The sequence below is a fragment of the Erinaceus europaeus genome, chromosome 22 (assembly GCF_950295315.1).
Source record: "Erinaceus europaeus chromosome 22, mEriEur2.1, whole genome shotgun sequence".
NCBI classification, from domain to species: Eukaryota; Metazoa; Chordata; class Mammalia; order Eulipotyphla; family Erinaceidae; genus Erinaceus; species Erinaceus europaeus.
The window spans coordinates 5,561,354-5,672,604 of record NC_080183.1 but is presented as its reverse complement, the minus strand read 5'-3'; the positions used below and the strand labels follow the sequence as shown (position 1 = coordinate 5,672,604).

The window sequence follows — 111,251 nt, the reverse complement described above, 5'->3', positions numbered from 1 at the left end:
AGAGTGCTCGTCCCAAATCTGGCACCAAGCCCTGGCTCAAGCACCCAGCCTCTGCCTGAGCCCCACACCTAAAGTGCTTTACCTCAAAAAACGCGAGGGGTTCTCGCAGCAGTTTGGTCTATGCTATATACTTTAATTTTCTGGTTGTCGTTGGGCTTCATAGTTCCAGGGTAACTTTTTCAAATAGAAACACAGGGAGGTAGAGAAAGATACCATGGCACAGAAGCTCCCTTTAAGTGTGGAGGCGGCTGGGATGGAGTCTGGGAGCTACCCTGCTGGCCCCTAAGTATGTCGCTTATTTCTAACGCCCCTTGACAACTGTCCTATGAGAAAGTAAGCTTATTCACTGACGTGCCCTGCTGTGGTGCATCTGTGACTGAGGAGCGACATCACATTCCAACCACTAGCAAACCCAGAACCCCAGACAGCACATCAATCCACGTGACACAGTCCCTGTGAGTGTTCAGCATCAGGCTGAGGAGTTCGTCAGCCCCCTAATATAATCATGTAGGTGTCAGGAAGAAAGCCGTAGGGTCTGACTCATGAGCTGAACCACCAAAAAATAAAGAGGAAAATTACATGCTTTCCGGAGAACAAACCCAGCACTGTCAAGACCTGCTGTTTCTCTGAACAGTGTCTGCTGGGGCTTCTGTGCTGCTGGCCACTCCCAAGTGCCTTCCTTCGAGGAAGAAAGATGCCAGAAATCAGTGCTGAGATTCTCTACAGGGTAAGGGGGCGCCAGGCTTTGTTCAGCTATGTCCAATTCAACTCGGGAGAGGAGAGAGAACTTGTATTCTTAGTCACTGCCTTCATCTGAGTTTTAAATACAGTACTAGACAATGCAAGATTTTACTGAGAAAAAGTGAATTTTTAATTAACTTGTGAATCTACTTAGAAAAACACACACAAGCAATGTTGACATCTAAAAATTTAAACCTTTTACACTAAAACAACAAAAAAGCCACGAAACAACACGAAACCACAGGCATGAACTGTAAACCTGTATTAATTATCAACTAGTCTTAAGGTTAATTCTTAGTAGTAACTCAGTATTTTCCTCCTTGGCAATCTTGAATGTTTTAGCACCAAATGATCTCCCATAGAGGTACTTGCAACAACTCTGTCTGCCCATGTAAGGAGATGCTTCCGTCTGCACCACTGACACGTCACTCACACCACACGGATGGGAGGCAGGGGTGGAAGGGGGGGGGGGTGCCACAAGCTGACTTTCAGGGCAATAGAAATAAGACAGAGGGCACACAGCTCACATGTCTTTAATGTAGTGCATTCGTAGAAAAAGGCTAGCGCCCGCTTCCAGGCGTGCTCGCATCCTTCGGTTTTAATATCATGATTTAGAAGATGCAGACATTACTGCCTAAGTATTAATCTGTACATTTCCATCTGGGTGCAGGAAAACACTTTTAATTGCTACTTAATTTACACCATAATTACTGGTTACAGCTTTAGCTCATTGGCAATCTTGGAAGCAATGTTTTTGAAAGCTATGGATGTCCCTGATATCCGCTTAAACCGGACTCCGTTCAGAGACAGTCTTGGCAGCTTGCAAACCTCCATCTCCCACTGCACGAGGTTCTCTGCGTGCCCGTCGCCGTGGACGCAGAAGAGCAAGAAGCGCTCCCTCTGCTCGTAGTCGCAGTTATTGGCGTCCAGCACTTTGCGGATTTCCCGCATCATGTCACCGGGGTCCATGGAACTTGTGGTTTTCATGCTCCAGGTGAAGCGCAGAGACCGAGGCTTGGCTTCCTTATTCTCATCCTTTTGCTCGGCAGCTACATTGCGACTGAAATGCACAGTGGCAGGTTTATTCGTAAGGGAACACGGACACTGGCCTTTTCCACCACACCCGTGGAAAGTCTAGCACAGCACAATCTAGCACGGTGACAGGCCTTCACGTGGTCCCTGCACCAGGGCACACCGGCCCGTGGGATTCTTTACTCTTTTCTCTCCCGGGTCCAAAACTGCCAATCAACTACCAGGCTGGTGCTGGGAGATCGCTCACCCGGTTGGGTGTGCACCTTAACATGCAAAGGCTCTGGGTTTGAGTCTCAGCGTCAAGTGGGAGCACCATGGCCTGAGGGGGGCTCGCACTCCTTTCTCTCCTCATCTTATGTAACACCCTTACATAATCAAATAAATACAAAAAAAAATCTGTGGAGTTGGGAGATAGCTCAGCACATAAAGTATACACTGGACTGTGTGTGCTCCCAGGTTCAAGTCCTAGTACCATGTGGAGGAGGTACCATGGCTAGCACTGGGGAGCTTCCATGGAAGGTGGCGCTGACCTTGGTGTGCTCCCCTTCTTCCCTATAGCCCTCTTGCCCTCAGCTCCCCACCCCTCCAAAGAAGAGCTGCCCCCTCCACTGCAGACTAGCCTCTTGCTCTGCTTGACCCGGTTGATACTCCTTTACCATAAGCACCGTAACCACCACAGGAGCTATTACTGCAGACAACCAGGGACATGAGTCTTGTTTTTTAAACGCCACTGTCTCGGTGCCTGGGAGGTGGTGCAGTGATAAAAGCGTCAGACTCTCAACATCAGGTTCTGGGTTTGACCTTCAGCACTGAATGTGCCAGAGTGGTTGCTCTGGTTCTCTCCTCTTTCATTTATTAAATATTTCTTAAATTTATTTTCCCTTTTGTTGTCCTTGTTTTTTATTGTTGCGGTACAGTTATTGTTATTGATGTCGTCGTTGCTACAGGACAGAGAGAAATGGAGAGAAGAGGGGAAGACAGAGAGGGGGAGAGAAAAGACAGACACCTACAGACCTGCTTCACCGCCTGTGAAGCGACTCCCCTGCAGGTGGGGAGCCGGGGGCTCGAACCGGAATCGTTAAGTGGGTCCTTGTGCTTTGCACAACGTGCGCTTAACCCGTTGCGCTGCCGCCCGACCCCCCCCCCCATTTATTAAATATTTAAGGAAAAGTACAAACCACTCTGCTCTGTAAACAGCCCCAAACATCAGGTGCATAACTGAGCAGACTTGTTCTTTGTTTTCAATTCCTTTTTTAAACCAGAACAGTGCTCGGCCCAAGCTTACGGTGCTGCTTGGGATTGACCCCAGGACCCCTGGAGGAATCAAAGTCTTGTGCAGAATCATTGTGCTGGCTCACTGGCCCTTCATTTTGTCTGAGTCAGCTTGAAGCCGCTAAGTCCCAAAATGACAAAGACCAAACATGAAGGCACGTCTGCTGCTGAGCACAAATATCAGTCTGACTGCACACTGTGTGGTTCACAGCGTGCGAGCGGCAGCCCCAGTGTCTAAAGGTGGAGCCGAGGCATGTTTCTGGGCAGGGTCCTCGGGTGTGGTTCTGTCCTGCTGGCATTTCAGGAGCAGTACCTGTTATCTGACTGCTCCTTGGCATTTCCGCGCTGCCACCAGTTACTTACATTCTCCTGTATGTATCTGGAGGCCTCCACCAAGACAAAGAGTACCTTACATTCTTGTGCATTAAAAATACCCAGCTCATGGTCCGGGAGGTGGCGCAGTGGATAAAAGCACTGGATTCTCAGCCATGAGGTCCCAAGTTCAATCCCTAGCAGCACATGTACCAGAGTGATGATGTCTTTTTTTTTATATCTATTTATTTACTAGCTAGAGACAGAGAGAAATTGAGAGGGGAGGGGGAAGATAGAAAAAGAGAGAGACAGACGCCTGCAGCATTGCTTCCCCACTCATGAAGCTTTCCCCCTGCAGGCAGGGACCAGGGGCTTGAATCTTTGTTCTTATGCACTGTAACATGAGTGCTTAACCAGGTGTGCCACCACCTGGCCCCATGATATATGGATCTTTCTCATGAACAAATTTATATATATATATATATATATATATATATAGGACTGGGAGGTTGTACATCAGATTGAGCACACGTTACCATGCCCAAGGACTCCGATTCTACAGGGGGCAAACTTCACTAGTGGTGAAGCAAGCCTGCAGGTGTGTCTATCTCCTCTCTGAATTTCTTTATCCTATTAAAAAAAAAAAAAAAAAGCAGCTCATTGTGTTAAGATGCATTTAATCCCACAGCAAAATTTGCCATAGCTGAGGGTGAGCCACAGGCTTCATTCTATACAAAGCTCTCCCTCTCTCACCAGTTAGAATATTCAACTGGATTCATGCCCACCAAAATTCATCACATTCCAGTTTCCTGTTTTTTAAAAAAACTATTTAGGAGGAAGTGGGCTAGGAGATGGTTCAATGGGTAAAGTGCATACTTTACCAAGTCTAAGGCCTCAGGTTCAAGCCCCTGGCTATGACATGGGAGCACCGCACAGGAGAAGCTAGACAAGCAGCGAAGCAGTGCTACGGCATTCTCCACTGTCTCTCAGCCTATATATTATTTTTAAAATTCTACTTGGAGGGGAGGGGCAGTGCTGGCATGGGGCATCAGCAGTAAGTCAGGAGGCAAACAGTATGGACGATGCACCACAAAGTGAATGATGTGGCCTAGCAAGTGGGCCAAAGGCATGAGATTCTGAGTTAGATCATTTTTAACTTCCCCTCAAGGGAAAGCATAGCACAGAAACGATACAGCATGGCGGTGTTGGAGAGTCACAGGAGGACTGAGGCCCACTAAACAAGAGTGAAAGAAAAAGGCACCAATAAGGAAATGGCTTTCCAGAGGTCAGGCATATAAATAGGGCACACAATGAGATTTCAACACTACTGGGTGTGGGACAAGAACATGTCTAGGTGCTGGGCAGGATATTATCAGCAAGGAAAAGGCAGGTGTGGGGAGCAGTGAGCGTGTTTAGGGTACAATCAAGTGCACAGACTGGCACTGGGAGAAGTCTCTCCAGCTGGAATCCAGCAGCTGAGCCTACAGCACCTGATCCTCACAGCAGGAGGCAGCCCTGCTGTTCCTTTCCCATGACAGATGGGGACGGAACAAGGACAGCCCGCCCGAGGCCAGATGGGAAGGCAAGATTGCCTCACCCGACACTCTACCGTCAAGACTGTGCTTGTGTGAGAAACATCTGGGGCCACGGGGCTATACAGAGCCTGTTGTGTGGATGTCGTCAGTCAAGAGATGGACTTAAAAAAAAAAAGAGATGGACTAATGAAGACCTCAAACAGCCTAGGGGTTATGGTGCAAAGAAGGGCATAGGTGGAGAAGATTTAAATTAAGGAGGCAGAGCCCTGAGCCTACCTGTGACTCCTCCAACACTAAGCCACACCTAATTTGAAACAGGAAAATCCCATTCATTATTCTGCTTGTAGCCCCTGAAGGCAGAACTGCGCTGCAGCTTGGCACACCAAGGACTCCCACCAATGCTGGGACTTCGTTTCAGGTCATTAAGCCTGGACAGGCAAGCAAAGTCCAGGCCAGGAAGGCTTTCGGCTGCTATGGCCTCAGCACTCCAGTGCCCTCATGTGGCCGAGAGGGCACCAGCAGGTGACTGGTCATGCAATCCCACAGTGAGAATAGGATATGTAAGGCACACATGATACAGAACATCTGAGAAAGTGCCACAGAGATGAGGGCAATACTCAGAGAATATTTCAAATAAAAAGTGTTTCCCTCACCTTGAGCCCTCATATCTCCCGTTCCTCTCATATTCAGTTGGAAGCCTCAACGAATACAATGTAGAAGCAGAAGTGGGAAAAAGAAAAGAAAGTCTTATACACTGCCCACACCCACGTATAAACACATGCATCACAGAACAATCCAAAGTGCTTTTTGGCACCAGCTGAGCTTTTTCAAATTCTGACTATCGGCTGCCCCCACAGCCCCCAGGCCCAGTGGCCTGGTCTTCAGCTATTCGGACTTCTAACTAGTTCCCAAAGTACTATGGACTTCCAAGGAAAAGGAATCGGGTAGTCAGTTGAATTGTACATTATAATTGTACATTATGTGAAAGTGAAAAATGTGCAACTGGGAGGACCAATAAAAGGTAATTATGGGGGGCCGGGAGGTAGCACCGCAGGTTAAGCGCACATGGCACCAAGCACAGAGGCTGGCGTAAGGATCCAGGTTCGAGCTTCCGGCTTCCCACCTGGGGGTGTGTGTGTCGCTTCACAAGCAGTGAAGCAGGTCTGTAGGTGTCTCTTTCCCCCACCTCTCTCGACTTCTCTGTCCTATCCAACAACAGCAATAATAACAATAGTAACAAAAATGGAAGACAATGCCTTCACGAGCAATGGATTTGTAGTGCAGGCACCAAGCCCCAGTAATAACCCTGGTGGCAAAAAAAAAAGTAATCATGGAGTGACACCCCCCCCCCCCAATACACACACTGGGATTTGACAAATGCGTGTGAGAAAATCCTTCAGTGATCTGTTGGTCTCAGCATTACACACAGTAGACTGGCCGTCCCAGCTGAGGAGCTGTCACACGAGCCTTCAAAGACAGGTGTTCTGCCTGGGACCTTTGTATTTAAAGACAGTTTTGTCTCCTGCTTTGCCGCCATTAAAACAAGTCATCTAGTAAGAATTATATTTACTACTGTGCCTTAAGTAAAAAGAAGTAAAATTTTCTTCAGTGGTTGGTAGAAAGTGACTTTAAAATAAGAGTACTCTCTTTACACCAACTTTCCAAAAAATATTATTTCCATTACACAGTAGTCTATATCTAAACTTCCAGGGGGAGAAAAATAATCAGAGGGGTTTGAATTTTATACTTTTTCCCAGTATCAGAAATTAGGGGGGCTGGGTAGGGGTTCACAGGGTTAAGCGCACATAGTACGAAACACAAGGACCCATGGAAGGATCCCCTAGTTCAAGTCCCCACCTCCCCACCTGCAGGGGGTTTGCTTCACAGGAGGTGAAGTAGATCTGCAGGTGTCTGTCTTTCTTTCTCCCTATCTCCTCCTCCCTTCTCAATCCCCCTCTGTCCTACCCAATAGTGTGTGTGTGCGTGTGTGTGCGTGTATGTGCGTGTGTGTGTATCCACCAGGAGCAGTGGATTCGTAGTGCAGGCACTGAGCTCCAGTGATAATCCTAAAGGCAAAAGAAAGAAAAATAAAAAGATTTGCTAAGTTCCCTGTCATCTAAATGTCTTGCTAATTCAATGGGAAGTACAACTAGCACAATTGGCACTTACCTTTTTTGCACTTGAGGCTAAACATTAACTTTACATTAGTATTACTGAACATGTCATTCTTGGAGCAGGAGCATGCTATGTGTTATTAGTATGAAGACAGAATTATTTGGATGCTAAATAATTCTACCAAAGACAGAAAATGCAGAGCATGCGTAGGCTTCACGTTACATGACTGCCATGATCCTTTTAACAATGCCTGACGGGGTTAATCCATTTCTTCCCACAGTTCCGTTTCAGAGAAGTAAGTATTTAGTTTTCAGCATAATGTTTAGTTTTTAAGGAGGGAAAAATGCTAGGAAGCCAAACCTGGTGTTAATTGCAGGAGCCATTTGAGAGTGAGGATTAAAAAATGTGTATATATAAATCCTACCTTTTGATAAACCTGAATGACATGTTTCTAAAAGAAATTAAGCCAAAAAAATTAACTTTCACAAACTGAATAATAACTATAAAGATACAACAGAATAGGGCTCCTCTTTTGTCCAAAACAGTAAAATCAGTTTTTTTAAAAAAGTAAAATATTTTCAGTAAAGGTATTTCAGATCTTTTAATTAGAAACTTAAAAAAATAACAAAAACCCAATTTTCTTTAGAATACTTACAGACACAAATTAACTTTTTGTAAAAAAAAAAAAATATATATATATATATATATATTTATTTCTTTATTTCTTTATTTTGGATAGAGATAGAAACTGAGAAGGCAGGGGGAGACCAAGAGAGATACCTGCAAACGTGCTGCACCACTCACGAAGCTTCTCCACTGCAAGTAGGTACCAAGGGCTTGAGCCGCTGGTCCATGAGTGCAGGTAACGTGTAGGTGCAACCAGGTGTGCTACCACCCGGCCCCACAAATTAACCTTCTTACACATAACCATTAGATGTCACGTTATATACCATTTGCTGTTATTGTCATCTCCAAAGCTTCACTGTTCCAGGATGACTTTTTCAGACAGAAAGAGCAAAATACAGGGAAAGAAGTCACAGCCCCAAGGCCTCCTTCAACTTGGTGGGGCTGGGCTTGAACCTGTGTCATGTACACAGCTAGGCAGTACACTGTGGAAGTAGATTTTTTTTTTTCCTGGCCCTCATAGAACATTTAATCATTCAGAAAAATCATCATTTATTCAGGAAGATGATTAGACAAGTTGGATAAGTGAGTGGCCTATCACAGTGGTATGACAGAAATCATCTGCTTTAATAAGAACGCAGTGACTATTACAACAACTTACTAAGTTGCTTAAGTCGTACCTAACAAAATCTGACAAGGAATTCCAAGTTATGGCTAGGACTTGCACAGCCGCGAGAGCAGCATTCCTTGGCAAGTGCAGGCTAGACTAGCAGACATAGGCAGCACTCAGATCTATTTCCTGAGTGACTGATGGATTCACTGACTTCCTGAGAGTTTTTGCTAATTTCGGACAACTCTAGAATTGCTTCAGACACTGACACATTTCAAAACTAACTCCTGCAGGCAACTCAACCACTTAGTAAAAAATAGGTCAAAAGGGGTACACAGCAACTTCACACTTTTTTTTTTTTAAATAAATAAACTCTAGCGATATGTAAAGCAAACTTTCATCTTTTAGTTTTTAAATTTCCCACATGAGCAAAGTCAGGCCTCTTGGTCAAATAAAATACCAGAGGAGCGTTTTTACTTTCTCCCACCCTGGTCACCCAAATGAATTATTTGCGGTGGGAGAAGCAGCTGCAAGGGGGTCACCTGACTTGGGGTCATGTGGTCGATGGTGGAGATCAAAGAAGTGTGAGAGGAAAATGTGTGTGGGTGGACGCCGATCCGCACATGGAAAACCTGCCTATCTTTGTAAATGTACAGGCATGTCCTTAACTGAGCACAAGTCTATTGTCTGAGCAAGCATTCGAAACACTCTAGGCCATTCTGCACAGGAACTGAGAATGGATTAAGAGTGGACTAGAAACCAGAATATGGCACTTGACAGGCTGACCAAGAGTACAAAGGTAACAAATTCAAGGATTTTAACAAGGTCAATAATTTATTTAATTTATTTAGAGACCAAAGTGTGAGGACACAGTGCTGACTGTCCTGTCAGCAGAGCTTAGCCAGGTGCCACTATATTGAGAGGCAACGGGGGTCCAGGGTCTAGGAGTGGTCATGGGGTGACAAAGGGAGGAAGGAATTACTCTGAGGGTCACCAGACACTTCTCTCTCACTGGTCACAATGGGTGCCGCAAATCTACCAAAGTCCTTTAAATCATTCTGCTTTCTGTCTGGCCTGGAACCTGCAGCCTCAGCACAGTGGCTGAGATGAGAGAGAGGGAGGACTCCTCTGAGCTCTGGTCAGTGTAATGACTTCTGAATCTGGTCATCTGGGGGAGGACGGGTTAATGTCCTAACCATCCAAATTTAGATGATTAACCTGAAATGAAATAACAATGACTGGAAGAACTGAGAATGAAAAATGGATTTTGCTTACAGGCTAAATATAGAAGACAGTCTGAAACACAGGAGTAGCTAATGGGCTGAGGGCGTGCAGAGGCAGGTCCTAAACCATCTTACACTGAGCTGCCCCCGAGGTTCTGTCAAGTCAACAAAGATGAAGAGCAGGGTGCCTACGATGCAAGACTGTGATGCTTCGAACACAGTCAGGGCTCCACAGTGAGGCCTGACTGCAGGCAGACCTGAGCTGCAGGGCTCGCGGGCTGCCAGAGACCGTCCTCACAAAGCAGCAGCCCTCGCTATCTGCTCGGGCACAAAGGGGCACGTTTTCTTTTCCCTCTAGTCTGTGGCAATGTCTCTAGGATTTTGCAACCTCCAAACTAGATTATATAAAAGTGTGGGGTTGGGTTGTGGTGCACCTGGTAGAGAGCACATAATACTAAGCCAAGGACTCAAGTTCAAGTTCTCAGCCCCACCTATGACTGGAAGCATCATAAGTGGTGGAGCAGTGCCCTTTCCTTTCCTGTTCTCAACTATGTCTCTACCCTTCCCCTCAACAAAAGGTTAGCAGGAGTGGTGGACTCGCTGTGTAGGCACCAGGCCTTAGCAATAAACCTAGTGGTAGACTATTTTAGGGCTTGGCAGTGGCACACCCAGTAGAGTTCACACATCACCATGCTCGAGGATCTGGGTTCAAATCCTCATCTCAACCCTGTAGGGGAAGGAGGCTTCATTAGTGGTGGAGGAGTGATGCAAGTGTGCCCCCCCCATTTTTCTGTCTCTAGCAGGCAAAAAATAGTAATGAACAAAAAAAGATTGCAGGGAGCAGTGGAGTCCTCTTGCAGGCACTAAGCCCAGCAATAACACCTTGATGAGAAAAACATAAAAACGACAAACACGCAAACCTCCTCCAGATACCGTAGCATTTGCCAAGGCTCAAAATGATACCCTACGGGACAGGTGAAGACTTCTCCATAAACCAAATACTAGCTTGTATTTCTTAATTCTTCTTATTATTTATTTTCCCTTTTGTTGCCTTGTTTTTATTGTTGTTGTTGATGTCATTGTTGGATAGGACAGAGAGAAATGGAGAGAGGAGGGGAAAGACAGAAGGGGAGAGAAAGATAGACACCTGCAGACCTGCTTCATTCCTTGTGAAGGGATTCCCTGCAGGTGGGGAACTGGGGGCTCGAACTGGGATCCTCATATCGGTCCTTGCGCTTTGCACCACGTGCGTTTAACCTGCTGCGCTACCGCCTGACCCCCCGTATGACTTTCTGAAGGGGTCGTTTTAGAGATGAAAGTCTGTTTGTTGTTGTTTTCTCCTCTTAAAAATAGTGGGGGGTGAAGCAGGTCTGCAGGTGTCTGTCTTTCTCTCCCCTTCTGTCTCCCCCTCCTCTCTTGATTTCTCTCTGTCCTATCCAACAAGGAACGATGTCAACAATAGCAACAATAACCACAACAAGGCTACAACAAGGGCAACAAAAGGGGGGAAAACTGGCCTCCAGGAGCAGTGGATTCACGGTACAGGCACTGAGCCCCAGCAATAATCCTGGAGGCAAGAAAAACAAAGTCATACTGGAGGCTGGGCGGCGGCATAGTGGGTAGAATGCACGCGTTACAATGTGTAAGGGGACCCTGGTTCAATGATCTGATCCCCACCTAAATGAGTGGTTGAACAGCGCTGCCAGTTTTGTCTCTATCCAAAAGAAACACATAAATCAAATATTTAAGAATAAAAAAAGTCATAGTACAGTGGTTGTGTATGGAGACTTGCATGCCTGAAGCACCACAGGCCCTAGGTTCCATCCCCATAAGCCAGAGCTGAGTAGTGCTCTGGTAATAGATAAACAAATCGTCTGGCTCATAAAGACTGTCCTCTGGGGGCTGGGTGGCGGTGCACTTGGTTAAGCGCATGTATTACCGCGCACAGGGACCCAGATTTATGTCCCCGGTCCCCACCCGCAGGGGGAAAACTTCACAAGTGGTGAAGCAGTGCTGCAAGTGTCTCTGTCTCTCCCATTCTTGCTCTCAATTTCTTTCTGTCCTAGCAAATAAAATTATATATATCTGACTGAACTCTATAAATCCTATCCAGAAGGTCCTATCGCGTCAAGTTAAGATTTATATATCAGAACAATGTGATGAAGACACTCGTCGGGCAGTAGCTCACACAACAGAAGGCTCCTGCTCCAAACCACCAGCTCCACCGGCACTTACCTCCGTGTGAGTTTTGAAGTCAATTTACTGAAAAGATTAGTGGAGCCTCGGCTTCGAGACTGTGACAGTGGTGTGGCTTCATGAGACAGGCTCGGCGAGGCAGGGGGGCCATTGTAAGTTGCAGTTCGCCGTTCCCGGGGCTGCCCGTGAAAAGTGCTTCGGCTGGCAGAGCCTCTTGGGAAGCGGATTCGATCCGGGGTGGCTGCACTGCTAATACTGTGAGTTGAAGCAACCGGAGTCCTCTGATCAGGAATAGTGCTAAGAGATGAGAAAGAAATAAATGAAGCACTCCCCGTTCACACAATCTTGGCTTTATGGCAAACATCGACACAAAAGTTTACAATCACAAAATACCTTTTAGTACAGTGGAGAAAACCAGTTTTAATAAATTCAGACCCAAGGGATATTTTACAGGCTTAGGGGGTAAAAGATAAATGGGAAAAGGCACCAAAGAAACAGAACACAAAGAGCAACAGAAGGCCTCGGAGAGCTTGAGGAGCACACATACGCCACTTCAAGGACAAGAGTAACACATAGGAATTCTAGGACAAAGAATGGCTAACTTAAACTTCACTCCGTACCCCCTTTTGTTTCCCTGTCGAATGTTCACATGCAGAGAACTTTACCAATACAGCACAAAGGTTATGTGGGTAGAACTGAAGAAAAGGCAACTCAAAAGTTTTGGAAGCACACAAATGACAAAAGTATTGTAAAGTTCCACATGCCAAAAGCAACTTGGAGGAGAAGGAACTTCTTGTGTCTTCTGTAGTATGCAAAGGCATATTACAAAGGCACACACACAGATGACCAAGGACACCATGAGACGGGATGTGCTTAACTAAGGCCACAAACAGGAAGGACGCTTTGTGGACGACCATAACAAAATCTTCAACTATAAAATCCACGGCACAAAATTAAGAAGCAGTGGGCAGACGTTAGTTTTATAAGGAATGTGTGTGTTTCTTACATAGCCTTGAGGTTATCTCCTTCACTGTCTACTGTCATCTTGGGGTGGCCAGAGGCTGACATGGACATCGACTTCTGATGTCTCAGCCGACAGGTAGAAGATGTGGTACAAATTGAGGCAGGGCTAGCTGCGTAAGCGAACATTTCTGTCAGGCTGGGAGGGGGTTTGGGTTTAGGCAGAGGCAGAAACAACAGTGTGATGGACCAGAGACAAAGAGAGCAGCCTGTTGCTTAAAGCATGTAACTTCCTCCCCAAATCACATCATTTTATCAAAGAAGAAAATCTCAAACTAGTTTTGGGAATTCTGGGGCAACTGCCAAAAAGCATTTGCTTTCCTTCCCAACCCCCAACCCCACCAAAAAACCAAACAAACAAAAAAAAACAGTAATCTTGAAAGTTTATTTCCATAACAGAAAGAAGCATCTTCACATGCTCAATGCTTATTTATTGGGAGAGATGACGTCTTCCATTCAGCACAGAATAAACATCCTAGGAGACTTATCTCCACTCATATCTGAGGGTAGGAGGAGTCTGGGATCAGGGCTCAATGTGCTTTCTATCCGCCTCCAGAGCATGCTGACACATTCTCAATGAACTAGAATGGTCACAGGGATATTAACTACTTATTGATCAAAATAATCTATGTTACTTAAATAAGGCCAGTAGTTATTTATAAATAATGGTCAAACCCTGTCAAGGGTTTTTTTTTGTTTGTTTGTTTTTTTAAAGATTTTATTTATTTATGAGAAAGACAGGAGGAGAGATAAAGAACCAGACATCACTCTGGCACATGTGCTGCCAGGGATGGAATCCGGGACCTCATGCTTGAGAGCCCAAAGCTTTATCACTGCGCCACCTCCCGGACCATAAGGGTTCTTTTTATAGGGTGGGAAAATACAAACAAATTAATTGTTGCTAGAGGGCTGAGGTGTAGTTTCAGCTAGAGTTTTCCTGAGACTGTTCTTTCATTTCAGAAGTTATACTACCCATGGGATTCCAATGAGGGAGTTATCCTTGAGGATAATTAGGGATTTTAAATTATGTGCTAAATGTTTTTCTCTGAGAAATTTTTTCTCCCTTATTCCTCTGGTACATGAAATTCCAGGGCCAAATTTGGGACCTCATGCTTGAGAGTTACTCATTTACTGAGTAAACTCTTTCGGTAAACATCCTTTTTTTAAAAAAAAATTTATTTGGGAGTCGGGCGGTAGTGCAATGGGTTAAGTGCACATGGCGCAAAACACCAAGGGCCCGCATAAGGATCCCGCTGGAGCCCCTGGCTCCCCACCTGCAGGGGAGTCGCTTCACAGGCAGTGAAGCAGGTCTGCAGGTGTCTGTCTTTCTCTCCTCCTCTCTGCATCCTATCCAACAACAACTACAACAAGCACAGCAAAGGCAACAAGATGGGAAAAATAGTCTCCAGGAGCAGTGGATTTGGAGTTCAGGCACCAAGCCCCAGCAATAACCCTGGAGGCAAAAAAACAATTATTTATTTTCCCTTTTGTTGCCCTTGTTTTTTATTCTTGTAGTAATTATTGTTATTGGTGTCATCATTGTTAGGACAGAGAGAAAAGGAGAGCAGGGGAAGACAGAGAGGGGGAGAGAAAGACAGACATCTGCAGACCTGCTTCACGGCCTGGGAAGCGACTCCCCTGCAAGTAGGGAGCCGGGGACTCGAAATGGGATCCTTACGACAGTCCTTGTGCTTCGCGCCATGCCCCAACTCCCACAAAACATCCTTTTAACGTGGAAATCTAGAAACCATCAGGTCTCTCCCCTCATGCCTCACACCAGACCAAAGAAATGTGACATCTTGCTAACGTCAACTTCCCGACAGACTTTGCCCTCAGTTCTCGCCTAGTGTGTAACTTCAGCCCCTCTGCAGGCGCACTCCCTAGCACCCCTTCTCATGGGAGCTGGTTCCCAGCTGCATGCACACCTGTCACATTGTCTACAACACAGCTGTGAGTGTCTACACAAGTGCAAACACGACCTGTACCTCGTCTGTAAGTCAGTCTTCAGGACAAAGTTCAAGCTCTTCATCCTGGTACCCATGTCCTATCCAAGTCCCCAACACCTCTGTGGATTTACCTTCTATTGTTCCCTCTAGGGTCTCCTAGCATTCTACTTATGTCAGTCCCTTGGACAGAGATGTTTCGAAAGAGCAAGTCTCTGTGCCCAGATAGTGAGCGTTTTTCTGTTTTCATCAAACTTTCATTCAGAGCCCACACCCTCTATGAAATCTCTTGAGATCTTTTCCATCAGGAATAAATCCTTTCCTTCAGTCTCTAAATTTCATGCCGATACACACTACACTTTGCCACTGTGATCCTGCCCTTCTGCAGACCCTAAGAGTATGGCCTACAATCTCTGCAGAGGTCTCAGTCCCAGAAGGCATCAGAGCTGGTGCTCAAGCAATGCTAAAAAGGGAAGTTCATGGAGTGAGCCTCTAAAATTCTGAAAGTGCCTTCATGTGGACGAAGATCTCCCTCCAGTAGATCTGCTTATTCCTGAACTTTTGTTTGGGAATGCTGCCCTCTGGCTGGGAAGCGTGGTTCTAATATTGTCTAATCTTGGGTTGTGCCACTCAGCATTCACTATTTATTCATGAAAAAGAAGAGAGAGATGAAGGGAAGGAGTTACAGAAAGAGGGAAAGAGGCAGAGAGAGAATCAAGGTATTAATCTGGCACATGTGCCTGGAATTGAGCTCAGGACCCTGTGTTTGAGAGTCCAATGCCTTACCCATTGCACCACTTCCAGAAGCACCCAGCATCCACTCTTCCTGTGCCAAAAACACCTGACCCTGCATTGGGGGAAGCTATCAAGGCTCCTGGAATTGAGAAGTTGCTCACACCACTCCAGATTTCCCAACTATCCAAGTGAATGACAGATACAGTGCCAGACTGAAATCCAAACAGGCCAAGAAAACAAGTTCAAGGGCTCGCTCCTGTGTGAAGTGCAAGCAAGAAGGCAGCCCCTTTGATGTGGCTGATCCCCACAGGGAAAGGACTGAAAAGGAAACAGAACTGGGAGATGGGCCCTGTCTCTATCTCTGGACCTTCTGATTATATAAGTATGTAGAACCCTATTTACAGAAGCCTGTCAGAACTGGATTTCTGTATCAGAGAGCTTCAACTGCTTTAAGGATTTCAAGAAATGTTAGGTTATTCAGAATACATGAACACAGATATACATATCCATTATGAAATTTAATGAACATTTTAACAAGTTAAGATAAATATGTCTGGGTGGAGGGTAGATAGCATAATGGTTATGCAAAGAGACTCCCATGCCTGAGGCTCCAAAGTCCCAGGTTCAATCCCCCTGGCACCACTACCACCATAAACCTTACCACCACTGCTAAACTGGAGCTGAACAGTGCAGTAGTAAAATAAATAAATAAATAAATACAACTGTCTTGAAAACTCTAGCATCTGTTCAGGACAGTTAAGGGTCAACAGACTATCCTTTTTCAGCTGCTGAACATTCTCAAGCCTGATTAGGAGAGAAGACTGACAGATGTACTAAGAAAAGTCAGGAGGAAGTCGGGCAGTAGGGCAGTGGGATAAGTGCTTGTGGCGCAAAGCGCAAGGACCAGCCTAAGGATCCCAGTTCGAGACCCCGGCTCTCCACCTGCGGGGGAGTCACTTTACAGGCAGTGAAGCAGGTCTGCAGGTGTCTATCTTTCTCTCCCCGTGTCTTCCCCTCCTCTCTCCATTTCTCTCTGTCCTATCCAACAATGACATCAATAACAACAACAATAAAAATAAATAAATAATAATAAAAGAAAAGAAAGAAAAGCCAGGAAGACAAGGAGGACACTAGCTGTGCCTCTTGTTCTCTGGAGAGCCCTGCTAATCCAGAGAAGGGCTAGGAGAAGGAAAGCACTTTTAGTCAAGGCACCAAGCTAGAAGATGCTGCACCTCACCTCTTCCCCACGAGGCAACAAGGCATAGAAGAATGGCAAGACTACAGACCGTAATTCCAGAAACAAATTCTTCTTGAAGTTAGAGACATTCCTAGTAACAACTACTTCAAAACCCAACGACATGGCCTGGATGGTGCGCACACAGCTGAGCACACATGCTGCACATGCAAGGATCCAGGTGTGAGCTCCCACTCTCCATCTACAGGCGCAAGTTTCATGATGGTGAAACAGGTCTGCAGATGTCTCTCTGCTGTCTGTCTCCTCCTTCCCTCTCAATATATCTGTCCTAACTAATAAGAGGGGAGGGGTGGCCACTAGGAGCAGTGGATTTGCCTTGCAGGCAATAGCCCCCAAGATAATCTTGGTAGTGATGAAATAAAGCCTTCTTTTTATTGTGGTCATTTCAAGGATGCCTCACTGTTCTAGACTGACTTTAAAAGAGCAAAGCAGAGGAGCAAAAAAAAGAGGGAAAGAAACCAGAGGACCAAAGCTTCATTCAACTGCCAGGGGTTAGGCTCAAACCTGGGTCACGCACGAGGCAAAGTAGCACAGTATCTAGGAAGCCCTTTCTCTGGCCCAACTTCTAAGTCTTCTGATATCTTCTATTACATCACTTTGAACTAGATGAAATTTGATACATTTGGAGAATTGTAACATGAGGAAAATAAATCAGAGAATTAACCACAGGGGCTGGGTGGTGGCATGCCTGGTTGAGCACATGTATTACAATGCGCAAGGACCAGGGCTTGAACCCCTGGTCCCCACATACAGGGGGAAATCTTTGCGAGTGGTGAAGCAGTGCTGCAGGTCTCTCTCTTTCTCTCTCTCTCTCACCCCCCCTTCCCTCTTGATTTCTGGCTGTTTCTATCCAATAAAGATTAAACTTAATAAATAAATAAATTCACTGGGCTGGGGAGATAGTATAGTTGTTATGCAAATAGCCTTTTAAGCTTGAAGTACCAAAGGTGCTAGGTTCAGTCCCCACCACCACAAGCCAGAGCTGAGCAGTGCTCTGGTAAAAATAAGTAAATAAATACACCAATCATTATTTGTAAACTATCTCCAGCTGTGATGCCCAAGTTACACGTAACTTTTAATCACAAGGAAAAAGACATACATAGGAGGCAGAAAGGAGAACACCGAAACAAAAATACATCTTAATATCTACCCAATGATCGCTATAATCTTATACAAGTTTTAAAAAAATTCTACTCATTTAAAAATATTTTAAATTTAATTTTATTATTTTTTTAATAGAGGGTGAGAGAAAGAAAAAGACAGGGAGGGTGGGAGAGAGTAAACAAACCTGCAGCACTTATGAAGCTTAGCCCCCTGAAAGTGGGGAACAGGGACTTGAACCAGGGTCTTTGCACATGATAATATGTACACTTTACCTGGTGAGCCACATCTGCCCCATATAACAAGTTTTACTTTCATGTCCTTTCAAACCTTAGTCGTCTGTGGAAGAGGAAACTAATAAATCATTTAAAAAATATTTATTTATTTATTCCATCTTGTTGCCCTGGTTGTTTTATTGCTGTAGTTATTATTGTTGTTGGATAGGACAGAGAGAAATAGAGAGAGATGGGGAAGACAGAGAGGGGGAGAGAAAGACAGACACCTGCAGACTTGCTTCACCGCCTGTGAAGCGACTCCCCTGCAGGTAGGGAGCCGGGGGCTGGAACCCAGATTCTTATGCCGGTCCTTGTGCTTTGCGCCACCTGCGCTTAACCCGCTGTGCTACCGCCTGGCTCCCTAAATCATTTTGGATGAAGGCAGAAAGGTAAGCCCTTGCTCTGGTTGTCACTGAGTTAGTGATAAAAATTTTATTAAAATACTGAGATTTAAAGGAAATAAACCTTAAACGCAAGTTTAGAAATTATGCACCAAAACAAAGGAGACAGTTTTGATGCCAGAGAGTAAACGCGACAGACAAGCATGTTCAAGGAGGCAGAGAATGATCTGATTCCAGTGTCTACTCCAGAACACTGTGTGCTCAGTCGGGGTTCAGCTTATATGCCATTTTTCCAAAAAGAAAGAAAACCTATACAACCCAGAGAAATATGTTTGATATGCTATGTATTTACTCTAAAACTCAACTTCTCTGCTCTGCTCTCCCATCAAACACTGTCCCATGGTCTCTGGACATACTTGATTATGCTGTTCTGACTCTTAATTTTTTTTTTTTTTTTGCCTCCAGGGTTATTGCTGGGGCTCAGTGCCTGCACCACGAATCCACTGCTCCTGGAAGCTCCCCCCCCCACATTTTGGCGCCCTTGTTTTGGTTATTATTATTATTGTTGTCATTGTTGGATAGGACAGAGAAATGGAGAGAGGAGGGGAAGAAGAGGGGGGAGAAAGATAGACACCTGGAGACCTACTTCACCACCTGTGAAGAGACCCTCCATGCAGCTGGGGAGCCTGGGGCTTGAACAAGGATCCTTAAGCCAGTCTTTGCGCTTTGTGCCATGTGTGCTTAACCTGTTACTCTGGAACATGGAATGCTAGGAACTGAATTCAGAATTTCAGGCTAAAGAGTTTAACACAACACCTCCTGGGATATCTCTTTTCTACTTTATAACAAGAATGGTGTTTGTCACTACAGCTGTTTCCTTACTGACATATTATTTTACTGGTATCATGGATAACTTTCATGTACATTTATCATGTCTATGTGTGAGTGTTTTACCACCATAGTAAAATCATTTAGAAAACTGTGTTGTCCATTTCCCTGGATCCACTTGAAGGACAGAGACTATGTCAGCAGGTGGGCCTCCTTGCCTGGCCCCTTCCGGATAGTATCTCCGTTTGCCTCCTGCTCAGCCCAGAAGCTGGTGTGGCTTCTGATTCAGGATTCTTCTCCCATTCAGTCTCTGTTCGGGATTCCGTGTACACAACACAATTTCCATTCCCCTACTCACTGGTCTACAATTTACTCTTCACAATCATAGCTTACTGAGATCTCCTTGATTTAACTCAGTCCTTCAATCATCACACAAAGCTGGCCCAGAGGATATACTAGGGACAAAGACAGGAACTTGGACCTCTAGAGCTCATTCAAATGTAATGAAGCACTTGCTGTTATCATTTGATTTTTGATAGTGCGACATAAGTAACATGCTTCCATTCTCTTGGGGTAACTAAATCTTGCTAACAGGTAAAATTTCCTACCTGTTTTCTTTGCCATTCTGAATCACCGAGTGCCTGTCAGCTGCAGTCCTCTCACTGCACACATAAGTATTCCGTCGGGTCATCCCACCAGATGCAGTGTTGCTCTACGAAAATAAAGTATTTGTCTTAAATCACTTAGTTATAACAACGAGGAAAAACTCACTTAAAATGTCAACAGTGGGGGTGCCGGGTGGTAGCGCAATGGGTTAAGTGCACAGCAACAAGGACTGGCACAAGGATCCCGGTTCAAGCCCCCAGCTCTCTACCTGCAGGGAGGTTGCTTCACAAGTGATGAAGCAGGTCTGCAGGTGTCTGTCTCTCCTCTTTGTCTTCCCCTCATCCCTCCATTTCTCTCTGTCCTATCCAACAACGACAACATCAATAACACAATAACGACAATAATAAAACAACAAGGGCAACAAAAGGGAATTAAAAAAAAAAAACTTATTTTGTGGAATGAGATGATAGCATAATGGTTATGCAAAAAACATTCAGGCGTGAGGTTCCAGGTTCACTCCCCAGCACCACCAGAAGCCAGAGCTAAGTAGTGCTCTGGTCTCTCTCATTAAAATAAAATAAAAACTTGAGTGGCTGAGGAAGTTGTGGTCTATATACACAATGGAATACTACTCAGCTATTAAAAATGGCGATTTCACCTTTTTCACCCCATCTTGGATGGAGCCTGAAGGAATCATATTAATTGAAATAAGTCAGAAACAGAGAACTAATATGGAATGATCTCATTCATAGGCAGAACTTGCAAAACAAGATCAGAAGGGAAATCATAACTTGGTATATTTACCAAAGTGGGTGGGGAGGGGTGGTTCAGGTCCTGGAACATGATGGCAGAGGACCTAGTGGAAAACTGTTACGTGAAAAACGGGAATGCTATGCACACACACAGTACTGTAATTTACTGTCGGCTGCAAACCATTAATCTCCCAATAAATTAAAAATAAATTTAAAATAGGGGTGTGAAAATAAATAAATGAATAGAAAAAGTATAAAAATAAAATAAAATATAATTTTTTTTTGCCTCCAGGGTTATTGTTGAGGCTTGGTGCCTGCGTTGCGAATCTACTGCTCCTGGTGGCCATTTTCATTTTATTGGATAGAGAGACAGAAATTAAGAGGGAGTCAGGGAATAAGACACCTTCAGACCTGACCTGCTTTACTGCTTGTGAAGCAACCCCCTTGCAGGTGGGAAGAAATTTTATTTTATGCCTCCAGGATTATTGGTGGGGCTCAGTGCCTGTACCATGAATCCAAGGCTCCTGGAGACAATTTTTCCCCTCTTTTGTTGCCCTTGTTGTAATTATTGTTATTGTTGATGTTGTTCGTTGTTGGATAGGACAGAGAAAAATGGAGAGGAGGGGAAGACAGAGAGGGGGAGAGAAAGATAAGACACCTGCAGATCTGCTTCACCGCTTGTGAAGCGACTCCCCTGCAGGTGGGGAGCCGGAAGCTTGAACCGGGATCCTTATGCTGGTTCTTTTGCAGGAAATTTTATTAAAGGTAGATGTTAAGAGCTAGATTCAGGGAGTCAGGAAGTAGTGCCGTGGGTTAAGCACATGTGGTGTGAAGTGCAAGGACCGGCATAAGGATCCTGGTTCGGGCCCCTGGCTCCCCACCTGCAGGGGAGACGCTTCACAGGTGGTGAGGCAGTTCTGACAGATGTCTGTCTCTTGCCCTCTCTGTCTTCCCCTCCTCTCTCCATTTCTCTCTGTCCCATCCAACAACAACATCAATAACTACAACAATAAAAAACAACAAGGGCAACAAAAGGGAACATAAATAAATATTAAAAAATTTTTTTAAAAAGCTAGATTTGGCCCACCTGCAGGGGGAAGCTTTGCAAGTGGCAAATCAGGGCTGCAGGTCTCTCTGTCCCTCTCCCTCTCTAGCCCTCCATCCCCCTTGATTTCTGGCTGTCTCGATCCAATAAATAGATAATTTAAAAAATAGTAATAAAAAAAGAACTCAGTATATGTGAACGCACTGGGCATAGTGCCTGGCGGGTGGTAAGGGCTTTGTCAGTATCTTTTTAAAACTATTTTATTTTTTTTAACAAAAGAGATACAGAAGGGAAGCTGTATCAGATGATGAACAGACTGATAGACATGTACCAGAGCAGTGCTCAACTCTGGCTTATGGTGGTGCTGGGGACTGAATTTAGGACTCCAGAATGTGAGAGACTGAAGTCCTTTGGCTTAATCATTATGCTGTTTCCCTCTGTCAAAGTTCTTTAACCCTGATCTGTACCTCATAAGCAGATAAGAAGTCCAGTGCCCTGTACAGTACAGGCCCTGCTAGTCTACTGGCGATTAATTCTCTACTCTTACAAGTGGATTTTACTTATTTCCTGCTAGAGAAGTCTATCACTGGCATCTGACACAACCCAAAACTCAGCAGATGTATGTGTAAAATTAGAAACAGTCCTTGACCGCTGATCTAGTAGGATGGGGTTCCACAAGAAATCGCTTGACTGCAGCAGGTGACCTATACAGTTGAGCGGATGTAAAATGCTAAAACCATTTCAACCTTCTAGTCCTAGGAGAGCCTTACAGTTTAATACTCACACTAGGGACAGTAGAGCTTTTCTTTCGTTCAGGAATATCTGCCTTGTTAGGATTACTCGCATTCCCAAGCATGGGGCTAGCTGGAGCAATTCCCTTTCCTGCAGCAGTACTGCTGGATGATTTTCGGGAGGGAATTCCATCTTCTTTGAGGTCACCATCAACAGTGCTGGTCTGACTCCTTTTTGGATATGCCACAACTGAAGGAATGGCTGGTCCAGCTGAAATAAAGAGTTCATTTTCAAAATACTGACATCACATTTTACACATAAAATGTGAAACATAAAACATAATCTATAGGATAACCTAAGGTTACACACAGAAAATTAGTAAAATCCCTTAAGTATTTCCCACTCGTGTAAAATGTCTTCTCTGTACAACTAATTCAATTTTGAAAAATTCCTGGGTCCTGGGTGGTGGCACATCTGGTTGAGCACACGTTACAATGCACAAGGACCCAGGTTCAAGTCCCCGGTCCCTACCTGCAGGGGAAAACTCCAGGAGTGGTGAAACAGTGCTGCAGGTATGTGTGTCTCTCTCTCTTCCTCTCTATCCCCTTCTCCCTCTTGATTTCTGGCTGTCTCAAGATAATAAAGAATTAAAAAAAAAAGATAAATTTGTTTCTTAAAGTATTTTTTATTGATAAGCTTATAATAGTTTTTGTCTAGGAATATCTACAGGGTGGTCCAGGAGGTGGAACAGTGAAATAAAGCATTAGACTCTCAAGCATGAAGTCTGAAGTTCAATCCTCAGCAGCACATGTACCAGAGTGGTGCCTGCTTCTTTCTGTTCTCCCTCCTTTGTCATTAAGAAGTAAATAAAAGTCTTTGAAGAGAGAGGAGGGGAGGGAGTGAGGGAGAAAGAAAAAGGTTGATCGATCTTCAGGTAGGTAGCTGTACAGAAAAATAATCACACTAATTGGGGCAAACATATCATGCAAAATGAAGACCATCTATTACAGCAGAGAAAATCAAAGCCAGGGCCAGGTGGACGCACACGTTGCAGTGCACAAGGTTGTAGGTTCAAGTCCTTGGTCCCCACCTGCAGGGGGATGGACAGCTTCACGAGCGGTGGAGCAAAGCTGCAGGTGTCTTTCTGTCTCTTCCCCCTCCCCTCTTAATTCTTCTCTGTCTCTATCCAATCATAAATAAATAAATGAGATAAAATCAAAGTCAATTTGATTAAAAAATATTTTGGAGACAAAAACCAAGAGAGAGGGAGATAGAGAGACACGTGCAGCACTGCATCACCAGTAGTCACACAGATAAGGCAACACAAAGTCTGAGGCTGGGCAGACAGCATAATGTTCTGTTTATTTACTGCTTTTTAAAAATATTTATTTATTTACTCCCTTTTGTAGTTTTATTGTCACCATTGTTGGATAGGACAGAGAGAAATGGAGAGAGGAGGGGGAGACAGAGAGGAGGAGAGAAAGACAGACACCTGCAGACCTGCTTCACTGCTTGTGAAGCGACTCCCCTGCAGGTGGGGAGCCGGGGGCATGAACTGGGATCCTTAGGCCGGTCCTTGTGCTTTGCACCACCTGCGTTTAACCCACTGCACTACCACCCAACTCCTTATTTACTGCTTTTAAAAAAATATTTATTTAGTTATTGGACAGGGACAGCCAGAAATTGAGAGGGAAGGGGGTCATAGGAAAGGAGACAGACACCTGCAGCCCTGCTTCACCACTCACAAAGCTTCTCCTTGCAGGTGGGGACCGAGGGCTTGAACTCAGGTTCTCGCCTACTATAAAATGTACGCTCAACCAGGTGCGCCACCACTCGGTCCCGCAGCATAATGCATGCCTCAAGTGCTTAGTTCAACCCCCTGCACTACATGTACCAGAGTGATGCTTGCCTTCTCTCTCTCCTCTGTTAAAACATTTATGTAATAATAAAATAATAATTAAAGTTCTGCATGCCAGGAGGCAGCACAGAAGATAAAGAGTTACACTCTGACGCATGGGATGCTGAGTTCATAGAGCGGCATGTGCCAGAGTGATAACTCTGGTTCTCTCCCTCTCGTTAAAATTTTTGATGAACAGATCCTCTCTGAGGCAGGGTGGTGGTTCACTTAGTAAAGCACCTCTAGTACTATTTGAGAGGACTCAGGTTCAAGTCCCCAGTCTCTATGTGCAGGGGCAAAAGTTTCACAGGCAATGGGGTACTGCTGCAGGTGTCTCCTCTCTGTGCCTATCGAAGGAAAGGAAGACTAGAACAAATGGCGACCAGGAATGAAGTTATGTAGACACTGAGCTCCAGCAATAAACTTGACCAAAAAACACGCTAAAATTCTTTCTTAAAAAAAGAGGGTGGAAGTGCGGGAGGTGCAGATCCCGCAATCTGGGCAGAGGCCTGTCACTTCTACACGGAGTCTTGAGGAAGTAGACCCCAAGGCTCACCCAGCCTAGAGGCGTGTCCCTCCTCGACTCTGCAGGCTGAGAAGGCACCGAGCTCAGGGGCGAGGGAGCCTCCTTCTTACACAACATACCCTAAAGGTTGTTTCTCGTAAGCCACACGCTGCCTCCCTTTATGAGGAAGGGAGGCCGTAACTGGGGTCCTTAGAGGCTGGTAACTTGCCTTTGAGCCCGAGCTAGATATGAGAAGCAGGTTTGACCTAAGAGCATGAATGAGGTGCACCTGGGGCTAATTACCATGGCGTGAGTGTCACACACTTTCCTCACCGGATCCTACTTAAGTCCCCTATGTTCATACTGGATGGTAATCAGTATATCAAACCCTGTGTATGAACAATAAATGAGCTGGAGCTGTGTCTCTGAAGCACTCCCGGGGGTGGATCCTTCCCTCACCCTACTGACAATTCCCTGTTCCCCTTGTTGCTGTTTCTTCTCTGGCTCAGCAACTTGGAAGTAGAAAGCATAATGGTTAAACAAAGAGACTCTTCAGCCTGAGGCTCCATGGCCCCAGGTTTAATCTCCTGTATCACCCCCATAAGCCAGAGCTAAGCAGCAGTGCTCTGGTTAAAAACAAACAAACAAAAAAAGGAGGGCAGGCCAGCAGAATAGCTCATCTGGTGTTGGAGGATGGGGCCAACTGTTCTGGAAAGTCCAGGCCGTTGTTTCCATGAGGTCCAAGTGGATAAACACCCAACTCTCCATTCGGGTCAAGATGAGGGCAGGTTCCCTTGACCTCCTGAACTAATGATGGATGGCTTCTCTGGAATGGGGGCTACCTTTCTGCACACATCTCTCCCTTCCCCTTAAAACAGACCATGAATTACTATACATTGTGTCTGGCCTAACTTGAAAGCCACCACGTACATTCTTGCTCAACAGCCCCCTCCTCCTCCCCCTTCCTCTCAAGTGCCTGTAATTTCCCCGAGGAAATAAATATGCATTGTGAAGCTTGTGATCAAACCTTGTATGATAATTCTTCACTTGTGATCAAATAGTTTGTAGGTCAAAATGCGGCTATGCCTTGTGTTTGGGTTAATGATGACCTTGACCTCATCCCTGGGCAATGGGTATATGACCTTGACCTCCTCCCTGGGCAATGGGTATATGTACTTGCTTTCTCTCTCAATAAACAAGTTGCCCCACTGAGGCTCTCCCAGGGCTGACTGCTTGTCTCCCTGCACACATCACCCTCAGCACGGTGAGCTACCCCAGGGCCCCTGGGGGCTGCTTTTGACCTCCCTCTCCCAATGGCCGGGAAGATGGGTGGAACCAAAGCGGCCTGCTCTAGATAGTGTGCTGCTTTGCCGTGTGCATGGCCAAAGTCTTAGGATGGCCCCCCCACACACAGGATGACATTTCAATGCTTTCTATTTGAAAAAGTTAGCTCACAGCAGTGACAGCCCAATAACTTAAAAAAAAAAAAAAAAGAGTTAGGACCTGATCTTAATATACTAGAATTAAAGGGGAAATAACCCCAACCTTAACATTCACAGTTATAGACTAACATATACACAATACACTGGACACTTGTGCATGTGCCAGAGGTTCTGGGTTCTCTCCCTCTCTTTTTTTTAAAGGTTTTATTAATGAGAAAGATAGGAAAGAAAGCAGACATCACACTGGTACATGTGCTGCTAGGGACTGAACTCAGGACCTCATGCTTAAGAGTCCACTGCACCACCTCCCGGACCACAAGAGACTGGATTCTCATATAGAATTAATCTGAAGAAGAGTAAGTATCAGGTTTGGTAAGCATACCTTCTAGGGAGTTCATCTCATTAAGATTTGTTTTATGGTTGACTATTTTTAGAATGAGGGTGTTTGGACACATCAGCAGCTAGTCTGGCTAAGAACTCATCAACTACATAAATTAAGGCAAAATTTTGGTGTGCTGTGTAAATATAATTGAATTTTTAAAAGTTGGGCCAGGGAGAAAGCACGATAGTATATTTAACTGACTTTCATGACCTAAGTTGCAAGGCCCACGCTTCAATCCCCAACACCTCAGTAAGCCCAAGCTCAGCAGGGCTGGGGGGAGTGGGGCACAACTAAAGAGAAACTCATTTCCTAAAGTGCAAACGGCCGTATTTACCTAGTGGCTACTGTACTGAATGTAATCATTACTGTACAAAGTTCATTTAGACGGTGACACTCTGGAAAACAAATATGACGCAGAGATGGGGGAAAGACAAAGAACTAAAATGGAAGCAGGGCCCTAGAAGGCAGCCACTAAGGTTCCGCTAAGTAGGCCTCGGCAGCAGGAACCCACGGAACTCAGCAAGGAAACCGGTGCCTTGAAAGAAGCAAGCCGATAGCTGCAGAGCCCCGGATTCAAGCTGAGCATCAGACCCTGCAGGCCCCAAGCAAGAGAATGCACCCCCCCCACACACACACACACACACACACCTTCCCAGAGCACCGCTCATCTCTGGCTTATGGTGCTGCCACGAGCTCAGAGTCTCATACAAGGAAGTCTTTGTCCATAAGCATTATGGCATCTTCCAGGCTCAACAAGTTTCAATTGAGGAGACCACTTCTGTTAAGGACAGACCTGCCCCCCACCCGCCACAGCACTGGAATGGGTCCACACTTACCGTGGTCACTGTAACGCCTCTGCTTCTGGCTGGAAGAGATACTTCTCTGAACTTTGTGGTGAGGAGACTGGCCAGTACTGTTGTTGAGGTCACTGCTTGGCCTAACCTTAGCAAGTGAAAGATTGCTGCTAGAACTGGAATCACTAGCATCCAGCTAAGAGAAAATGAGAAAACAAAGCAAACCACAACACGAACCCAATGGCTTATTAGGAAACTAAACTTCTCACAACACACAAAAACCTCTCATATACTGCTCGTTAGTTTTTTTTTTTCATATACAGCTCAACTAGAGAGAAGACTCTGTGTATAAAAGGAATAACTGGGAGTTGGACGGTAGTGCAGCAAGTTTAGTGCATATAGAGGATTCCAGTTCGAGCCCCGGATCCCCACATGCAGGTCTGCAGGTGTCTATCTTTCTCTCACCCTCTGTCTTCCCCTCCACTCTCCATTTCTCTGTCAACAACGATGACAACAATAACTACAACAGTAAAACAAGGGCAACAAAAGGGAATAAATAAATAAATATGTTTTTTAAAAAGGAATAACCATAAAGTCAAGCCAAAGTATCTTTTTTTTGGGGGTGGGGGTCTTCAGGGTTAATGCTGGGGCTCAGTGCCTACACCATGAATCCACTGCTTCTGGAGGCTATTTCTAACCCCCTTTTGTTACCCTTGTTGTTGTCGCCTTGTGTGGTCATTATTGTTGTTGTTGATGTTGTTCATTGTTGGATAGGACAGAAATAGAGAGAGGAGGCGAAGACGGGGGAGGGGGAGATAAGACACTTGCAGACCTGCCTCACCGATTGTGAAAAACTCACCTGCAGGTAGGGAGCCGGGGGCTCGAATCAGGATCCTTATGCCAGTCCTTGCGCTTTGCGACACATGCACTTAGCCTGCTGCGCTACTGCCCGACCCCCAAGCCAAAGTATCTTTGTCAGGGCAAGGCAGTGTGCCTCATCCTATAGAGAGCACATGTCATTATGCATGAGGACCCAGGTTTAAGACCCAGATCTCCAACTGTAGTGGGGAAGCTTCACAGTAGTGGGGCAGTGCCACAGATGTCTCCCCATTCTGGCCTATACTAGAGAAGGAAGGGGGAAGGGCCAGGGGAAGGGTGAGAGTAGTGGAGTTGTCATGCATGCACTGAGCCACAATACCCATAATGCCTACTGGGAAAGCTCACAAAAGGACTAGGGATTGATGACCTTATTTCTAGGTGATTGATTTATTTAATTAAAATTGAAATAGAACATATTAGTTTCAGGATTTTTCAAAGAATTTCAAAAGCTCCAGTTCATCTTAGGAAATCAATCATTTCTAAACTCTTTATGACTATGAAAACTAGGTCTGTGACAATATCAGCAAGGTTATTTCCTAAGAGAAACAGGAAAAAGAGTGAAAGATATCAGAAGATCAAAGCTTCCTTCAATGAGGTAAAAGTCAGGCTCAAACCTATGTTGAGCACATGCCAAAGTAGCTCATATCCAAGTGTGCCATTTCATTTTCTTTCTTCCCTTGTACTTTGTGCCATGTGCGCTTAACCCACTACACAGAATTAGATTTGTTATTTTCAAGTACATTAAAAATAGTATTCTGGGGGAATTGGGCGGTAGCGCAATGGGTTAAGCGCACGTGGTACAAAGCGCAAGGACCGGCATAAGGATCCCAGTTCGAGCCCTCGGCTCCCAACCTGCAGGGGAGTCAGTCACTTCACAGGCAGTGAAGCAGGTCTGCAGGTATCTATCTTTCTCTCCTCCTCTTTGTCTTCCCTCCTCTCTCCATTTCTCTCTGTCCTATCTAACAACGATGACATCAATAATAACTACAACAACAATTTTAAAAAAAGGACAAAAAAAGGGAAAATAAATAAGTAAATTATTAAAAAAAATTTAAAAAAAAGTATTGGGAGTCGGGCTGTAGTACAGCGGGCTAAGCGCAGGTGGCGCAAAACACAAAGACCGGCATAAGGATCCCGGTTCGAACCCCGGCTCCCCACCTGCAGGGGAGTCGCTTCACAGGCGGCGAAGCAGGTCTGCAGGTGTCTATCTTTCTCTCCTCCTCTCTGTCTTCCCATCCCTCTCTCCATTTCTCTCTGTCCTATCCAACAACAACAACAACAATAATAACTACAACAATAAAAACAAGGGCAACAAAAGGGAAAAAAATAAATAAAATAAATATTTAAAAAAAAAGTATTAAAAAAAAAAGTATTCCCCAGGTGGGAGGAGATAGCATAATGGTTATACAAAGAGACGCTTGGTGCTTGAGGCTACAAAGTCCCAGGTTCAATCCCCCGCACCACCATAAGCCAGAGCTGAGAAGTGCTCTGGTTAAAAAAAAAAAAAAGGGTGTTGGACGGTAGCGCAGCGGGTTAAGTGCATTTGGCGCAAAGCGCAAGAACCAGAGGATGGAACCCGGTTCAAGCCCCTGGCTCCCCATCTGCAGGGGAGTCGCCTCACAGGTGGTGAAGCAGGTCTGCAGGTGTTTTATCATTCTCTACCCCCGTCTTCCCCTCCTCTCTCCATTTTTCTCTGTCCTATCTAACAACAACGACATCAATAACAACAACAATAACTACAACAACAATAAAAAGACAACAAGGGCAACAACAGGGAAAATAAATAAATAAAATAAAAAAAGGTAGCGAGAGTAGTATTCCCAGATGGTGGAAATTAAAATAATTTACATAAAAGGTGTTAAAGCTATTTGATTTCTCTTACCTCTGAAGATTTTCTTCCCAACAATAAATATGTGGCTGTGATTTCATCATATTTAAGTTTACTAAGAGATTCTTGAATTTCTTCTTGTGAATATCCCATTCCCACCATAATATCTGAAAGAAATGCATAATACAGTGCATATGTTTTGTTTGGGTCAGACATCACCACATTACAGGGTAAGATAACTTCCTTTATTTGACCCACAAAATGTAAATGAACAGCTCAGCCTGTTTTTAAATTATTGAGAAACAGGAAATTGCAGGTAAGTTCCTAAGTATGACAAAAAAGGAAACACTGGTTCATGTACCTTATGCTTAACTTCTCACTTCAGGCACATCTATGAGTTGAACCAAAGACGCGTTTCTGTTTACGCACACAAGCAGCAATTACCTATTCTCTTTTGGTCGGTGATATCCAGGGCTGGTTCCACAAATGGTTTCAGCTCATCTTCCTCATGTCCTGCATTGATCCACCTGTCCTTCATGATTTGCTAGAAGGGAAACTATTCATTAGTAGCATAAGGAAAAAATTTTTTTCTTTCTTTTATTTAAATTCCCTTTTGTTGTCCTTGTTGTTTTACTGTTGTAGTTATTATTGATGTTGTCAGTGTTGGATAGGACAGAGAGAAATGGAGAGAGGAGGGGACGACAGAGAGGGGGAGAGAAAGACAGACACCTGCAGACCTGCCTCACCACCTGTGAAGGGACTCTCCTGCAGGTGGGGAGCAGGGGGCTTGAACTGGAATCCTTACACCGGTCCTTGCGCTTTGTGCCACCTGCATTTAACCTGCTGTGCACCTGAGTCCCAGGAAAATTTTCTGTAGTCACAACATTTAGAAATCTTCCAGGCCTGGGTGGTGGTGCACCTGGTTGAGGGCATATGTTACAATGCACAAGGACCTATGTTCGAGTCCCCACTCTCACTTGCAGGGAGAAAGCTTCATGAGAGGTAAAGCAGTGTTGCAGGTGTCTCCCTGTCTCTATCATACCCTTCCCTCTCGATTTTGAGCTATCTCTATCTAATAAAGATTTTAAAAAGATTGAAAAAAAATCCTCATTTTCAAATATTTCAACTACAGCTCCTAGGGTAACTTATTTATTTATTTATTTTAGAAAGGATTAATTAACAAAACTATAAGGTAGGAGGGGTACAACTCCACACAATTCCCACCACCCAATCTCCATAACCCTCCCCTCCCCTGATAGCTTTCCCATTCTCTATCCCTCTGGGAGTATGGATCCAGGGTCATTGAGGGTTGCAGAAGGTGGAAGGTCTGGCTTCTGGAATTGCTTCCCTGCTAAACATGGGCGTTGACTGGTGGGTCCATACTCCCAGTCTGCCTCTCTCTTTCCCTAGTAGGGTGTGTCTCTAGTGGGAAGCTGAGCTCCAGGACACACTGGTGGGGTCTTCAATCCAGGGAAGCCTGGCCAGCATCCTGGTGGCATCTGGAACCGTTTCCAGAAGATGTGATCAGAGCTCAAGCCACTAGCAGCTTCTCAGTCCGCCATCTTCCGGCACCCCCCCCAGGGTAACTTTTAAATGTGTTTTAACATCTATCTTAAAAGTATTCTGGGAGTCGGGTGGCAGTGCAGCAGGTTAAGCGCACGTGGCGCAAAACGCAAGGACTGATGTAAGGATCCTGGTTCGAGCCCTCGGCTCCCTACCTGCAGGTTTCTATCTTTCGCTACCCTCTCTGTCTTCCCCTCCCCTCTCCATTTCTCTCTATCCTATCCAACAACAACAACAACAACAACAAACAACAACAAGGCAACAAAAGGGAATAAAATATTTTTTTAAAAGTATTCAACATGTCATACAAACCAGGCAAAGTCCTAGAAATACTTTAGACTCCCACATTGTTACTTAGTGATTACCTCAAGTGTGCCGCGCTTTATTGGATTTAGCACCAGGAAACGTTTGAGAAGATTCTCACAGTCTGTGGACATGTAGAAAGGGATCCTATATTTCCCTCTTAATACTCTCTCTCTCAGTTCCTGTGGGAAGGTGGAGAGAAAAGAAAACTGATGAGTCAACTTCCGGGTTAAAAAAGAACCCCTCATGCTAATATAACAGTAAACTAAATAGATTACTTATTTTATATTTTTGAAAAATATGTGCAACGGCTTTTTTTGTTTTGTACCTTTAGGTTTTGACCATCGAAGGGGAGAGACCCACTGACAAGGGTATAAAGAATGACACCAAGGCTCCATACATCCACTTCTGGCCCATCGTATTTCTTGCCTTGGAAAAGTTCTGGAGCTGCATAAGGAGGGCTCCCACAAAACGTATCCAGTTTACTGCCAACAGTAAACTCGTTACTAAATCCAAAGTCAGCTATTTTAATGTTCATATCTGCATCTAACAATAGATTTTCAGCCTAGAGAAAAAGCATCAAGATGAAGATGAAATGAAATCACAACTGAGACAAGATTAGACAGTTCATGAGAGTTTACATCTTTTTAACTTATTTATAAAATAAAAAATACCGAGAAGACTAGGAGCCGAGCCAGGCGGTGGCGCAGCGGGTTAAGCATACGTGGCGCAAAGCGCAAGGACCGGCATAAGGATCCCGGTTTAAGCCCCCAGCTCCCCACCTGCAGGGGGTTCGCCTCACAGGCAGTGAAGCAGGTCTGCAGGTGTCTGTCTGTCTCTCTCCGTCTTCCAATCTCTCTAGATTTCTCTGTCCTAACCAACAACAACAACAGCAGTAACAACAATAACAACGATGATAAACAAGGGCAACAAAAGGGGCAAAAAATAAATAATTTTTTTAAAAGAATGTTTTAATATATATATCGACAAGACCATAGGATAAGAGGGGTATAATTTTAAAAAAAATTTTAAAAAGGGGGTATAATTACACAATTCCCACCACCAGAGTTCCTTATCACATCCCCTCTGTAAAAGCTTCCCTATTTTATCTCTCTGGGAGTATGGACTCAGGATCATATGGGAAGGTGGAAGGTCTGGCTTCTGTTACAACTTCTTTGCTGAGCATGGGTGTTGGCAGGTTGGTCCATACTCCCAGTCAGTTTACAATTTTTAAGTTCTTTTTTTTTTCCTAAGCAGAGTATTGCTCAGGTAGCTTATGGTGATGTGGGAGACTGGACCTGGAACTTGGAAGCCTTGGGCATGAAGAGTCTCATTCCATAAGGATTATGCTATCTTCCCCTGCTGAATAAAATTTTTTATGAAAGAAAAATTCTTTTTAGAGATGAAGTAAATAGGAATTCCTAGTTTTGTGTCACTAATAGCTAGTAAGAAGCATGAGGGATAAATTAATTCTGCCAGTGATTTAAATTATTCCACAAGCAAACAGTCTTGTAAATATTTAATTGAGGATAATGGGGTTCCCCCTCACCTCAAATGGACACTTGTTTCAAAACAGCCAGCCACACTTCACAAAAGGAACTAAGCAGTTAGTTTCCTTGCCCTCAAATCAAAGAACAGAGGCAGAAAACAGGCAAGTCCACCATGCCCTACCTGAGGAGAGAGATGTGAGGGCACAGGTGCATGTCTGATACCGGCAGGTATGCAAAGGCTGCCTAAAAGGTGAGCACAAGCCCGCTGCCTGGAGGAGCAGCAGACTGCGGCGGCTGTGCTCATGTCAAGCAGCAGGCAGAATAAGCAGATGTGAGAGAGCATGTTCTTTTTTTTTTAACCAGAGCACTGTTCAGGCCTGGCTTATGGTGGTGTGGGGGATTGAACCTGGGAGAATATGGCTGAATCACAAAAGGTTGGAATGTGAAGGAGACTGAGGAGCTGGGGCCAGGTGGTGGAACACCTGGTTGAGCACATATGTCACAATGCTCACGGACCCTGGTTCAAACCTCCAGTCCCCACCTGCAGGGGGAAAACTTTGCAAGTGGTGAAGTGGGGCTGCAGGTGTGTCTCTCTCTCTTCCTCTTTATCTTCTCCTTCCCTTTCATTTCAATTTCTGTCTCTATCCAACAAATACATAAAGATAATTAAAAAAAATTTTTTTTTAAGTCTGAGTGGTTATGCAGACACTTTCGTGCCCAAGGCACTAATGGTCCCAAGTTCAATCTCCAGCACTTCCATAAGCCAAAGAAGAGTGGTCCTCCCATAAATATATATACACACACACACACACACACAAATTAAAAATAACAGGGGTGGTAACTTTTTTTAATTTAATTTTTTATTTATAAAAAGGAAACACTGACTAAACCATAGGATAAGAGGGGTACGACTTCACACAATTCCCACCACCGGAACTCTGTAATCCATCCCTCCCCTGATAGCTTTCCTTCTTTTTTTTTTTTTTCCTGATCTTGTTTTTCAACTTCTGCCTGAGAGTGAGATCATCCCATATTCATCCTTCTGTTTCTGACTTATTACACTCAACATGATTTTTTCAAGGCCTATCCAAGATCGGCTGAAAACGGTGAAGTCACCATTTTTTACAGCTGAGTAGTATTCCACTGTGTATATATAAGGGGTGGTAACTTTAGTGATTTCCTAGAAAAGAGAAAGTGGTACTAAGCAAAGAGTGGCAAGGAGGATCAGGTGAGCAGATGAAGAGCAAAGGCTAGAGAGACACCTGAGGGATGTGGGCAACTGGAGGAAGAAAGGAACGATTGCAGCGAGGAGAGAAAGATTCAGGCTTGTCATCTGCTGAAACCGGGGTGCCTAAGGGGTGCTTAGCTGAAGGTTTCTGCTGTCGTCTATATTCCAGAAGAAAGTCCTCGCCGAAAGCAGGGATTGGGGAGGGCACCAGGATGCAGGTGGCCAGAGTGGATGTGAAAGCAGCAAGAAAAAATGCATGACAAGTGTGTAAGATCACAGGACCAAGGCAAGGGTGAAGTGAGGGGTCAGAGTGTCAGCAAAAGACTGCAAAACAGGTCCTATGAAAACAGAAACAAGTTCAAAAGACCTGGGCTATAGACACTTAGCAGTTTATAAGATGTGAATATAAATAGCAAGCAGCTTGTTTGCAGAAGGATCGCTGGGTAAGTGGGTCTGGATCCCGAAATGAGACAGGAGGAAGGAAAAGGTCACAGTGCTTTCTCTGGTGACTAAGAAGTCATAGCCATCAAGGAATATTAAGCACATCACGTGTGATGTCAGAAGACCGCATGGTGCAGAACAGTAGCTGGGCTTCAGAATCATGGCCATCAGTATGTAAAAAGGGAGACTTGGACTTTTGTGGAGGGAAAGGAGACCATCACTATCATGAATATATGGATTTAAAAATGTGGGGAGTCGGGCTGTAGCACAGCGGGTTAAACGCAGGTGGCGCAAAGCACAAGGACCGGCATAAGAATCCCGGTTCGAACCCGGCTCCCCACCTGCAGGGGAGTCGCTTCACAAGCAATGAAGCAGGTCTGCAGGTGTCTAGCTTTCTCTCCTCCTCTCTGTCTTCCAGTCCTCTCTCCAGTTCTCTCTGTCCTATCTAACAACGACAACAACAATAATAACTACAACAATAAAACAACAAGGGCAACAAAAGGGAATAAATAAAATAAATATAAAAAAAATGTGAGGTGGGTGGGGATATAGCATGGCAGTTATGCCAATGGCCTTCACAAGCTTTAGGTACAGGCTGGAGCATGTTCTTAAGCACTGCTAATGAGAAGGCAGTAAAGAGAGGATAGGCCAAGCCATGCCCCAAAACACAGAGGTGCGCCTATCCTATCATAAGAGTAAAGATGAAAGGAGGGTCTAAGTTTGAGTACAAGATGGGGGTTTCTGACTCGTGTTTCTATCTTCCTGTGAGAGAAAACAAACTGCCGGAAGCAAAGCTGAAGTGGAAGACTCAGAAGCAGGTCTCAGAGAGGCATGACTTCCACAGGAACCAGTGCTGGCAAAAGAAACAGAAGAGTGTTGAGCAGCACGAGGCTTCTGGGCAGCCAAGTGTTAGTTCTTCTGTGAGGCTGCCATCGGTGTGGCGACCGGGCTGATCTTCATACATCAACTATGAGCTACCTTCACCAAAATGCAATGTATTTATTCTAACCATTTTTATCTTGTATTTTACTTAAATATTACTAATATGAAAAAGAACACCATTCTGGTGTATGCAATGCTGGGGTTCAAATTCAGGACCCTATACTTGAGAGTGCAATGCTTTTATCTGTTGTGCCACCTGCCAGGCCAAAAAAAATTTATTTTAAGAACAGGGCACTCACTGCTCAGCCATGTGGTTTCAAAGATTGAACCCGGGACTTTGGAGCTTCTGCCATAAAAATCTTTTACATAACCACTATCGTATTTTCCCTGCCCCCCCCCCCATTTTATTTTTTGTGCCTCCAGAGTTATAGCTGGGCTTGGTGCCTGCACTACGAATTCATTGCTTCTAAAGGTCATTTTTCTTCCTCCCATTTTTGTTGCCCTTGCTGTCATTGTTATTGCTGTTGTTGTTGGACAGGACAGAAAGAAGTGGAGAGAGGCGGGGAAGACAGAGAGAGGGAGAGAAAGAAAGACACCTGCAGACCTGCTTTACTACCCATGAAGCAACCCAACTGCAAGTGGGGAGCCGGGGTCTCGAACCGGGATCTTACACTGGTCTTTGCGCTTCACACCTTGTGTGCTTAACCCACTGCACTGCGCCCCAGCCCCCCCCCTTTTTTTTACTTTTTGAAAATATTTAATCCATGTATTACATGTGAGAGTTAGAGAGAGAATACAGAGACCCACTCCAGTTCATGCAGTGCCAGAGATCAAACTAGGAGCCGCAGACACATAGGCCCGACACTGTTAAGAGTAGAGCCGCCTTCCCTGTCACCCTGTCTTGAACTTCTTGAGTTTTCTTTCCATGGTTTGATTAAAAGGTTCTGTTGTTACATGGTTGATTTTTGTTGTCACCGGGGTTTCACCACTTTAGATTGCCTTTTTCAGACTGAGACTGAGACTGGGGGGAGAGATACAACACAGAAGCTGCCGCTGGTGATGGGACAACAGAGTAGGTGTCCTGTCAAGTGAGCCATCTTGCAGGCCCTTACATGACTTTTCCTTTTTTATTTTTGCCTCCAGGGTTATTGCTGGGGCTCAGTGCCTGCACCATGAATCCACTGCTCCTGGAGGCCATTCCTCACCCCCTTTTGTTGTCCTTGTTGTAGCCTTGTTCTGGTTATTATTATTTTTGTTGATGTTGTTCCTTGTCAGATAGGACAGAGAGAAATGGAGAGAGGAAGGAAAGACAGAGGGGGGAGAGAAAGACAGACACCTGCAGACCTGCTTCACCGCCTGTGGAGCGACTCCCCTGCAGGTGGGGAGCCAGGGGCTTGAACCGGGATCCTCCCGCCGTTCTTGTACTTTGCGCCACGTGTACTTAACCTGCTGCGCTACCACCCAACCCCCCATTTTTCTTTTTTTATTATCCTTATTTATTTACTGAAGACAGTCAGAAACTGACAGGGAATGGGGAGATGAGAAGAGAGACAGAGAGACACCTGCAGTCCTACTTCATCACTTGCAAAGCTTTCCCCCTACAAGTGGGGACTGAGGGACTGAACCCAGTTCCTTGTGCATTTTAACATGTGTGCCGCCACCCATCCCCCACACGACTTTTAAGTTTTTTTAATTTATTTTTTAAATATTTATTCCCTTTTGTTGTAGTTATTATTCTCGTTGTTGGGATAGGACAGAGAGAAATGGAGAGAGGAAGGAGAGATAGAGAGGGAGAAAGATAGACACCTGCAGACCTGCTTCACCACTTGTGAAGCAACTCCCCTGCAGGCGGGGAGACGGGGGCTCAAACCAGGATCCTTACACGGGTCCTTGCGCTTTGTGCCACCTGCACTTAAGCCACTGTGCTACCACCTGACTCCCTTTTTTTTTTAAAACTTTATTTTTTGGTTACAGACAGCCAGAAATCAAGAGTATAGGGGAAATAGAGAGGGAGAGAAACAGAGAGACACCTGCACACCTGCTTCAAAACTTGTGAAGCTTCCCACTGCAGTTGTTGCAGGTGGGGACTGAGGGCTCGAACCTGGATTCTTGTGCACTGTAACGTGCGCTCAACCAGGTTCACCACCCAGCCCCCTTACATGACTTTTTAATTAAAAAACCATCTGCTTCATTTGTGTCATGACTGCCAAGAGAACTGAACACATGACATACACTAGTGAAAGGAATGACTCACCTTGAGATCTCTGTGGACAATCCTCTTTTGGTGACAATACTGGACTGCAGACACTATCTGTCAAGGAGAGAGGCGAGGAGAAGTTATCTCTGGTACAGTTTCATAATCAGAATGAATACACTTTGCTAGTACTCACATATGCAAAATACTTGGTCGTCTATCTCAAAATATTTTTTCTTTAAAACAAAATGCAGTTTACTGGGCCAGGGAGACACCATAATAGTTCTACAGACGACTTTTATCCTTGGGATTCAACCCACAGGAGCACAAGCCAGAGCAGAGCAATACGCTAGTCTTTCTCTCCGTATCTCCTTCTCATATTAAAATAAAGATCAGCGGCCAGGTGGTGGCACACCTGGTTGAGCGCACAGGTTACATTACACAAGGACCCAGGTTCAAGCCCCTGGTTCCCACCTGCAGGGGGAAGCTTCACAAGTGGTGAAGCAGGGCTGCTGGTGTTTCTGTCTCTCTCCCTCTCTGCCTCCTCCTACCCTTCTCAATTTCTGGCTGGATCTATTCAATAAATAAAGATAATAAAAACATTTCTTTAACAAAATAATAATAACGATCAATTAATTTTTTTTTTTTTAGTTCATGGGGCAGGTTAAAGCGCACATGGTGCAAAGCGCAAGGACCAGCAAGCCCCCGGCTCCCCATCTGCAGTAAAGCAGATCTGCAGGTATCTTTTTCTCCCCGTCTTCCCATCCTCTCTCAATTTCTCTCTCTCCTATCCAACAATAGTAACAACAGCAACGAAATGGAGGAAATGGCTTTTAGGAGCAGTGGATTCATAGTGCAGCAATAGTCCTGGAGGCAGAAAAAGGAAAATAAAAAAATATATATGTGGGAGTAGGGTGGTAGCGCAGCAGGTTAAGTGCAGGTGGTACAAAGCACAAGGACCAGCGTAAGGATCCTGGTTCAAGCCTCCAGTTCCCCAAGTGCAGCGGAGTTACTTCACAAGTGGTGAAGCAGGTCTGCAGGTGTCTGTCTTTCTCTCCCTCTGTCTTCCCCTCCTCTCTCCATTTCTCTCTGCCGTATCTAACAATGATGACATCAATAACACTTCTTCTTCTTCTAGCGTTTGCCATCAATAACACTAATAACTACTACTACAATTAAAAACAAAAAAGGGAACAAAAGGGAAAATAAATAAATATAAAAAATATGTATTTTTTTATTCATTACACATGAGACAGAGACAGAGACAGGCCAAAACATCACTCAGATACTTGCAGTGTGGGGATCAAACTGGGAACCTTAGGGATATAAGTCCAGTACCCTACCAGTTGAGCGAACTCCCCACTATTTCATTTCATTGTGGGAGAGGGGGTAGAGCGAGGAGGAGAGTGGATGCAGACTGAGACAGAGAGAGAGACCACAGCACCAAAGCTTCCTTTATTGCAGCGAGGGCCAGACTCAGACCCAGTACTGTACACGGAAAAGCAGGACACTATCCAAGTGACTTAAAACTTATGGTAGGGGAGTCGGGCAGTAGTGCAGTGGGTTAAAAACACATGGCGTGAAGCACAAGGACCGACGGATCCCGGCTCGAGCCCCCGACTCCTCACCTGCAGGGGAGTCACTTCCAAGTGGTGAAGCAAGTCTGCAGGTGTCTATCTTTCTCTCCCCGTCTTCCCCTTCTCTCTCCATCTCTCTGTCCTAACAACGACAACATCAATAGCAAGAACAATAACTACAACAACAATAAAAACAACAAGGGCAACAAAAAGGGAAAATATAAATGTTTTTTTAATAAAACTCGGTAAATATGGCAATTAGAAATTAAGAAACATCGTGCTTGCTTCAGCAGCACATACACTGAAATTGGAACGATACAGAGAAGATTAGCACGGCCCCTGTGCAAAGATGACATGCAAGTTTGTGAAGCATTCTCCATTTTTCTGATGTTGTCATCGTATTAAAAGCAATGTTTAAATCAAACTAAAGATGAAAAATTAAAATTCATTTTTTACAATAATGAAAAAAATTTAAAAAAAAAGAAAAAGAAATTAAGAAACATCAAGGGGCTGGGTGGTGGCACACCTGGTTAAGTGTACACATTACAGTGCGGAAGGACCCAGGTTTGAGACCCCAGTCCCCAACTGCAGGGGGAAAGCTTTGCAAGTGGTGAAGCAGGGCAGCAGGTGTCGGTCTATCTCCCTCTTTATAACCCCCTTCCCTCTTGATTTCTGGCTTTCTCTAGCCAATAAATAAAGATAATAAAAATTAAAAAGAAAGAATGAATGAAACATAGCAGCTGGGTGGTGGCGCACTTGGTTGAGAGTACATGTTACAGTGTACAGTACCCAGGTTCAAGCCCCTTGTCCCCACCTGCAGGGGGAAAGCTTTGCAAGTGGTGAAACAAGGCTGCAGGTGTCTCTCTCTCTCCTCCTCCCCTCTCAATTTCTGGCTGTCTCTATCCGATAAAGAAAGAAAATTAAAAAGAAGAACAAAAGAAAGAAACATCAACACTGACATAATATACATGATGAGAAAGATCTGCACTGTCAATTAGGCCATCAATTTAAAGGTATATAATTATTCTTCCTGGCTTAATAAAGATTCGAATAAAGCCTTCACAATTTCTGCAGGGAATTTAAAATAAAAATGGAAGCAATTTTCTTAAGAACTAGGTCAATAAATGCTCATATGCTCTGGTAAGTCACACTTCACCAGGCACATTTAGAGGCCAGAGGAGAAATTATGTAAACTTAACCAGATCCACCACTGCCTTCCCCAGGAATTTGATTTTTTTAAATATATTTATTTATTTTCCCTTTTGTTGCCCTTGTTTTTTATTGTTGTACTTATTATTGTTATTGATGTTGTTAGACAGGACAGAGAGAAATGGAGAGAAAAGGGGAAGACTGAGAGGGAGAGCCAAAGATAAGACATCTGCAGACCTGCTTCACTGCTTGTGAAGCAAGCACAAGACTCCTCTGCAGGTGAAGAGCCGGGGGCTCGAACCAGGATCCTTAAGCCAGTCTTCGCATTGTATGCCACCTGCGCTTAACCTGCTGCATTACTGCCCGACTCCTAGGAATTTAACTTTTTTTAAACAAAAAAAAAAAGGTTGCCCTTGGGGCCGGGCAGCGGGACACCCAGCTGGCTGCACAGACTATCACACTCAAGGACCCAGGCTTCTGAGGTGCCTGTCTGTTTCTCTTTCTTCTGTTCCCTCCTCTCCCAATTTCTCCTTGTCCTATCAGGTAAAATAGAAAGAAAAAAAAAAAAAGGAAGGAAGGAAAGAAGGAAGGAAGGAAGGAGGGAGGGAAAGAAATGGCTGCCAGAAACACTGGATTTATGGTTCTGGCACTGAGCCCCAGCAATAACCCTGGATGCAAATATAAATAAATAAAGCAAGCAAGCATGTCTTTTAGTTGGCCAATTTATAAACCATATTTTATAATGAGAGACAGGAAGATAGTATGACTGTCAAAACAGACTTTCATGCCTATGGCGTCCAAGTCCCAGGTTCAACCCCATGCAACACCAGAAAGGCATGAGTAGTCAGTCACCTGGTGACTATGTAATTAGACAAATTCCAGCTTCCCTTCATAGACTACAGAATAAAATATCAGCTTTGGAAAAAGCTCCAGCATTTAAACCTCTCCCTATAAAGCTGGGACCTCACAAGTTCACCACTTCGGTATTGCGTTTTCATCCAGCTATAGAGATTTGCAGAAATATCACAGTATCTCAGCTTCCCTGGTGTTGTAGAATTCTCAAACTTGGTTCTAATCCACCCCCCACCCACACACTGAGGACTGAACTCATACATATATAATAGCACTGAGTGGCTTTCCTTGTCCAACTTTTTCCTTTGTCTTTTCGCAGAAAGGAAAGATACTACATTACCATTCAACCATCTGTGGAACTCAAGTGTTCCCAGGACTTCAACCCAGGGCCTAACACCTGCTACGGCATGTATTTTTAAGGTGAGCTCTCTCAGCTATTACATTGTTCAAGATTCAAGTATCCTAATGCAGTTAACAGTGACAGTAAAACTCTAATCCAAAGCTGGACACGTTGGTGTATTGCACCAAAGTAAGAGACTCTGGGGGAGGGGGGAGGGGGGAGGGGGGAGGGTTCAGGTCCTGGAACATGAGGGCAGAGGACCTAGTGGAGGTTGTATTGTTATGTGGAAATGTTATGCATGTAGAACTTATTGTACTTGATTGTCAATTGTAAGCTATTAATCCCCCAATAAAGAAAATCAATAAAATCAATCAACCTGGGGATTAAAAAAAAAAAAAAGGTGGACGCAAAAGCCCTATCTGGCTCTAAACCAGTGCCTCAGGTCGGAGAACAACACAATCAAGTGTGGTGGAAGTAAATGGAAAACCCTTGCTTCCTCATGTCCATGGCAGAACCACTTTGGAGGCCTCAGGGTTTAAGCTCGATAACTTGATTCACTTAAACTAAATATGTATCAATTCATACCTGTCTAAATTTAGTTCTTGCTTCCTTTTCCTTCATTCTTCCATGTGCAACCAAATAGTCAAACACTTCACCTATAATTGAGAGAAATAAAAGTAAGCAGAGGTCCTACTTCTAACAGTTTTTGCACTTAGCCATGTTGTAGTTTTTATTTGTAAATATAAGCATGATAAACAGAAACATGTGGAATGTGAACTAAGCTAGTCTAAGTTTAACTACAGGTACTTAAATTCATCAACAATGACCTTCACAGTGGAGAAAAGTTTTAAAATTGTATTTATTTAATTTCAATGAGAGATATATAGAGGGAAAGAAAGAAAGAAAGAAAAGAAAGAAAGAAAAGAAAAGAAAAAAGAAAAGGAAGGAAGGAAGGAAGGAAGGAAGGAAGAAAGAATGAAAGAAAGAAAGAAAGAAAGAAAGAAAGAAAGAAAGAAAGAAAGAAAGAAAGACAGAAGCAAGGCGAGGCCTTGGCACACTTGGTTGAGCGCACATATTACAGTGCAAAAGGACCCGGGTTCGAACCCCCAGTCTCCACGTGCAAGGGGAAAGCTTTGCGAGCGGTGAAGCAAGGCTGCAGGTGTCTCTCCATCTTTCTCCATTCCTATCACCCCCTTCCCTCTTGAATTCTGGCTGTATCTAATAAAGAAGGGAGGGAGGGAGGGAGGGAGGGAGGGAGGGAGGGAGGGAGGGAGGGAGGGAGGGGTAGTACGAGCACTGCTCCAGTCTGGCTTATGGTGGTGCTGGGAACTGAACCTAAGACCTGGGAGCCTCAGGCATGAGAGTCTTTGCAGAACTATTATTCAATAACCCCAGCTACTATTTATAAATTGTTAATAAAGAGATACTACCTCCAGGGCAGGAGATAGAGCATGATGGCTATGCAAAGAGTTTTCATGCCAGAAGCTGAGGCCCTGCTAACTCCCATTAAAAAATAAACAAAATGTGAGGGCAAGGAAATAGCGCAACAGGTTAAGTACACATGGCACAAAGTGCAAGGACCAGCTTAAGGACCCCGGTTCAAGCCCCCGGCCACCATCTGCAGGGGGGGTCACTTTACAGGCAGTGAAGGAGGCCTGCAGGTGTCTTCTCTTTCCCTCCCCGTCGTCTTCCCTTCCCTGCCTCTCTCCATTTCTCTCTGTCCTATCCAACAATGACAGCAGTAACAATAAGCAACAGAAGGGGAAAAAATGGCCACCAGGAGCAGTGGATTCATAGTGCAGGCACAGAGCCCCAGCAATAAACCTGGAGGCAAATAAATAAGTAAATAAACAAACAAAATGTTAAAAATTATATATAGGCGCATAGCACAAGGACTGACAGAAGGATCCCGGTTCAAGCCTCCGGCTCCCCACCTGCAGAGGAGTTGCTTCACAGGCAGTAAAGCAGGTCTGCAGGTGTCTGTCTTTATCTCCCCCTCTCTGTCTTCCCCATCTCTCTCCATTTCTCTCTGTCCTATGCAGCAACAACGACTTCAATAATAACTACAACAATAAAAAGACAACAAGGGCAACAAAAGGGAATAAAATAAAAAAGAAAATTTAAAAAAAAAATCATATATGGGGGCCAGGTGGTGGCACACTGGGGTAGGCTCACATATAACAAAGTGCAGGGATCGGCGTAAGGATCCTGGTTTGAAACCCCAATTCCTCACCTGTACAGGAAACACCTCCCTAGTGGTAAAGTAGTTCTGTGGGTGTCTATCTCTCCCCCTACTCTATCTCCCTCCCCTCAATTTCTCTCTGTCCTGTCCAACAACAATAACAGCAGCAGCAGCAACAACAAAAATGGCATCCAGGAGCGTGTGTGTATATATATGATAGTCATGTAAATTAGTCTCAGATACCACCAACAAAAAAGTCAGCTTTTTTTGTTTGTTTGCCTAGTCCAAATATCACATTGAAGGAAGGGTCAGAGCTGTGGTCAGTCTAATTCTCATTCTCATTCTCTCTCTCTCCCTCTTCCTTCCCCTCCCTCTCTCTCTCTTTCAAAACACAGGAAGAGGGGGTCAGGCGGTAGTGCAGGAGTTAAGCGCACTTGGCACAAAACCCAAGGACCGGCATAAGGATCCCGGTTCGAGCCCCCAGCTCCCCACCTGCAGGGGAGTCGCTTCACAGTCAGTGAAGCAGGTCTGCAGGTGTCTGTCTTTCTCTCCCCTCTGTCTTCCCCTCCTCTCTTCATTTCTCTCTGTCCTATCCACCAATGAATGATATCAACAACAACAAGGGCAACAAAACGGGAAAGGAGTTGGCCTCCAGGAGCAGTGGATTCAGTGGGCACTGAACCCCAGCAATAACCTTAGAGGCAAAAAAAAAAAAAAAAAAAAAGGAAAAAGGAAAAAGGAAAAAAAAAAAAGAAAAACACGGGAAGAGGAGGATGAAAATAGAATCAAATGTAATATAAAGATCTTAAGATTTTTTGAGGGCGGGAGAGATAGCAAAATGGCTATGCAAAAAGACTCTCATGCCTGAGGTTCCAAAGTCCCAGGTTCAATACCCACCCCCACCTCCCACATACACCATAAGACAGAGCTGAGTACTAGTCCTCTGGTTAAAAACAAAATCTAGGGGGTCGGGCTGTGGCGCAGCGGGTTAAGCGCACGTGGCGCAAAGCACAAGGACCGGCATAAGGATCCCGGTTCGAACCCCGGCTCCCCACCTGCAGAGGAGTCGCTTCACAGGCAGTCAAGTAGGTCTGTAGGTGTCTGTCTTTCTCTCCCCATCTTCCCCTCCTCTCTCTATTTCTCTCTGTCCTATCCAACAACGAACAACATCAACAATAACCACAGCAAGGCTACAAGGGCAACAAAAGGGGGGAAAATGGCCTCCAGGAGCAGTGGGTTCATGGTGCACTCAGTGGGTTCACTGAGCCCCAGCAATAACCCTGGAGGCAAATAATAATAATAACATAATAAAATAAAAAATCTGAAACCATAAAATCACGCTGACAAATTAATGTCATAAATCAGAATTCAGGTTTCTTTTCCCCAATTAAAAAAAAATGTATAAAGACTCAGATTAAGCAGGTGAATCAGAACACTGCCTGTTGCAGGTGGCATAAAGCGCAAGGACCGGCATAAGGATCCCATTTCGAGGCCCCGGCTCCCCACCTGCAGGGCGTCGCTTCACAGGTGGTGAAGCAGGTCTGTAGGTCTGTCTTTCTCTCCCCATCTTACCCTCCTCTCTCCACTTTTCTCTGTTCTATACGACTACAACAATAAAGAACAAGGGCAACAAAAGGGAAGAGAGAAAGAAAGAAAGAAAGAAAGGAAGGAAGGAAGGAAGGAAGGAAGGAAGGAAGGAAGGAAGGAGGGAAGGAGGGAAGGAAGGAGGGAAGGAAGGAAGGAAGGAAAGAGGGAAAATAAATAAATAAATAAATAAATAAATAAATAAGAACATTGCCTGTCAACGGAAAAAACAGCAGATAGTAGCTGTCAATGCCCAGGGCACTTATTGCTGCATAGAGGTGCCTGATAGGACTGTTCTGAAAGTGGTCCCATACTAGCCAACAAGGCTTCTAGTAAGAGGCTTTCAGAGCTTGAGTTTCATCTCTAAAATAAGGCAATGTAGGATTCCTCATAATTCTAAAATTCTCCCAAAATATAGGTGGGCAAAGAGTAGGTATTCAATTTAATAAAACTTTCGGTGTTCAAAATGGCAATCTACCAGCAACAACACAAGTGCTGAAGATGCCGGCTTCTGTTGAACTGATTTCAGTAAACAGTCCACAGTAATAAGCAGGCACTCTGAATTAGAGCTGGGCTTGAAGTCGGAACCTCCAAGTCTCAGGCACGGACATATGCCAGAGCGCAAACCACTGAGACATCTCCCTGCTCAATAATAGACTCTTTTCCACAGCAGCTTTACCACCACCACCAGCCCCGCTTTTTTTCCCCTGCCACCAGGACTTTAGGGCTATTGCACTAAAACTATGCAAATTCTATTGCTTCTAGAAAATTTATCCCCCATACACACACACAAAGATAGAGGGTGACAGTCCAACAGAGGGAGAAAGAAGAGGCACCATAGCACCAATCCACCAACAATGAAGCTACCTCAGAGAGTGGTACTTTCATGCGGTGTCTGGGGGGCTCAAACCGGGGACCCTATGCATGGTCGATGTGTGCCTTGCTGGAGCAGTCATGTCCTAGCCCTTGTACATACTCTTTTAAAAGGAGGTACTGTAGTCAACAATTTTTTGGATCTATATATTAACTCTTTTTTCAGCCCCCAGGTTCCAGATGCTAACATGATGCCAACTGAACTTCCCTTGGCAGACAACCCCACCCATGTGTCTTAGAGCCCCGCTTCCCCATAACCCCAACCCACTAGGGAAAGAGAGAGACAGGCTAGTAGTATGGATCCACCTGCCAATACCCAAGTTCAGCGGGGAAGTGATTACAGAAGCCAGACCTTTCACCTTCTGCATCCCATAATGATCCTGGGTCTATACTTCCAGAGGGATAAAGAATAGGAAAGTTACCTGGAAAGGGGATGGGATGTGGAGTTCTGGTGGTGGGAACTGTGTGGAATTGTAACCCTCTTATCCTATGGCTTTTGTCAGTGTTTCCTTTTTATAAATAAAAATTAAAAAAAAAAAAAAAGGATGTACTGGGGACTGGATTCAGAGCACTCCATATACCACTAAGTGGCCTCCCAGCAATCACCCCCTCCCTGGAACTTAAGATAATTTCTTTTTTTTAATCTCTGTTGTACAGGCCTCTACCGTGTATTATCTCTGCTCTTTTCTGTCCCTGCTTTGTTTCAATAAACATTTGTCTCCCTGGGATAAAAAAAAATAAACAGTTTAAGACGGTCAGACTTTGACATGTGCGCAAGTGAAGCTAGACAGACAGAGAGAAGAGGGTCCCACTACCACCCCACTGTCCATGGCACTCCCCCACTGGCCCATGGCTGTCCATGTGGTTCCCCTGTGGAGGGAGGCCTCAAATCCAGGCCTGTGAGCATAGTAAGGCTAAGTACTTACCAAGGGAGCTAGTTCCCTGCCCCACAATTTCTTACTAAATAATTGATTCCCTATAATGACACTGTGGTTTTACAACCCAAATCAAAATACAAATGATAAAACTATGCCATAACAAAACTATTTAAGTTATAGCAAAGAATAAAAAGTATCTCCCAAGCAATTTATAATTTCATTAAGTTCAATTCATGTTTGCTGAATGTCAGCTACTTGCTAGGCATTCTGCTAGAGGCAGGGAACACACAGAGATGAACAAGTGTGTCTAGGGGCTGGAGAGAGCTCACCAGGTAGAGCAAAAACCTTGCCAAAAGCATAAGACAGACTGCCCTTAACACATGGGTGTGCTCTGGCACTGGAGGCAGCTCTGTGCTGTGGCTGATCTGTCTCTCTCTACCTGAATGAAGAGGGAACTGGAACAGTTAGGCCCTAGCTCTGAAAGGGGGGTAGAAGGGCTGGTGATTTTTCATTATTATTATTTAAATTTTTTTTTGCCTCCATGGCTACTAATGGGGCTCAGTGCTGCTATTGAGAATCCACTGCTCCGGGAGGCTATTTTCCCATTTTGTTGTTATTGGTACCACTGCTGTTGTTGTTGGATAAGACATAGAGAAATCGAGAGAGATGGGGAAGACAGAGGGGGAGAGAAAGACACTTGCAGACCTGCTGCACCGCTTGTGAAGCGACTCCCCTGCAGGTAGAGGACCTGCTTCACCTGCCTGACCAGACTACTGCTTTCCAGAGAGTAAAACTTACAAACTCACTTGGGGTCCCAAAGATACATGTCCAGCTTGACCCCAACCATAAAATGAGAATCCTTGTAAATGACAACAGTTGTGTAAGCACATTTCAAAAAATGTCTAACTTTATGCAAAGTACTACTAATCCCGAATTTAATTTTTACTAAAGTAACATTAAAACTGCCTTTGTGGGGTACAGAAAATTGGACTGAAGGCTTTGGGGCCTGAGGCACAAAAGTCTGAAAACCACTGTGCTATCTCCCCAGACCCTTAAAACAATCTAACCACATGCAGAATAACCACCACTTCTGGTGTTGGTAGATGGACACCAAAGACATTAAAACTCGGTAATGATTCAATAAGCAGCAAATTTCAAACAACTCAGTGCAACAAAAGCAACAAAAAGAAAAATAAATATAAAAACAAAAATAAAATAAAAGAGAGAGAGAAAGAGGAGGAGGAGACAGAAAGACACCCAGGACTGGGAAGATAACATAACAATTATGCAAAAGACTCTCAAGCCTGAGACCCTGAGGTGCAGGTCCAACCTCCAGCACCATCATAAGCCAGAGTTGAGCTGTGCTGTGTGTCTCTCTCTATCTCTCACTAAAATACATTTAAAAATAAAAAGAAAGAGAAAGAAAGGAAGAGAAGAGGAAAGAAAAGGAAAGGAGAGAAGAGAAGAGAAGAGAAGAGAAGAGAAGAGAAGAGAAGAGAAGAGAAGGGAAAAAAGGAAAAGAGTCACCAGGGAGCCGAGCGGCAGCGCAGCGGGTTAAGCGCAGGTGGCACAAAGCACAAGGACCGGCGTAAGGATCCCAGTTCAAGCCCCCGGCTCCCCACCCGCAGGGGAGTCGCTTCACAGGCGGTGAAGCAGGTCTGCAGGTGTCTGTCTTTCTCTCCCCCTCTCTGTCTTCCCTGCCTCTCTCCATTTCTCTCTGTCCTATCCAATAACCACGGCATCAATAATAACTACAACAATAAAACAATAAGGGCAACCAAAGGGAATAAATAAATAAATATTGAAAAAGAAAGAGAGAGAGAGAGAGAGAGAGAGAGAGAGAGACCTGCAGCACTGCTTTACCATTCCTGCAGGTGGGGAGTGGCAGTGCCCTTGCACACTGTAACATGTACACTCAACTAGGTGCACCACTGCTATGCCCCCTTGTATATTTATTTTTGATCATCTCCAGGACCTCACCTCTCAAGGTTGACTTTTTAGATAGAAACAGGGTCATAGAGAGGCAGAGAAAGAGACTGACAGCTGGGTCCCTAAAGGGGAGTCCTGAGATTCCCAAACAGACATGATGGGCCTAGACCTCGAATAAATCCCTCTCTCCATTGTTACCAGTCATTCCTAGCAGGAACAACACAATAGACCCCTTTGTGGGCCCCCACAGGACCTTGCCCTTAACTTGGATCAACAACAGTACAGAATGTTCCATCCTCTGAAGGGAGGATGGACAACATACTCTATGCTACACCTGAGGAAGATGGGTCCTGATATTGGGGCAGCTTGGAATGTTCCTACTCATGACCACAGAATGTGAGCTCAGACCTACAGGGATGCAGAGGTCACATAGGCTCCTAAGCTGAATATGAGCCCCAGATCACATCAAATCAATGGTGTTTGCAGTCAACATTTATACACCTTTCCCATATTTGGGAGCTATCCTCTTCCCTGATCCAGCTTTCTGTCCCTTTTCCAGTCATGAAACCACCTCCCCAGACAACAATTAGGATCCACCTCATATCAGATTTCAAGCTCAGGAAGAAAAATAAATAAACACTAGTATAGCCACAGGCCCTTGGGAATATAACTAAAATATGCCTACTAGCTATCTACAAAATGGAGGACCCCCCCCCCCCAACATTTCATCTGCACTATTCCAGCCTTTAGGTCCACGACTGGTTGACAATTTGTTTGGCTTTGTATATTAACTCTCTTTTCAGCCACCAGCTTGCAGATGTTAGCAGGATGCCGACCAGACTTCCCTGGACAGACAGCCCCACCAATATGTCCTGGAGCTCCGCTTCCCCAGAGCCCCACCCTACTAGGGAAAGAGAGGCAGGCTAGAAGTATGGACTGACCTGTCAACACCCATGTTCAGCAGGGAAGTAATTACAGAAGCCAGACCTTCCACCTTCTGCATCCCACAATGACCTTGGGTCCATACTCACAGAGGGTTAAAGAATAGGAAAGCTATCAGGGGAGGGGATGGGATACAGAGTTCTGGTGGTGGGAATTGTGTGGAGTTGTACCCCTCTTATCCTATGGTTTAGTCGATGTTTCCATTTTATAAAAATAAATAAATAGGGAGTCGGGCGGTAGCGCAGCGGGTTAAGCGCAGATGGCGCCAAACTCAAGGACTGGCAAAAGGATCCAGGTTTGAGCCCCCGGCTCTCCACCTGCAGGGGAGTCGCTTCACAGGCGGTGAAGCAGGTCTGCAGGTGTCTGTCTTTCTCTCCTCTTCTCTGTCTTCCCCTCCTCTCTCCATTTCTCTCTGTCCTATCCAACAACAATGACATCGATAATAACTACAACAATAAAACAACAAGGGCAACAAAAGGGGAATAAATAAATAAATATAAAATTAAAAAAAAATTTTTAAAATAAATAAATAAATGAGATTGACATAGCACCAAAGCGTCATTCAATGCTTAGGAGACTGGACTTGAACTTGGGTCTTGCACATGACCAAGTAGTGTACTATCCAAGTGAACTACTTTGTCAGTCCTGCACAGACATATTTTAAAATTCATATTAAAATTTGTAGCCTTATAATACACTTTTAAAAATATTTTATTTTATTTTTGAGAGAGGCAGAGAGAGAGAGAGAGAGGAACACCCGAGCACTGCTCCGCTCTGGCTTATGGTGGTTCAGGGGATTGAACCTGAGACTTTGGAGCCTCAGGCATGAGAGTCTGTGTATATAACCATTATGTTATCTACCCTGCCACACTTTTTTTTTTTTTATTGCCACCAGGATTATTACTGGGGCTTGGTGTCTACACAGGAATTCACATTTTCCTCTTGCTTTTATTGGACAGGACAAAAAGAAATTGAGGGGGTTAGGCAATGGCACACCCAGTTAAACACATATTACCAAACACAAGGACTCAAGTTTGATCCCCTCCACCCCCCACGTTTGGGGGTTTGTTTTACAAGCAATGGTGCAGGTCTGCAGGTGTCTATCTTTCTCTCACTCGTCTCTCTCCATCCTGTCTGAACTTCTCTGTCCTATCTAAAAAGGATAAATGGCCACGAGGTGTGGTGGATTTGTAGCACCAACACAGAGCCCCAGCAATAACCCTAGAGGCAGCTGGGGGGGGGGGGAGATATACAGATGGGGGAGACAGACACTTGTGGCACTACTTCACCTCCTCCTCATGCAGCTAAACTTCCCCCCTGCAGGTGGGGAACCAGGGGCCTGAATTTGTGCACAGTAACCTGTATACTCAACTGGGTATACCACCCAGCTCCTCATACTACACTTAAAAAAAAATTTTTTTTAGGGGCCAGGTGGTGGTGCACCTGGTTAAGTATATATGTTAAAATGAGAAAAGACCCAGGTTCGAGTCTCTGGTACCCACCAACAGGGGTAAAGCTTCACGAGTGGTGAAGCAGTGCTGCAGGTGTCTCTCTGTCTCTCTACCGTACCCCCATCCCTCTCAATTTCTGGCTGTCTCTATTCAATAAATAAAATAAAAACAATAAAAAATTAAAATAAAATTGTTATAGTATTTATTGGCTAGACACAGCCAGAAATAGAGAGGGGAGAGGGAGACAGAGACACCTGCAGACCTGCTTCACCACTCGCAAAGCTTTCCCCCTGCAGGTGGGGACTGGGGGCTTGAACCTGGATCCTTGTGCATTGTAACATGTGCGTTCAACTAGGTGCACTTGGCCCCCTAAACTTAAAATTTTTATCAATTACTGAGAAAGAGAGAAATAGAGGGGTGGGGGTAGATAGCATAATGGTTATGCAAAGAGACTCCCATGCCTGGGGCTCCAAAGTCTCAGGTTCAATCCCCGCACCACCATAAGCCAGAGCTGCGCAGCGCTTGGGGGGGAGACAGAGAGAGAGACAGAGAGAAACAGAGAAGGAGAAAGGGTGAGAGAGCCAGAGCTTCTTGGACACATGCTTTGTCAGGGTTCAAATCCAGGACCTCATGCTTGATTGTCCAACGCATTTCATCTACTCTGTCGCCTCCTGGGTTGTTTATAACACATTTTTTCACATCATGGGGTTTTGGTTGCTGTACTGTCTTTTTTTTTTTCTTTCTTTCTTTTTGGAGGTGGTAGTGGGTGAGAAAACATGATTCAGTCTTTAGGAAGGAAATTGGGACACAAGAACCTGGATGAATTTGGAGAACAGTATACTTAGTGAAACTAGCCAAATACTTTAAGACTATAAGTCAAATTACATGCAGCCCCTAAAGGAGTCAAGTTCATAGAGACAGAAAGAAGGGAGGTGCCAGGAGCTTTGATGGTAGAAGGGGAAGTAGGGGTTAGTGTTTCATGCATGCAGAGTCTGTGTTCTGGGAAATGAAAAATTCCTGGAGCTGGATGGTAGCATAGCAATTTGAATGTATTCAGTGCCACGGGACTATATAACATTTTAAAAATATCTGAGTCCTTGCATAGTATCAATTAATAATGCTAACAGGGAAACCCATAATAGCAACACACAGAAACACTAAAAGTCAGCATTTCTGATTGTAGTACTTGTGTATGAGGAGGACTCTGGATGTTAAACAAAACCTTAACAATGACCCATTTGGGCGGTGAGAAGACTAAGAGAAAGTACAGAAAATACATGAATGTCTTACCTCCACTGGCATATTCCATGATTAGGTAGAGTGTTTTGTCAGTTTCAATGACTTCAAATAACTTCACTAGGGAAAAGGAGAGGACACAGGAAAGAGAAAAAGACATATCTGTATGCACACACCATATACAAGTTAATGACCAAAAGCAACTTTTTCCCTCTTAAAGACTTTAATGGCTAGTGCGCCTTAAAAATGTTTTTAGGAAATGTTATCAGCTACATTTTCTGAAAGTATTTAGTTCTAAAGAAAAAAAAAATACAAGTTATTGCCAGGATCCAGGTGCAAGCCTCCAGTCCTGCCCCTGCCCCCACCCCCTCAGGAGGAGGAGTTTCCCAAGTGGCAGAGCAATGCTACAGGCATCTTTCTTCCCCCCTCTCTCTTCCTCTAGTTCCCTGTGTCTCTGTGGGGGTGGGGGAGGAAGAGTGTCTTAACAGCAGTGGAGTCACTATACAGGCACCAAGGCCCAGCAGTAACAATGCTGGCAAAAAAGCAAAGAAAAAAGGTTTCTTTGGGCTACGCACACACATATCCACCCCCAGAGCACTGCTCGGCTCTAGCTGATGGTGGTGCCAGGGTTTAACTTTTGGTGCCTCAGGCATGAGTCTTTTTGCATAGCTATTATATGCTGTCTTCCCAGTCCCCAGAATGTATGTCTTTATATTTCATGCCATACTTTCAGGACAATTAGACCGAAATGATTTAAAAAAAGAAAGTAAGTACCTATGTTTGGATGGTTTAGAACCTTCATGATTCTTACTTCTCTGAAGAGCTAAAAAAAAAAAAAAAAACAAACACACAATTCCACCGACACAGATTATTAAACATTAATATTTCACAGCTGCAATACAAATTAACTTTTCTTAATTGATTCATCAATGTGTAGTAGTACACATCTAAAACTAATATGAAAGTTGAGAGTAACTACAAGCTCATTTATGTATGGGCGCAGCCCCCTAGAATCAGATTTACATAAGAACAATCTTTAATTAAACTTACTCTGATTCAAGTAATATCTACCTACAAGTTGTAATTCTTTTTTTTTGTTTTTCCTCCAGGGTTATTTCTGGGGCGTGGTGCATGAATATACACTGTTCCTAGAGGATATTTTTTTCCCTTGTTACCCTGGTTGCTTTATTGTTGTTATTGATGTCACTGTTGCTGGATAGGACAGAGAGAAATGGAGAGAGAAGACGGAGAAGAGAAAGATAGAAACCTGGGAGTTGGGCAGTAGCACAGTGGATTAAGCAAACGTGGCGCAAAGCGCAAGGACCGGCATAAAGATCCCGGTTCGAGCCCCCAGCTCCCCACCTGCAGGTATCTTTTTCTCCCCGTCTTCCCCTCCTCTCTCCATTTCTCTCTGTCCTACCCAACAACAACTACATCAATAATAACTACAACAATTAAGAGGAAAAAAAAGATAGGACACCTGCAGACCTGCTTCACCACTTGTGAAGCGACCCCCATGCAGGTGGAGAGCAGAGGGCTCCAACCGGGATCCTTAGTACCAATCCTTGAGCTTTGCACCATGTGTGTTTAACCCGCTGTGCCTGACCCCCCAGAAGTTAATTCTATGAATCAAAATTTTGTCTCGTCCTAATGAGTTTCATCAGTGGACTAGTGATTCTCCAAGAACAAAACTATGCAGGGAAAGCCTCACTGGATAGTTAAGTAGCATGGAGGTTGAGAAACTGGAGGACCAGCATACGGATCTGGTTCAAGCCCCCGGCTCACCACCCGCAGAGGGGTCACTTCACAAGCAGTGAAGTAGGTCCACAAGTATCTGTCTTTTCCCGTCTTCCCCTCCTCTCTCCATTTCTCTCTGTCCTATCCAACAACAAGGACATCAATAACCACAATGATAAAACAAAAAGGGAAAAAAAATATCCTCCAGGAGCAGTGGATTCCTGGTGCAGGCACTGAGCCGCAGTAATAACCCTGGAGACAATAATAATAATAATAATAGAGAAAGAGAGAGAGAGAGAGAGAATGGAATCCTTTTTAAAGCCCTGCAGACAGTTCAACATTGAAACAAAGTGACTAGCAACAAAGAGGAGGAAAGGATAAACTCTCACAGGAATCCAGGCAGCCAGACCCAGGAGTCCTGGGCTCCTACAGGGCATTTACAGGGATGCCAGCAGAAACAGCCAGTTAGAAGGGTGGTGGATTAGTAGCCTGTTTGCCCTTGCCACCAACACAAGGAAACATATGACATACATGCTATATGAAAAAAAACTCATAGAAATGTGATTGGAACTCACGTAAACTAAAAGAGGGGCCCTTGTGGAAGGGGAGGTAGTTCCGTGGACTTTGCTGGAGGGACACTGGTGATTTGGTTGATTTGGTAGGTAAGGCATTCTGTGGAGGTGAAAAACTGCAGTGTCCCAATAGCAAGACTTGGGCGTGAAGGAATTTTTCTTTTTTTTTGGCAAAGGAAAATTTTACCAAGCAACATAAATAAACGAATACACACACACACACACACACACACACACACACACACACACATACATGATGCACAAAGAGAATGGGAGAGATAACAGATCTAGATCTTAAGTTAACATAAAAATACAGATTCACTGGGAACTGGGTGGTAGCGCAACAGGTTAAGCGCAGGTGGCGCATAGTTTAAGGACCGGAGTGAGGATCCCGGTACGAGCCCCCAGCACTACACCTGCAGGGGAGTTGATTCACAGGCAGTGAAACACATCTGCAGATGTCTATCTCTCCTCTCTGTCATCCCCATCTGTCTCCATTTCTCTCTGTCCTATCCAACAACGAGGACAATAATAATTACAACAACAATAAAAACAAGGGCAACAAAAAGGAAATAAATAAGTATTAAAAAAAAAAAAAGAATCAGAAGAAATGCAGATTCATGCAGTCCAGGAGGTGGCACAATGGATAGAGCATTGGATTCTCAAGTGTAGGTTCCAAGTTCAATCCCCGCCAGCACATGTACCAGAGTGATGTCTAGTTCTTTCTCTCTATCATTTCTCATGAATAAATAAATAAAATACTTGGAAAAATGCAGATTTGTGAGTCGGGCAATAGCACAGTGGCGCAAAATAGCACAGTGGGTTAAGCGCACGTGGCGCAAAGCGCAGGGACCGGCGTAAGGATCGCGGTTGGAGCCCCCGGCTCCCCACTTGCAGGGGAGTCGGTTCACAGGCGGTGAAGCAGGTCTGCAGGTGTCTGTCTTTCCCCGTCTTCCCCTCCTCTATTTCTCTCTGTTCTATCCAACATCGATGACAACAATAACTACAACAATAAAACTCATGGGCAACAAAAGGGAATATTAAAATGAAAAAATAAATTTTAATGCAGATTCACCCCCCTGATGATGCCTGCATGGCCCTCCCCAAACTGCCCCCCCAAAAAAATACAGAACAAAACAAAAACCAGGGTTTTCCAGGACCGGGAGGCCATATCAGAAGAGTACAGGACTTGCAAAGAGAGGTCTTCAGTTTGTTTGATCCTCTATGCTTTCTATTATTGGATAGGGGAGGAGATAGAGAGGGAGAGACAAACACCTGTAGCCCTGCTTTACCACTCATGAAGCTATCCCCCTGCAGGTGGGGGTGGGGGGGTGGGGGCTTAAACCTGGGTCCTTGAACTCTGTGATGTGAACACTTAACCAGGTGCGCCCCAGCCTGGCTCCCAACCTTCTATACTATCTCTGCCAGAGTAAGGTCCTGGATTTCTCTTTCTCTCTAGTTAATAAACTTTGTTTTCTAATGGGGGGGGGGGGGTGACTTGGGGAGGGCCACGCAGGCATCAAGCCCCAGCAACAACCCTATAAATGGTAAATGGTAAGGTGCACACTTTGCCATATTTGTGGCCCAGGACTGACCCCAGCATCATGTGGGTTGAGCAAAGAGGAAGCAGAAGTATTGTGGTGTCTCTCCCTCTCCCTGTAAATGGAAAAGCAGCCCTGAGCAGCGAAATTGCCCATATGCCAGGTCCTGGCCCTAACAACTGATGTAGAGGGGAAATTCCTCAGCTGTCAACACACAGCTTGCATAGTTGAGCTTCTCAGGGTGCCCTCAGCTGCACATGTAAAGGAGTTCTGCTCTGCTCTCTGCTTGCTCCCTCTCTCATATGACAAGCACTACCTCATGAGAAATAAATAAAGCTTAACAGAGGCAGAAAGACTAGTTCGAGAAGGCAGAAGCACAAGGGCCCCAAGTGCCCTGAGGTGAGGACAGCAGTAAAACATGAAAGCAAAAACTAAGTGCAGCTGGCGTAAAGCACAAGGACAGGCACAAGGATTCCGGTTCGAGCCCCTGGCTCCCCACCTGCAGGGGGCTCGATTTATAAGCAGTGAAGCAGGTCTGCAGGTGTCTTTCTCTCCCCGTCTTCCCTTCCTCTCTCGATTTCTCTCTGTCCTATCCAACAACAAGGACAGCAATAACAACAGTAACAACAACAACAACAAGGACAACAAAAGGGAAAAATAGCCTCCAAGAGCAGTGGATTCTTAGTGCAGCCACCAAGCAAAGAGAAAGAGAGAAAGGTGGGGGGAAGGGGAGACTTCCTCCCTACAGGTGGGGACTGGGGACTTGAGTCCAGGCGCTTCCATATTGTAACACGTGCATTCAGCCAAGTACACCACAGCTCAGTCCCACAAACACAATTTATAAGCAAAAACCCACTGGGACAGGATTACCCACAAAGGACCTCGATAAATCTATAATCAATATGCTTCAGAAACATGCAGCAGCTGACCACACGTTTTGCATATGCTTGAATTTAATGTTCATTCTTCAGAAATATTTATTATATTTCTAAACATGGTGGTCCAGGAGGTGGCGCAGTGGATAAAGCAGTGGACTCTCAAGCATGAGGTCCTGGATTCAACCCCTGGCAGCACATGTACCAGAGTGATGTCTGGCTCTTTCTCTCTCCTCCTAGGTTTCTCATTAACAAATTAAAATCTTTAAAAAAAAATTCCAAAAATGCTGTGATTTTTCTTTTTTTCTCAATGAAAAGCCAGACTTCAGAATGGTGTTTGCACTTTACCGAAAAAATAGATTACTACTGTGGTCCAGGAGGTGGCGCAGTGGCTACGGAACTGAACTCTCCAAGCATGAGTTCCTGAGTTCAATCCCCGGCAGCACATGTACCAGAGTGATGTCTGGCTCTTTCTCTCTCCTCCTATCTTTCTCATTAATTAATAAATAAAATCTTTTTTAAAAAAAGTTTATTACTGAATCAAAGAAAGGAAGAACTGTCCACTGAAGGGCCTGGCCCTCGATTTCTAAGTAGGTGGAGACCTTCTTATCCCATTTACAGTTCAAGCTGGAAGTAACAACTAATACAAAAAGCATTATTTACAATGACTCCGGTAGACTGGAATTATGATAGAAAAATCAACTAAGTTGATAGAAAAATCAACTAAGGGAATTGGGTGGTAGCATAGAGGGTTAAGCCCAAAGCACAAGGACAGGCGGAAGGATTCTGGTTCGAACCCCCGGCTTCCCACCTGCACGAGAGTTGCCTCACAAGTGAAGCAGGTCTGCAGATATCTTTTTCTCCCCGTCTTCTCTTCCTCTCTCCATTTCTCTCTGTCCTATCCAACAACGATGGCATCAAGAACAAGAATAATAACTACAACAATAAAACAACAAGGGCAACAAAAGGGAAAATAAATATATATTTTAAAAAAATCAATTAAGCAGGCTTTAGCAAAAATCAAACAAATTCATGTGGGAGAAGGTAAAAATGGAATTAAAGAGACCCATGTCTCTTTAATTTAATTTTAATTTTAATTTAAAATTCCCATGGTTGGCCCAAGAGGGTAATTACTCTAGCAAACAGCCCAAGAAAGCCAAAACTAGCTAGCTGTGTAAGGACCGCTAAATTTAATCGTTTCGGCTCCCTATAAAAGAACAGATGACAGTACCATACACGTTTCTAGAAAACAGAAGTCAGTGCAAAACAAGGGGGAAATTCAATAAATACAGCCATCCAGCACTCAAGATGACACAGAGAGAGGGCGTCCATCCTTTACAAGTGTTTAAGACTGCTAGCTAACCAACTTTCAAAAGTTTAACTATGGGGGGGAGGGGGGGGAGAAAGCTTAATGATTATGCAAAAAGGCCTCATACCTGAGGCTCCAAAGCCCAAGGTTTAATCTCCCACACCACCATAAGCCAGAGTTGAGCAGTGCTCTGGTTAAAAATAATAATAAAAATTCAAAGCAAAAAAAAAAAATCAATTATATACTTTTTTTTTTTTCCTCCAGGGTTATTGCTGGGCTCGGTGCCTGCACCATGAATCCACCGCTCCTGGAGGCCATTTTTCCCCCTTTTTTGTTGCCCTAGTTGTTGCAGCCTCATTGCGGTTATTATTGCCATTGTTGATGTTGCTTTGTTGTTGGATAGGACAGAGAGAAATGGAGAGAGGAGGGGAAGACAGAGAGGGGAGAGAAAGATAGACTCCTACAGCCCTGCTTCACCGCCCGTGAAGCAACTCCCCTGCAGGTGGGGAGCCGGGGGCTCGAACCAGGATCCTTACGCCAGTCCCTACGCTTTGCGCCACGTGCGCGTAACCCACTGCGCCACCGCCCAAGTCCCAATTATATACTTTTAAGTCAATTATTTGGTTGTATGTTCCGAAGTTTGACATTTCTATTTAGACTGTGTCCTTGTGTAGTGAGGCCAGAAGAACTGATGGGGGTCTGGGACACAAGTGCACCTGCATGACTCAAGCTACAGGGTGAGCTTTCTCCTGGTCCCCAAACTGGATGTCGCTAAAATAACAAAATCTCAGAAGAAACAAGGGGTGGGGTCAGGTTGGGGCTCACCTGGCTGAGTGCATGTTACAATGTGCAAAGACTGGAGTTCAAGCCCCTCAGTCCCCACCTTCATGAGAAGCTTTGCAAATGGTGAAGCAGTACTGGAGGTATCTGTCTCTCTCCCTCTCTCCACCTTCCTCCCAATTTCTGGCTGTCTCTATCAAATAAAGGTAATAATTTTTTTTAAGGAATTAAAAAAGTAATAGAGGAAATAAGGGGCTAGTTAGGAAATTACTTAGTTCACACAGATGACCACTGAGGCTGGTGGTCTGGGAGGTGGCGCAGTGGATAAAGCATTGGGACTCTCAAGCATGAGGTTCTGAGTTTAATCCCTGGCAGCACATGTACCAGAATGATGCCTGGTTCTTTCTCTCGCTTCTATCTTTCTCCTAAATAAATAAAAAATCTTTTTATCTTTAAATGGAATTTTTTTTGGGTGGGGAATTAATGTTTTACATTCAACAGTAAGTACAATAGTTTGTACATGCATAACATTCCCCAGATTCCCATATAACAATACAACCCCCACTAGGTCCTCTGAATCCTTCTTGGACCTGTATTCTCTGCCCCCCCCCCCAAGTCTTTTACTTTGGTGCTATACGCCAATAAATAAAAAATATTTAAGAAAAAAAGAAAAAGCTTAGAAAGCCAGGCCTCCTACAGCCCCAGCTCTGGGCCTTGTGCTGTGGTGACTTCCCCTTTTTCCTTCCATCTCTGGTTTCATTCTACCTGAAAAAGTTGACCTGGAGAGGTGAAGCCCTACTGGTGACAAAACAAAAACTGAATGTGTAGTTTTAAAATACTTCTTTCAGGGAGTCGGGCGGTAGCACAGCAGGTTAAGCACATGTGGCGCAAAGTGCAAGGACTGGCGTAAGGATCCACCTGCAGGGGAGTCACTTCACAAGTGGTGAAGCAGGTCTGCAGGTGTCTGTCTCTCCCCCTCCTCTCTCCATTTCTCTCTGTCCTATCCAGCAACAGCAACATCAAGAACAGCTACAACAATAAAAGCAACAAGGGCAACAAAAGGGAAAATAAATAAATAAAATTTTAAAAAAATACTTCTTTCAGTTTGTGCTATTATAATTATGTAAAAACTATACTAGCAGGGAGACGTGGCGCAAAGCGCAAGGACTGGCAAGAATCCCAGTTCGAGCCCCCGGCTCCCCATCTGCTGGGGGGGTCGCTTCACAGGAGGTGAAGCAGGTCTGCAGGCGTCTATCTTTCTCCCTCCCCCCATTTCTCTGTCCTATCCAACAACAACATCATCAATAACAACAACAATCACTACAACAATAAAACAACAAGGGCAACAAAAGGGAATAAATAAATATTAAAAAAAAAAAAGATACTAGTTAAGTACATGTATTACCATGGACAAGGACCCAGGTTCAAACCCCTAATCCCAACTGCAGGTGGAAAGCTTCATGAGTGGGAGAGCAGTGTTGCAGGTATCCCTCTAAATTTCTCTGTCTCATATCCAATACTAAATAAGGAAAGTATTATTTTAAATAAAATAAAATACTCAATACTGAGTCAACTTACCTTTTGTAGGCTTGTTGGATTCAACTGAGTTTTATCAATTATCTTTATGGCCACCTATTAAAATAAATTAAAATATATTTATGGATTTCAAGAATTAGGTACTTAAGAGACTAACTGCAGCAGGTGTCTATCTTTCTCTCCCCGACTTCCCTTCCTCTCAGGATTGCTCTCTGTCCTATCCAACAACAACAACAACAGCAATAACCAGAACAACAAGGGCAAAAAAAAAAAGGCCTACAGGAGCAGCTTCCATTTGTCCAAAGTATTTGATGACTTCCTTTTTTATTGTTAATGTTTTTTTTTTTTTATTACCACCAGGGTTGTCGCTGGGGTTCAGTGCCAGTGCTCATTATGAATCCATCGCTCCCAGCGCTTTTTTTTTTTCCCCTTCTTGTTTTTGACAAGACAGAGAAATTAGTGCAAGCACCAAGCCCCAGCAACAACCCTGGAGGCAAAAAAGAAGAGAACATTTTGGGGGCGGGGATAGATAGCATAATGGTTATGCAATGACTCAATGCTTGAGGCTACAAGATCCCAGGTTCAATCCCTCCAACCACAAGCCAGAGCTGAGCAGTGCTCTGGTTAAAAAAAAAAAAAAAAATCTTAACAGCATTTCATGTATCATTCTGCATTCACCTTTTTTTTAAAAAAAAAATTCTATTTATTTGTTAATGAGAGGTATAGGAAGAAAGAAAGAACCAAACATCACTCTGGTGTATACGCTGTCAGGAATCAAACCAACACTTTATCTACTGCGCCACTTCCCGGACCACTCAACTTTTGACATTACATGTCACATAGCCTCTGGGAAATTTTACATTCATGAAAATGGAAAAAGCAAAGAATGTCTTAAAATAGTTTTACAGAAATAGTTTTGACTGACTGTGTATAGTCCCTAAATTGGGAGCTTAAGTAAAGCAGGGTCTTAGAAAACCTCTAACAGTTGCCAGGCCTATTCTTAAAAACTACTATACAAATTCATATCAAAATTTTTTGATTTGGTCAATGTGCTCTAAAGCTTCCATTTGTCCAAAGTATTTGATGACTTCCTTTTTTACTGTTAATGTTTTTTTTTTTTTTATTACCACCAGGGTTGTCGCTGGGGTTCAGTGCCAGTGCTCATTATGAATCCATCGCTCCCAGCGCTTTTTTTTTTTTTTCCCCTTCTTGTTTTTGACAAGACAGAGAAATTTGAGAGGGCAAAGGAGATACAGAGACAGAGACAGACAGACAGACAGACAGACAGACAGACAGAGAGAGAGAGACCGAGATCTGCAGAACTACTTTACTCCTTGAGCAAGGTAGTTAAGTGTGCTTAACCAGTTCAAGACCCAGCCCCACATCTGCAGGGAAGACACTTCATGAGCAATGAAGCAGATCTGCATGTGTCTTTCTCTCTCCTTTCCTCTCAATTTCTCCCTGTCCTATCAAATAAAGTAGAGAACAAAAAACTATGTTGCATTCAATTAAACTATAGAAGGAAATCATTTCATCAAAATCATGTTTCCTCGGCATAAATGCTATCATTAGGTATAACGTGTTGATGTGTGGCAATGAAGTGTGTATAGGAAATTCCTAGCTCCCTTCCTTCCTTCCTACTCCCTGCTAAGAGAACTCAACCACCAAAATAACCTTGACCTAGGGACAGAGCCTGTAGGTCACCAATGGAAGCAACAGGGGGGCACTGCTAATTAAGGTGTCTCAGAAAGAAAATGGAGTGAAAACCACCCACTAATCCTCAAGGTTAGGACAACACACATACACAGCAAAAGTCAAGGTAGTTACTAGGCAAAGGAAAAAGTTCAGCCACTTCTTATGTCAAGTTCTGTGAAATTCCACTTAGTCACCCTAATGCCAGAAGCAAAGTGGAAAATTACAATCAGATAAAAAGAGCTCATACATAAAAATAAGGGCTTCCCTCTGACATTCCTGCAACAGAAAGGTTCAACAAACCCACAGCAAATGCGCACTGGAGAAAAGTCCTCACCTTCCCCCTTACTGTCAATTCACCACTGGCCAAAAGACTCTTAGCATTCTGCTCCTGACAGGAGTCAAACATCCACAAGCAATAAAAGAAAAAGAGCAAACAAGAAAGATCCAGAAGGGCTATGGAGGTGCCTCAGTGGGTAAGGAGCACGTCTTTCGTGCGTGAGCCCTGGGTTTGATCCCCAGCGCCACACCAGAGTACCAAAGTCAGACGGTGGAGTTACACGTATGGGGTATGATGCCTTGGGGTTTCTCTTCTCCCACTCTCTCCTCTCCAATGCACTTCAATGCAACAGAAAATTCAGGATGGGGTGACTTGGTGAAGGAGCACACCTTTGGGTTTGTTCCCTAGTAACTAGTAGGAAAAAAATGTCAAGTCTTTTAAAAGGACATAGTAGGGGCCAGGAGATGGTTCGCCCAGCAGAGTGCACACTTTACAACATGCGAGGGGCCAGGCTCAGGCGGTGACCAACATGGGAACGCCTTCATAGGGGAAACTTCACAAGCAGTGGGGAAGTGCTGTGGTGTCCCTTCTGTCTCCCTCTTTAAAAATGGGGGACCAGGTGGTGGTGCACCTAGTTGAGCACACGTTACAATGCACAAGGACACAGTTTTGAGCCCCCAGTCCCCACCTGCAGGGGGAAAGCTTTGCAAGTGGTGAAGCAGGGCTGCAGGTGTCTCTCTGTCTCTCTCCCTCTCTATCTCCCCCTACCCTATGATTTCTGACTGTCTCTATCCAATAAATAAAGATAATAAAAAAAATTTAGAAAAAAAGGGGGGGGATCAGGCGGTAGCACAGCGGGTTAAGTGCACGTGGCGCAAAGCGCACAAGGACCGGCATAAAGATCCCGGTTCCAGCCCCGGGCTCCCCAGCTGCTGCGGGGGAGTCGCTTCACAAGCGGTGAAGCAGGTCTGCAGGTTATCTGTCTTTCTCTCCCCGTCTTCCCCTCCTCTCTCCATTTCTCTCTGTCCTATCCAACAATGAACGACATCAACAACAATAAACACAACAAGGCTATAACAACAAGGGCAACAAAAGGGGGGAAAATGGCCTCCAGGAGCCGTGGATTCATGGTGCAGGCACTGAGCCCCAGCAATAACTCGGGAGGCAAAAAAATTAATTAATTAAAAAAAAAAAAAAAACACCTCATTTTGATGACGCAATTTCTTCCAATCCATGAACATGGAATATCTTCTTTTAAAAAAAGATTTTATTTATTTATGAGAAAGATAGGAGGAGAGAGAAAGAACCAGACATCACTCTGGCACATGTGCTGCCAGGGTTCGAACTCGTGACCTCATGCTTGAGAGTCCAAGGCTTTATCACTGTGCCACCTCTCAGACCACGAACATGGAATCTCTTTCCAGTTCTTTGTATCTTTTTCTATTTCCCCACAGTGACTCATAGTTTTCATTGTACAAGTCTTTCGTTTATTTTTTTTAATATGATTTATTTATTTATTTTCCCTTTTGTTGCCCTTGTTTCTTTTATTACTGTTGTCGTCGTTGCTGGATAGGACAGAGAGAGAAATGGAGAGAGGAGGGGAAGACAGAGAGGGGGAGAGAAAGACAGACACCTGCAGACCTGCTTCACCGCCTGTGAAGTGACTCCCCCGCAGCTGGGGAGCCGAGGGCTTGAACCGGGATCCTCCAGTCCTTGCGCTTTGTGCCACATGCGCTTAACCTGCTGCGCTACCACCTGACTCCCAAGTCTTTCACTTCTTTTGCTAGGTTTATTCCTAGATATTTTAATGTGACACTCATCACTAACAACTGGGGAAAAGTTTAAGCTCATCAGGTCAAGGAAGGACTACGAAAGCTGGATATGGACAAGAGAATTGATGATGGCCTCGCCTGTCAATACCAGGTCATCCCATCATCTGGGGCCCTTGTCAGGGAGTCTTCGGCTTCCCACATAGATATGATGGGTTAACACTTCTAATAGATCGCTCTCTCCACCATCACTGGTCACTGCCATCAGGAACGTCATCATAAATCCTTTTGTGAGCCTCTTCAGGGCCTTGTCTCAACTATAAAGCAGCAATGGTAGGGATTATTTCACTCTCCAGAGGAGGGCTGGGTCACCCTACTCTGCCACTTGAGGAAAACTAGTCCCGAAATGAGTGCAGCCTAGAATGTTCCCAGCTTTGACCATAGACTGAGAGCTCAGACTGACAGGGATGCAGAGGCTTCACTGGCTCCTATGTTAAAATGTTGGGGGGGAGGATTTTATATATATATATATCCTGGTCCAGATAGTGGAGTAAACAGTTAATTGTATTTATATACTTTCTTCAAGTTTGGGAGTTACTCTTTGCACTAATCCAGCTTTCTAGCCTAATTCTCACCTCTGATACCATCTTCCCAGACAATATTTTTAGTCCACCTCCATGTTAACTATCAAGCTCAAGCAAAAATTACTAGTCATAGTCCTGTAGGAACATACCTAAAATAGACTTCCTAGCTTCTTTCCAACCTAAAATCCCTATTATCTTCTGCTCTATTCCTACTTTTTGGTTCCTGTTTATTAAACACTGATCCTGCTTTATAGCTTACCGCCTTTCAGACACCAGATGCTACCATAATCAGGAGTCCATCCTGACTTCCCTGGGCAGACAACTTCACCATGTGTCCCAGAACCTCACCTCTCCAAAGTCCTACCCCACTAGGAAAAGATAGAAACATTAGTAAGAATGTATCAGCAACAACCTCTTAAAGAAGCAATTGGGAGGGTGGTGGAGATGGCATAAAGGTTAACCAAAGAGACAGTCATACCTGAGATTCCAAAGTCCTAGGTTTAGGGATCTGGGCGGTAGCACCAAGGGTTAAACACACATGGTGCAAAGCGCAAGGGCCAAGGTGAGGATTCCAATCCAAGCCCCCAGCTCCCCACCTGCAGAGAGGTCACTTCGCAAGTGAAGCAGGTCTGTAGGTGTCTCTCTTTCTCTCCCTGTCTGTCTTCCCCTCCTCTCTCCATTTCTCTCTGTCCTATCAAACAACAACAGCTATGATAATAACAACAAGCGCAATAACAAGGGCAACAAAAAGGGAAAAATGGCCTCCAGGAGCGGTAGATTTATAGTGCAGGCACCAAGCCAAGCGATAACCCTGGGGGGGGGGGGGGAGTCCCAGGTTCAATCCCCAATATCACCACAGCTCAGCTGTGCATTATTAATGAGAAAAAGAAAGAAAAAAAAAAAGCAGCAATTGGGACCAAAAAAGCTGAAATACACTTCAAGCAGAGGGGATATCAAATGTGAAAGAGGTTCTGTATTACAGAGTTTGAGGAGGCTGTTAATTTACTGGTTTAAATTATGTGCTTTTTAAAAAATATTTGTTTCCTTTTTGTTGCCCTTGTATTTTTTATTGTTGTAGTTGTTGTTATCGATGTCCTAGGATAGGACAGAGAGAAATGGAGAGAGAAGGGGAAGACAGAGAGGGGGAAAGAAAGATAAGACACCTGTTATCGCACCAAAGTAAAAGACTCTGGGGTGGGTGGGTGGGGAGAATACAGGTCCATGAAGGATGATAAATGACATAGTGGGGGTTGTATTGTTAAATGGGAAATTGGGGAATGTTATGCATGTAGAAACTATTATATTTACTTTTGAATGTAAAACATTAATTCCCCAATAAAGAAATAAATTAAAAAAAAAAAAAGACACCTGTAGACCTGCTTCACCGCCTGTAAAGCAACTCCCCTGCAGGTGCGGAGCGGGGGCTTGAACTGGGATCCTTCTGCCAATTCTTGCGCTTTGCGCCACCTGCACTTAACCCACTGCACTACCACCCAACTCCCGAATGATGTACTTTTAATAAATATAGAATATAGATACAGAGCCGGAAGCCACTATCACAAAAGTAAGGAAAACATGTGCCTTCCTGTGCAATAACCCATCATAAACAGAGAAGCACATAAGGCAGTAAAGAAAGGTGAAGATAAATCCACAGGGCTGGGTGGTGGCACACCTGGTTGAGTGCACGTTACAATGCGCAAGGACCCAAGAAGGGCAACAAAAGGGAATAAATAATTTTTTTTTAATCTAAAAAAAAAAAAAAAAAAAAACAGGGAAGCTACTAATGAAGGGGATGGGACACGAATTCTGGTAGTGGGGACTGTGTGGAATTGTACCTGTTCTGTTACCTTACGATCTTGTTAGTCATTATTAAGTCACTAATTAAAATTTTTTTTAAAGAAAAAAAAATGCGCAAGGACCCAGATTCAAACCAGGCAGAAAAGCAGTATCTCAGGTGTTTCTCTCACTCTCACTTTTTTTTTAACCAGAGCACTAGTTAGCTCTGGCTTATGATGGTTCAGGGATTGAACCTGGGACTTCTGGGGCCTCAGGCATGAGAGTTTGTTTGCATAAACATTATGTGATCTACCCCCACCCCCTCTCTCACTTACCTCTTCCCTCTCAAGTTCTGGCTATCTCTATCCAGTAAATAAAAATAATTTAAAAAAATTTTTTTTTAAAAAAATCCACTAAAACAGACAACATTTGATACAGAAGTGTCATGAGCTTACACATGAAGTTAGAAAAAAAAAAACAACAACTGTTTTGTCACTACTGGAGCTTTATACTCTTCACTACTGTTGGACTTTGTTTTGTTTCTCCTCCAGACTGAGAGAAACAGAACGGGAAAGTATCCCCTATTTCAGGGAGAGCTGCCTAGCACCTTGGGGGGGGGTGGTGGTGCACATGAAAACCAGGGAGGGACCTTCCCACGTAAGCTGTCTTGTGGTCCCTCCAAAACCTTTTTTAATGTGGTGGCAGGTATTTATTATTGACAAAGAACAAAATGTACAACTATATGCCACCAAGCTAGAGAACCTGGAAGAAATGGACAATTTCCTAGATACCTACCAACTTCCAAAACTAAGTAAAGAGGAAGTGGATAACATGAACAGGCCCATCACAGCTAATGAAATTGAAACAGTTATCAAAAATCTCCCCAAAAATAAAAGTCCTGGACCAGATGGTTTTACAAATGAATTCTACAAAACCTTCAAAGAAGAATACCTCTACTTTTAAAAGTCTTCCAGAAGATTGAAGACACTGGAATACTCCCTGCCAGCTTCTATGAAGCTAACATCACTCTGATACCAAAAGCAGACAGGGATACAACCAAAAAAGAAAACTACAGACCAATATCTCTGATGAACATAGATGCGAAAATATTGAACAAAATTCTAGCCAACCGGATACAGCAGTATATCAAAAAGATTGTTCATCATGACCAAGTGGGGTTTATCCCAGGCATGCAAGGTTGGTTTAATATACGTAAATCAATCAATGTGATCCACCACATCAACAAAAGCAAGACCCAAAACCACATGGTCATATCAATAGATGCAGAGAAAGCCTTTGACAAAATACAACATCCCTTTATGATCAAAACACTACAAAAAATGGGAATAGATGGAAAATTCCTGAAGATAGTGGAGTCTATATATAGCAAACCTACAGCCAACATCATACTCAATGGTGAAAAACTGGAAGCATTTCCCCTCAGATCAGGTACTAGTTAGATCAGGTACTTCCAACAGTGTAACGTTTTAAAAAAACGTTCAATTAGCTTAGAACTAAGTCCAAATATATTCACTTCCTCATGTGAAGTAACAGGGCAAATGTCAGAACTAAAGTTAACTAAATGCACTTACCTCTCGGCCAGTCAGGATATGTCTTGCCAGTTTAACTTTTGCAAAGTTCCCTTTGCCGATTGTCTTCAACAGTCTGTAGTTTCCGATGTGAGGCTGCTCCTCTGCGCAAGAAGCTATGGAGTTTCTACACCGAGCCCCAGAGCGCCCAGAGCGAGAAGTGACTTCTTGCCTCCCCTCTCCATGTGACGTGTGCTGCAACATAGCATACACAAAGGCAAGGAAGTGAGAGAATACACAGTACCTGCCAACTTTTAAGACCCTCTCCTGGAAGAAACAAAAATTACTAATTTAATTTTAATCCTGACACTTTAAAAGGAATTTGCCCACATATGAAATGTATGGGGGGGGGGGTGTTAAGAGTTTAAATGTGCAGAAAGACACTTTCTCTCTATGGCTACAATAGAAAACAGTTGTCTCAGGACTCCTCAAGGTCATAAGGAATTCTGTGATATAGTCTTTATCCTACCACACCTGTGAAGCAGGTAGAACAGCTATCAATCATTATGACTCACCAGACAAGGACAGTTCTTTTATGATTAATTCATGGTCACAATGCTAGTCAGTAAGAATTCAAAGAGAACCTAGATTTCTCATTTTGTTCACAGTGTGCTGCTGACAATTAAAAATAATATGTATGTTTAAAGAAACAGACTGTGTAGCCCTTGATACTTCTTGCCTAGACTTAATTAGTTCCATAAAGGTGGGTGGAGGGCTAGGTGTGCTGACAGCCATCTTAGGGAGATGTGAAACTATACCCCTATGATTACAATTATATAGGTGGCATTCCCTCAATAAATTTAAAACGTGTATGTTCTATGAAGCTAAAAAAAAAAAAAGTCACAGAAGTTCTGGGAAATAGGTAAAGCAAACATCTTCCCATGCTTGAGGCCCTGGGTTTAAGCCCCTGCACTGCATGGTAGCACCATGGCCAGTATTAGAACTGTACACTTGATGAAGTAGTGCTGTGGTATGTCTTCTCTCTCTCTCATCTCAATAAAAAATAAATAAATAAATTGGGCCCTGGAGGTCATTCAGCAGTACTGAAGTTCATTTCCTGATACTACATGATAGATAGATAGATAAGATAGGTAAATAAATAAATAAATAAATAAATAAATGGGTTGGGCAGTAACACACCGGGTTAAGCACACATAGCGTGAAGCGCAAGGATCCCAATTTGAGCCTGACTCCCCAACTGCAGGGGGGTTGCTTCACAAGCAGTGAAGCAGGTCTACAGGTGTCTGTCTTTCTCCCTCTCTGTCTCCCCTCCTTTCACCATTTCTCTGTCCTATCCAACAACGACAGCAATAATAATAATGACAACAAGAGTAACAACAGGGGCAACAAAATGGGAAAAATGGCCTCCAGGAGCAGTGGATTCGTAGTGCAGGTACTGAGCCCCAGCAATAATCCTGGAGGTTAAAAAAAAAAAAAAAAAAGAATAAACAAGCTAAAAGGGAGCCAGTGATTCCGTCAGGATAGAACACAGAAGGGAGAAGCTGGGAGTCAGGCAGTAGCACAGCAAGTTAAGCATATGTGGCACAAAGCACAAGGACCACACGCAGAGTAGCAGGTCTGCAGGTGTCTACCTTTCTCTCCCCCTCTGCCTTCCCCTCCTCTCTCCATTTCTCTCTGTCCTATCCAACAACGACATCAATAACAACAACTACAACAGTAAAACAAGAGCAACAAAAGGTAATTGAAAAAAGTGCATTCATGTGGTCCGGGAGGTAGTGCAGTGGATAAAGCCTTTGACTCTCAAGCATGAGGTCCTGTGTTCGATTCCCGGCAGCACATGTACCAGAGCGATGTCTGGTTAATTCTCTCTCTCTCCTCCTATCTTCATGAATAAATAAATGAAATTATTTTAAAAAGTACATTCATATAGGTTTTCTAAAATATAGAAATTTTAAACAATATATACTTTAGAATATATAACAGAAATTAAAACGTGTAGGTACAAAGTTCTCAAATTCCAAATGAAATTCCGCCAATACAAAATTTCATGGGGTAGAAGTCCTAGGTTCAGTCCCCTGCACCACCATAAACCAGAGCTGAGCAGTGCTCTGGCTTTTTAAAAAAAAGGGGGGGTGTGTGTCAGGTGGTAGCGCAGCCGGTTAAGCGCAGGTGGCGCTAAGTGTAAGGACCGGCCTATGGATCCCGGTTCGAGCTCCCGGCTCCCCACCTGCAGGGGAGTCGCTTCCCAGGAGGTGAAGCAGGTCTGCAGGTGTCTATCTTTCTCTCCCCGTCTTCCCTTCCTCTCTCCATTTCTCTCTGGTCCTATCCAACAACAACAACATCAATAATAACTACAACAATAAAACAATGGCAACAAAAGGGAATAAATAAATATTTTTTAATTCGCATGAAATGTCCATAACATATACCACACAACCACTGGATCACTTAGTCGAGAACTAAACTACAATAAAGTATTTCTGATGTATTAAAACAAAAACACAACATTAAGCAGCTGCCTATTAGCAAGACACGCAACAGCACAGCATCTATGCACGCAGGGAGAGTCCCCGGTGCGTGGTGCCCTCATGCGGTGTTCTCGGGGCTCCAGCCCCTTGCACATGGTAAAGTCATGTTGCATGGGATGCACTATCTCCCAGCCCCCTAGCTCTCTATGAAAAAGGACGCCCAAAGTAGGGAAACTCTTGCAACAAGAACAAAGTCAGTCCTTTGCTCCCAGTGCCGACTTCCACCAGGGTAATCACCCTACAGGCAGGTGCATGAGGTTCAGCATATTCTTTCTTTTTTTCTTTGGGGGGGTGGGGGGTAGGGCTCGGTGCTTGCACTATGAATCCACTGCTCCTAGAGGCCATTTTTCCCATTTTCTTGCCCTTGCTGTTGCACTTTTAGTTGTTATTGTTGTCATAGCTATTGTTGTTGTTGGATAGAACAGATAGAAATCAAGAGAGGAGGGGAAGACAGAGAGGGGGAGAGAAAAATAGACACCTGAAGACCTGCAGACCTGCTTCACCACTTGCGAAGCAAACCTCCCCTCCCCAACCCCCGCAGGTGGGGAACCAGGATCCTTATATCAGTCCTGCACTTTGCGCCATGTGAGCTTAACCGGCTGCACTACCGCCCAGCTCCCTCTGCACATTCTTTCAATTCTTGTCTAAGACATTCAAACTCAGTGATTCTCAGGGAGATCTGTTTCCTCCTTCAGGTTCAATCTGAAAGTTTAAAACAGTTCAAGCCCTCGGCTCCCCACCTGCAAGGGAGTCACTTCACAAGCGGTAAAGCAGGTCTGCAGGTGTCTGTCTTTTTCTCCCCCTCTGTCTTCCTCTCCTCTCTCCATTTCTCTCTGTCCTATCCAACAATGACAACATCAATAACATCAATAACTACAACAATATGTGGTCTGGAAAGTAGCGCAGTGATAAGGCTTTGGACTCTCAAGCATGAGGTCCCGAGTTCGATTCCCAGCAGTACATGTGCCAGACTAATGTCTGGTTCTTTCTCTTTCCTCCTATCTTTCTCATAAATAAAATAAAAATCTTTAAAATATATAATAACTACAACAATAAAACAAGGGCATCAAAAGGGAATAAATATTTTAAGTACTTTTAAAAATTTATTTATTAATGAGAAAGATAAAGAACCAGACATCACTCTTGTACATTTGTTGCCAGGGATTGAACTCAGGACCTCACAGTTGACTATCCAGTGTTTTATCCACTGTGCCACATCCCAGACCACAAATAAATATTTTTTTTAAAAAGTATTCAAAAGGTTCGTAATCCTTAATGGCCAGGAGGTAGCTCAACCAGTGAGTGGAGTGCACATTTTACCATATATGTGGACCACATCTCTGCAAGTGGGGACCAGGACCATGGATGTGGTACCTAGGTGTGCACTGTATCGTGGTTTATTTTAAGGGGTTGTCTTACTGGTTTCTTGCTACTCGCTGTGACAGCATCTACAATCCTACAGTCCTTTTAATCACACCTCACAATGTTGAGGAAATCGAGAACTTTCTGTGGAGAGCTGATGGAATGATGTCAAACCCATCAAGATCAATAAAAAGGATAAAGTGAAGCTTGAAGTCTGATGCAGATTTCTTTATGCCTTGTTCATCACTGACAAAGAAGCTAGAGCTGTCCCTGCCCTGAGATTTGGCAACTAAAGAGCTGAGATGAACAAAGATGCTGATATAAACTGTATTAAAAGGGGCGGGGGGGCGTTCTAAAAGGAGTAGAGGGTAGATAGCATAGTAGTTATGCAAACAGACTCTTTTTTTAAAAAAGGCTTTTTTATTATTTATTTTATTCCCTTTTGTTGCCCTTGTTGTTTTATTATTGTAGTTATTACTGATGCCGCTCTTGTTGGATAGGACAGAGCGAAATGGAGAGAAGGGGAAGACAGAGAGGGGGAGAGAAAGATAGACACCTGCAGACCTGCTTCACTGCCTGTGAAGCGACTCCCCTACAAGTGGGGAGCCAGGGCTCGAACCGGGATCCTTACGCCAGTCCTTACACTTTGCACCATGTGCGCTTAACCGTCTGCGCTACTGCCCGACTCCCTCAAACAGACTCTTATGCCTGAAACTCCAAAGTCCCAGGTTCAATCTCTGACACCACCATAAGCCATAGCTGAACACTGCTCTGGTTAAAAAAAAAAAAAAAAAAAAGTTCTAAAAGAATGGCCTAAGAGCACGCAGCAGATAAACCATCAGACTCTCAAGGACAAGGTTTCCAGTTTGGGCCCCGTTGCTGCGTGTGACAGAGTGGGGCACTAGATCTTCTTCAAAAATCTTTTAAAAAACTGTAGAGGCCAGGTGTTGGCACACCTGGTTAAGTGCACACATTACAGTGCTCAAAGACCAAGGTTCAAGCCCCTGGTCCCCACTTGCAGAGGAAAAGCTTCACAAGTGGTGAAGCAGGGCTGCAGGTGTCTCTCTGTCTCTCTCCCTCTATCAATTTCTCTGTCTTTATCCAATAATAAATAAAAATATTTAAAAATACCTTTAAAATTGTAAAAGTTTTTTTTTTTTTTTTATATGAGATACAAAGAAAATTTCATGAGAAAGAGAAGTCAGAGTAACATTTTGGCAAATGTGGCACCAGGATCAAACTGAAAGACTCAGGCATATACACCCTGTGCTCTATAGCTGGGCTATTTCCTCAGTCACAGTAGTATATATTTCATTTATTTCTTTTTTAAAGAATGTATATTCTTTAAAAAATATTTTGTTTCACATCCAGCTAGTCTGATTCTCATTTAAACCAATTATTTTGAAGTACACAAAGGAGGATATCTCAACATTGGCCAGACATTTAAAATTAAGAATTTATGGTAAGGGAGATAGCATAATCTTTATGTAAAGAGAGTCGGGTGGTAGCGCAGTGGGTTAAGCGTACGTGGCATGAAGCCCAAGGACCGATGTAAGTATCCTGGTTTGAGCCCCTGGCTCCCCACCTACAGGGGAGTCGCTTCACAGGTGGTGAAGCAGGTCTGCAGGTGTCTATGGTTTTTTAAAAATATTTATTTATTTATTCTCTTTTGTTGCCCTTATTGTTTTGTTGTAGTTATTATCGATGTCATTGTTGGATAGGACAGAGAGAAATGGAGAGAGGAGGAAAAGACAGGGAGAGAAAGACCTCCAGACCTACTTTAACACCTGTGAAGCAACTCCCCTGCAGTTGGGGAGCCAGGGGCTCGAACTGGGATCCTTATGGCAATCCTTGCACTGCGTGCCACATGCTCTTAACCTGCTGAGCTACCACCCAACTCCCGAATGTTTCCTTTTTATAAATAAAATTAAAAAAAAATAAAAACAAATAAAATGGCCTCTAGGAGCAGTGGATTTTTTTTTCAGTGATAGGTTTTTTTTCAAAATATTTATTCCATTTATTTGCCCTTGTTTATCGTTGTTATTGCTATTTGTCATTGTTGTTGGATAGAACAGAGAGAAATGGAGAGGAGGGGAAGACAGAGGGGGGAGAGAAAGACAGACACTTGCAGACCTGCTTCATCGCTTGTGAAGTGACTCCCCTGCAGGTGGGGAGCCAGAGGCTCGAACCAGATCCTTCAGCCAGCCCTTGTGCTCTGCACCACCTGCACTTAACCCGATGCACTACAGCCCAACTCCCATTTATTCCCTTTTGTTGCCCTTGTTTTATTGTTGTAGTTATTACTTGTTACTGATGTCATCGTTGTTGGATAGGACAGAAAGAAATGGAGAGAGGGGAAGACGGGGAGAGAAAGACACCTGCAGATCTGCTTCACCACTTGTGAAAAGACTCCCCTGCAGGTGGGAGCCTCGGGATTGAACCGGGATCCTTCCACTGGTTACTGCGCTTTGCGCCACCTGCGCTTAACCCGCTGCGCCACTGCCCGACTCTTGAGCAGTGGGTTCTTGGTGAAGCCTGAACCCCAGCGATAATCCTGGAGGCAAAAAAAAAAAAAATCTCTCTTCTGAAAGCTTTAGTGATATGATGTACTGACTTTGCTTTTTATTAATTATCTTTTTAAAAATATTTATTTTCCCTTTTGTTGCCCCTTTTCATTGTTATAATTATTATTGTTATTGATGCCGTCCGTCATTGGCCGCCAGCTATAGACCGATTTCTCTCCTCTCCGTGTGTTACAAACTCCTTGAGAGGATGCTTCTGTCACGTATTTCTCCTCTTATAGAGAAATTCCTATCACCCGCCCAAGCTGGTTTCCACCCAGGAAGATCTACCTGCGAACAAGCCCTGGCCCTCTCAACTTACATTGAAAATGGATCCAGAAGAATTTAAAGACGGGTGCTGTCTTTGTTGATCTCACAGCAGCCTATGACACGGTCTGGCACCGTGGTCTCCTGGTCAAGACCTCAAGATGCCTGCCTCCATGGGTGGCCAACACTATATCGTTTCTTCTCCAAAACAGAAGATTCCGGGTGCATCTGGGTGACAAGTCTAGCAGATGGAGACCTGTCTCAAGTGGCCTCCCCCAGGGCTCTGTTCTGGCTCCTACGCTATTTAATATTTACATCAATGACCTCCCAGAAACTTCTTCAAGGAAGTTCATCTACGCCGATGACATCTGCTGTGCAACTCAGGCATCCAAGTTCGACATCCTCGAGGAAACACTCACGAAAGACATGTCTCTGATATCTGATTACTGTAAAAAATGGCGACTAATCCCTAGCACTGCAAAAACGGTATCATCTGTCTTCCATCTACACCATGCCTCGGCCTCGCGTGAGCTTAACGTGCAGCTTGGCGGTACGAGAATTCGGCATGAAGCCCAGCCAGTCTATCTTGGCGTTACTCTCGATCGCACTCTGTCATTTCACGAACATCTCATAAAAACTGCAGCAAAGGTGGGCGCGAGGAATCACATCATTGCAAGACTGGCCAGCTCCTCATGGGGCGCGAGCGCTTCCACACTACGATCATCCTCTCCGGTATTATGCTATTCCACTGCAGAATACTGTGCCCCAGTATGGTAGCCCCCATGTCCACTTGGTCGATTCCAAATTATATTCCTCCATGAGGATCATTTCTGGAACCATCCGTTCCACCCCGGTTCCATGGCTGCCAGTTCTTAGCAACATCGCCCCGCCAGATATTCGTCGGGAAGCGGCACCCTCTAAGTTCATTTCCCACGTCTACGCTCGACCGGACCTGCCAATATACGCGGATATCTTCGCCCACCCTGTCCAACGCTTGACGTCTCGTCACCCAATCTGGTCCCTTACGCCTACACTGAACTTCTCTGTTCCAGTCTCTTGGAAACAGAGCTGGCAGTCAGCTGAGGTCAAGAACAAACACCTCATCACAGACCCCTGCAAGCGTCAACCCGGCTTTGACCTGGCACGTTATGATCGGGCCCTCCTCAATCGCTATGGAACAGGCCATGGCCGGTGCACCGCTATGTTCCATCGCTGGGGAGCCAGAGACGACCCGAATTGTCCCTGCGGCTCCAGACAGACTATGACCCACATAGTCAACGACTGCCACCTCTCCAGATTCAAAGGAGGTCTCGAAACTTTACATCAGGCTCAACCTGACGCTGTTGACTGGCTACGGAAGAAGGGCAAACGCTAGAAGAAGATGATTGTTATAGGACAGAGATAAATGGAGAGAGGAGGGGAAGACAGAGGGGGGAGAGAAAGTCAGACACCTGCAGACCTGCTTTATCGCCTGTGAATCGACCCCCCTACAAGTGGGGAGCCGGAAACTCGAACCAGGATCCTTACATTGTCCTCGCACTTTGTGCCATGTGCACTTAACATGATGCACTACCACTCAACTCCCTCACCCTCTCAATTTCTGTCTCTATCCAATAATCGAAAAAATAAATTAAAAAAAAAAGAGAGAGAACAAATATATTTATTCCTGAGGTTCAAAGCTCCCAGGTCCATCCCCCAGCACCACCACAAGCCAAAGCTGAGCAGGTCTGGGGACTGGTGTTGCATATAAACGGGAGTTGAGGGTTCCATCGGGTTTTCGCAAGCCTGGGGCTGCTGACATTTGAGCTGGGTATGTCCTCTGTAACTGTGGAATGTTCAGCAGCATTCCTAGTGAGAAAGGACTAGCGACGACCTCCAGCATCGACTCCAGACATTGAAAGGTCCACTGCGTGGTCTGGGAGGTGGCACAGTGGATAAAGCGTTGGACACTCAAGCGTGAGGTCCTCAGTTCAATCTCCAGCAACACATGTACCAGAGTGTTATCTGGTTCTTACTCTCTTTCCTATCTCTTTTCCTTACTCTCCTATCTTTCCCATTAATAAATAAATAAAATCTTTTTAAAAAGAAAGATGTGAGGAGTCAGGTGGTAGCCCAGCATGCTAAGAGCAGGTGGCACGAAGCGCAAGGACCTGCATAAGAATCCCGGTTTGAGCCCCTGTCTCCCCACCTGCAGGGGAGTCGCTTCACAAGGTGATGAAGCAGGTCTGCAGGTGTCTGTCTTTCTCTCCCCCATCTTCCCCCTCCTCTCTCCATTTCTCTCTGTCCTCTCCAACAATAATGACATCAGTAATAACAAGAGCAAAAGGGAATAAATAATAGTTTTTAAAAAGAAAGAAAGTGAACTGCACCAAAGTAAAAGTCTCTGGGGTGTGGGGGAGGGTTCAGGTCTTGGAACATGATGGCAGAGGATGAACTAGTGGGGGTTGTATTGTTATGTGGAAATATTATGCATGTACAAACTATTGTATTTTACTATCTACTGCAAACCATTAATCCTCCAATAAAAAATTTAGAAAGAAAAAAAAAAGGAGGGAGTCGGGCAGTAGTGCAGTGGGTTAAGCTCAGGTGGCACAAAGCCCAAGGATTGGCGTAAGGATCCTGAGGAGTTGTTTCACTGGAGGTGAAGCAGGTCTACAGGTGTCTGTCTTTCCTCTGTCTTCCCCTCCTCTCTCCATTTCTCTCTGTCCTATCCAACAGCAACGACATCAATAACAACAATAATAACTACAACAATAAAACAAGGGCAACAAGAGGGAATAAATATTAAAAAAAAAAAAAAAGGAAAAAAAAAAGTCCACTGCCCCACCCCAAATTCAACCCTTACTAGAACCACTGATACTTTTTTCCACTTGTTTTAAATTTTCCATAATAAAACGTATTTAAAGACTTACTTTAGAGGTCAGAGAGATAGCTCAGGCAATTAAGAGCACCTACTTCCAGGCCTGAGGCCCCAGAGTTCACAGGTTCAATCCTTGTGGTTCACCTATGCCAGAGTTGAGCAATGCTCTTGTTCCCGTCTCTCTCCTTTCCTCTGATATTAAATCATTGAAATAAATAAAGTCTTACTTTAGTTATACTCTGTTCATTGGTAAGTGGAGTAGCTCTCCCTCTGCGTGTTTGACAAACAGCCTGGTACACAAAAGCGTGGAAGGGGGGATGAGTTGAACAATCTGTCACGTCTCTAAGTCTCTTTAGGTCAGGCTATTTTGTTCTTTGGTTTTTTTTAATCTGTATTTATTTGATAGAGACAACCAGAAATAGAGGGAAAGGGGAATACAGAGGAGAGAGGCAGAGATACCTGCAGCACTGCTTCACCATTTGTGAAGCCTTCTCCCTGCAAGTGGGGACTGAGGGCTTGAACCCAGGAGCGCTCAACCTAGGTGCACCACCACCCAGCCCCGAGGAAAGGCTGTTTTAACTAGTCCTTCTGAATTATAAGATGACTTGTGCCAGAGATACATTTTACTAACAGAGCCAATGTCTTGCATACTTGAGGTCCTGAGTTCAAACCTTGACACCACATAAAAATGTAAGAGCAGTGCCTAGTTCTCCCATAAAGAAATAAATAGGGGGCCAGGCGGTGGCGCACCTGGTTAAGCACACACACTACAGTGTGCAAGGTCCCGGGTTCAAGCTCCCGGTCCCCACCTGCAGGGGGAAAGCTTCATGAGTGGTGAAGCAGGGGTGCAAGTGTCTCTCTGTCTCTCTCCCTCTCTGCCTCCCCTTCCCCTCAATTTCTCTGTCTCTAACCAATAATAAAGTTTTTTTAAAAAAATAAAGGCACAAAGCGCAAGAACTGGCGTGAGGATCCCGGTTCCAGCCCCGGCTCCCCACCTGCAGGGGAGTCGCTTCACAGGTGGCGTCTGTCTTTCTCTCCCCGTCTTCCCACCTCTCTCCATTTCTCTGTCCTATCCAACAACGATGACATCAACAACTATAACTACAGCAACAATAAAAACAAGGGAAACAAAAAGCAAATAAATATTTTTTAAAAAAAAGAAAAAATGTTGGCTAAGAGTGATGAATGACAACCAGAAAGAAAAACAAAAGGGGGGAGGTTGGGCGGTAGCACAGCGGGTTAAGCGCAGGTGGTGCGAAGCACAAGGACCGGCATAAGGATCCCGGTTTGAGCCCCCGGCTCCTCACCTGCAGGGAAGTCGCTTCACAGGCGGTGAAGCAGGTCTGCAGGTGTCTGTCTTTCTCTCCCCGTCTTCCCCTCCTCCTGATTTCTCTGTCCTATCCAAAAAACGAGCATCATCAACAACCACCACCACAAGGCCACAGCAACAAGGGCAACAAAAGGGGGGAAAATGGCCTCCAGGAGCGGTGGATTTATGATGCAGGCACTGAGCCCCAGCAATGACCCTGGAGGCCAAAAAAAAATAGAACAAGGTGTGGTGAATTAATGCAATGATGTTCTACAAACGTGTTTGTTTTTTGTTGTTGTTGTTTTGCCAGACACTGCTCAGCTCTGGTTTATGGTGACTGGGGGACTGAACCTGGGTCTTTGAAGCCTCATGCACAAAACTCTTTCTGTACAACTATTATGCTGTCTCTCCACCACACTTCAGATTTAAAAATATAGTGGTCCGGGAGGTGGCACAGTGATAAAGCTTTGGACTCTCAAGCATGAGGTCCTGAGTTTGATCCCGACAGCGCATGTGCCAGAGTGATGTCTGGTTCTCTTTCTCTCTTCCTATCTTTCTCATAAACAAATAAAATCTTAAAAAAGAAAAAAAAAAAATATATATATATATATATACACACACACACTTAATTGGGTTGTTTTGTTTTGTTAGACAGAAATTAAGAAAAAGGGAGATAAGAGAAGGTGATAGCATAATAGGTAAGCAAAAAAGACTCTTGAGGCTCCAGAGTCCCAGGCTCAAACCCCACCCCCTCATCATAAGCCGGGGCTGACTCTGGGGAGTGGGGTGGGGAGAGAAGAGGGAGAGAGACATACACCTGCAGATCTGCTTCACTACTCCGAAGCCTCCCCTACTTCACCCAAAGACTCAAATCCGTGTCCTCTTGCGTGGTAATGTGTGTCTTACTGCTTATGCCTGTGCCCCATCCACTATTTTTTTCAAACTTTCTTAAAAAAAAAAAAAAAAGGCGGGCGGGTTAAGTGCATGTGGCGCAAAGCACAAGGACTGACAGAAAGATCCCGGTTCAAGCCCCCGGCTCCCCTCCTGTAGGGGAATCACTTTACAGGCGGTGAAGCAGTCTGCAGGTGTCTATCTTTCTCTCCCCCTCTCTGTCCTATCCAACAACATCAGTAACAACAATAAGAAGAACTACAACAATAAAAAAAAAGGGCAGCAAAAGGGAATGAATAAATAAGTATTTTTTAAAAAAGATTAATTATTAGTGAGAAAAGATAGGAGAGAACCAGACATCGTTCTGGTACATATGCTGCCGGGGACTGAAATCAGAACCTCCTGTTTGAGAGTCCACTGCACCACCTCCTAGACCACACCCCCTTATTACTTTTATTTATATATATATTTATTTTCTTTATTACCAGAGCACTGCTCAGCTCTGGCTTATGGTGGTGCAAGAGTGAACCTGGGACATTGGAGTCTCAGGCATGAGAGTTTCTTTACATAACCATTAGGCTATCTACCACTGCCCACCCCCATTATTTTCGAAAGAATAAAATTAATGGGGCTTTGGAAAGTGGTGCAATGAGTAAAGCACTGGACTTACAGGCACGAGACCCCAAGTTTTGATCCTTGGTATAGAGTGATGCTCTGGTTTGCTCTGTAATTTTCTTAATAATGAGGGAGTCGGGCAGTAGCGCAGCGGGTTAAGCGCAGGTGGCGCAATGCGCAAGGATGAGCGTAAGGATCCTGGTTCGAGCCTCCAGCTCCCCACCTGCAAGGGAGTCCCTCCACAGGCAGTGAAGCAGGTCTGCAGGTGTCTATCTTTCCCTGTTCCTCTCTGTCTTCCCCTCCTCTCTCCATTTCTCTGTCCTATCCAACAATGACAACAATAATAATAATTACAACAATAAAACAACAAGGGCAACAAAAGGGAATAACTTTTTAAAAAAAATCCAAGAAAGAGGGAGTCGGACGGTAGTGCCACAGGTTAAGCGCAGGTGGCACAAAGCGCAAGGACCAGCGTTAAGAATCCTGGTTCAAGCCCCCGGCTCCCCACCTGCAGGGGAGTCGCTTCACAGGCGGTGAAGCGGGTCTGCAGGTGTCTGTCTTTCTCTCCCCCTCTCTGTCTTCCTCTCCTCTCTCCATTTCTCTCCGTCCTGTCCAACGAGGGAAAAAAAAAAAAAAAAAAAAAAAGATGGCCTTCAGGAGCAGCAGATTCATAGTGCAGGCACCATCACCCTGGAGGCCAAAGGGAAAAAATGCAAGAAAGAAAAAAGAGGGGCCAGGTGGCGGCGCACCTGGCTGAGTGCACACGCTACAGCGCACAAGGACCCAGGTTCAAGCCCCAAGGTCCCGCCTGCAAGGGGAAAGCTTTGCAAATAGTGAAGCACTGTTGCAGGTGTGTCTGTCTGTCTCTCTCCCTTCCCTCTCGAGTTGTGGCTGGTGGTGGTACAACTGCTAAAGTGCGGGAGTCACCTCGTGCAAGGGCCTGGGTTCAAGCCCCAGGTGCCCACCTGCAGGGGTAACATCACTAGTGGTGGGCCAGGGCTGCAGGTGTGTTCCTCTCTCCCGCTTACCCCCTCCTACTTCTCTCGTCATTAAAAAGATGTAAAAATTTAAAGAGGGGCCGGGTGGTGGCGCACCTGGTTACAAGTGCGCGAAGAACCCCGGGTTCCAGCCCCTGGTTCCCACCCAGGGGAAAAAACAAAAAACGGGGGGGGGGGGGGGGGAGGGGGAAAAGCCTCACAAGTGGCCGAGCAGGGCAGCAGGTGTCTCTCTGCCTCTCCCCTTGCCAGTCTCCCCTCCCCCCTCTCAATTTCTGCCTCTGTCCAGCAATACAAATAAAGAAAAACTGACTCTGAAGGTTTGCAAAGAAAAAGAAAGAGAAAGGGGCGCATCGCCTGGCGGAGACCCAACTTTCCACTCCTCACTTTCACGCGGCTTTCTCATCCACTTCAGGGAGAGACAAGTGCGCCGGCAGGTGAGAAGAGACGAGCGCCAAGGGCCACACTGTGTCGGACCCAGGGCCGGCAAGCACGCCCCTCCAAAAGCCTCCGTCTAAGAGGGCGGCCGACAGCAGCCCCCCGCCCCCCGGCCACCCACCCACCGCGGGAAGCATGAACACCAACACCGGGCGCCGCAAGGGAGCTTCTCCGAAGCGGCGGCCCGGCCCGGGCCACGAGCGCGGCTGGGAGCCGCCGCCGGAGCGCGCCGCGCGGGCCCCCGCTCGCCGACTGGACGCTGGCCACGAACGTGCCCACGGAGGGCTCCTTCCTTCGCCGCAGCCGCCACGGGCGGGAAGCCACCTGAGAGCGTCGGCAGCGGCGAGGCGAAGCCCTTCCTGCCCGCGCTCCCTCGCGCACACGCGGCCCGCCGGCGCCCCGGCTGTCACAGGCCCCCGCGGGGACACTCACGTTCTCCGTGTCGCGCTCGTTCACGGTGGGCAGGGGCGTCCTCGTGGACATCTTCCTTCCCCGCCCGCGGGCGGCCAGACGGCGGCGTCCCCCCCGCGGCCGTTCAGAAGCCGGGCCGGGCCCCCGTCCCCCGGCGGCTCCCGGGGCGCATTCTCCCGCGGCGGGACCCGGCGGCCGCGCCGAGGCGGCCCACGGGCCCGGCGCCCCTGGCCTCCCCGGCCTCCTGCTCGACTCCGGCCCGTTGCGCCGCGGCCCTCAGCACCGGGGCCTCCACACAGAGCGGCCGGCAGCCCCTGAGGCGGCGGAGGAGGAGGACGTGCGAAAGGTGGCGCGCGAGACAGGCCGCCGCGGGCCGTGAGTGCCGACCATGGAGCGGGCTGCGGAGGCGGCGCCGTCACCGGGCGGCTCTCGTCACTCCTGCCCGCTCTCAGCCGCAGCCTCCACCCGCGGGCCGCCGCCGCCGCCGCCGCCGCCGCCGCCGCCGCTCCCCGGCACCGCCGAACCCCACGGACCAAGATGGCCGCGGCTCGGCTTCCTCCGCTGCCGCCGGACGCCGGAAGTGACGTGATCACCGCCTCCATGAGCTCGGCCAATCAGCGCGACCAGACTGCTGTTGCTAGGGGCGACTGGGCCTGCGCGAGCGCGGTGGGCGGCGGCTCCCCGGCGTCCGCCGCACGCGACTCCGGGGCTGGACCGGTCCTGCGGGGCTGCGGCCGGGCGGGTTCCGCCTGCTAGATTCGGCGCGGTCCCTCCAGCTCCGAGTCCCTAACGCGCTCCCGGCGTGTGAGCCCGGGCAGCAGGCGGAGTTCTGGACGGCCGTCCCCGAAGAGGAGACTGAAGGGGGGCCGAGCGGAAGCCCCACGGCCCGGGAGGTGGCACGGTGGCCGAAGCATTTGGACCCGGTCAGGAGGTGGCAAGTTCGATGCCCGCTCGGGATCTCCCTCTCGTAAATTTATCTGTTACAATATAAAATACAAAGTGCCCAGGCGGTGTGCATCAGGTTAAGCACACACTACAGTGCACAAGGACTCGGGTTCGAGCCCCTGCTGCCCACCTGCGAGGGGAAAGCTTAAGTGGTGAAGCAGGGCTGCAGGTGCCTCTCTGCCTCCCCCGCCCCGCAATCACTCTGTCTCTAGCCGACAATTAATTAAAAAATTAAAGGAGGGGCCCAGTAGGTGGCGCAGTGGATAAAGCACTGGACTCTCAAGCAGGAGGTCCCAAGTTCGATCCCCGGCAGCACATGTACCAGAGTGATGATGTCTGGTTCTTTCTCTTTTTTCTGTCTTTCTCATTAATAAACAAATGAAATATTTTTTTAAAAAAGTAAAGGAATGATGGTGCAGCTTGGGGTGTAGCTTTAGCATGAGATCCTGAGTTCAAATCCCATCATTGCATGTGCCAGAGTGATGCTCTGGGGCTTGCTCACTCTGTCTCTTATGTCAACAAGCAAAATAGTTGGAGGAGTGGCCCAGGAGGTGGCACAGTGGATAAAGCATTGGGCTCTCTAGCAGAAGGTCCTGAATTCGATCCCCGGCAGCACATGTACCAGATTGATGTCTGGTTCTTTCTTGTACCAGATTGATGTCTGGTTCTTTCTCTCCTATCTTTCTCATTAATAAATAAAATATTAAAAAAAAAAAAAAAAAACACTTGGAGGCTGGCTGGTGGCTCACCTGGCAGTGTGTACCCATTAACATGCAAGAGGACCTGGGTCAACTTTCCGGTGGTCCCCACTTGCAGGGGGAGGCAGAACAGTGGTGGAGCAGTGCTGCAGGCATCTCTTCTTTTTTTCTTCCTCTCCCTATCTCACTGCTCACTCTTTATCAAGAGATAGAAAAGAGGAATAAATTAACTGCCAGAAAGGTGAAAGAATGCAGGCAGTAGGCCACAGTGAGTGGCAAATAAATAAGATAGTTTATATCATTTGACTGGAAGGGTTAATGGTTGACAATATAGTTATTGCTAGCTGGGTGCAGCTTCTCATTTCCCCCTGACCGGTGACAGGAGCCTACAGAACACGCACACAGCCAGTTGAAGTCCTCTTCCATCATCATGCACCAGGATCACAACTACTTCCCCTACTTCATTTCCCCTCCTTACCCAGAGCCTTTTCCTTTGGTACAATATAAATAATAATTGTTTTTTCAAACTAGAGCACGATTCAGCTCTGGTGTATGGTGGTGCAGGGGACTGAACCCGGGACATTTAGACAAACCATGGAGGAAACAGTTTCCCTGAACACCCTACCTAGATGTAGGTTTTTTTCCTTCCACTCTTTTTTTTTTTTTAAGATTTTATTTATTTATTAATGAGAAACACAGGAGGAGAGAGAAAGAGCCAGACATCACTCTGGTACATGTGCTGCCAGGGGTTGAACTCAGGACCTCATGCTTGAGAGTCTGATGCTTTATCACTGCTCCACTTCTTTCCACTCTTATCAGTCTCTGTGATCTAAGTGCTTTTCCTTGTTTTTGCAGCTTTCACTGGAAATTCCAGATGGCTGGCTTACAGGGGAGATGTCTTCACTTGCTCCAGTTAATTCGACTATATTGGGGTTCTTTATCTGGCAGGTTGCACGGTGAATCATGAATTGAAGGTGTATCAAGATAGAGTTCACTGGGGAGTTGGGTGGTAGCTCAGCAGGTTAAGTGCACATGGCATAAGGATCCGGGTTCAAACACCCGGCTCCCGGCTCCCCACCTGTAGGGGAGTCGCTTCACAAGTGGCGAAGCAGGTCTACAGGTGTCTGGGTGTCTGTCTTTCTCTCCTCCTCTCTGTCTTCCCCTCCTCTCTCCATTTCTCTCTGTCCTATCCAACAACAATGACATCAGTGACAACAATAATAATAACTACAACAATAAAAGTAACAAGGGCAACATAAGGGAAAATAAACAAATATAAAAAATTTAAAAAGAGGGCAGAGGGTAGATAGCATAATAGTTATGCAAAGAGACTCTCATGCCTGAGGCTCCAAAGTCCCAGGTTCTATCCCCTGCACCCCCATAAGCCAGAGCTGAACACTGCTGTGGTAAAAAAAAAAAATAAATAAATAATAAAAAAGAATCCTGCATGGGTGCAACTAGTTGGCACAAGGTTCCAGGACAGTATGAGCAAGGAAACGGGCGCTACAACTGAGATTCTGCTTTGTGGGTACATTGCACCTGCTCCTCGTTTAATCCTTTATTTTTTTATTTTTATTTTTGCAGTGAGAGAGACACACACAGAGAGAAAAGCCAGAGCACTGCTCAGCTCTGGCTTATGGTGGTGCAGGGGATTGAACCTAGAACTTTAGGCATGAGCGTCTGTTTGCATAACCATTATGCTGTCTCCCCCGATCCTCATTTAATCCTAAGGGCAAACCCAATAAAATAGGCAGCCACATCTTGTGACGCCATGTCTAAACAGGTAACAGGACTGAACCAAAGGACCAAAGTTGGTTGGTCACAGAGCTGGGACCTGAGGCTCTAACCACTGAGCTACTTCCTTGGAGGGCGGTTTAAAAGTGAGCTGAGTTAGCCAGGTGAGCATGGGCGAGAAGGTGTTCCTTCAGCCAGTATGCTCAGTGCAGAGGGGGTGGTAGGGAGAGAACAAGAGGTGCCACTGTATCCTCCCACTGGAGAGTCAGGTCAGCTGGGAAGATACCCAGAGAACCCACAAAGGGATTTCAGCCTTGAATGATACAGAATATTCAGCTGGCCAGAGAAGTAGCTGGAGATGAGGCTTCTGCCTGGTACAGAAGCCTCACATTGGAAATGAATCAGCAAATACCAAGAAGTAGGAAATGAAGCAACTGTGCTTATCTCAAGGTGCCTCTGGGCTTCATAAAGACTAGAATTGGGGCCGGGCGGTAGCACAGTGGGTTAAGCACACATGGCACGAAGCACAAGGACCGGCAGAAGGATCCTGGTTCGAGCCCCTGGCTCCCCACCTGCAGGGGAGTCGCTGCACAAGTGGTGAAGCAGGTCTGCAGGTATCTCTCCCCCTCTCTGTCTTCCTCTCCTCTCTCCATTTCTCTCTGTCCTATCCAACAATAACAACAGCAGCAATGGCAATAATAACAATAACAAGGGCAACAAAATGGAAAAAAAATGGCCTCCAGGAGCAGTGATTGTGGATTCTTAGTGCAGAATCCCATCGATAACCCTGGAAGCACAAAAGAAAAAAGAAAAAGAAGACTAAAATCAAACACTGAAACACTGAACTTTTCATTGCACTTTGTCAGATGGCATCATGGTACTTACTACAGAGCTGGAAAAGGGAGGATGGTGTATGGGGATACCTGCCAGAAAAGAAGGAAGCATGAGAGGAAAAGAGAAAGCGTGAGACGAAGGAAGGGACACTGCTGCCAGGAGGGTCCTCTGTGGCTCTGAACAGTGTAGATGTTAACATATGGATTGTACGGAGTCTGGAACTGGTGAAGGACACAATTTGGAAAGTCTTTTTTTTTTTTTTCCCTCCAGGGTTATTGCTGGGCTCGGTGCCTGCACCATGAATCCACCGCTCCTGGAGGCCATTCTTCCCCCTTTTTGTTGCCCTAGTTGTTGCAGCCTTGTTGCGGTTATTACTGCCATTGTTGACGTTGCTTTGTTGTTGGATAGGACAGAGAAATGGAGAGAGGGGGAGAGAAAGACAGACACCTGCAGACCTGCCTCACCGCTTGTGAAGCGACTGCCCTGCAGGTGGGGAGCCAGGGGCTCGCACCGGGATCCTTCAGCCGGTCCTTGCGCTTTGTGCCATGTGTGCTTAACCCGCTGCGCTACCGCCCGACTCCCTGGAAGGTCTTTTTGAAGTGGAAACCTGGGAGGGACCTTGGGTCTCAGGCCTGTGAGAGCCTCTGCATAACCATAACCGCTATGCTGTTTTCCCCCACCCGCCCGTCTGTGTTTTTCATATTCCTTGTTTCCTATCTTCATAATAAACCAAGTCCTGCGGGCGTCTCCTTAAACTCAGTGAAACAGCGGAACACCTGCATAGGTAGTGCTTACTTTCATGTCAGGAAGAAAGGTCATCCTCAGAGGCCAGAGGTTAAAGACAAGTTACCCTTGCTGCTGTAGGACGGAAGAGCAGCCACACATCAGAGGGAAGAGGCTAGACCCTCTAGAGTTGCCGTGCAGCAGGTCTCTGCTCTACACCTGGGGGGCGGGGCACTGAGTATGGAGGTCTCTGCTCAGCACCCCTCCGCGCCCACTCCCAGCACCAGAGCCTGGGGCCTGAGTGCACCCTTGAGTGCCTGCTCTTCCCAGCCTTCCTAAGCTAGCGAGGCCAGCACCACTGGGTTTAAGTGGTGACCTCTGGTCTGTCTGTTGTTACCCCGGTCAATTCCCAGCCAGTCCACCATGTCTAGTGTCAGGTCCCCTGCGTCTTTTTATTTAGAGAGAGAGAGAGGAGAGGGCTGGGGAGATTGCTCGGTGGTTCTGCAAAAGACTTATGCCAGAGACTCTGAGGTCCCAGGTTCAGTGCCCGCCACCACTGAAAAGTACAGCTGATTAGTACTCTGTTAAAAAAAAAAAAGAGAGAGAGAGAGAGAGGGCGGGGGAGGGGGGATAGCTAGCAGGATGGTTACGCAAACAGACTCTCAGGCCTGAGGCTCCAAAATCCCAGGTTCACCCCACCCCCTATCACCATAAACCAGAGCTGAGCAGGGAGTCGGGCTGTAGTGCAGCGGTTAAGCGCAGGTGACGCGAAGCACAAGGACCGGCATAAGGATCCCGGTTCGAACCCTGGCTCCCCACCTGTAGGGGAGTCGCTTCACAGGCGGTGAAGCAGGTCTACAGGTGTCTATCTTTCTCTCCTCCTCTCCGTCTTCCCCTCCTCTCTCCATTTCTCTCTGTCCTATCCAACAACGACAACAACAATAATAACTACAACAATAAAACAACAAGGGCAACAAAAGGGAATAAATAAATAAAATAAATATTTTTAAAAAATTAAAAAAAAAAAACGAGAGCTGAGCAGTACTCTGGTTAAAAAGAGAGAGAGAGAGTAGGGAGCCAGGCAGTGGTGTACCTGGTGAAGCACATATGTTACCATGCTCAGAGACCCAGGTTTGAGCCCTGGCTTCTCAGTTATGGGGGGGGGGCTTCATAAGTGGTGAAGCAAGTACTGCAGATGTCTCCCTCCCTCCCAGTTTCTCGAGCCACCACAGCACCACTCCACCATCCATGAATCTTCCCAGTACTGTCCATGGTGCCCCTAAGTGGTGCCAGGACTTGAACCCAGGGTCTTTTTTAAAAATTAAAAAAAAAAAATGTATTTATTTATTCCCTTTTGTTGCCCTTGTTGTTTTATTGTTGTAGTTATTATTGTTGTTACTGATGTCATTGTTGTTGGATAGGACAGACAGAAATGGAGAGAGGAGGGGAAGACAGAGAGGGGGAGAGAAAGATAGACACCTGCAGACCTGCTTCACCACCTGTGAAGCGACTCCCCTGCAGGTGGGGAGCCGGGGGCTCGAAGTGGGATCCTTATGCCGGTCCTTGCGCTTTGTGCCATGTGCGCTTAACCCGCTGCGCTACCGCCCGACTCCCTAAAAAAATTTTTAATATTTATTTATTCCCTTTTGTTGCCCTTATTTTATTGTTGTAGTTATTATTGTTGTTATTGATGTCGTCGTCGTTGGGTAGGACAGAGAGAAATGGAGAGAGGAGGGGAAGACAGAGGGGGGAGAGAAAGACAGACACCTGCAGACCTGCTTCACCGCCTGTGAAGCGACTCCCCTGCAGGTGGGGAGCCGGGGTTCTGACCGGGATCCTTATGCCGGTCCTTGCGCTTTGCGCCACTTGCTTAACCCGCTGCGCTGCCGCCTGACTCCTGAATCCAGGGTCTTATGGATAGCGAGGTGTGAGTTTTACTGGCCTACCTACTCCCTAGCCCTCTTTTATCTACTTGTTATAAAGACAAACAAAAAAGATGCAGCCTGAGAGGTAGCATGATAGTTAGAGCGACATCAATAACAACAATAATAACTACAACAAGGGCAACAAAAGGGATAATAAATAAATATTTTAAAAATCTATATATGGGGGCCAGATGGTGGCGCACCTAGTTAAGTGCTCACATCACAGTGCACAAGGACCCAGGTTCAAGCCCCTGGTCCCCACCTGCAGAGGGAAAGCTTCATGAGTGGTGAAGCAGGGCTGCAGGTGTCTCTCTGTCTCTTTCCCATTCTATTTCTATTCTCTATTAATTTCTGGTTGTCTCTATACAAAAAGTAAATAAAAATAATACAAAAAAATAAAAATAGAAGAAGAAATAATAGAAAAGCTTCCAGGGGGCGTCAGGTGGTAGCACAGTGGGTTAAGCGCATGTGGCACAAAGCTCAAGGACCAGCTTGAGGATCCCAGTTCGAGCCCCCAGCTCCCCACCTGCAGGAGGGTAGCTTCATGGGCAGTGAAGCAGGTCTGTGGATGTCTGTCTTTCTCTCCCTCTCTGTGTCTCCCCTTCCTCTCTCGATTTCTCTCTGTCCTATCCAGCAACAACAACAGCAATGATAACAATAGTAATAATGACAACAAGGGCAACATAAAGGGGAAAAAAATGGCCTCTGAGAACAGTGGATTTGTAGTGCAGGCACCAACCCCAGCAATAACCCTGGAGACAAAAGAAAAAGGAAAGCTTCCAATGGAGGGGATGGGATATGGAATTCTGGTGGTGGGAACTGTTGTATGGTCTTGTTGATCACTATTATATCAATAAAAAATAAAATAAAATAACGGGGGAAGGGTAGGCAGGCAACAGTGCACCTGGCCGAGCACACGCACTTCCATGTACAAGGACCTGGGTTCAAGCTTTAGTTCACACCAGGAACGGGATTTATAGAGCACTGATAATCCTGGTGGAGAAGAGGGGGTGAGAGTGTGGGGGAAGGGGGGACAAGGGCCAGTGAGCAGGGGTAGATAGCATATTGGTTCTGCAAAGAGTCTCTCATGCCTGAGGTTTCAGAGTCCCAGGTTCAATCCCTGTACCACCTTAAACCAGAGCTGATCAAAAACAAAAGGATGAGTCTGGGATGGTCTCATAAACAGAACTTGAAAAACAAGAGCAGAAGGAAAAAAACACTAAGCAGAACTTGGACTGGAGTCGGTGTATTGCACCAAGTCAAAGACTCTGGTGTGGGTGGGGGGAGGGTTCAGGCCCTGGAACATGGTGGCAGAGGAGGACCTAGTGGGGGCTGACTTGTTATGTGGAAAACTGGGAGATGTTATGCATGGACAGACGATTGTAATTTACTGTCAACTGTAAACCATCAATCCCCCATTAAAGAAATTTAAAAAGGGAGGAGGGGCAGGCAACAGCACAGTGCGTTAAGCTAAGCACATGGTGCAAAGCACAAGGACTGGATCCCGGTTCGAGCCCCTGGGTCCCCACCTACAGGGGGTGCATTTCATAAGCGGTGAAGCAGGTCTGCAGGTGTCTCTCTTTCTCTTCCCCCTCTGTCTTGCCCATCTCTCTCGATTTCTCTCTGTCCTATCCAACAACAGCAATAACTATAATAGCAACAAGGGCAACAAAAAATTGGAAAAAATAGTGACTTCCAGGAGGAATGGATTTATAGTGCAGGCACTGAGCCTCATCAATAACCCTGGAGGCATATATATATATATATATATATATATATATATATGTTAAATAAAGATAATTAATAATAATACATTTAAAAATGGTTTTTAATTTTTTATATTTATTTTCCTTTTTCTTGACCTTGTTTTTTCATTGTTCTTGTAGTTGTTGTTATTGATGTCATCGTTGTTAGATAGGACAGAGAGAAATGGAGAGATGAGGGGAAGACAGAAAGGGGGAGAGAAAGATAAGACACCTGCAGACCTGCTTCACCGCCTGTGAAGTGACCCCCCCCTGCAGGTGGGGAGCTGGGCGCTTGAACCGGGATCCTTACGCCAGTCCTTGTGCTTTGCGCCACCTGCGCTTATCCCTACACTACTGCCCGACTCCCTTAAAATGTTTTTAAGTATGCTGGGGAGACAGCATAATGATTATGCAAAAAGACTATTATGCCTGGGGCATCAAAGGTCCCAGGTTCAGCCTCCAGCACCACCATAATCCAGAGCTGAGCAGTGCTCTGGTAAAAAAAAAAAAAAAAAAAGTTTGGTTTTGGGATAAACAGGACTAAGCCTGGAGGCCCTCACGTTATCAGGCCTTGGGAACCTGCTGGAACTTCCTTCCCTGGAGTGGGTGTGAGCTTTGTCCTATAGGCAGAAGACAAGTAGGGACAAGGGTGGACTGGGTTTCAGGCCGGCAGGTGTCTTCTGTCCATCTGCAGGGGGTGGGTGGGTAGGGGGTGGGAGGGGGGGTCCTTAACCTCAGCTAGCCAGTTTCAGTAAACAGACTTCACAAGAGTTAGAATCGAATCGTTTGCCTAGAATTAAAGAAACCCAGTGCCACCAATGCCGGGTCACCTTGCTCCTCCGGGGCTGAGCCAGGTAGCCCTGTCCCTTAAGGGTCCTGTCGCATCAGTGCTACCATGTGAGTCTCCGTCCAGCTCCTGGTGCTGTGGGTCTCTCTCTGAAAATGTCAGCCCAAGGCAGTGAAGCCCTAATGAGAGAGGGACAGAGAGATAGACACACCAGTAGGATTCCAGGTCAAAGACAAGTAGAGCTGAAAAAGCAAAACCCACACGCTGCAGCCCTCTGTCTTGATCAGCGCTGGCCTCTCAGAGCCCCAGAGCACAGCAAAACAAGACTGTTCCCAGCCTCAGACATGAGCTGTCCGGGCTGGCCCCTTGAGTCACCGAGTCCCGCCTCCACACCCTCCCCGAGGCCCCTGCCTCAAAGCCTCCTTTCAAGGCCAGGAGAATGGATGACTCGGAGTGTGTAATGTGTCCAAGCTTAAGTGAATAATTGGGTCTGAATATTAATAAGCAGCAACTGGCCTCTGTAACCAGGGAAGCTCGAAAGACTTATGCAAGCAAAGCCCCACCGCTTCCTGGAATACACTGCCCCCCCCACCAAGACTCTGATGCACACTTACACAGAGACCCAATACAAGTAGAGAATCAGATAATGGGAATTTTACACATTTCAGCTTGTGAGATAGGAAAGAACACTTAACCAATTACCTGGGCTTGAGCCTCTAGTCCCACAGAAGTGCACCTGCGCAGGAAAGCTTTGTGAGCTGCAGAATGGTGCTGTTGTGTTCACAAAAACAGCTGAACTAGCGGGTTGGAAAAAATGGTGAGTGACTGGAGAAGCAGCTCACTGGTGGTGCATTGGGCTCAAATGCCTGAGGCTCCTGGTTCAATTCCCAGCACTGCATGTACTTATGTGCCCTGACACCCCCCTCCTGTCTCATGTGGGACACTCTCATATGTAAGCAATAAGATTAAAAAGAAAAAAAAAGGGAGTCGGGTGGTAGCGCAGTAGGTTAAGCGCAGGTGGTGCAAAGCACAAGGACCAGTGCAAGGATCCTGGTTCGAGCCCCCGCCCCGGCTCTCCCACCTGCAGGGGAGTCACTTCACAGGCGGTGAAGCAGGTCTGCAGGTATCTTTCTCTCCCCGTCTTCCCCTCCTCCTCTCTCCATTTCTGTCTGTCCTATCTAACAACGATGACATCATTTACAACAATAACTACAATAAAAAAAAAAAAGGCAGCAAAAGGTAAAAAAAAAAAAAAAAAAGGCCTAGGACTCAGGTTCAAGTCCCCGGCTTCACAAGTGAGAAGGTCTACACCCTCATCATCTAGCCCTTCCCTCTCAATTTTTGTTTCTATCCAAATAAATAAATAAAAACAGCTTTACCTGCTTTTGTGAATGCCACATTTTCAGTATATATATATGACAACATCTTGTGACCTGGGCAGTGGTGGTACAATGTATAAGGTGTTGGGACTCTCAAGCTAAAGACCCTGAGTTCAATCTGGGGAGCCAGCAGCACATGTACCAGGGATATTTGGTTATCTTTCTCCTATTTCTCTCATTAATATTTTTAAAAAATCTCCAGGGAGCTAGGTTGAGCACACATTATTATGTATGAGGGCCTGGGTTCAAGCCCCTGCTCCTCACCTGCATGGGGGGGGGGGTTGGTGGTGGTGAAGCGTCACAAGTGGTGAAACACGTCTACAGGTGGTATATATATATAATTTTTAAAAAATTTAAGGGAGTCAGGCGGTAGCCCAGCAGGTTAAGCACACATGGCGAAAAGCTCAAGTGACCAGCATAAGGATCCTGGTTCGAGCCCCCGGCTCCCCACCTGCAGGGGAGTCGCTTCACAAGCGGTGAAGCAGGTCTGCGGGTGTCTATCTTTCTCTCCTCCTCTCTGTCTTCTCCTCCTCTCTCCATTTCTTTCTGTCCTGTCTAACAATAACATCAATAACAACAACAATAAAACAAGGGCAGCAAAAAATTATTTTACACATTTTTTATTATTGTATAGAGACAGAGAGGGGAGGAGAAGATAGAGAAAGAGACAGAGTGGTCCGGGAGGTGGTGCAGTGGATAAAGCACTGGATCTCAATCATGAGGTCCCGAGTTCAAACCCTGGCAGCACACGTACCAGAGTGATGTCAGGTTCCTTCTCTCATCTTTCTCATGAATAAATAAATAGAATCTCTAAGGAGAGAGAAAGAGATAAACACCTGCAGCCCTGTTCACCACTAGCAAAACTTGCCCCCTCCAAGTAGGGATCAGGGGCTTGAACCTGTGTTCTTGTAAACTAGTGTGTGTGCCTGACCAGGGTTGTCACTGCCTGGACCCTGAAGGTGTCATTCTTTCTCTCTCCTCTCAATTTCTACCTGTTCTATCTAGTAAGAAAAAAAAAAAAGAGTCGGGCCGTAGCGCAGGGGTTAAGTGCATGTGGCACAAAGTGAAAGGATGATGTAAGGACCCTGGTTCGAGCCCCAGGCTCCCCACCTGCAGAGGAGTCGCTTTACAGGTGGTGAAGCAGGTCTGCAGGTGTCTGTCTTTCTCTCCCCCTCTCTGTCTTCCCCTCCTCTCTCCATTTCTCTCTGTCCTATCCAACAATGATGACATCAATAACAACAACAACTACAACAATAAAGAGCAATAAAAGGAAATAAATATAAAAAGAAAAAGATTTAAGAAAGAAAAAGGGGCGGAGAGTAGATAGCATAATGGTTATGCAAAGAGACTCTCATGCCTGAGGCTCCAAAGTCCTAGGTTCAATTCCCCCCCCCCCCTCACATGGCCATAAGCCAGAGCTGAGCAGTGCTGGAAGGAAGGAAGGAAGGAAGGAGGAAGGAACGGAGGGAGGGAGGAAGGGGAGTGAGGGAGGGAAAGAAGCTGGGCGGGTTAAGCGCACATGGCACAAAGCGCAAGGACCGGCATAAGGATCCCAGTTCAAGCCCCTGGCTCCCCACCTGCAGGGCAGTTGCTTTACAAGTGGTGAAGCAGGTCTGCAGGTGTCTTTCTTTCCCGTCTGTCTTCCCCTCCTCTCTCCATTTCTCTCTGTCCTATCCAATAATCAACATCAGTAACTACAGCAATAAAAAACAAGAGCAACAAAAGGGAAAATTTTTAAAAAGGAGGGGGCCAGGTGGTGGCACACCTGGTTGAGTGTACCTTACAATGCTCAAGAACCTGGGTTCGAGCCCCCTGTCCCCACCTGCAGGGGAACAGCTTCACCAGTGGTGAAGCAGGTCTGTAGGTGTCTGTCTCTCTCCATCTCCTCCCCTTTTAATTTCTGTCTCTATCCTGTAACAAATAAACGAAAAGGGAAAAAAAATTACAAGGGTATCCAGGAGGTGGCACAATGGTTCAAGTACTAGATTCTCAAATATGGTCCAAGTTCGATCCCTGGCATCACATATACCACAGTGATGTACTGGTTCCCTGCCCTTCAGTACAAATTGGAACCTTTCCAAGTGGCAAAACAGTGCTGTGGTGTTTCTCCCTCTTTTCCTTTTCAGCTCTGGCTTATGGTGGTACAGGGACTGAACCTGGGACTTTGAAGCCTTAGCCATGAATCTCTTTGCATAACCATTATGCTATCTGCTCCCACACTTTCACTTTTTTTTTAAAAAAATTATTTTCCCTTTTATTGCCCTTGTCTTTTTATTGTTGCTGTAGTTGTTGATGTCCTCGTTGTTGGATAGGACAGAGAGAAATGGAGAGAGGAGGGGAAGACAGAGAAGGGGGAGAGAAAGATAAGACACCTGCAGACCTGCTTCACCGCTTGTGAAGAGACTTCCCTGCAGGTGGGGAGCCAGGGGCTCAAACAGGGATCCTTATGCCGGTCCTTGTGCTTCTCGCCACATGCGCTTAACCCGCTGCACTACCGCCCGATCCCCACTCTTTTTTTATTGGGGAAATACATTTATATATTTTATTTTACCAGAGCACTGCTCAGTTCTGGTTTATAGTGGTGCAGGAAATTGGACCTGGGACTCTGGAGCCTCAGGCATGAGAGTCTCTTTGCATAACCATTATGCTATCTACCCTGCCCTTTCACTCTATGTGAAGAAAACATAGTCTTCTGGGAGCAGAAGAGTGCAGGAGTGAAGCCCCAGTGAAGTACTGGCATCAAAGGGAAAATCAAAGAGGGGAAGAGAGAGAACAGAGGTAGTGCACTAGCCTTTCATGCTTGAGGTCCCAGGTATCAGGTTCAGGCCCCAGTTCTAACACGTCAGAGCCCTGGTCTCTCTGCATCTCTCAGTTGCTCATGAGAAGTAACTTTAAATATTGCCAGGGGCCAGGCGATAGCACACATTACTATGTCCCCCACTCGGTCTCCACTCTGCAAGTGCGGAGGGTGGGTGTGTGGAAGCTCTGATTTCTCTCATAGGTAACAGATGTGCTTTAGAAAAGGGAATGCTGGGGGCCAGGTGGTAGTACAGTGGGTTAAGCGCTGAGGATTATTGCTGAGGCTCGGTGTCTGCACTATGAATCCACTGCTCCTGGAGGCTATTTTTTCCCTTTTTGTAGCCCATGTTACTACTATTGCTGCTGTCCTTGTTGGATAGGACAAAAAGTCAAAAGGGGAAGACAGAGTTGGGGGAGAGAAAGACACCTTCAGATCTGCTTCACCACTTGTGAAGCAAGCCCCCTGTACATGGGCAGCTGGGGGCTAGAACTGGGATCCTTGCACCAGTCTTCGCACTTGGCATCATGTGCGCTTAGCCCTCTGTGCTAGCGCCCGGCCCCCTGCAGGCCAGTTTTTAAAAAACTGCTTCGCTGCCGTGGGGAGTCAGGGGCTGGAGCCGGGATCCTTACGCCAGTCCTTGCGCTTCGTGCCATGTACGCTTAAACTGCTGTGCTACTGCCCCTCTAGGACCGTTTTTATACTGCCAGTGCAGCCTCTCAAGTGATTCCACTGCTCCTTCTACCTCCCACTGGGTAACTAACCCAAAGCAGTGCGCACAGGCTGTTTGGTGAGCCGGCCGTGGTTGGATGTCCTTGATCTAATAGCAAACAGTTTCCGGAGACAGCTATGTCTCCAAGCACTGCTCCCATCAACACACCTCTAGCGTGTAGTGGTCTTTGGCAGCCACTCTGAAGCCCTTGTGACACCTTTCCCCCTTAGTGACAGCTAACTGGAGCTGTCAAGGGAGTTTGTGGCAGCTCCAAGTGTACAAACCCATCTTGACAGGAACGCTGAGGACCAGTACAGCTTGCCAGATATAACCTAGGCATCTGAATTATGGAAGCTATAGTTCACCCAGGTCGATGGCCATGGGCAGTATGAGAAAAGCACCAGGTTGAAGTGCTGTGCTCGAGTGCAGTTCTTAAGGGCTATCAAGTTCAAGAGTGCTATTCCAGCTTTCTTGTCCAGTTGTCTTTCTGCCTAACGCTTATGCAGCATTTCTTTCTATCAGAGATAGGGAGTTGGCACCTATACCTCATAAGCAGTGCCTAGTACACTGGAGTACCCATGAGGCTACTAGTAGATCCTAAGCTCACTAACTTCCCTAAAGAGGGCCAGGCGGGTAGCGCTCCAGCTTAAGTGCATTAACTATCATGCCCCCCCCCCCTTAAGTTCTGGCTGTCTCTACCCAGTAAATCATTTGTGCAAGGACTGGCAAAAAGACCATAATTCGAGCCTCGGCTCCCCACCTGCAGTGGGAATGCTTCACAAGTGGTCTATCAGGTCTGTAGATGTCTCTCTCTCTCTACCCCTCTACTGGATTTCTTTGTTCTACCCAGTAACAAGGGCCAACAAAAATGAGAAAAATGGGGACTCCAGGAGCAGTGGATTTGTAGTGCATGCACAAAGCCCCAGCAATAATCCTGGAGGCAAAAAAAAAAAAGTCCTAAAGAACAGATATTTTCAGCTGGTAACCAATTTGAGCTACCAAGAAGTCAATGACCAATACTACTGTAATGTTAATGACTACTGTAAACAGGTCCAACTGCAAACACCCAGCACAAAGTTAAAACAGGTACAGCACTCCAATCTTCTTGCAAAATAAACATTTAGTTTAACTTTAATATTAGGCAGACACAAAAATAATTTTCACATTATTTTAATCAAGTAATGTAGCTGTCAGGACACTTTTAAGACAGTCATATCAGGACAGTCTCTGAATTAAATCATATGGGACTAAAAACTACATTGCACCGGACTGAAAACCAGCTTATGCCAAAGTTGCCTTTCTTTAAAAGTTTATTAGACTCAATCATGTTTCCTTTCAGATTCAAAGTGGTGAGGGGAGCCCTGTAGCTAAGCCTCACTAGCCTGTCTCTGGGCATGTTGAACGCAACCTGGATTAGGCCAGTACCTCCTATAGGACCTCAGTTCCTGAAAGCCAATTGTCCCGTAACATAAGAGTTTCAAACATAGGAGATAAGTTTGAAAAACGCTATTTTGCTTGACGAAGTACAATCCATCCAGGTACCTGGTTGCTGCTACTCATCCTCAAAATCAAAAGCAACTGGAGACCAACTCATTTCCTCCAGTAAGAATGTTAGATTTTAATTCCTTAAAATAGCAAGCTAACAAGGTTTATATCAAATGTTTGTATAATTTCAATGTGAAAAACTTTTACATACATTTGTTAAGATTTCATTCATTATAATTTGAAATGGATCACAAAGAAATAGGTGAATGATGTAAGCCAGTGTCCCAAACAAAACGAGCCCTGTGGATTGATTCACACAGCACACTTGATGTTAGGAATAAATATGCATTTTACCTTAATGATTTCTCAGAACCCATACCAGCTGAATCAGCTAACTGGGCAAGAGATCTATAAAAACATTATTCCAAGAAGTCTAGAGCCCCAGGTGGCAGGGTGTCACTGTTGTATCCTGCTTTCGGTGGCCACCATCAGACTTCTTGGGTGTCTGGTTATACTCAATGTAAAATTCATTATTTGAAAAACAAAACAGCAATAACAAGAACAAAAACAAAACCCCCACAAAAACAAAACTCCTAAGTCTTAGACCAAAACAGAGGTTCCAACTTTGAACTATGGCGTTTAACTTTTTTTTTTTTTAAATTAAGACAGAAGGAAAAAAGTTCTGAGACATATCAACACGTAATTTGGCAAGATAGCAACCCAAACCTAACAAAAGCAAGCTGTATCCAAATGTTAAGAGGCATTTAAAACAAACCATAGTTACAGGGGAAAATCCACACTGAACGAGATACAGTATGTTCAAACATTTTGAAATTTTAATTTGAACCTTGTGTTGAAGTTTTACCTCCCGTTGCTAGAAATTAAGTGCACCTTTTCTAGTTTCCCCCAAAGAAACCATCAATCTTCCTAATCTAATCAAGAACCTGAAGTTTGGCTTTCAGTACAAAGCCACAGCCACACACAGGTAAAACGCTCTTGTCGGTGTAATATTTCCCCTGGTTCACCTAACGTGCATTGCACATGACTGAAGACTGTAAATCTGGGGCAAGTGCACAAAAACTGGGGAGGAAAACAAAAAACAAAAACCACAAAACCTCACAATTCAAACCTGTTTTTAAATTATTTATAGGACACTCAGGTCATTTTTAAGATAAAGGTGTTGCACTGTAATTTGACTGTCAGTCTGTGTTGGCATGTGAAGCATGTGCACTACCAGAAGCCAATTGGGGGGACCAGAGCTAAGACTTAACAGTACTGTACTTCTGAGTCTGACTAGGGTAGTTACAATAAATTTATGCTTACATTCTGCTGAAGCCCCCATTAAGAGAGCATCAGCACCTAACAACAATATCTAACAAGCTCCAAGAACCCTAGCAAATTAAATAATGGTGCTTAACATCTTTTAAAGGAGCCAATTTATTTAGCTTAAGTCATTCAGAGCCAGAAATCTGAAGAATGACCAAAATCAAATCTTTATTTAATAACTGTATAAATGTGATCCAAATGTGTCCACCACTAATTTTTAAAAAAGAAACATGCTATAAATAAGCAAACTACATCTGCTCACTGATATGTGTATGGACTCCCTAGATGTCTCATTGGGCTTAATTACAGACCACTCACAGCAATATAATTTTAGTAGAAAGTGTAGCATGATGTTAAGCCATTTCAGCTCCTGCACATACATGTTGCACTTCTGGCTGATGATACACAACGGTTTGCAGCAGCACACTGCTAAGCTGGGCACTGCCCACCCCTTTAAATGGCGTCAATGTCTATGTCATCGTCCTTGTCAGACTTCACAGCTTCAACTTTCGGTACACTGGCAGTCTTCGAATACACCACCTGAGAAAACAAAAGTTTTTTCCAGATTGAAAACTTTTACTGCAACAGATCCAATTATAGATAACAGCAAGCCGGCTGCCCCTGACACGGAAGTGTTTATTCTAAGGGTGCTGGAGACTCAGGCACCTACCACTCTTAGGTGGACTTCCTGCCCCTAAACATAGACACGTCAACACTGCTCTATCATTCATGGAACTTTCCTTTGTGTCTTCTATGTGTCAAATGGTGGTTGAACATTGTGAGCAGTCTCCTCACCTGTACCCATCAAGCCCTTCTGTACTCATGTTACACAGGTTCATGCTGAGACAGAAGCAGCAAAAGCTAAATTTCTCCAATCTAGTGAAACATCTGAAGACTTCTAAGCTTCGTTAACTACACCTATAACTGGCAGCATATATTTGTAACCATGTCTAGGACATTAAAAGATGTTTCTACTACCCTTTTAAGTAAGTAACTTCCGGTGGGGGTCGATAGCATAATGGCTATGCAAAGAAACTCATGTCTGATGCTCTTCAATTCCCCCACACCATCATAAACCAGAGCTGAGCAGTGCCCTGGTAAAAAAAAAAAAAAAAAAAAAAAAGTAACTTCCCAAATAGAGTTTCTGTGCTTTATATAGCACCTAAAGACTATAAATTTGGAACTCCAGATTGGTTATTTTATAATTCCTAATACCATTACTGATCAGCCTGCAGTTCTTACCTCAAGATTTTCATCTTCATCATCATCTTCAACACCTGAAGATTCTTCCTCTGCTTCCTTAAGCCATTTTATAAATGGTTCTGCTTTGACACGAATCTCTTTGGCAAGTTCTTTTGAGACATATTTCTTAGAAGCCTGAAAATGTCCAGTGCAATTTCATTAGTATCAGGAGGTAGAGAGAATGAGAGCATCACTCTGACACAGGATGCCAGTGACTAAACTCAGTAGCCCATGCTTATCCAAGTCGTGCCTCCTTCTAAGCCACCCTAACAGACATATTTAGGGATTAAGTATCAAAGCACAGAGGAGTAACCAGTTCCTTCTGTTGTCAGTTTGTCCTTTCCTAGGCTTCACCACTATGGACTGACACATAAACAGAGCCGGGGTGCCATGGCACTAAGGCCTGCTTCAGTGAGGTGGTAGCCAGCCTCAACCCTAGGTTGTCAGCACATTTCCCAAGTCAAGTCATTTTGCTGGGCTCTCCTCCTGTTATCACTGAACTGCACTATGACATAGAGAACAGTTGCTATTAAAAAGCCTAGTTACACATTACCCACCTTTTCTGACCAGCTGATGATGACTTCTTCTTCCAACAGGTCTGCGTCATACATCTCCTTAAGGATATGTGGAATCTTGGAGATGAGCTGAGTATGATGCATACCTACCACACACTCTAAACCGTGAAGAAGGTACCGCTGAGCTTTTTTGTTGTTGTGACAAAACTGCAAATACATTATTTTGGCATTAACAAGCTTTTCATAAACAATGACTATGCTTATCACATTATTTTTACTGCCTCCAGGGTTATTGCTGGGACTCTACAGACCCACTGCTCTCAGTAGCCACCCCCCACGCCTTCCTATCTGAGAGGACAAAGAAGCCGAAAGGGGCCGGGAGATAGACACCTGTATGTGGATAACCCTATTAGCTAGTAATTTTGTAGTAAGAGAGACACTGGTTGGAGCGAGCTTGAAGGAATCATGTTAAGTGAAATAAGTCAGAAACAGAAGGATGAATATCGAATAATCTCACTCACAGGCCGAAGTTGAAAAACAAGATCAGAAGAGAAAACACAAGTAGAACCTGAACTGGAGTTGGTGTAAAAGACTCTGGGGTGGGGGTGCGGGGGGAGTACAGGTCCTGGAAAAGGATGACAAAAGGACCTAGTGGGGGGTTATATTGTTATGTGGAAAACTGAGAAATGTTATGCATGTACAAACTACTGTATTTAACATTAACCCCCCAACAAAGAAATTAAAAAGAGACACTGGCAGACTCAAACCTGAGTCCTTGTGCATGCTCAACTGGGTGCCTGGACCCCTCCCCAATATATATTACTGTGAATATCACAGCAATTCTCAGATCCCAGTAAAATCACAAGATGCATTTTCATGATAGTAAATAAAGGAACAAAAAAGTTACTGTGGCATTTCCAGGCACATAGTTTTTTGGGGTTTTTTTTTTTTGCCTCCAGGGTTACTGCTGGAGCTTAGTGCCTGCACTAAAAACCCACTGCTCCTGGAGGCTATTTAAGTGACCCCTGCAGGTGGGGAGCCAGGGGTTCGAACTGGGATCCTTACACCAGTCCTTGAGCTTTGCGCCACTCGCGCTTAACCCATTGAGCTACCTCCTGGCCCCCACAGCTTTAATTAACCCATCAATTTGCTTACTCGTAGAAAATGGCGCCTGTACTTCTTAATTTGTTCTCTAATCTTCTCATTAAAAAGAACTTCGGTCAAAACAAGAGGACCCATGGCTTTTACATCCAGTCTCTCTGCTTCGGCAACAATCTCCTTATCAGATGAATCAATAATACCTTCTTCTTTCTTTTTCTGTGAATAATAGTAAGCAACCCAGTGAAACGGAGGCATTCTTTGCCTTAAGAAGATACACGGGGTGGGGGGACACCACTGGAGAGGCTGTATGAGAAGCCTTTTACCTTAACAAAATCAAACAGGATGTTGACTCGCTCTTCAATAGTCCTCTCCAAATCATCACTGAGTGTCAGAACTTTTGCATGGTCACTGATTTCGTCCATCCTGCGTCTCTGAGCTTCCTCAGTTGTATCCTCTCCCCAGTCATCATCCTCTTCTTCCTTTTCAGAAGAATAAAGATGCTTGTAAAGAGTACTTTTTAACCAAGGTAAAGACAAAGTTTATCTGCCACCTTCAGTCAATAAAAAAAAACACACCTAGAACCCAAATTGTAGCATTCCATAGAAACAATTTCTGATCTCTTCAACCCAAGTTACTTCACGCCAGTGCCTCTGCATCAGTGGCCCTGTACTCACCACAGGATGTGGAGGAGGACTGATTTCATTGGGTGGTGCAGGTGGCGGTGTTTCACTGTTGGACACAGAGCCATTTTCCTTATCTTTGCCCTTTCTGTTTTTCTTTTCCTTCTCTTTCTTTCCTGTACCACTGTCACTATTCTCTACAAACAAACAAACAAAAAAAAGCAGTTTAGGATATCAGTCTAAATCTCTCAATGCCTGGCATGAATTTTTAAGATTGTTCACCTTCCCTTCCTCTCTCCATTTCTCTTATCCTATCCAACAATAGCACCAAAAACAATAAACAAGGGCAACAAAAGGGAAAAAAATAGCCTCCAGGAGCAGTGGATTTGCAGTGCAGGCACTGGGCCCCAGCAATAACCCTGGAGACAAAAAAAAAAAAAAAAAAAAAGAATGCTTCATGGGGACTGGGCAGTGGCACATAGTACAAAGTGCAAGGACCTGTAAAAGGTTACTGGTTTGAGTCCCTGGCTCCCCACCTGCAAGGGAGGGGAGTTCACTTCACAAGTGAAGCAGGCCTGCAGGTATCTTTCTATCCTCCCCTCTCAATTTCTATCCTCCCGAATTTAAAAAAAAATCGAAAAATTGCCAACCAGGAGCAGTGGATTCATAGTTCCAGCACCAAACCCCAGTGATAACTCTGGGGGGACAGGGGACGGAAATGAACTGAGTACTTCAAAATGCTTTTCTGTAAGGCGAGGATGGGAGTGGCAAGAGTCATCAAGATACCTCACTTGCTGCTTTGCCAAGTATATGACCCAGTTTCTATTCAAGCCCCCACTACACTGAAGGAATCTTTGGTGCTATGGCGTTTGAAGGGAGAGAGACAGAGAGACATCTGCAGCCCTGCTTCACCGCTTGTGAAGTTTTGCCCCTGCAGGTGGGAAAGGGGGCTCGAACCTGGGTCCTTGCGTATTGTCATGTGTGCGCTCAACCAGGTGTGCCAACCAACCACCCGCCCCCTATCTTAACTCTTTTTCAGCCACCAGGTTCCAGATGTTACCTTGATGCCAACCTGACTTCCCCGGGCAGACCACCCCACCAATGTGTCCTGAAGCCCCGCCTCCCAGGGGAAAGAAAGACAGGCTGGGAATATGGATCAAACCGCCAACGCCCACGTTCAGCGGGGAAGCAATTACAGAAGCCAGACCTTCCACCTTCTGCACCCCATAATGACGTCGGGTCCATACTCCCAGAGGGATAAAGAATAAGAAAGCTATCAAGGTGCTCAACAATTTGTTTGGCTTCGTATGTTAACTCTCTTTTCAGTCACCAGGTTCCAGATGTCATCAGGATGCCGGCCAGGCTTCCCTAGACTGAAGACCCTACCAATGTGTCCTGGAGCTCCGCTTCCCCAGAGACCCACCCTATTAGGGAAAGAGAGAGGCAGACTGGGAGTATGGATCGACCAGTCAACGCCCATGTTCAGCAGGGAAGCAATTACAGAAGCCAGACCTTCTACCTTCTGCAACCCACAATGACCCTGGGTCCATGCTCCCAGAGGGATAGAGAATGGGAAAGCTGTCAGGGGAGGGGGTGGGATATGGAGATTGGGTGGTGGGAATTGTGTGAAATTGTACCCCTCCTACCCTATGGTTTTGTTAATTAATCCTTTCTTAAATAAAAAAGAAAGAAAAAAAGAAAGCTATCAAGGGAGGGGTTTGGACACTAGTTCTGGGAATCATACTCCTCTTATCCTATGGTTGTCAGTATTTCCTTTTTACAAAAAGGAAGAGACAAAAGTGGTGTTACGTTAGAGACCTTGGTTTCACCTTAGTGCCATTCCCTTTCTACACTCAAGAACCAAAGCATATTGCAAAACACACTCCCATCAATTAGAGTAATGTTTAAGTCTATATAACGGCATGTCTCAGAGGAGAGAATACCGGAATAGGTTAGACTTTCTTGCTATAGCAAGCTCAAATTGTGCCAGACAGTTTCAATCATCTGTCACAGAGTGTTGCTTGCAGTATTCGAGCACCACAGAAGTCTGAAGAATCAAGTTGCCCCATTTACAAACATCACTTAAAAAAAAAAAAAAAAGCTGAACCAGGAGCCAGGTAGTGGCACATCGTGCACGTTACAATGACAAGGACCCTGGTTCAAGCTCCCGGCCCCCACCTGCAGGGGGAAAGCTTTACAAGTGAAGTAGGGATGCAGGTCTTTCTCCCTCTCCCCCCCACCTTCCTCTCTCAATTTCTGGCTGCCTCCAATAAATAAAGATTATAAGAACATTAAAATGCTCAAGGATGCCGGTTCAAACCCCTGGCTCCCACTTGCAAGAGATCCTGAGCACACATTACCTCACCATGCACTAGGGCCTGGGTTTGAGCACTGGGGGCCCACCTGCAGGAGTGAAGCAGGTGTGTAGTAGCAATTTGTCTCTATCCTTTATCTCCCATCCCATCCCTCTCAATCCTATATATTAATATAAGTCTCAATGGGTGGGGTAGATAGCATATTGGTTATACAAGATTCTTATGCCTGAAGTCCCAGGTTCAGGCCCCCACACCAGCATAAACCCCAATGCTCAGGTAAAAAAACAAAAAATTCCGAATGAATCTAAACATTGGTAACGTTACAGAGCTTTAACTGAAAACTCATTTTTGTTTTTGACCAGAGCACCGATTAGCTCTGGCCTATGGTTGTGTGTGGGATTGAACCTGGGACTTTTGGAGCCTCAGGCATGAGAGTCTCTTTGCAGAACCACTATGCTGCCTACCCCTGCCCCAGACTCATTTTTCTCCAATACTAGATAAAATAATGGTGCATCTTTTGAAATCTTAAGATTCAATTTTCACAGCATACAACAAACCCCAGGTCACGAGGACTTACCAGGTGGGTTTTTGAGAATGAATGTGCAGAGTTTATGATGTGTGTCGAGCATGCCTCGATAGCCACAGGCTTTACAAGAGTTACCTATTGTTTGCTTCTTTGGATTGACATGCTGCCAAGAAAAGTAAATACGTTACCCACAGTACATGCTGAAAATTCGGGGAGAAATAAAGCATGAAAACATCTAAAATTTTTTTTAACCAGAGCACTGCTCAGCTCTGGCTTGTGGTGGTGGCGGTGGGACTGAACGAACCTCAGACTTTAGATGCTCAGGCAGGATAGCATCTCTTTGCATAACCATTATGCTATCTACCCTCCACCATCTTAAGTTTTTATTAGTATGTTATTCCAATGAGACAAGCAGAGATAAGGTACTAGAACACTGCTGGGGTGACCTTTTTTTTTAAAAAAAGATTTTATTAATGAGAAGATAGGAAGACAAAAAAAGCCAGACATTACTCTGGTACATGTGCTGCTGGGGATTGAACTTGGGACCTCATGTTTGAAAGTCTAATGCTTTATCGACTGCACCACCTCCGGGATCACTGGGCTCTGCCTTATGATGGTGCCGGGGACTGAACCTGAGACCTTGAAGCCTCAAACATGAAAAGTCTTCCATAAAACCACTATGCTGTCTCCCGACCTAATCTTTACCACAGCGCTGCAGTTCTGGATTATGATGGAGCCTGTGGAACTGTATCTGCAGTCACGAGAGCCTGTATAAGCATCATGCTCCCAGTCCCCCCTTGAGTATTGTCTCCATATCCAACTACATTTACTCAGAAGCAAGACTGGGTGATGTCACAGGGCTGACCCGAAAACCTAATTAAAAGCTAATGTATTGTCAAAATACGCACTCACCAGGTCTGTTTCAGGATTCTCACACTCAGGACACAGAACAAATTTTTTAATAAATCCATCCAACATGTCTTGTAGCTTATTCGCCTCATGAGATCCATTGACAATGTAACGGTCATTCTTAACATCAAACTGGGTCTGTGCTCCCAGCTCACAACCAAAATATTTGGTGGGATCTATCAAAAAATAACATTTGCTTCATCAGCCACACATCCTAATTTATGACTACCTCTAGTTTAACATTACTGAGTAGAAAAACCCCAACCTGTCACCGAATTAGTATTGGATCAATGCAGCATTTATTGGGCTTTCCATCCATAATTCATATTAAAAAAAAAAATTTTTTTTTGTTGTTTTCCCCTCGTTTTTACTATCGCTGTCATCGTGTTGGACAGGACAGAGAGAAATGGAGAGAGGAGGGGAAGACAGAGAGAGAGGGGAGAGAAAGACACCTGCAGACCTGCTTCACCGCCTGTGAAGCGACTCCCCTGCAGGTGTGTGTGTGTGTGTGGGGGGGGGGGTCTTGAACCGGGGTCCTTTCGCCTGGTGCGCTTAACCAGCTGGGCGACTGACCGCCCCTGAACCTTCGCGTTTTATTAGCAGACCGCTCTGACTAGATTTACTAATGAAAGATCGTCTCAACCGTCTGTATCTGGAAGCGACATACTTACACGTTGGAGGCCGATTAAGCGCCTTTGCAACGTCAACCATGTTGACTATAACTGTCTTGATTCCATTTCCTTTGCCCTCAACCTGGAAGAAACCATTTCGATTTCGCACACAACTGCGAGCAATACAGCCTCGGGGGTGGGGGTGGCGGTGGCGGTGGCGGGCCCCCCACCCCAGTCCCGAAACCCAGCGTTACCTTGGCAATCAGACGGGGCATCTTGTAGCGATAGAACTGGTCTGACACACTGCGGTTGACGTTGACAGACATTTTGGCTTATTAGTGGCCTTATCAATAAGGTGAAGGGATCTTTGAGGGCAACTTTTTGGTATCTTCTGTCTGGAGAAGAAGGGATGACATAAACGACTGCAAGAGTTCTCGGTCTCTGACATGAAAAAGTTTTCGCCGCTGAGGCTGGAAGCTTCTTGCTTGTATGCTATGTTTCCCCAATACAGGTACCAATGGCTGCGCAACAGCTCTGCAAGACAGAAGGCACACACAGGCCCGCGGCGTGACACTCCCGCGGCAGGCAGGGACGCCCCCGAGCCCGCGCCTCACGAGGCCCGCGCGACGCTCGGCCACCAGGCCGCTGCCGGGCCGCAGGCACAGGGAAGCGCCGCCCGCGGCTCCGCGGCTCCCGTCCCATCGCGGGCCTCCCCGGCGCACGGCACTTCCGGCCCGCAGGCCCCGCGGGCTCTCGGGAGGCGGCGCTGACTCACGGGCGCGGGGCCGAACTGCGCCACACGCCGCGGTCACGCGGGCGCCGCCATCTTGCGCGCCTCCATGGCCGCCCGCGCACTCACCGTTTTCGTCAAATAAAGACATAAACCCAACGCGGCTCGCCCGGGACTGGGAGGAAGGCAGGCGCGCGCGAACCCGGGTCCGAGGAGGGCGACGGAGCGGCAGGGGGCGCAGCGAGCAGCGGCCGGGCCAGGCGCCGCCGAGCAGCGGGCAGGGGCTGTCCCAGCGACGTCCGGCGTCCACACCCTTCAGCACCCGGGGCTGGCGACCTGCGGGCGGGCGCGGGGAGAGCCGTGAGCCGCGGGCGGGCGGCCGTCAGGGCGCCGTCGCCGCCAGCCAGCGGCCCGCGGGGGTGGGGGCGCGGGGAGGCCGCGGGGGGGGGGGGGCGCGGGGCCGCCACCCCTCCACCGGACTCACCTCTGGAATGTTCTCGCTCTGACTGAACAACGCCGCCGCCGCGCTCAAGCTAGCCTCGGCCCAGGCGCCCGCCCCTCGCGCTAGGCCGCGCCCGCCATTGGTCCGCGGCGCGTCCGAACTCGCTCCTCATTGGCCAGCGCCCCGCGTCCATCGTGGCTCGCCCCGCCCCTTCTGCTTCCGGAAGCGCCCCTGGCCGCCGCCTGCCCCTGGCTCCCGGCTCCCCGCCTCCCCACCCCCGCTCTTCCCAGCGGCCTCTGCGGTCTCGCGAGATACACGGCTGCACCGCGCAGCGTCGGTTGGAGCGTCCCGGGGGAACATGGCGGTTGGCTCCCCTCCCCCGCTGCCTCGGCAGGGTCCGGGCGCCCCAGCTCCTTTTCTTGCCGCCCGGACTCTCCCCACGGTGGGCTCGCAGCCCGGCCTGGCCCTGGTCTAGCCCCGGAGCCAGCGGAGGTTGTTTCCCCCCCCCAGCCCCCCGCGAAGAGCGAGGCGCATCCCCAGGCTCCCTCCCTCGGGCTCGCCCGCCCGCCCGCCCGCCCGCCGTTTCCCGGGGCGTCAAGGCGGGGGCCGCGTTACCTGTCGGGCTCCCCCTGCCCCCCGGTTCGTCGTCTGCCTCCGCGGGCCCCGGGCGAGCTTCCCCGACGAGGCCGCCTGCTGCCCTGGGAAGGCCGCACTCGCTGGCCCGAAAGAGCCGAGTGCTGGTGGGGTGAGCACGGAAACGCGCGTGTGTGTAAAAAAAGTTTCGTTTGCAACTGAAACACGCACCTGGAGTTGGAAACAGACTTGACCGAAATAGAGCAAGAAGAAGAAGAAGAAGAACAACAACAACAACAAAAGGGGCTACAGAGGCTCCAAGCTGTCCTGCTGCTGCTGCCAGAATAGCGCTGAGGACACGAGGGGCTGCCCTGTGCCGAACAGCGCTCCGCACTCGAATTTAAAAGGGCAGAGCAGCAAGGTGTGTTTTCCTCCCCTTTGAAAAGAAAGAAGAGGTGAGGAATTCTGCACGGCTCACAACTATGTACAGAAAGCCGTTGGTTGAATAAAAGCAAACCCAGAATACTCGAGGCTTAGGGCTGCGGGGAGATAGCCCAGTGGATGTGCAGGGAGACGATCCCAGGTGCAGTCCCCAGCGTGAGCACCATAAGCCAGAGTTGAGCAGAGGCTGGTCTAGGAGAGAGAAGCCTGACTGTGCCCGGCTCTCCCATTTTAGCGTTGGGGGAACCTCACCTGGGACGCTGCTGCACACAGGTCGGGCGCTGTACGGCCCCGCCGAGCAAACTCGTGTTTCTGTGGTCACTTAACTCCGGAGAGAAGGGAACCAAGGCACTTCCCTGGCACATGTGGGGTGCTCACCCTGTGCTCTTACCTGCTGAGCTATGTATCCCTTGACACTTATTTGTAATGTGTGTGTGTGTGTGTGTGTGTGTGTGTGTGTGGTGGGTTTTTTGTTTTGTTTTGTTTTTTTGTTTTTAACCAGAGCACTGCTCAGCTCTGGTTTATGGTGGTGCTGAGGATTGAATCTGGGCTTTTTGATGCCTTGGGCATATTTTTTGTCTCCAGTGTTCTCACTGGGGCTCGGTGTGGGCACTATACGCAGCCTGCCACTGCTCCTGAAGGCCATTTTTTTTTCACATTTTGTCGCCCTTGTTATCGATGCTGTTGTTGGATAGGACAGAGAAATCGAGAGAGGAAGGGAAGACGGGGGTGGGGTGGGGAGAGAAATAGACACCCGCAGACCTGCTTCACCGCTTGTGAAGCG

General features: G+C 45.7%; 2 protein-coding genes, 1 long non-coding RNA gene and 2 other non-coding genes across 25 annotated transcripts; 2 read left to right on the top strand and 3 right to left on the bottom strand.

Annotated features, from left to right (window-relative positions):
• Positions 1–1,258: 1,258 nt before the first annotated feature.
• MARK3 (microtubule affinity regulating kinase 3) lies at positions 1,259–83,810 on the bottom strand. 21 transcript variants are annotated; one of them, XM_060181111.1, is made up of 19 exons: positions 83,374–83,810; positions 69,158–69,349; positions 61,507–61,560; positions 53,889–53,937; positions 53,169–53,234; positions 42,625–42,695; positions 38,182–38,238; positions 32,215–32,451; positions 31,949–32,068; positions 30,465–30,564; positions 30,075–30,187; positions 27,356–27,509; positions 22,346–22,563; positions 19,767–19,870; positions 12,667–12,819; positions 11,700–11,957; positions 7,432–7,458; positions 5,546–5,590; positions 1,259–1,801 (listed from the first exon to the last, which is right to left on the bottom strand). In XM_060181111.1, exons 1-19 carry the CDS (start codon positions 83,422–83,424, stop codon positions 1,456–1,458), a joined length of 2,415 nt encoding a protein of 804 aa, XP_060037094.1. In that variant the 5' UTR covers positions 83,425–83,810; the 3' UTR covers positions 1,259–1,455. The 21 variants fall into 21 exon arrangements, 19 of the variants coding, with proteins under 19 accessions (XP_060037094.1, XP_060037097.1, XP_060037108.1 ...); XM_060181114.1 differs by having other exon boundaries at positions 27,356–27,461; XM_060181125.1 differs by lacking the exon at positions 83,374–83,810 and adding an exon at positions 78,746–78,883.
• Positions 39,976–40,082, top strand: LOC132535474 (U6 spliceosomal RNA). Its single transcript, XR_009547277.1, has one exon. It is a non-coding gene; the product is annotated as a U6 spliceosomal RNA (small nuclear RNA).
• LOC132535438 (uncharacterized) lies at positions 80,269–84,686 on the top strand. Its single transcript, XR_009547240.1, has 2 exons — positions 80,269–80,488; positions 84,588–84,686. It is a non-coding gene; the product is annotated as an uncharacterized LOC132535438 (long non-coding RNA).
• Positions 84,687–98,785: 14,099 nt separating this feature from the next.
• Positions 98,786–109,630, bottom strand: EIF5 (eukaryotic translation initiation factor 5). The gene is made up of 13 exons (XM_060181082.1): positions 109,496–109,630; positions 109,141–109,347; positions 108,536–108,815; positions 108,342–108,423; positions 107,674–107,846; positions 106,813–106,924; positions 103,975–104,117; positions 103,624–103,779; positions 103,355–103,516; positions 102,242–102,406; positions 101,685–101,819; positions 100,870–100,982; positions 98,786–100,837 (listed from the first exon to the last, which is right to left on the bottom strand). Exons 3-12 carry the CDS (start codon positions 108,605–108,607, stop codon positions 100,896–100,898), a joined length of 1,287 nt encoding a protein of 428 aa, XP_060037065.1. The 5' UTR covers positions 108,608–108,815; positions 109,141–109,347; positions 109,496–109,630; the 3' UTR covers positions 98,786–100,837; positions 100,870–100,895.
• LOC132535489 (small nucleolar RNA SNORA28) lies at positions 105,820–105,943 on the bottom strand. The gene has a single exon (XR_009547287.1). It is a non-coding gene; the product is annotated as a small nucleolar RNA SNORA28 (small nucleolar RNA).
• Positions 109,631–111,251: the final 1,621 nt, after the last annotated feature.

Bases quoted from the DNA above. Each gene is read 5' to 3' on its own strand.
- MARK3 (XM_060181111.1), bottom strand. From the start codon at position 83,424: ATGTCCACGAGGACGCCCCTGCCCACCGTGAACGAGCGCGACACGGAG. The intron at 30,188-30,464 runs GTAATTGCTGCT...CATTTCTTTCAG, and splicing joins CACCGACCAAAAGAGAATAG to ATATTATGGTGGGAATGGGA. The intron at 5,591-7,431 runs GTAGGATTTATA...GTATTCGTTGAG, and splicing joins TCATTCAGGTTTATCAAAAG to GCTTCCAACTGAATATGAGA.
- EIF5 (XM_060181082.1), bottom strand. From the start codon at position 108,607: ATGTCTGTCAACGTCAACCGCAGTGTGTCAGACCAGTTCTATCGCTAC. The intron at 108,424-108,535 runs GTAACGCTGGGT...GGTTTCTTCCAG, and splicing joins TGCCCCGTCTGATTGCCAAG to GTTGAGGGCAAAGGAAATGG. The intron at 104,118-106,812 runs GTAAGTCCTCGT...GTTTGTTTGTAG, and splicing joins CATTCTCAAAAACCCACCTG to AGAATAGTGACAGTGGTACA.